Source organism: Salvelinus namaycush, chromosome 35 (assembly GCF_016432855.1).
Source record: "Salvelinus namaycush isolate Seneca chromosome 35, SaNama_1.0, whole genome shotgun sequence".
In the NCBI taxonomy this organism is placed as follows: domain Eukaryota; kingdom Metazoa; phylum Chordata; class Actinopteri; order Salmoniformes; family Salmonidae; genus Salvelinus; species Salvelinus namaycush.
Genome location: NC_052341.1, coordinates 6,559,007 through 6,703,185, shown reverse-complemented (window position 1 = coordinate 6,703,185; position 144,179 = coordinate 6,559,007). Strand labels below are relative to the sequence as shown.

The following is a 144,179-nucleotide window of genomic DNA, read 5'->3' as shown; positions in this document are numbered from 1 at the left end:
GTACTTTTACAGTCTTATTCTGGATCAACTCCTAGGGCTGGGAATTGCCAGGTGCTCACAATTCTCACAATTCTATGTGTTTTGTGATTCGATACTGCCAATTCATTGCGATTTGATATTCAAAACATATTGTTCACTATACATGCATGTCTGCTGCAGAGAGACGATGAGAGCATGAGAAAATGAGTTTTGATCAGTCATGGATAAAATTCTGAAAACATGTTGGCTCACTATTTAAAAGATGGAGAACAAGCTATAGGATGAGAAATACAGGAGTTTTGGTGCAGGTACAGCCGACTAGCGCTAACTAACGCTACCAAGCAACAAACAAAAGTCAAAGTATTGATTTTGTGTATTGATTTTTCCCCCCATCACTATCAACTCCCACATCTTTCTAACATTAGTTACTCTTCCAGCCCACCCTAGCATTGTGGACAGACCTAGCCAGAGGGGTTCTATCTGGTGCAGCAGAGTGAGCTGATCTGATGGAGACAGGTCACACCTGCTGAAAGGTCAAAGGTCAGCTTGACATCCATTACCCTCCCAAAAGGCCCACAGACAAACCTGTCCTCTACTGGCCAAATACAAGGACACTTTTCTGGCACAATTCACACTCCACCATGAAGACTGAAAATCTACGAGTGACATGTCTGATGATGCTATGGTAATAAACAGGACTTCTCATTTCCATTGAATATGCTCTTAAAACCTAGACATCTATGTCAGCAATGTGTTTGATCTTGTTTCTAAACGAAGGATATCAGACCACATTAAAATAGACTCATAAAACGTCTCCTAAACATAAATGGGACTCCCTCTAAGTACATTAGGAAAGTTTACAACAGTGACTAGGGTTAATGACCAACGGCTACATTTTAATAAGACATAATCACAGGCTGACAGTTGAGAGTGTTCCTGACACACACACACAGTCACATTCCACCACAGAGGAATACAAACTGTGTGTGTGCTGTGTGTGTTAAAGAGAGATGAGAGGACCTAAGTGGAGAACACTGTATCTCTGTTCTTATGTTTTGATGTGTGATTGTTTCTATGTGAACAAGTATACAGAATGTTGGAGGGGCTGCTATCACATGTACCACAAGCAAACAGGAGATCATGTGTCATCAGGGTCCTAAGGTACTGTATCATCAGGTGACCTACCATCACCCCTAACAACTGTATGTCCCCCACCACCTTCTCTACATCTGTTCAATACTATGCCATCTGCCTGTCACAAGACCTAAATGCTGCCCTGGCCTGGTATGCTCCAGAAATATTATATTAGCCAATCAGAAGGCAGTGTTAGCAAAAGCCCTGCTCATGTCCTCAGATACACTGATACTGTATATCTGCCAATCATAAAACACAGGCAGGCCCTGCCTTCCATCCTCACAGCAGCCGTACCCTTGTCCTCTTTTACAGAACTCAAAATCGACCCTTAGCTCTACTTCCTAGTCTTCCCACTATGTAATCCTCTCAGATATACAGGAGTGGCTAGGGAGTAGGGGGGCTGGGGCTGATTTGGAATTCAGCATTTCTTCCCCAGGGCTTGCTCCCTCTCAGGGGATCCACTCTCCACAACTTCCTGTGCAGAGAAGATGGGGAGGGGGGGTTTCTCTCCTCACTTCCTGTTTGTGAGGATGCAGAGTTTCTTTTTTTAAGCCAGTGTGGCGTGGACCAGATACAAGGAGCATGGAGACTGTGAGAGATGACTATAGGAGCTGAGAGTGGACTTTGGAGTGGGCTGTTGAAAGAGCTGGAACAAGAATAGGCTTTATATTGTGTAACACATCCCCAGTCCATGAACTCACAGTGGTAGCCTACAGAAGTTGGTTAGTTGGTTGGTTTTAAAGTTAATTAAAGGCTGCAGATATTTGTCTCGCAGGTGTCCCTCTCTACTCTACCACCTCACTTGTCCTTTTTTTGTTCATTCATCTGACTTCCTGTCATCTTCTGTTGTTTGAGGAACTGAACAAAACATGCCAGGTAAACAATAGAGCATCCTGCTCTACTGAGGTCCATGTCAGCACGTTTAGGAGGCAAACCTTTTCCCCAGGATCATCTGGGAAAATTATGTCAAAAACTAGATAGACTATCACGTGTACTGAGTGATATGAAATCAGGCGCAAATGCACAAGTACATTAGGTGTCGGTTGTTGTTTTGAAATCAATCAATATCGTAAAAGGTTCCATTCAATTAATGGAAAATGATTTTCTATCTCCATGCCTCTCTCTGTCTGCTATTCTATCTGATATGTAGTGCGTGCCAGGAGTACGATAGGGCAAAGAGACAGGGAGTATTTTTTTGTGTTTTTCATAATATTGCTGTGAAAACCCTTTTACATCCCATCTATCCTGGGATTCCAGAAAGTCTTTAAGCTAGTTTCACTAGAGGTTTGTAGAGAAGAAAACCTTAGAGGACTATAACACAAGCAACAAGTATCGCTGACTGTCCCTCTCTCTTCTCCATCTCTCTCCCTTTCTACCTTCCTACCTCTTCCAATTTCTTTCTCTCTGCACTCTCTCTCTCTGGGAAGTAAACTTGGAGAGTGAAAACAGGAAGCGGAGCCTACCGTGTGACTCAAACGCACCGCTGGTATTTTTAGTTGCAGCCCCCAGCCAGTTTCCGCCGGGCCACAGAGAGGACACTGCTGTCCGCTCCTCTACAGCGTCCCACTGGGAAACAGGGTCAACGATGAGAAAGGGTCCTGTCACTTCTGACACTAGCTGACTGTAACATACAATATAGCTCACAAACAACTCGCCAGTCACGCCGCTGAGCTCAACTCAACTACTCTGACCTATCTGTCAGTCTACTCTACACCACAAGTGGCAACACCCTAAACCACACCGTAACCACAAAATGATCCATGCAAACCCATTCACACCATTCTCTATGCATGACACTACACTCTTAGAAAAAAAGGTGATCTAGAACCTAAAAGGGTTCTCGACTGTCCCCATAGGAGAACCCTTCGAATAACCTTTTTAGGTTCCAGGTAGAACTCTTTTGGGGTCCATGTATAACCCTTTCCATAGAGGGTTCTACATGGAACTCAAAAGGGTTCTACCTGGAATCAAAAAGGGTTCTATCTGGAACCAAAAGGGGTTCTTCTATTGGGACAGCTGAAGAACCCTTTTGGAACTGTTTTTTCTGAGAGTGTTGCACCCCCCAACGGGTTTAGACCAGTCAGTAAGAGTAACATACTATCCTATGTCAATAATGAACCTATGAATGCTACTGTATATTAACCTACTCTAAAAGGCCCCACAAATACTCTATCTAGCAACTTGCTGCACCAAGCACCTTTTCTCTGTGAGTATTGTTCACATGACTGTTCGTATCCTCGGGAGCAGGGTCAAGGTGGAAGAATGGGCCAAGGTTTGCCTGCGGTATGGGAGCGGGGTGTCTCGTGGTGAGAGAGGGCTGGGAGGAGTGCCCCAGATACAGGCATCAAGACAGGCTGGGGGTGAAGAACCTGGTAAGAACACTACACAAAGTGATCCTGTTAGCCCAATAACCATCGCTTGCTCACCACACAACCACCGAGGCACAATACAACTATACTGAACAAAAATATAAACGCAACATGCAACAATTTCAAAGATTTTGCTGAGTTACAGTTCATATAAGGAAATCAGTCAATTAAAATAAATAAATGAGGCCCTAATATATGGATTTCACATGACTGGGCAGGGCTGCAGACATGGGAAGGCATTGGCCCACCCACTTGGGAGCCAGGCCAGCCAATCAGAATGAGTTTTTCTGCACAAAAGGGCTTTATTACAGACAGAAATACCAATTCAACGCTTTCTAAAAACTTCAGACAACTGTGACATTGTGTTGTGTGACAAAACTGCACATTTTAGAGTGGCCTTTTATTGTCCCCAGCGCAAGGTGCATCTGTGTAATGATCATGCTGTTTAATTTTAATCAGCTTTTTGATATGCCACACCTGTCAGATGGATGGATTATCTTGACAAATGATAAAATGCTTACCTACAGGGATGTTAACAAATTTGTGCACAACATTTGAGAGAAATAAGCTTTTTGTGCACATGGAACATTTCTGGGAACTTTTATTTCAGCTCATGAAACATGGAACAAACACTTTACATGTTGCGTTTATATTTTTGCATATATATACAGCATTACCCATGTCTCAGTGCCTACAATCGTATACTATGTATCTTTATAGAGAATGGAAAGAGCAAAAACCATGTGACGATAATGTTACAGTCAAACAGAAAAAATACATCTCCTTCAGTACAAAGCAACCTCTTTGTTACTGGCATCAATCACATACTGTACGAGCCCACCAAACCAAAAGAAATAGCTACTGTAGGGTTGACCAGTTGGAAACAACAATAATAGATATGTAGGTTGAAACACACGTTCTGTGCCGTCCACCAGGTATCAGTATTACATTTTGTCTTTGCATCTGAGTACAGTATATGGTGACCCACCATACATTCACTTAAACTTGGTCCAGTTAAGAGAGAGAACGTGTGTGCGAGAGGCGAGATAGAGATAGAGAGAGAGAGAGAGAGAGAGAGAGACCAGGAGAGAGTGGGTGAACGAGAGATCGTTGCAGAGGAGAAGATATACAGCATGGCATGGGAGATAGCGGGGGATAGAGAAAGAGAGATAGAGAGATTAAATGGGATTATGAGAGTGAGAGTGTGGGCAGCGGCAAGGAGACAGCACAGTAAGGAGGCAGGGGGGGCTGATGTGTGTGTGTGTGTGTGTGTGTGTGAATTTGTGTGCTGTGTGTGTCTATGCTAGTGTGGTGTGTGTGTGTGTGTGTGTGTGTGTGTGTGTGTGTGTGTGTGTGTGTGTGTGTGTGTGTGTGTGTGTGTGTGTGTGTGTGTGTGCATTTGTGTGTAGTGTTGATGTGACCAGGCAATGACTCCTGACACCTGAGTCCTACACACAGACTCCCTACGGTGAAGCTGATCTCTAAGGCTGTCCACCGCTGGTCTCCCAGCATCTATGAAAGGAAGAACTAGTGTGACCTTACTTAACATGTCCATCTACCGGACAGTCCCAAAAAGATAAGAATAATAATGTCATATACACTGGAAAGGTGAAATATGTTGCTTTACAGGGTCAGCAATAATAGTACTGCACCCTTGGAGCAAATTAGGTTTAAGTGCTTAGCTAAGGGCACCTGGACAGAGTTTACACCTTCTCGGCTCGGATATTTGAACCTGCAACCTTCTGGCTACTGGCCCAACGTTCTAACCGCTAGGCTACCTGCCACCCTGTAACAACATCTGCAAATGGCTGGAGCAGTGACGTTACACCGGGATTTTTTATTTAATTATTGTTTTACTTGGCAAGTCAGTTAAGAACAAATTCTTATTTATAATGACAGCCTACCAGGGAACAGTGGGTTAATTTCCTTGTTCCGGGGTATAAGGACATATTTTTACCTTGTCAGCTCGGGGATTCAATCCAGCAACCTTTCAGTTACAGGCCTAACACTCTAACCACTAGGCCACCTGATCAAGATGAATTTAACAGCAAGTAAGGGAGGAATGTCTGCTAAGCTACCGACCCTTCCCAGGGCTAATGTAATGTATTGTGATGTATCATATCAGTGGAGTGCTTGTTGTCAGAGTCATTGACATACAGTAAATTATGTGTAGTGCTTAGCACACCTATGTGAAAATGTCTGTGTTTGTGAAATATGATTTGTACTTTGGGCTGAAAATGAATGACTGACATTATATTGTTCTCAGTGACTAATTGACCCCAACTCTGGTGGAATAGCCTATGTGTTGACTTTCCTGGTCGTCTGGGCTGTTATCATGCACAAACCTTCTCAACACTCATCTAAACCTCCCCTGTAACCTTTGTTAACCTTCCCCACTCACTCATGTGTTTTTAGTTCACTCCCCATGGGAGTGCAGTTTTGTGCACCTATTTTAACAGTCCCCCAAACACAGTGTGTGGTCATTGAGTTGGTGAGATGAAATTACTTCTAAACGATGATCTCGAGTCAGTTTTTCCCTTTCTTTGAGGTTAGGGCTAGGGGTTAGGACTGGGGGAGGACACAGTCAGAGAGGTTAGAGTGGTTGAATGCTCCTGGTATGCCCACGATGGAGCTGAGCGCTGACATATTTCAGGGATTAACTCCCTGTTCAAAACGAGTGCTGCTTCTACTGTCATCACTGCTGCTGCTGAACAACACACAGCAGGGCCTGCACACACAATCCATCACACACAATTACAGCAGACCTTTCCACTGTAATGGCAATGCAGAGAGAGAGAGAGAGAGAGAGAGAGAGAGAGAGAGAGAGAGAGAGAGAGAGAGAGAGAGAGAGAGAGAGAGAGAGAGAGAGAGAGAGAGAGAGAGAGAGAGAGAGAGAGAGAGAGAGAGAGAGAGAGAGAGAGAGAGAGAGAGAGAGAGAGAGAGAGAGAGAGAGAGAGAGAGAGAGAGAGAGAGAGAGAGAGAGAGAGAGAGAGAGAGAGAGAGAGAGAGAGAGAGAGAGAGAGAGAGAGAGAGAGAGAGAGATCAAGGAAGGCAGGAAGGGAATAGAAAGGAAATTGTATAATAAAAAAATAAGACATTTCCTAAACCCAGGTAAACGGTTAAATTCTGACAAATACTCAACAGTACAAGACCACATTTCCCATTTCATGTGTAATAACAAGTAGTACATGAAGAAGGTTAGGGCACTGCAAGTTAGGGCAATTTGTGCATCTCCTACCTTTAGGCCATGGAGCTTTTCTAGGGAACACATTGCAGTGCATGACTCAAGAGTGTTGCACACACACCTTCTACGCTGAGTGAGTCGGCACCACACAATTGGGACGACAGGTTCAGACGGGTTTGATTGGTTTTGTTTTACGTTGTTGAGCTCCATAATCAGCCTGTCCTGATCTAAACAACTTTAACGTTCACCCTGAAGAGGAAAAGATCAGCTCCCACAGTCAGCCAACCCAGCCATTCTCTTGTGTTGTTGGCGGCAAACCTGCATACTTTGAAATCCAGGTTTTTCAATTTCCACAGTCTCTCAACCAATTTTTTGTGTGGGATGGAAATAAGTGTCAATATAGCTGTAAGAGTAGTACTGAATCATGGTTTGATGGCTTGTGGAGAGGAAGTATCGTGTTACCAGACCAGACCAACCCAAACACAATTTGGAATCCTTATCCTCCTCTACTATAGACCAGCAAGGATGGAATCCCACCAGAAGTTCAGAGAGAGGTCTCTCTCGCTCCGTCACACATGCTCTCACAAAGACACACATACACACACACATTCTCTCTCGCTCCGTTTCTGTCTCTCTCTCTCTTTCACACTCTGTTACACACACTCACTGGAGTTAAGTCTGATTCAATCTATGTCTCGTGGAAGTAGGTGAAGCAAGCTGGCTGCGTTTTGTGCAAGATATTTTTTGCCACAATATTGCCTCTTGAAAAAAAAGGACACTGTTTTGATGAGCTGACTGCTCATGCAAAGTGACTATTTGTGACTTTTCACAATAGAAATATTATATCATAAAGTTTGGGACTGTAGCGTAACTGTGGCAGTCCGACAAATCCAGTATGTGTTGGCTTTGGGAGAGGCAGAGAGAGGCTACGAAGCCTGGGACAAGCTTAGAGACAGGGGAGGCAGAGAGAGGCTACGAAGCCTGGGACTAGCTTAGAGACAGGCAGAGAGAGGCTACGAAGCCTGGGACAAGCTTAGAGACAGGGGAGGCAGAGAGAGGCTACGAAGCCTGGGACTAGCTTAGAGACAGGGGAGGCAGAGAGAGGCTACGAAGCCTGGGACTAGCTTAGAGACAGGGGAGGCAGAGAGAGGCTACGAAGCCTGGGACTAGCTTAGAGACAGGAGAGGCAGAGAGAGGCTACGAAGCCTGGGACAAGCTTAGAGACAGGGGAGGCAGAGAGAGGCTACGAAGCCTGGGACTAGCTAAGAGACAGGGGAGGCAGAGAGAGGCTACGAAGCCTGGGACTAGCTTAGAGACAGGGGAGGCAGAGAGAGGCTACGAAGCCTGGGACTAGCTTAGAGACAGGGGAGGCAGAGAGAGGCTACGAAGCCTGGGACTAGCTTAGAGACAGGGGAGGCAGAGAGAGGCTACGAAGCCTGGGACTAGCTTAGAGACAGGGGAGGCAGAGAGAGGCTACGAAGCCTGGGACTAGCTAAGAGACAGGGGAGGCAGAGAGAGGCTACGAAGCCTGGGACAAGCTTAGAGACAGGGGAGGCAGAGAAGCAGAGAGAGGCTCAAAAGCCTGGGGCTAACATAGAGACAGGAGGGGCAGAGAGGCAACTGCTGTCTGGGGATAAGTCAGACAAAGGAGGGGCCCAGACAAAGAGCCCTGCCCAGGCCCACCCCTTACTGTTTCAAACCACCCCCAGCATACTAAACCACTAAAGTTTACACAGCCGGACAATCTCACGCTTCACTCTTACTAGTACCAACCCTGCTTGAGTGACTGCCTGGACTGAAAGCAAATGAAGACGTTTCAAGTTTTTATTTTCACTTGCACAGGTACATTGAATTGCCTTTCTTGCTCGTTCAGATAATGCAGCAATCAATATTAGTAGTACTAAGTCAAGTAGAACAAAAACACAGGAGAAAGTAAGTAAACTACTGTATATACACGGTCCGTTCCAGGGACACACTACCTATTGTGGACTAAAACTGTATGGAATATATTAGCTCAAATACACTTATCTTGGTCATAGATAGTCTACAATCAGAGTCATATTATACAAAACTCCCGCTCAAGCCTCCTTAATAACCGGTTTTAACAGAAACTCAAACAACCATGGAAAATACTGCTTTTGTGACAGTAATGTTTGAGTCAGTATGTGTGTTCCTCAGAAAGTGTGTGTGTGAGAGAGAGAGTGTACTGTCTGTGCATGCATATACCTGCGCGTCTACACTTTCCCACAAGTGCACAAGTCCAGACAGATTTTTCAAGGAGTCATCGTTGGCAAGGCCTCTAAATGCCTTGCTGTTTCGCCATTAGTCATGGAACCCACATGAGCACATCTGTCCCCCAGAGGCCACACCCATCACAGAGGGACAGCCAGCCAATGGGGAGCTCCGTAACCCTGATGACTCAACACATTCACCCACAGTACAACAACATCTGACATCCATGTGTCAGACCTCCATCCATGGCACTACACTACATTTCCAATATCAATTCATATGGATTTCTTATCAGTGAGTTGATTCAGATTGTTTTCAAAGAGAGAGGCAGAGAGAGAGAGAGAGAGAGAGAGAGAGAGAGAGAGAGAGAGAGAGAGAGAGAGAGAGAGAGAGAGAGAGAGAGAGAATACTCTATATCCTCAGTCACATCAACTGCTGGAGAAAACACCAGCACCTGACCAGGTAGTGAACAAAAATGGAAAGGAGTTTGTGCATCTCTTTCAAACCTTAGGCTTGTATTTTCTTAATGGCAGGATTACAGGGAATTCTTTGGGAAGGTTCACCTACTGCTCAGCTCTTGGGACCAGTGTTGTCGACTATGCAATCTCAGACTTGGACCCCCCCCCCCCCCCCCCCCCCCCCTATTAGTGCATTGATTGTTAGATCACAGCCACCATTGTCCGACCACTGCCAGATGAATGTCTTTTTTTAAAGACTTCTCCACCCAAAGACCACACAAACAGAGCTCTGTACACTGATTCATCGAAATAAAACATACAGATGGGTGCCTGACAGCGCGACACACTTCAACACAGCATTGCACTGCGCAGAAATGACCTTTCAAGTGCATTCAGCCCAAACCTTCCTGACTTAAATTTGTCTGTGAATAAATTAAATGAGATCTATCGTAAAGCAGCCACAAAAGCAAATTTATTCAAATGAGAAAACAGTTTTTATTTCAAAACCTCAAAAAGAGAAATGGTTTGATGCTGAATGTAATCTCACAAGGAGAAAAAGGTAGATCTTAAACAAATAGAAAACATCACCAACCACAGGATAGACACATTCCGCAACACAATTGTGAAACATTGAAAAAAATACAAAAACAAAACCTAAGATGGAAGAACCAGAAAGATGATTTTGAAACTCTATGGAATAATACCATCAGAAGACCTTACTTTAAATCCCACAAAATATGCAAGAAAAACTCAGCTCCCTAGAACACACAATTAAAAACATCCAGAACCCAATTGACTACCAAATTACACACGCTGTACTTTTGAAGAAAATACAAAGCCTTAAACTTGGAAAGGCATGTGGCCCTGACAGCATCAGGAATGAAATGCTGAAACACACTACTCCTGAGCTGCAGGATGCCTCATCAAAACTATTCAACCTGCTTTTGGAGAGTGGCTACTTCCCTGATATTTGGAACCAGTGGCTCATATATAAAAAAGGTGACAAATTAGACCCTAATAACTATAGCGGAATATGTGTCACCAGTAACATGGGGAAACTGTTCTGCTGTATTCTCAATGACCAAATACAGACCTTCCTCATACAACATAAAGCTCTCAGCAAAACACTAATTGGCTTCCTACCCAAATACAGAACAACAGACCACATACACACATTACACACACTAATAAACCAGCATGTTCATCAGAAAAGCAGAGGGAAAGTATTTGCATGTTTTGTTGATTTTAAGAATGCTTTTGAGTCCATATGGCATGATGGATTATATTACAATACACACAAAAGCGGCACTGGAGGTAAAGTATATGACACCATAAAATCTATTTACTTGAACAACACATGTAAACTCAGCAAAAAAAGAAACGTCCCTTTTTCAGGACCCTGTCTTTCAAAGATAATTCGTAAAAATCGAAATAACCTCACAGATCTTCATTGTAAAGGGTTTAAACACTGTTTCCCATGCTTGTTCAATGAACCATAAACAATTAATGAGTAGCACCTGTGGAACGGTCGTTAAGACACTAACAGCTTACAGACGGTAGGCAATTAAGGTCGCAGTTATGAAAACTTAGGACCCTAAAAAGGCCTTTCTACTGACTCTGAAAAACACCAAAAGAAAGATGCCCAGGGTCCCTGCTCATTTGCGTGAACATGCCTTAGGCATGCTGCAAGGAGGCATGAGGACTGCAGATGTGGCCAGGGCAATAAATTTCAATGTCCGTACTGTGAGACGCCTAAGACAGCACTACAGGGAGACAGGACGGACAGCTGATCGTCCTCGCAGTGGCATACCCACGTGTAACAACACCTGCACAGGATCGGTACATCCGAACATCACACCTGCGGGACAGGTACAGGATTGCAACAACAACTGCCCGAGTTACACCAGGAATGCACAATCTCTCAATCAGTGCTCAGACTGTCCGCAATAGGCTGAGAGAGGCTGGACTGAGGGCTTGTAGGCCTGTTGTAAGGCAGGTCCTCACCAGACATCACCGGCAACAAAGTCGCCTATGGGCACAAACCCACCGTCGCTGGACCAGACGGGACTGGCAAAAAGTGCTCTTCATTGACGAGTCGCGGTTTTGTCTCACAAGGGGTGATGGTCAGATTTGCGTTTATCGTCGAAGGAATGAGCGTTACACCGAGGCCTGTACTCTGGAGCGGGATCGATTTGGAGGTGGAGGGTCCGTCATGGTCTGGGGCGGTGTGTCACAGCATCATCGGACTGAGCTTGTTGTCATTGCAGGCAATCTCAACGCTGTGCGTTACAGGGAAGACATCCTCCTCCCTCATGTGGTACCCTTCCTGCAGGCTCATCCTGACATGACCCTCCAGCATGACAATGCCACCAGCCATACTGCTCGTTCTGTGTGTGATTTCCTGCATGACAGGATTGTCAGTGTTCTGCCATGGCCAGCAAAGAGCCCGGATCTCAATTCCATTGAGCACGTCTGGGACCTGTTGGATCGGAGGGTGAGGGCCAGGGCCATTCCCCCCAGAAATGTCCGGGAACTTGCAGGTGCCTTGGTGGAAGAGTGGGGTAACATCTCACAGCAAGAACTGGCAAATCTGTTGCTGTCCATGAGGAGGAGATGCACTGCAGTACTTAATGCAGCTGGTGGCCACACCAGATACTGACTGTTACTTTTGATTTTGACTCCCTCTTTGTTCAGGGACACATTATTCCATTTCTGTTAGTCACATGTCTGGAGAACTTGTTCAGTTTATGTCTCAGTTGTTGAATCTTGTTATGTTCATACAAATATTTGCACATGTTGAGTTTGCTGAAAATAAACGCAGTTGACAGTGAGAGGATGTTTCTTTTTTTGCTGAGTTTAGTATTAAACTGAACAATAAAAGAACAACATTTTTTGCACAAGGGCGTGCGACAAGGGTGCAGTTTAAGTTCAACCCTGTTCAACATCTACATCAAGGAACTAGCAGTGTTGTTGGACCGATCTGCAGCCCCTGGATTCACCCTCAAAGATGAGGAGCCCAGATTTCTGCTCTACGCAGATTACCTCATCCTACTGTCACCAACAGAGCAAGGTCTACAGGAACAACTGCACATTCTTTGGGAATACAGCAGACACTCTTTTAAATTAGGAAATAACAAGGTTGAACTACCTGGGACTAAAAATCAGTGCTTCTGGTGGATTTGGTCTGGCAGTGAATGCACTAAAAGAAAGAAGTCCGCAAAACATTTTACTTCATAAAAAGAACATTCTCAAAAATGTATATTCCTATCCAAATCTAATGCAAAATATTCAATATTGTAATTTTACCAATTGCACTATATGGAATCGAGGTTTGGGGTCCAATCTGTAATTACGATGATAAGAATTGGAAGAAAAACTATAGAAAATCTACATACAGAATTATGCAGAATTATCCTAAATATCCCAAAGAAAGTACCAAATAATGCATGCAAAGTGGAATTCGGAAGATTCCCTTAATATAAAAAAGAACCCATTCATTTTAGCACCATATTGAAATGAAGCCCCAAAACATCCTTACAATTCAAAGCATTGAAAACCCAAGAGCTGAACCTTGAAAAGAGTCCCCTTTGTCAGCTGTTAAAAAAACTAAACAACCTTAATATGTAAACACACAGGGAAATCAATCAAATTGTTACAGGAATTAAAATATCTCTGCTCTGTCAGAGATACAAAACAGAGACAGATCCTGACCAAATACAGGTTCAGTGACAACCAACTAGCTATACAAAAAGAGACACAAAACGACATGGCTACCCAAAGAGGAGTGTCTATGTGGTCACGCACGTCAGGGGAAGTAGACACAGAGATGTACTTCTTCCTCTACTGTGAGAAATACTTCCAAATAACACAATCTTTTAAAAATAAATATCTAAAGCAGGAAGTACCAGTGACTCGCTCAATACGGAAGTGGTCAGATGACGCAGATGCTAAGCTACAGGACTGTTTTGCTAGCACAGACTGGAATATGTTCCGGGATTCATCCAATGGCATTGAGGAGTATACCACATCAGTCACCGGCTTCATCAATAAGTGCATCGATGACGTCGTCCCCACATTGATCGTACGTACATATCCCAACCAGAAGCCATGGATTACAGGCAACATCTGCACTGAGCTAAAGGGTAAAAAAGCTGCCGCTTCAAGGAGCGGGACTCTAACCCGGACATTTATAAGAAATTAGAGGTTGACCGATTAATCGGAATGGCCGATTAATTAGGGCCGATTTCAAGTTTTCATAACAATCGGTAATCGTCATTTTTGGACACCGATTGTGGCCGATTACATTGCACCCCACGAGGAGACTGCATGGCAGGCTGACTACCTGTTACGCGAGCTCAGCAAGAAGCCAAGGTAAGTTGCTAGCTAGCATTAAACTTATCTTATAAAAAACATTCAATCTTAACATAATCACTAGTTAACTACACATGGTTGATGATATTACTAGTTTATCTAGCTTGTCCTGGGTTGCATATAATCGATGCGGTGCCTGTTAATTTATCATCGAATCACAGCCTACTTCGCCAAACGGGTGATGATTTAACAAGCGCATTTGCGAAAAAAGCACTGTCGTTGCACCAATGTGAACCTAACCATAAACATCAATGTCTTTCTTTAAAATCAATACACAAATATATATTTTTAAACCTGCATATTTAGTTAATATTGCCTGCTAACATGAATTTCTTTTAACTAGGGAAATTGTGTCACTTCTCTTGCGTTCCGTGCAAGCAGGGTATATGCAGCAGTTTGGGCCGCATGGCTCGTTGCGAACTGTGTGAAGACCATTTCTTCCTAACAAAGACCCTAATAAATATGCCAGAATTGTACATAATTATGACATAACATTGAAGGTTGTGCAATGTAACAGCAATATTTAGACTTAGGGATGCCACCCGCTAGATAAAATACGGAACGGTTCCGTATTTCACTGAAAGAATAAACGCTTTGTTTTCGAAATGATAGATTCCGGATTTGACCATATTAACGACCTAAGGCTCGTATTTCTGTGTGTTATTATGTTATAATTAAGTCTATGATTTGATATTTGATAGAGCAGTCTGACTGAGCGGTGGTAGGCAGCAGCAGGCTCGTAAGCATTCATTCAAACAGCACTTTCGTGCATTTGCCAACAGATCTTCGCTGTGCTTCAAGCATTGAGCTGTTTATTACTTCAAGCCTATCAACTCCGGAGATTAGGCTGGTGTAACCGATGTGAAAAGGCTAGCTAGTTAGTGGGGTGCGTGCTAATAGCGTTTCAATCGGTGACATCACTCGCTCTGAGACCATGAAGTAGTTGTTTCCCTTGCCCTGCAAGGGCCGCGGCTTTTGTGGAGCGATGGGTAACGATGCTTCGAGGGTGGCTGTTGTCGATGTGTCCCTGGTTCGAGCCCAGGTAGGGGCGAGGAGAGTGACGGAAGCTATACTGTTACACTGGCAATACTATGGTGCCTATAAGAACATCCAATAATCAAAGGTATATAAAATACAAATGGTATAGAGAGAAATAGTCCTAAAATTCCTATAATAACTACAGCCTAAAACTTCTTACCTGGGAAAATTGAAGACTCATGTTAAAAGGAACCACCAGCTATCATATGTTCTTATGTTCTGAGCAAGGAACTTAAACGTTAGCTTTTTTACATGGCACATAATGCACTTTTACTTTCTTCTCCAACATTTAGTTTTTGCACTATTTAAACCAAACTGAACATGTTTCATTATTTATTTGAGGCTAAATGGATTTTATTGATGTATTATATTAAGTTAAAATAAAAGTGTTCATTCCGAATTGTTGTAATTGTCATTATTACAAATAAATAAATAAATAATGGACCGATTAATCGGTATTGGCTTTTTTTGGTCCTCCAATAATCGGTATCGGCGTTGAAAAATCATAATCGGTCGACTTCTATAAGAAATCTCGCTATGCCCTCTGGAGAACCATCAAACAGGCAAAGCATCAATACAGGACTAAGATTGAATCCTACTACACCGGCTCCGACACTCGTCAGATGTGGCAAGGCTTGCAAACTATTACGGACTACAAAGGGAAGCCAAGTCGCGAGCTGCCCAGTGACACGAGCCTACCATATGAGCTAAATTACTTCTATTTGTGCTTCAAGGCAAGCAACACTGAAGCATGCATGAGAGCACCAGCTGTTCCGGACGACTGTGTGATCGTGCTCGCTGTAGCCGATGTGAGTAAGACCTTTAAACAGGTCACAAGGCCGCAGGGCCAGACGGATTACCAGGACGTGTATTCTGTGCCCAAGAACAGCAAGGTAACCTGCCTAAATGACTAAATGACTACTACTCACGTCTGTAGCCATGAAGTGCTTTGAAAGGCTGGTCATGGCTCACATCAACACCATTATCCCAGAAACCCTAGACCCACTCCAATTTGCATATCGCCCCAACAGATCCACAGACGACGCAATCTCTATTGTACTCCACACTGCCCTTTCCCACCTGGACAAAAGGAACACCTACGTGAGAATGCTGTTCATTGACTACAGCTCAGCGTTCAACACCATAGTGCCCTTAAAGCACATCACAAAGCTAAGGACCCTGGGACTAAACCCCTCCCTCTGCACCTAAATCCTGGACTTCCTGACGAGCCGCCCCCAGGTGGTAAGGGTAGGCAACAAAAGGAGGAGGGGCGTGGACTACAGGAAAAGGAGGGCCGAGCACGCCCCCATTCTTATCGACGGGTTGTAGTGGAGCAGGTTGAGAGCTTCCAGTTCCTTGGTGTCCACATCACCAACAAACTATCATGGTCCAAACACACCAAGACAGTTGTGAAGAAGGCCCGACAACACCTATTCCCCATCAGTAGACTGAAAAGATTTGGCATGGGTCCTCAAATAGTTCTACAGCTGCACCATCAAGAGCATCCTGACTGGTTGCATCACCGCCTGGTATGGCAACCGCTCGGCCTCCGACCGCAATGCGCAACAGAGGGTAGTGCTTAAGGCCCAGTACATCACTGGGGCCAAGCTTCCTGCCATCCAGGACCTCTATTATAAAAATAAAAAAATGTTTTATTTAACCTTTATTTAACTAGGCAAGTCAGTTAAGAACAAATTGTTATTTGCTATGACGGCCTACCCCGGCCAAACCCTAACCCGGTCGACGCTGGGCCAATTGTGTGCCACCCTATGGGACTCCCAATCACGGCTGGTTGTGATACAGCCTCGAATCGAACCAGGGTCTGTAGTGATAAAGGCCTCTAGCACTGAGATGCAGTGCCTTAGACCGCTGCGCCACTTGAGAACCCTATACCAGGCAATATCTGAGGAAGGCCATAAAAACTGCCAAAGACTCCAGCCACCCTAGTCATAGACTGTTCTCTCAGCTACCGCACGGCAAGCGGTACCGGAGCGCCAAGTCTAGGTCCAAAAGGCTTCTTAACAGCTTCTACCCCCAAGCCGTAAGACTGCTGAACAGCTAATCAAATGACTATCTGGACTATTTGCAGTGACCCCCCCTTTTTTATGCTGCTACTCGCTGTTACTATCTATGCATAGTCACTTTACTCCTACCTACATGTACACTACCGTTCAAAAGTTTGGGGTCACTTAGAAATGTCCTTGTTTTTGAAAGAAAAGCACATTTTTTGTCCATTAAAATAACATCAAATTGATCAGAAATACAGTGTAGACATTGTTAAGGTTGTAAATGACTATTGTAGCTGGAAACGGCCGATTTTTTATGGAATATCTACATAGGCGTACAGAGGCCCATTATCAGCAACCATCACTCCTGTGTTCCAATGGCACGTTGTGTTAGCTAATCCAAGTTTATCATTTTAAAAGGCTAATTGATCATTAGAAAACCATTTTGCAATTATGTTAGTACAGCTGAAAACTGTTGTGCTGATGTTCTTAACTCTTATTTTTCTTAAAACTACATTGTTGGTTAAGGGCTTGGAAGTAAGCATTTCACGGTAAGGACTACTACACATGTTGTATTCGGCACGTGACAAATACAATTTGATTTGATTTTATTGATCTCAATTCCCAACTTCTATGCATTTACTAATGACATAAAGCTGGTAATTATTCTGGGTGTGGAAGAAAGCGCAAATATTACTGCCAGATATTTATATTATAGCCTGAGGGACATCCAATGACCATTAATTCCCTGAAGTATGTACATTGTAAATAACTTGGTCATTACTCTTCATTACTTGGTCAATCTCTTCATTCAAAGACTCAATCATGGACACTCTGACTGGCAGTTGTGGCTGCTTTGTGTGATGTATTGTTGTCTCTACCTTCTTGCCCTTTGTGCTGTTGTCTGTGCTCAATAATGATTGTAACATGTTGTGCTGCTACCATGCTGTTGTTATGTTGTGTTGCTACCATGCTGTGTTGTCATGTGTTGCTGCCTCACTATGTTGTTTTTAGGTCTCTCTTTATGTAGTGTTGTGTTGTCTCTCTTGTTGTGATGTGTGTTTTGTCCTATATTTATATTGTATTTATTTTTTATTTTTAATCCCAGGCCTCCATCCCCACAGGAGGCCTTTTGCCTTTTGGTAGGCTGTCATTGTAAATAACAATTTGTTCTTAACTGACTTGCCTAGTTAAATAAAGGTTAAATAAAAAATAAAATAAATAATACACAGTGTAACCATCATCCATGTACATTAGCTATTATTATTATTATTTTTTATAATCTTATTTTTAATTAATTCAAAATTTCAACCGAAGATTACACAATAAAACAGCAGTAGTGTTGTACCTGTATACATGATTGTATGTACTATTATTATTACTACTGATATTAACTGTATTTCATTATCCTCACTGCATTGTACTGTATTTACTGAAATGCTGTACCACTATACTGCTTTGGCAATATCTACAAATTGTATTTCATGCCAATAAAGCAATCTGAATTTGAGAGAGCGAGAGAGACAGACAGAGAGAGAGGGAGAGGGGCTTCTTTCTGAGGTCATGGAGACATGACCTCAGAAAGAATTCAATGAAAAGGTAAAAGATTAAAGGAGTAGTAAAGTTGAAAGCAAGTGCACGGGAGCTGCACATACAAAAGGAGCAAAGAGAGATGGAAAGAAAGGACCCAGAGAGCAATGCTGTTTAGGTCAGAATTAAAACAGTCTCCATCTAGAATCCATACCCAATTCTCAGCACCAACACCACTAAACAGACATTTTGCAACCAGGGAGGCGATCTCCAAACTACTTAGTAGGGATCCTTCCATCCAGCCGACCACAAAGTGCCTTTAGCCCTCTGAGCCAAGCACAGCCTCCTCAGCCAGACATGCAAGCAGATGACATAGCCTGGGCCGTCAATGTCAGCAAAGAACATTCCCAGCCTGACAAGCCAAACACAGACAGAACCCTTACTGCCGTGAGCCTCCCAGGCCCGTCCAAAAACAGTGTACTGTACCTCCTCCACTCCATAATGGACCTGATAGAGTCTAATCAATAATCCAAACTCCCGCCTGCCTCAGACAAACTGTCAAGAGTGAACCTGCAAGTAAGCATTTCATTGTACTGTGTACATATGACAAATAAACTTGACAACAAAGACAAGAGATTCCTCTTCAGCTTGTACTGTATGTGGAGGCTGTCTGTCAGTAGAGAACAGAGCACACTGATCCACCTGCCATGCCGAGGCCAGGAGAACTGCTTTAGAGTGCTGCCCTGCGTCTTTTCTTGTTGTTTTGCCGTTTTACTTCTGGGTCAGTGGTTCACCATGAAAGGAAACACTACTCACAAGAGTAAAGCCACCCAGTATTTATGAAAAGGTTCCTCCCTCACAGGGAAAGTGTTATGATATATTTGGGTGGCATCCTGAGGAACATAATTGCCTAAAAGACAATGAATAGTCCCAGTATTACTGTGAATATACCCTTTAAAATAATATGTCCATGTTACCCATCTTACCACTGATTATCAGCAATGAGGAGAATAGATGATTTTATTATTTGAAGCTTTTGTTCCTGTCTATGTTAGTACAATCAGCATTGTTTTTATTGACCTATTATGAACAGCTCTTTAGTTCTTCTGTATGTGGTCAACTGGGCACTGAACACATACAGTTAAATCTAATACTGTAATTACATATTTATTAACTATGTTTTAGTGGATTTATGATGTTTATGTTATGTTGGGCAGTGTATGTGAAGTGTGGTAGTCAGGACAGATGCTGATATTTGCATGTCTTGGCCGGGGCTGGAACCTGTAGGGATATACAGGTTTCCTAAAAACATAACCTATTCTCCTCAGTGAACCTTGAGGAAGATTTGCCTACGTTGATCACATGATCCAATCTGTCACATGATCCAGATTAAAGTCTCCTCATAATCCAAGAAACATGTCAGCATGTATTGTGTGTTGGACATAGCATTGATAATCTAATTTGGTGGAAAATTGAAGATTTTGAGAAACCACATGTGCATAACTCTTCATTAGGTGTAGCCTAATGTGCTGCATGTCTTCTCAAATGAGTCTGCAGCTGCTTATCTGATAAGAGAGCATATGGCCTTAAGGTAACCTCATGATTCCAGTATTTAACTGGAAGGCTGTGAAAGAGAGACTTCTCTGTGTGCACTTTCTTCTCTGTGTCCATCTCAAGGGCATCATGGTTTCCAAGACATGCAAATTACCAATCAATTGCAAGTTATGTTACTGGCTCAGAAGCAGCTCTGTCAGTGAGACTCATAGCTGACTGGCCTTGTCATCCCACATTGGATTTTAACGCACTGTTGCTTTTGACATGGAAACGTTGCTTTTCTCAGAATGCAGGCCTACATCGCAGCTGATAGGAATATTTATGACCTGCTTGTAAGCGCCGTCCTCTGCACCGTTCCTACGAAACAGGGTTATATGCGCATGGATCTGTCTGGGTCCAGATCGTGGGATGATACCGGTGGCCTAGAGAAGTATCAAAGCGCCAGGAAACTAACGGTGAATGCCAGCCAGGTTTTTTTGTGAGGATGGTGTTGTTGATGATGATGATAAAGTAACATTATTTATAGGTCTAGACTGTTTTGCCAAATAATAATGATGACTTTGTATAATTTATTATAATCGTAAAGGCATCAGGATGCTGAGGGTGAGATGAAAACAACTTGGTAAAAAGGCACTATGTGCAAGAAGCACCAAATAATAACGGGACATAGCCTACCCATTCCTCGTAGTGCTTACTGCCATTCTGCAATATATCTTCAAACTGTATGATGCAGTTAGCCACGAAATCGTCATATCCAATTGGCGCGTCGTGAAACACCGACAGTTCGATTTTCCTTCCGTCATGCACCTCCGTAACGAACTCGTCGTTCCACGCAGGGCTGTTGGTTTTCTGTTTGGTGGAGGTTTGGCCCACACGCGAGTCATCCACGTTTAGTGCGATGTAGGTGTCTAGGAGAAAAGTCTGGGTTTTTGGGCCAACCGCATGCCTGAGAGACCAAGCCGTCGGTTTCAAGTCCAACGCCTCACAAATCTTGATCTTCAATAACCCATTGAAAACCACCATTGCGGTGATGTAATCCTCTTCAATGGGCTTTGGAACAAGAATGGTTGTTTACAATATATTCCTTTAACCCAGCCACTTCAACGGGTCATAAATAATTTAGCCTAGTTTTATGTAGCGTTTGAATCCTCAAATTAAGACCACGGATTGAATGGTTTTTCCAAGAGGTTGTGACTTGAATATAACGGGAAAATGCCGTTCCGTGTCACTCTATCACACACGTACCAATCGGATGCTTATCAGTCGTTTTGAAACAGTCCAGAGACAGTAAATGTTCTTGTTTTTGCTCTCTAACAGTTTCGGTTTTCACAATGATAATCCACATTTGGGTTTTAACCAGACAAAGCCTTTCTTTTGAATATAATTAATACACGTATTGAGAAGCGTATACGCAGGAAAAATATGACCATGCAGCAGTTGGGATATCAACAGCCTACCCAAACCGCAACCCGACAGAGCAAAATCTATCAAAGATATCTATCCTCGGCAACTCCACTAGGCTCTGGAAACACTCGTATTCCACTGTTGGAAGATAGGGCGACTCCTGCCTCCTTGCAGTGCATTTGGGATGTTTCCCAAACAGGCTACTCGAGTTGTGAATAGCTCAAGCAATGTATAGTTGCAGGTCGACTCTAGGTTGTGGTTTTCTTGGTTTCTGTTCGCTCCTTATCCTCCCAGGATGTTCTCTCGCCGTTGCTGTTCTTGGTTTCCTGCAGACCTACCTCTTCTCCCCCCCGACCGTCTAAACGCTGCTGCAGGAAATGCGCAAAACACGTCAGTTTCTCGGCGCGCCGCGTCTTGTCTATGCCAGATGGGGGAGTGCGACGCAACAGTCAGTGTAGGCGAGCCGACCAGGCTGTCAGGACATAGGCGCATCCCAAGTGCTCAAGTGATAGACACTGGGATATTATTTTCTGGAGTAGGCCTACTCATTCCATTTCGGGAACATATCGGGGAAATACTGTTATAAACAGGGACTATTGCATCAATACATACATACGGAAAAGGGGTGGATCATCGGGGTGGTTCGGTATGTCTGGTATTTGCAACATATGATTATTTTAGCTTACTTTATATAAAACTGACCGTTGCACCTGGAATACACCCATAGCTATAACAACAATACGTTATCTATTTTTCAAAACCATATCGTCGCGGATGCTTATGATGACCATAAGATTACATGAATGACAATACACACGGTTTTAGCATTGGGTAAACCATAGGAAATTAAATTATTGTGGATTTCTTTGCGACCTGATTAATAATCCATAAAATGTGAAGAGAGACCACATTTTCCTAATATCTACATTTAAATGTATCCATAAATAAAGCGTGTTTGACCCAACAGTGCATCCCTATTGTCTGGCCTATAACATCAAACGTCTAATTTATCGACCTTGACACAAGAAAAGCAATGTAAAAAAGCAATGTGGTGCTATGGTTGATACAGGCCAGGCAAAGTTTGCAACCACATATCACTGAGGTTTGTGTGGAAATTCCCTTCAGTGTTGCACGTCTGTCTGCTACAAATGCACCACATTTAGGCTGCATTTGCAGTGCACGCTGGCGTTTCATTTTTTAGTGTATGGCTCCACCATGTGGAAGCAATGAGGTGTCTGCACAGTTAGGCCAATGTAAGAATAGTGGAACATTTAATTCACTATGACAACTAGGCTTGGCTACATCAATATTGTAACAGCACACAAACTCAGAGAACAACAGCTGCCTATACAGTGTAATCGGAAAGTATTCAGACCCCTTCCCTTTTTCCACATTTTGTTACATTACAGCCTTGTTCTAAAATGGATTACATTCATGTTTTACCTCATCAGTCTACATACAGTACACCATCATGACGAAACGAAAACAGTTTTTTAGCATTTTTTTTTTAGATAAAAAACAGAAATACCTTATTTACACAAGAATTCAGACCCTTTGCTATGAGACTCGAAATTGAGTTCAGGTGCATCCTGTTTCCATTGATCATCCTTGAGATGTTTCTACAACTTTTTTGGAATCCACCTGTGGTAAATTCAATTGATTGGACATGATTTGGGAAGGCACACACCTGTCTATATAAAAAGGTCCCACAGTTGACAGTGCATGTCAGAGCAAAAACCAAGCCACGAGGTCGAAGGAATTGTCCGTAGAACTCCGAGACAGGATTGTGTTGAGGCACAGATCTGGGAAAGGGTACCAAAAAATGTCTGCAGCATTGAAGGTCCCCAAGAACACAGTGGCCTCCATCATTCTTAAATGGAAGAAATTTGGAACCACCAAGACTCTTCCTAGAGCTGGCCGCCCGGCCAAACTGAGCAATAGGGGGAGAATGGCTGTCGTCAGGGAGGTGACCAAGAACCCGATGGTCACTCTGACAGAGCTCCAGAGTTCCTCTGTGGAGATGGGAGAACATTCCAGAAGGACAACCATCTCTGCAGCACTCCACCAATCAGGCCTTTATGGTAGAATGGCCAGATAGAGAGATGAGAGATGAAACCAAGATTGAACTCTTTGGCCTGAATGTCAAGCGTCACGTCTGGAGGAAACCTGGAACCATCCCCACGGTGAAGCATGGTGGTGGCAGCATCTTGCAGAGCGGGTGTTTTTCAGCAGCAGGGACTGGGAGACTAGTCAGGATCGAGGAAAAGATGAACCGAGCAAAGTACAGAGAGACCCTTGATGAAAACCTGCTCCAGAGCTCTCAGGACCCCAGACTTGGGCTAAGGTTCACCTCACCTTTTTTGTATGCTATTTTAATATATGAGAATTAACCAATGATATCAGGCCACACCTGGCCATGATTACAGACACCTGTGTGTCTTTTGACACTATATAAATGAGTCATCCCGCAGTGTTTGTCATTATACCCTGATGAAGACAGCTTGTCTGTCGAAACGTTGGAGAGAGAGAGGATCTGCAGATAAGAATGGAATAACTTCCCTAAATACAGGTGTGCCAAGCTTGTACCATCATACCCAAGAAGACTCAAGGCTGTAATCACTGCCAAAGGTGCTTCAACAAAGTACTGAGTAAAGGGTCTGAATACTTATGTAAATGTGATATTTCAGATTTTTTATTTTTATAAATTTGCTAAAATTTCGAAAAACCTGTTTTTGCTTTGTCATTATGGGGTATTGTGTTCAGATTGATAAACGATTTAATACATTTTAGAATAAGGCTGTAACCTAACAAAATGTGGAAAAAGTCAAGGGGTCTGAATCCTTTCCAAAGACACTGTATCATCAGTTGAAACGTCTTTCCCTACCTACCCTATACCCTACCTGCTACCCTACCGTTCTTCTGTGAGCTGCTCCATGCCCCAACCATGAGAGCTGCATGCTCTTGCTGCCTTCAGATGATATTCCAAAACTAGGCTATGTGTGTTATTATTTTAGGCAAGTCAGTTAAGAACAAATTATTATGTACAATGACGACCTAACCCGTAACTACATAATTGATAAATTGTATACCTCCACTACACTACTTTGATACACATCAGTGGGGCTTAAGAAGCCAGTATACACAATGCCCACTGAAAAAGAAGTGGGTATATGGTCTGGTGCAATGTTCCGTCTAAACTGCATGCGCCGGCGCGCAGTAGCCCTTAGGCTTAAGACTAGGGGGCAGTATTTTCGTTTTTGGCTAAAAAACGTACCCATTTGAAACTGCCTATTTCTCAGCCCCCGAAACTAGAATATGCATATAATTGTCAGATTAGGATAGAAAACACTCTAAAGTTTCCAAAACGGTCTTAATATTGTCTGTGAGTTAAACAGAACTGATATTGCAGGCGAAAACCGGAGGAAAATCCAATCAGGAAGTCCCTCTTTTTTGAAACCTCTCTGTTCTTATGCATGCCTAACGTGCATTTAAAGGGATATCAACCAGATTCCTTTTTCTATGGCTTCCCTAAGGTGTCAACAGTCATTAGACAAAGTTTCAGGCTTTTATGTTGTGCGCAAAAGGGAAAGGCAGCCATTGTTACTCCCGGTCCTAGTGAAAAGCCAACTGTCCCGGTTGATATATTATCGAATAGATATTTGAAAAACACCCTGAGGGTGGATTATAAAAAACGTTTGACATGTTTCTGTGGACATTATGGATATAATTTGGAATTTTTGTCTGTGTTGTCGTGACCGCTCTTTCCGGTGGATTCCTGGGCATAACGCACCAAACTAACGGAGGTATTTGGATATAAAAAATATCTTTATGGAACAAAAGGAACATTTGTTGTCTAACTGGGAGTCTCGTGAGTGAAAACATCCGAAGATCATCAAAGGTAAACGATTAATTTGATTGCTTTTCTGATTTTCGTGACCAAGTTACCTGATGCTAAGTGTATTTATTGTTTTGTCGAGCGATCGATAAACTTACACAAACGCTTGTATTGCTTTCGCTGTAAAGCATAATTTCAAAATCTGAGACGACAGGTGGATTAACAAAAGGCTAAGCTGTGTTTTGCAATATTGCACTTGTGATTTCATGAATATGAATATTTTCTAGTAATATTATTTACCTGTGGCGCTATGCTATTCAGCGTTGCTGATGACAATTATCCCGGATCCGGGATGGGTGGTTCAGAAAGGTTAACCAATCATAGCTGCAGTAGGCCTATAGGCAAATAGACCATTTCCATATATGGATCTGCGCCATTTACTTTGAACTGGTACGCCGTCCAGCTGGTGGCGGTAATGCACCATTAACATTGGATGCCAACCGCCGTTAAACCCCATCGAAGAAGAAGACTTTAAACTGGCTGTGAGTAGATGTGCTCGTTTTGAGATCAGAGCGAGAGCTGCATGTAACCACATGTGCACATTTTGTACAAGTTCTTTGCTAGTAAGTGAGTTATTAGCCCAGTTATAGATCATTTGTATTCAGCCATAGGGGAGTGAATGCTTCCTACAAGAGCACAACACATGTACATTTCCAGACATCTTTGAAAAGCAAGTTAGGTAAAGGGCTTTTTTTTGTCTTAAAGGGGCAGTGTTGTATTTTGAGACAGGCTTGAATAAGCTAAGTAGCCAAAAGGCAGAGGGTTGCATAATTTGTCTGATTCTCTGTAATAATGGTATGGGAATAGTAATGCATTTTATTTTATTTTTGTTTTTTTTGCATCAAACAACACTACATTTTCAGTGACCTCCTTGTCTGAAGGACAAGCCCTGCATGTTTTTTTCAAAAGTCTCATGAAATGTAGGCCTACATTGATCACCACACATTGGCTGCTCCTGTAGGCTGAATGATAGAACAGCTATTTCCATGTTAAAATGTAATGGGATGCATTTTCTCCATTGATTGTGATGGTAGGCCACTCTGGTAGGTCTACATTATAATCAAATAGCCACAGTAGTCTACTTGGCCACTGTTAAAACTGTAACTTAAAACGGGTAGTCTCAGTCTCAGTCTCAGTCTCAGTTCACAGTAAACGCTCACTGGAAGTTGCACAGAATTTCACAATGTTCAAGTTTGCGCTCGGCCGACCTGAAATTTGCTCAGTGATGGAAAACACTTGAGGGAACATTGGTGTGGTGTATACCTGTGTATAGCCTCCACTACACCACTGGCCCTTTGTGTTTTACAAAAAGTGCACTCTTCTACATGAGTGCGCTGGTATTATGGTTGCTGTCCTTTCAGAATCACAAACCTGTTACACACTGAAGGCCTATAGGATCACCACTGTACTAACCTGTCACACACTGAAGGCCTATAGGTTCACCACTGTACTAACCTGTCACACACTGAAGGCCTATAGGTTCACCACTGTACTAACCTGTCACACACTGAAGGCCTATAGGTTCACCACTGTACTAACCTGTCACACACTGAAGGCCTATAGGTTCACCACTTTACTAACCTGTCACACACTGAAGGCCTATAGGTTCACCACTGTACTAACCTGTCACACATTGAAGGTCTATAGGTTCACCACTGTACTAACCTGTCTCACACTGAAGGCCTATAGGTTCACCACTGTACTAACCTGTTACACACTGAAGGTCTATAGGTTTACCACTGTACTAACCTATCTCACACTGAAGGCCTATAGGTTCACCACTGTACTAACCTGTCACACACTGAAGGTCTATAGGTTTACCACTGTACTAACCTGTCACACACTGAAGGTCTATAGGTTTACCACTGTACTAACCTGTCACACACTGAAGGTCTATAGGTTTACCACTGTACTAACCATTCTCACACTGAAGGCCTATAGGTTCACCACTGTACTAACCTGTTACATACTGAAGGTCTATAGGTTCACCACTGAGCAAACATGTCTATAATAGATATAAAAACTGTTACAATTTCCTTCTGTTACAATTCCCCCTGGTCTCCCCTTACTAACAGTGAGCGTGCAACTTTCCAACAATGTTATGAGTAAAGTAGAAAGCCCAGTTTTCAATAGGCGATGAGAAATTAATGTTTCAGGGAAGGAGTGTATATACAGTTGAAGTCGGAAGTTTACATACACCTAAGCCAAATACATTTAAACTCAGTTTTTCACAATTCCTGACATTTAATCCTAGTAAAAATTCCCTGTCTTAGGTCAGTTAGGATCACCACTTTATTTTAAGAATGTGAAATGTCAGAATAATAGTAGAGAGAATGATTTATTTCAGCTTTTATTTCTATCATCACATTCTCAGTGGGTCAGAAGTTTACATACACTCAATTAGTATTTGGTAGCATTGTCTTTAAATTGTTTAATTTGGGTAAAACGTTTCAGGTAGCCTCCCACAAGCTTCCCACAATAAGTTGGGTGAATTTTGGCCCATTCCTCCTGACAGAGCTGGTGTAACTGAGTCAGGTTTGTAGGCCTCCTTGCTCACACACGCTTTTTCAGTTCTGCCCACAAATGTTCTCTAGGATTGAAGTCAGGGCTTTGTGATGGCCACTCCAATACCTTGACTTTGTTGTCCTTAAGCCATTTTGCCACAACTTTGGAAGTATGCTTGGGGTCATTGTTCATTTGGAAGACCCATTTGCGACCAAGCTTTAACTTCCTGACTGATGTCTTGAGATGTTGCTTCAATATATCCACATAGTTGTCCTCCCTCATGATGCCATGTATTTTGTGAAGTGCACCAGTCCCTCCTGCAGCAAAGCACCCCCACAACATGATGCTGCCACCACTGTGCTTCACGGTTGGGATGTTGTTCTTCGGCTTGCAAGCCTCCCCCTTTTTCCTCCAAACATAATGATGGTCCGTTCTATTTTTGTTTCATCAGACCAGAGGACATTTCTCCAAAAAGTACAATCTGTCCCCATGTGCAGTTGCAAACCGTAGTCTGGCTTTTTTATGGCGGTTTTGGAGCAGTGGCTTCTTCCTTGCTGAGTGGCCTTTCAAGTTATGTTGATATAGGACTCGTTTTACTGTCGATATAGATAATTGTGTACCTGTTTCTTCTAGCATCTTCACAAGGTCCTTTGCTGTTGTTCTGGGATTCATTTGCACTTTTCGCACCAAAGTACGTTCATCTCTAGGAGACAGAACACGTCTCCTTCCTGAGCGGTATGATGGTTGCGTGGTCACATGGTGTTTATACTTGTGTACTATTGTTTGTACAGATGAATGTGGTACCTTCAGGCATTTGGAAATTGCTCCCAAGGATGAACCAGACTTGTGGAAGTCTACAATTCTTTTTCTGAGGTCTTGGCTGATTTCTTTTGATTTTCCCATGATGTCAAGCAAAGAGGCACTGAGTTTGAAGGTAGGTCTTGAAATACATCCACAGGTACACCTCCAATTGACACAAATGATGTCAATTAGCCTATCAGAAGCTTCTAAATGACATCGTTTACTGGAATTTTCCAAGCTTTTTAAAGGCCCAGTCAACTTAGTGTATGTAAACTTCTGGCCCACTGGAATTGTGATACAGTGAATTACAAGTGAAATAATCTGTCTGTAAACAATTGTTGGAAAAATTACTTGTGTCATGCACAAAGTAGATGTCCTAACCAACTTGCGAAACTATAGTTTGTTAACAAGATATTTGTGGAGTGGTTGAAAAACGAGTTTAAATGATTCCAACCTAAGTGTATGTAAACTTCTGACTTCAACTGTATTTGGCCTGGCGAAGGCGTTTTATGCGCTGACTGAATGGAAGCTGATAATTCCGTTTTTTACTCCGCTGGTCTCGCATGGTCTGGGGAAGAAATTACGAGTCCTCACTGTCGAGAAATTACGGGTCCTCACTAGAGGTCGACCAATTTAATCGGCATGGCCGATTTTCAAGTTTTCATAACAATCGGTAATCGTCCTTTTTGGACGCCGATTATGGCTGATTACATTGCAATCCACGAGGAGACTGCATGGGAGGCTGACCACCTGTTACGAGTGCAGCATCAAAAGGACCTTGTGGCTGCAAGGAGCCAAGGTAAGTTGCTAGCTAGCATTAAAGTTATCTAATAAAAAAAACTATCTTTACATAATCAATAGTTAACTACACATGGTTGATGATATTACTTGGTTAACTAGCTTGTCCGGCGTTGCATATAATCAAAGCGGTGCCTGTTAATTTACCATCGAATCACAGTCTACCTCAACTTCGCCAAACTTCACTCTTAATTAACCGTAATAAATTTGCCAGAATTTTACATAATTATGACATAACATTGAAGGTTGTGCAATGTAACAGCAATATTTAGACTTAGGGTTGCCACCCGTTCGATAAAATACGGAACGGTTCCGTATTTCGCTGGAAGAATAAACGTTTTGTTTTCGAAATGATAGTTTCCGGTTTTGACCATATTAATGACCTAAGGCTCGTATATCTGTGTGTTTATTATAATTAAGTCTATGATTTGATAGAGCAGTCTGACTGAGCGGTGGTAGGCAGCAGCAGGCTCGTAAGCATTCATTCAAACAGCACTTTACTGCGTTTGCCAGCAGCTCTTAGCAATGCTTGAATCACAGCGCTGTTTATGACTTCAAGCCTATCAACTCCTGAGATTAGGCTGGCAATACTAAAGTGCCTATTAGAACATCCAATAGTCAAAGGTATATGAAATACAAATGGAAGAGAGAGAAATACTCGATGAGTCATAATTCCAATAATGACTACAACCTAAAACTTCTTAACTGGGAATATTGAAGACTCATGTTAAAAGGAACCACCAGCTTTCATATGTTCTCATGTTCTGAGCAAGGAACTTAAACTTTAGCTTTTTTACATGGCACATATTGCACTTTTGCTTTCTTCTCTAACACTGTGTTTTTGCATTATTTAAACCAAATTGAACATGTTTCATTATTTATTTGAGACTAAATTGATTTTATTTATGTATTATATTAAGTTCAAATAAAAGTGTTCATTGTTCATTCAGTATTGTTGTAATTGTCTTTATTACAAATATATAAAAATCGGCCAATTTAATCGGTATCGGCTTTTTTTGGTCCTCCAATAAACAGTATCGGCATTGAAAATGCATAATAGGTCGACCTCTAGTCCTCACTGTCTGAGACCGAGTCAAGACAGAGTGAAAATGTATCCGACACCAAGACAAGACCGAGACAGGACTACAACACTGCTTTCTAACAAAGATATAGAGAGTACATGTATTTCAGGATGTTGTGTATCCCTGGAAAATAATCAGAATTTATGTAAACATAACAGTTTTGATAACAGTCTTGGCACAACTTACCCCGAGTATGAGGTAAGTTGAGCCGCCTTGGGGTAAGTGGATGATGGTGTCCTGTAACAGTGGGTGATAGCACTGGTAGGTCAAAGTTTATTTCATGGAATGGAGGTATCGTACAGTATATTGTATATTTTAAGTGTATGCATACATTTAGATATAGATCTCTCTGTTCAATATTACTTACCGTTCCATTTCTTGACCAGTTGTCTGGCACAGGGATCTTGTTTCGATGTGCCAGTAGGCAAGTTATCTGTATTTGAAGCTACTAAGCCCATGAAACTGGTCCACTAGATTCCTGATATGTTTAGCAAGCTCAGGCACCATGTCATCAGATAAGACCTTGTGTGCCTCTGCTATTCTACCATAGTCTCTCTTTAGCACAGGTACTGTACATGTTTGTTTTATTTTTCTCAGTCTATTTTTGTCATTCAGTCAATTTTTTCATCCCTTGCTGCTGCTAAAATTGAATTATTCCCTTGCTGCTTTCTCAAAAACATCAAGGGAGGCTAGACCCCATGCTTGTTTTACGTTTGTATACATGGGGCATGATGATATCAGCTCTGTAACAATAAAAATACACTAACTTGATTTCATATGAATGACACATTGCAGACAACACCAGAAGAATTATCACTGAATTATCACAGTTAATTATTGTAATGTTTGTTTGTGTCAATTAATCCCATAAGGGATGGGTTGCCAACTGGCGATTTGACACAAAAATAAAATGTAATTCATTCATGTCATAAAAAATATACAGTACCAGTCAAAAGTTTGGACACACCTACTCATGATCTAATAGGTGGACACACCTACACATGATTAATTTTGTGTATGGTTTCCTAGAAACAAGGGGTTGCTCAACTAACCCTTTGGCTCAATTTACCCCACTCTTCCATAAATCAAACACTTAATCCAGATGTAGCCTGTTGCAAATAAAGGCAATAGGGTCAATATAGTAAGGATTTTTCAAAATGCGCTTAAATAGGTGCCTAAAAATGTTGCCTTTTCTCATGAGATATTTTGCATTCTGCATTTTAGTGTAGCTCAAAGTAATATTCTTTGTAATAATTGTCAAAATCTCAGTTGCCCTTCAATGTAAGTGACTCTGGCCCTTTAAATGTGATTCAGAATAGACTACACCATTTTCAACATAGGGTGTTTTTCTCGTTTTGAGTACAAATACACTGAAGTACATTTCGGTACAGTGTTAGTTACTATAATACAGCGTTTAATAAGTAGTATATTGTAAAGAGTTGATATGACTTAGTGTCCCTCCGTACAAATAGATTGACGGAAGTGATCCTAAACTATGATTGGATGAGCCCTAACACGTCACGTGTTGGCGGAAGTAGCAAGAGCATCGTTTGCCAGATGTTTTGCAACATAGCATCTAAGCAATACAGCCCTTTCAATTGAAAAATACTCTCAACGTGAGTAGCTTGTTGTACTGTTGTTTAACAAACTCCTAAACATCTTTCCATCGTCAATGCAACACTAACCAATGTTTTCATAATGTAGCTATAGGCCTAGCTAGCTACACCCAGGGAGACAAATGACTCTGGTGACACTCGCGCCAGATTTGAATGAATGATGCTACCCGGCCGTTAGCTTAAGTTAATACAAATTGTAATTTAAATGGATAGTTGCGGGACGAAGCTACCCGGCCGTAGCAGATATTGGGCCAGGGGTATTTTGCAGCGAAGAGCAACTTATTTAACTACTAGTTATTTAACTGCAGGCCTCTGCAACCAATACTGTTATAATCATAGCTATTACACTAGAGACCTGACGAACCTTTTCCACGAGGGACAAGGAGCGTTCCATTTCCATCTTAACGGTCGTGCTATCAGATATCCGTCGGACGTCCCTAACCCTCATTGAAGTAAACAATGGTTAGGCAAGGTGTATGGTTAGTGCATAGGGGGGTATGGAGTACTAACGTTAGCTTGGAACTACCCTCTTCGAACTGGGGTGTAATCATTACGCCGATTTTGTTGCAAAACGTTTTGCAAAAGATATCATTCACTCCAAAAGTAAAACGAAAACGAGAGTTTATATGGGACAAAATCAGGTAGGTCCCTCCCCGTTTCGTTCCGTTTGCAGTTTGGTACTTAAACGGTAATTGGTTTCCGTAATCAATACACACACCCCTGGTGCTCTCCTGAAAATAAGTAGCCCTAGTATGTGGTGTTATGTTGTATAGTATACATACTGATCATTGCTGCCCATATTGCTACCAAGTTCCCCAGTTATCTGTGTAACTCAAGTTTATTATGTTCCTACAGTTTGTACATGTATTTTGTTTTCGAGTGCTTACTGTGTATTTTGTTCTTGTTTGTTTTCTGTTTCTCGGAGCTCTAACGTACTATGAGTCGCGGACGCGTGCGTTGTTTTGAGTGGTCAGGTATTTCTACCTGCCTCTACCAGTGTCCTGTAAGAGCTGATGGGGAGAGTGTGTGGGTACTACTTATTAAATACTCAGTAGGCCTAGGACTACCAGTAGGCAGTTTCCCAGGCCAAATTCAGATTTTGGATTAAGTTCACTTTAATATTGGTTTCATTGGTCCGTTTACCGAGGTTATTGTAGTCCAAGGGCAGGAGTAGAGGCTATTTAGAAAATCTGGTTAAATGTGTATTAGCCTACATACAGTCCCAGTCAAACGTGTGAACACACCTACTCATCTAAGGGGTTTTCTTTATTTGACTATTTTCTACATTGTAGAATAATAGTGAAGACATCAAAACTATGAAATAACACACATGGAATCATGTAGTAACCAAAAAAGTGTTAAACAAATCAAAATATATTTGAGATTCTTCAATGTAGCCACCCTTTGCCTTGATGACAGCTTTGCACATGCTTGGTATTCTTTCAACCAGCTTCATGAGGTAGCCACCTGGAATGCATTTCAATTAACAGGTGTGCCTTGTAAAAAGTTAATTTGGGGAATGTCTTTCCTTAATGCGTTTGAGCCAATCAGTTGTGTTGTGACAAGGTAGGGGTGGTATACAGAAAATAGCCCTATTTGGTAAAAGACAAAGTCCATATTATGGCAAGAACAGCTCAAATAACCAAAGAGAAACGGCAGTCCATCGTTACTTTAAGACTTGAAGGTCAGTCAATCCGTAAAGAAATTTAAAGAACTTTTAACGTTTCTTCAAGTGCTGTCACAAAAGCCATCACGCGCTATGATGAAACTGGCTCTCATGAGGATCGCCACAGGACTGGAAGACCCAGAGTTACCTCTGCTGCAGAGGATAAGTTCATTAGAGTTACCGGCCTCAGAATTTGCAGCCCAAATAAATGCTTCTCAGAGTTCAAGTAACAGACACATCTCAACATCGACTGTTCAGAGGAGACTGCATGAATCAGACCTTCATGGTCAAATTGCTGCAAAGAAACCACTAATAAAGAACACCAATAATAAGAAGAGACTTGCTTGGACCTAGAAACACGAGCTATGGAGATTAGACTGGTGGAAATCTGAGATTTCTGGTTCCAACCGCCGTGTCTTTGTGAGACGCAAAGTAGATGAACGGATGATCTCCGCATGTGTGGTTCCCACCGTGAAGCATGGAGGTGTGATGGTGTGGGGGTGCTTTGCTGGTGACACTGTCTGTGATTTATTTAGAATTCAAGGCACACTTAACCAGCATGGCTACCACAGCATTCTGCAGCGATACGCCATCCCATCTGGTTTGGGCTTAGTGGGACTATCATTTGTTTTTCAGCAGGACAATTACCCAACACACCTCAAGGCTGTGTAAGGGCTATTTGACCAAGAAGGAGAGTGATGGAGTGCTGCATCAGATGACCTGGGCTCCACAATCACCCGACCTCATCCCAATTGAGATGTTTTGGGATGAGTTGGACCGCAGAGTGAAGTAAAAACCGCCAACAAGTGCTCATTATATGTGGGAACTCATTCAAGACTGTTGGAAAATAATTCCAGGTGAAGCTGGTTGAGAGATTGCCAAGAGTGTGCAAAGCTGTCATCAAGGCAAAGGGTGGCTACTTTGAAAAATCAAAAATATATTTTGATTAACACTTTTTTTTTTTGCTACATGATTCCATATGTGTTATTTCATAGTTTTGATGTCTTCAATGTTATTCTACAATGTAGATAATAGTAATAAATAAAGAACCCTTGAATGAGTAGGTGTGTCAACTTTTGACTGGTACTGTATATGACACAGCATTATTGATAGTGTTGGCTTAGGCTATGACACAGTATTATTGATAGTGTTGGCTTAGGCTATTACACCTTTGTTTGATTTGACAGTAAGAGTGGGTTTGGTAATGGTTAAAAATTAAATGTTGATTATATCTCTCACCAGATGCAACGGCGAACTCGCACAGTTAAAGTCTACACGGAAAAGACAACAGATGGAGATTCCGATGAACTGTGAGTTTTAACTTAAGTCAGGAATCGTGTATGGAATTCATTTGATAAAAATTGTGTTGTTGCGTGTGTATTCTAAAGCTTCTATATTCACAGTTTCCCTTTTGATCAGTTTTCCATAACACAAGCCTCTGTTCCCTTAGTAGTCCTCACACTCAGTCAGCGAGTGAAGATGAGATTGAAGAATGGCAGCCAGAATCCAAGGCCCCCAAGAGGCAGCAGAAAGCTCAGCCAAGCGAGAAGAAACCAGCGGTGAAGAGGCAGGCTAAACCTAAAGAGCCCAAGGAGTCCAAACCCAAAGCCCCACGCAAACCAGTGGAGAGGAAGCCCCGAGCTCCCAGAGCCCCTAAAGAACCCAAACCCCCTAAAGCTCCCAGAGCCCCTAAAGCTCCCAGAGCACCTAAAGAACCCAAACCCCCTAAAGCTCCCAGAGCAACAAAAGGAGGTAAGAGGCAGCAAGCTCTATTAGAGGAAGAGGCTGGAGGAGCCAATCAGACTAACTCCATCTGTGATGCAGCGGAGTCACAGCAGTCAGCCAGGGTCAAGGAGGAGGTAAGAGTCATGTAAACTCTCCACCTGTTTAGTAAGCTTTTATTACCCTAGTAACAATATTGTGTTCATTTGGTTAGACATTACTTGCTTTGTAATTGCGTTGCATTAATGGAGTTGAGTGATTTTTGTTATTACAGTGGTATAGGGACTTAGTGGTACAGTGTAATACGAACTGCTCAACATGATTTCTATGAAATTACTACACATTTGGCTGTACATAATGGTAGACACCTCCCTGACTTACTTCACCACTTGTTATATCAGGTAAGTGTTTATATACTCCTCCACTGGATGTCTTTCAGAGACTGTCTTTCATTGTGCCTGATGGATCCTGCAACGACAACATGTCCAGAGCAGGGGGCGGGTGGTCCGAGGGGCCCTCCTCCAGCCATCAGTCTTATGGGGTGAAGAAGGAAGAGCCTGAGGAGGACTTCACGTTTGATGAGCCTTCTCTGAAGAGACAGAAGACCAGCAGTGCCCCTCAGGGCAGGCCCACCAGACTGCCCACCTCAGGAAGAGCCTTTGGAGAAGACCTGAACATGAACTGGGACCTTATTCAAGTAAGTCCTTTGAGTAATTCAACAATAAACCATCATTTTCAGCTCTAACCTAAATAAACTGAACAGTTGCTATACTGTTGTGCCAAACCACCAAATATGTAAATAGCTGGTCTGACTGAATGGCACCTTAAAATCCTCTGCAAAATAGTTGACCATTGCAATCAATGTATGTTTCCTCATTAATGTAGTATTATTCACATGGTACTTTGATTCCACTGTGATGAAGCATTCTCCTCTGTGTGTTGTCAGTTGCTGTCTGAGAGGACAGGGGTGGAGCAGCGGGTGTGTTTGAACATTTCCCAGCTCTTCAGAGAGGAGAACACCATTCCCTTTATAGTGCGCTACAGGAAAGAGATGATCAACCACATGGACGCAGACGCCGTGAGGGACGTGCAGCTGGTGCTGGAGGAGATCTAGTGAGGAACTTATTAGTGGGGTGCTATACCAGTTTATTAGACTGGAATAGAAAATAGTATTTGACTTGTTTATTTGACTTCACCATAAGTAACTTAAGATAATCAAACAAATATTTCATAGTAGCCAGTGGTGTAAAATATTTAAGTAAAAATACTTGAAAGCACTACCCTAAGTTGTTTTTTGGGGTATCTGTACTTTAATATTTATAATGTTGACTTACTTTTACTTCACTACATTCCAAAATAAAATATTGTACTTTTTACTCCATACATTTTCCTTGACACCCAAAAGTACTCATTACATTTTGAATGCTAAGCAGAACAGGAAAATTGTGTAATTCACACACTTATCAGGAGAACATCCCTGGTCATCCAGGGATATGGTGGACTCACTAAACACATGCTTTGTTTGTAAATGATGGTCAGAGCATGCCCCTGGCTGTCCGTAAATTAAAAACACAAGAAAATGGTGCGGCCTGGTTTGCTTTATATAAGGAATTTGAAAAGATGTATACTTTTACATTTGATACTTAAGTATATTTTAGCAATTACATTTACTTTTGATACGTAAGTATATTTAAAACCAAATACTTTTAGACTTTTACTGAAGTACTATTTTATTCGGTGACTCACTTTTACTTGAATCATTTTGTATTAAGTTTACTTTTACTCAAGTATGACAGTTGGGTACTTTTTCCACCTCTGATGATACCCTGCATATTGTATATGTGTATGTCTGCATAAATAACTGTTACAACCAGTCAGTGCAATAACAGACCATCTCCGTTAGATGGCGCCAATCAGACAAGTTAGGTATTATTATAGTTGCCAATATATTTTTTTGCATATTTTATCTGTTTTTCTGTGTGTGTGTGTGTGTGTGTTTCTGTATTTGTGTGTGTGTGTGTGTGTGTGTGTCCATGCATGTTTTCATCTGTGTGATCCTGTGATCTCTCTAGTGCACTGGCGAAGAAGACGCAGACAATCAGTCAGACTCTTAAGAAGGAGGGAGTCCTGACTGCTGAGCTGGAACAGGCTCTGAGGAACTGCAGGACCGCTGATGAACTGGACCACGTGGTGAGTGAGAGCAGTCTACTTAGGGTTGCAAAGGGATGGAATGTTACCGGTAGTTTTTTATTTTTATTTACCAGTAAACTACTGGAATTCTGGAAACTTTCAAGGATTTTGGGGAGTTTTCATATTTGATTTGGTTTATTTAGCTGTAAAGCATTATCCTAAATATAACCCATGAACTTTAATATTTTTCCATAGTTTACCAAAATTACCTATTAATTACCAACATTTCAGAAAATTTCAACTTTGATAAATTACAGGGAGTTTTTCAACTCTAGGTCTACTTGACCAGAACTGGATGGTGCATGTATGTGATCTGAACCTGAACTGGACCATGTGATGACTGACTCACTGCCTGATGGAATATCCACTCTCTGATGTGTGCTTGTACCCCTGCAGTATGCACCCTACAAGAAAGGCAGCAAGCTGAGCAAGGCCCGTCGTGCCAAGCAGCTGGGACTGGAGTCTGCTGCCCAGGCCCTGCTACAGAGCCCTCACACTCTGGACCTGAGAGCCTGGGTCAAACCTGGGACTGAAGGTACACACATTATCACCCACACACTAAAGCCACTCAAATCTACTGACACTGAAGTTAGACTGCCAATGGTACTGAATTCCCTGTTGGAAGATTCCCGGATTTCCTGCTTATTTACTTCTAATTGTAGGAATCTTCCAATCAGGATTTCAGGAAAACCAGGAAATTTGGGGAAAGAATTTTGCAACCCTAGCTCTGTGTCTCACACCTCATATTAGCCCGCTGGGCTAGTCTGCAGCAACTCCAGTTCTTTGCCATTATCAGTTACCATGATTTTAAAGAATTGGTCACAAGAGGGCAGCGAAGGTCTATGAAAGGGGACCACAATGGGGATGCTTTGGCTAGATGTAATTTCTCCCAACCCCCCTCCGTAAGATACGGTTGATTGCACTTCCAGTGAAATTGAATGTATGGTAATTCAGTATAATGCCATTGCTTTCATATGCAGATGAAAATAAATTTCCATTAGACCTATAATGCTGGACATGCGCTCTCAGAATTCAGCACATAACGATGTCGATCTTTGGACGCCGGGTTTGCTTTGAGTAACACAGTCAAATCTTTTACATACTGTACAGGGGACGTATTGATGTTAGTTTCTGTAGAATAACATTTTACTGCTCAAATCTCCCAGTATGCTGTCCCACTGATACAATAGTGTTAGTGCTACAACTAGTTTATTACTGTGTTCATATCCTAATGTGAATTATATATACATCATTTCTGCATGTGTCTGCCCCACAGGTTTGTCCACTGTGGAGGAGGTGTCGACCGGAGTGGAGCAGATTTTGGCTGATATGATTGCTAAAGACGGAGAGACCCTGACCCATATAAGATCGCTGTAAGAACTTTCTCCTTCTCTCCCTCTTTGCCTTCCACACTATGTACAGAACTGTGTTCCCCACTCCATCTGTTCCCCATCTCCAATCATTGTCTCAGCTAAACCTGTGATCTAGCTGGTGGAAAGCATAAATAAGTACTCTGTGACACTTCTTGCCATCTGTGTGTGTGCATAGATATTTCAAACCTCTTTTGAACGTTACTTACAGTGTTATGGTTATCTCTCTCTCTCTCTCTCTCTCTCTCTCTCTCTCTCTCTCTCTCTCTCTCTCTCTCTCTCTCTCTCTCTGTGTCTCTCTCTCTCTTTTTGTCTCTCTGTGTCTGTCTCTCTTTCTGTGTGTCTGTGTCTCTCTCTCTCTCTGTCTCCTCTCTTTCTCTGTGTGTCTCCTCTCTCTTTCGGTCTCTGTCTTTCGGTCTCTCTGTCTGTCTCTCTCTCAGATGTGATAACAGCATGGTGATGCTCCAGTCGTCTGTGTCTAAGACAGCCCTGAAGGAGCAGCAGAAAGAGGGTCACCAGGGGAAGCCCAAAGACATTGACAAGTTCCACCTGTACTGTGACTTCACCTGCAACGTGCAGCGTATTCAACACCACCAGGTGACTCCCAGACAGACCCCTCAGCCAGTAGCAGGGAAATGGCTTTGTCATTTCATTAACTCTAGCTCTAATCATGCATTCAGGTCAATGTCTTCAATGACAAGATGCATTATTTCCATCCATTACACACTAAACCACATTCAGTATCTAACACTGGTGAACACCTGTCTTGATGCCTATTATACATTAGTAGAACCACATAGTATTCAATGTGCTAATAGTCAACTGTTTGGACTATGGTATGAAATGTGTACATAGCATTTCATGTTTACGTCTCTTTGTCCACTGAGCCCCAAACTGTTTATGTAAAAATGAGGGATCTTTGAGTAATATTGTAAGATCACTGTGAGTTTAACTCTGTGGCAGTGCTTGGTATTTCCCTCGGCCCCCTCCCTGCGTGCCACTTCTGAATGCTAGTCACGTCAGGCGAGGTTAGCCATCCCCCCGTCCCACTCAACCTGCCCCCCACCTTTTCCTGTGGCAGCTTGGTTACTCAGAGTTGGTCCGGGGCCACATGTCACAGTGGGTCTGTCACGGGCGCACCCTGCCCTCCTCCTTTCCTCTCGCCCCGGTCTGTGTCCCCCCAGTCATTCCCTCTCTGCTCCTCTTAACATATGTGACATGTCCCCCGCCGATGTGCCATTGGATTAGGGCCTGAGATTGACAGGCGTTCCTCCGCCGTGACAGCAGCTCACTGCCCTGAGAGGCAAAAGGGAGAGAGCGAGGGAAGGAGGTAGAGAGATGGAGAGTGAATGAGTGAGTGGCAGCTGCGGATGAGTGGTGCATAGCTGCAGTCATGGTGTTGGCCTTTCCATTTAGGCGCTTGTGCGTTCTAGTCGAGAGCAGCCCACTCTGCGAGCGACATTGTTAATTTTGTGACGCAGAATTGTCACTGAGTGTTAATTTCTCCAGCAGTGACCTGCTAGCTGTTGGATTCCGGCAAAAATGAACCTTTTCTTGGCGTCATGTTTAAAGGGGAAAGGTTGTTGTATGTGTTGTGACAGGAGGCATGTGTACGCACATACAGTACTCGCTGTTTAATTTAGCACATTAGGCTAGCCGCAGTCAGGCAGGCGGTCAGTCAGGCAGGCAGTGTATTAAGGGTGTTAAGTTGTGGTCAGTATGTATTTATGCAGCTGGGTACAGAAGCTCCTGGAGATAACACTTTAAACTGAACACTTAGTTATAGAATTAGTTGATTCTAAATGGTGTTGTTTTAAAAATGCATTTCTGTTGAAACATCACTTTTTTTTCCAAATAGTTTATAAGCATGGGCACTAAAAGTATGATTAATCATCAATATATATTTGTGATAACTCTATTCTTCATCTGTACTGTGAAGGTATTTAGACAAGGATTTCTCTAATCTGAGTCAGTGGAGTTGATATTTCTAAAGACCACTGAGTTAATATTTCCTCTGGACTTTTAGACATGGTCTTTTTGCGGGGAATTACTGTTAGCCTACACGTAACCTACTACACAGTACACAACAATCCTTACAGATTGTCAAATGGCAGTTCAAGTTGTATGCCGTTTGTAATGTATTAGCCAATATCTGTATAACTGTATAATGACTTTTAATGAGTGCAGGTGCAGCGGAACGAAATTAAGTAAAAAGGGAAATCTGCATTTAACCGTCAGTATCAATTCCATCAGTTTACACAGGTATTTAAGACCTGACTGAATACTCAAAGAAACACTATCACAATGATGTATTAATGTACACACACACACACACACCACATTGTAGAGTAGGTGTGACTGTCTACCCTGTGCGTGCCTGGTCCTCCCTGTGATTGACAGGCGTGACGGTGGAGAGGTGAAGTGGGTACGGTCAACAGTGCTGCGGCCCTGCGTTGTGACCAGTGTGTTGCCGGGGGTGACCGATGTGTTGTGACAGGGCTGGTGTCAGGTGACCAGCTGGCCTGATTGATTGTTTAGCGTCCGCCTCACGCCGCCTCACACCCAGGACCTCCAGCTGTCCCTTTCCTCCCTGCCAGGGAGGGTCAATCACAGGTTCTTGCCTGCACCACAACACTGACTACACAGCAACATGATCCTCCTCCCTCTGCTCTCTTAGGACAGACATTTGGAAAAGTCAAGGAAATAGGTGATAATCCATTGTTCAGTGCTTCTTGCTTAGTTGCACTGTTGCTATTAAACTAAGATGCACCTGGAGTTGCACTATTTTTCTCAGATGGTCAGGGTTAGCCCGTCGAGTCTAGTTTTAGATTTCACCGTTTCAAGTATTGATCCTAGAAATGGGCTGTACGTTGGCTTTGTGTGCCATGTTCAGAACGGAAATGGTTGGTGTCACTTTGGCTCTTTCGCAAACTATACATATAACTAAATGTGATGTGCAACATAGAAAATGCATATAACATGTTTTAAAAGCATTTAGTAATTATTAGGAAGTATTTCCTCAATTACTAAATGCTTACAAAACATGTTATATACATTTTCTGTGTTGCACAACACATTTAGTTATATGTATAGTTTGTGAGTCCATTAAGCATTATTGATTACTTCCTAATAATTACTTACAACTTACAACCACAGTTTATCTTCCCACCATAGTTTAATGTATACTAACAACAGGGCATCATAATGTCAAACTCAATTTTAGCAATAGTTAAAGTGCATCAACAGTGCCTCTCCATAGCTATTAACGTCTTGCTAATACTTTGGAATATGCCATTAGGGATTTGTTTTTCTATCCACAGCTCTAATTCCATTTGCGTCTCCAACTGGTTTCTAATCTTCTTGTCTGTGGTTGGCCTGGAGTGTAGTGGACCTAGATTTGTCTGCTTCCTCAATTATAGACCGGCTGTGATGGACAGGTGGGGAAATACATGCCTGTTCTCTGCAGTTGGACTGGCAGCTATTTGCATTATGCGCAGCCAGACGTGTGTGTGTGTGTGTGTGTGTGTGTGTGTGTGTGTGTGTGTGTGTGTGTGAGATAGATTTCCTTTATAAACAATAGAGAAATTGGACATTTGCCATTTTTTTAAATTATGGTTTAATGATTATCTACAATTTCAAAAATAAACTTTGCATTAAAACAAATTGTCCAAGACTAGTCAGAGGGATCTTGTAATTTGAATGTTTTCCCCCATTATTTTATTTCAGTTAAAACATTGTTGTTTTATGAGATTACACATTTATTTGAGTGGCAATTATTTTTGTCAAGTCACAGTTAAAATATAGGCTAAGGGAATAATGTGATTTCATTCTCTCGTTTTAGAATAATCACAGTATGTTTCATTCTTTAGCTTTGATTCCTTTTAATTCAGACTTTATTGCCAATCAACAATGGATGATAAGGCATTTGTTTTAGGGCCAACACTATTACAGGCTATTCCATCAGGGTAAGACAATACAGTAACATAGAGATATGCAGTAGGACATTTAAAGTGAAACATGTTGAGTATACTGTATGGAACATTTATAGAAAGACACTGAGTGGACAAAACATTATGAACATTACTCTTTCCATGACATAGACTGGCCAGGTGAAACCAGGTTAAAGCTATGATCCCTTATTGATGTCACCTGTTAAATCCACTTCAATCAGTGTAGATGAAGGGGAGGAGACAGGTTAAAGAAGGATTTTTATACCTTGAGACATGGATTGTGTATGTGTGTCATTCAGATGGTGAATGGGCAAGACAAAATATTTAAGTGCCTTTGAACGGGTTACGGTAGTAGGTGCCAGGCGCACCAGTTTGTGCAACGCTGCTGGATTTATCACGCTCAACAATTTCAAGAATGGTCCACCACCCAAAAGACATCCAGCCAACTTGACACAACTGTGGGAAGCATTGGAGTCAACATGGTCCAGCATCCCTGTGGAACGTTTTTGACACCTTGTAGAGTCCATGCCCTGACGAATTGAGGATGTTTTGAGGGAAAAAGGGGGGAGCATCTCAATATTAGGAATGTGTTCTTAATGTTTAATATACTGTGTGTGTGTGTGTGTGTGTGTGTGTGTGTGTGTGTGTGTGTGTGTGTGTGTGTGTGTGTGTGTGTGTGTGTGTGTGTGTGTGTGTGTGTGTGTGTGTGTGTGTGTGTGTGTGTGTGTGTGTGTGTGTGTGTGTGAGTCTTATATATATGCAATGCCTAAATTATTTTTGGCTGCGATAATCTCAGTATTATATTGAATATTTATGATTCTAACACGATTATACAAATAATGAAAACAAGTCTTTATTCAACCCAAAACTAATATGATATTTATTTAAATCTAAATGTTTCCCTATAAAACATGGGATCAAGTTTATTTTTTCTTGAGAACACTCATTGGTGTCTCGCAACCCTCATGTTGTGTGTGTTTGTTCTGAAAATGAAAAGATAAGGAGTTAAAAGTTCACCACATCATCTTGTTTTCTTTGAGCCCTGCCTATCGCCCAGTTCAACGAGCAACACATTCACCATTCCTTACTCTTATTTAAAAAGTAAATATTGAATCTGAATCGCTCAGTCTTAAAAATAATATTCATTAATGTAGCTAACATTCCTCATATTTTTCCAATTATGATTTCATTGTTTATGAAGAACATGATATGTTGGAAATTTATTTTTTCTTTATATTAATAATGTAAATACTGAACTTGCCTGTCCTGCAGTAGGAAAAATTGGAAGGATTGAATTTGTCAGACTGTCTGGTAACAACCTCTTAATATCTGCCAAACTCCTTAAATCTCAGGCAGATGTGATGTAGTTCACATCATAGCATGGGAAATGTTTTTTTCTGTCTAGTTTTGGCTGCGTTCTACACTCAAATGCTATCAATTTGGCTTAGCATTGTTCCTGGTTGTGGAAAGGGTTTCTTGGAGTGTGTGATGGAGAGGAAACCATAAAGGAGTGATTGGGATTTTTCACATTACTGGGTATTATGCTACGCCCCCTTGCCATCTACATTTGTGGCGCTTGGAGTGTTGATTTCAATGGTGTTTGGTGATAGAGGAAGCTAGCCGTCCCGTCAGGCCCAGAGCGATGGAGGACGCGTGGCAGGGGGGTGTCTTGTGGCCAGCGTTCAGGTAGCTGTCACATCCATCACCTCCAACATTCTCACCCAGGTCATCCTCTTTAATGAACAATGATTCACCAACACAGACAGGACTGGGATAGATGCCTGTTCTCTGACAGAACATCTGTGTGTTTTTCTTTATGGCGTTTTCCGCTGAGTTGTCCCTTAGAGAAACCCCACTCAGTGAGGAGGAATAGAGTATGTGGGGGAGGACATGAAAGTTTGTTGGATGTTTTGTCCGACTATGTTCGATCGCACGCAAAACTTCAGATTTGATGAATATCGCATGAGAAATCACCCAGCGAACCCAAAAGCTCAATGGGGGAACATGCCAAAAAAGGAAATATAATTTTCATCATAATTCTTGCAGCATTAATTTCTGTCTCGATCTGGCCATTAGCTGTTGTGATGTGGAGGGCAGGGGTGGATGTGGTGACTGCTTGGTGGCAGGCTGGTAGGATGTGTGGGGGGGGACATTTGTCAACTTGGCTCTTCCGCATCGAATCCAGATTGACGGGTCATTTCTTCCCTTTCTCTTCAAAAGGTTTTCCTCCGAAAAGGTCAGACATTTAAAACTATTTCCTTAACAGCATGCCACCTTTCCTTATAGCTAGATGGAGGAATTAGTGGGAGAGAGCAGGGAGGTTTTCTACAGTGTAGACTGTGTGAGCAGACTGTGTGTGTCCGTGCTAGTGTGGCGTGGGTTGGCTTTCTGTGCTGTTTTTGGAAAGTGTGTGTGAGGGTTAGGGGGGCGTGGGGGTCTGTGCCGTGTGGTGCTGTGTGCCGCCTGTCTCAACAGGTTATGTTTTTCTTGCAGACCCTGGCCATTAACCGAGGGGAGAATCTGAAGATTCTGACAGTGAAGGTCAACATCCCTGACAGGGTGAAGAGCGACTTCTGTAGGTGGTGTGTCAACGTCAGGTCGGTCCCCCCCCCCCCCCCCCCCACACACACACACACACAGACAGACACAGACAGACACACACAGACAGACACACACACAGACAGACACACCGAGCCCTTGAACTTCTCTCCTGTACTTTCCTGCTCCCTCTCTCTGTCTGTGCCCTGTACCAGCCTGTAACAGTGGTGTCAAAACAGTGGTGGCTGCTTGCAGTCTGTCCCCCAGGTGTGAAGGGCATAGGTGGGAGTCAGGTTCATGTATAGTCACACAGTCGATGTTTCTGCGTTGGTTACAGTGGCCCCTTCTAGAGCATCGTTCCCTATAACAGACACGGAAAGTAACTCAAAGCTCCATGCAGTTATTAAATAACTGTTCTTTGTCTTTTAAAGCTCATATAGCCACAGATAAAGTCAAAGTTAGCTTCTTTCTCTTTGTGTAAAAAAAATATTTGTAAAATACTATGCATAACATGGCTTAGCAATAATAATTGACAATGTTTTTGTGGAAATGAACCCTCGCTCACAAGTTGGATTCAATGCAGTAAAGATCATAGAGTCATCAATGTGAAAATGCCTCCACATTCACAGCTCAGTGGCCTTTTATGGTGTTAGTATAAATAGTTTTCCAGTCTCTTGTTTCAAAATAGTTCAAATAGATTCCCGAATGGAGAATGTTTTTTAAATATTTTTTTTTACATATTTCGACGTACTTTATGCTGTAGAGCTCTCAAAATATTATTTTAAAGATCATATGATCATGCTTTTAAATACATCATATTACACTGTACAACAATATTGACCCTGAAAAGGAGTTTTTCACAGTGAAATAAATGAAAACACCACAGTAAATGAAACAGCACATGAGCTTATTTTCATAACAGCACATACAATTATTTTGTTTTGAAGTAGACCATAATATGATATTCTAATTTGTTGATATACAAGAAAACACAAATTGACACATTTTGTTGTTTTAGAAAATGTATTTGAGTGAGATATAGACCACGGCCCTGTTTTTTTCTCTCTCTCTCATGAATGAATTTGTTTTCAATCTGGTAAAAGGTAAGATATATGTATTTTTTTTTAGCATATTTAATTTCTGTATTTCTTTAATTAATTGTTTGAGAATAACATTGTATTATAAATCATATATTACATTACATATATTACATATATTACATATATTATATCTTACATAAATGCATATCTACCCAGCAATGTGGCAAATTCCTACTAAAGGTGTACTTGCTTATCATGGAAAGTGTATCAATTGAATACATGAGTGTTTTGTGTGATTTTAAAATGGTTTGTGAGGAGATATTAATTTTCCCCCAACATAAAAAAAAAAAAAAAAAAGTATTTTGTTAAATCCTTTTCTTGTAAAATGTTTCTTTCGTTCTATTTTAATATCTGCTTAACTTGTTAGTTTCTTTAAACTCTCCAGGCATCCGATTCATAACAATAATATTGAAAAAGATCCCGTTTTAAGTGATGGTGGTGTAAAAATCTCAAACCAAGACTTTATTTAGTCATGGAGCTGTACTGTAACCTATGAGGGCAAGGAATGTGAGAGGACCTGTATTTTACTGAAGCCACATATGTAACCAATCCTTTCCTGATCAAGAGAAAGGTGAAAACTTACATTTTCGGTTTACAAGATTCACAGAATAACTCTAAAACATCAGATTCACACCAAAAGGCATACTGTGCATCCATATATACATTTTGTCAGAAAATGACTCAATTTAATATAGTTTTTGGTTCCCCTGTAGATGGAGACCCAAGGGTTACGCTAGAGAGGAGCTGATGAAGATCTTACGAGACGCAGTGGAGGACTCTTACAAAAGACTCTTATTACCCCTGCTCAGCAGAAGCTACAGGTCTGTACTGAACTCTGTGTGTGTGTGTTCCACGAATGAATTTGACTTTACTGTACTGTATTTTAAATACCCCCTGTCTCTCTCTGTCTGTCAGGACGAAGCTGACGGTTAGTGCGGAGAAGGAGTCCATAGCCATGTTTGTGCGAAACTTGCGCCAGCGTCTGTTGGTGTGTCCTGTGAGAGGCCGTGTCATCATGGGCGTGGACCCAGGGTTCAGACACGGCTGTAAACTGGCCGTCCTCTCCCCTACCAGTAAGAACCCATACTAACATGCCCCTCTTCCACTCTGCGTTTCTGGGTATAGGGTGAAGATTGGTGTTCCAGTCAAAAGACTGCTTCTAGATCAGAGAAAATGTGTTGTCCTAGTTCTATGTGAAAATAAACATCCTAGCATATCTGCAAAGACCAGTCACACATGCCTGGTCTATACTGTAGTATAGTCTACTAGTCTGTACTACTGGAGGAGCAAGAGCCCTCTCGTCTCCACCCCACAGAGCTGATGGGCATTCCTCCCACCGGGCCTCTGTGGGCGGGGCCCCATGCAGGGCCACGTTTGGGCCCTCCTCCTGGGCAGCTGATGGCCCGGCCGCAGTTCAGGCTGCCAACCCGGCGGGGGTTTGTCAGCTGGCATTCCTGTGTTATGGCATCTGCCCTGCAGCAAACACACGCAAACAGACACGCATCGACACATACACACACACTCAGCTTGACCATGACAGGTCTGGGGGTGCCTGGTCACATGACCTCCCGTCGGAGCCTTCCAATAGGATCAGTGGTGTCCCATCAGCCTGACAGGAGACGGCAGAAGTTGAGTCGTTTCCACCAATTCGGTGCCTTTTGAGAAGTGTAAAAATAAACGTTTGATTTCACCTAATTTTAGCATTCTGTCAAAGAGCACGTTCAACTTCATAATAATTCCCCCCCTCCCTATATATACTATAGTAAGTACATATTATAGGTGCAATATGCAGAAATCGCTCCGCCATTTCCTGGTTGCTAAAATTCTAATAGTTTGCCTAATTTCAGTTTGGGACAAAACAAGCAATGTATAGTGTAGAAAATCATTGTACCATCTAAACCGCTGTGAAATATATTTTCAATAACCAAAAATATTGTATTTTCAGCTGTTTGAAGCTGGTGTACAAAACCGAAAGTAAAAGACTTAAAAACTAAACTTAAGAACGGGAAGCATAGAAATAGCACACATAAAACAGATCGACTGCTTCTTAGACTTGCTTTCGATGAGAATTCTATGTGAATTTGGTCGGTTCACCCAAAAAGTGCCAAATAAAGTAACAGGGTTGACTGCAACAGGGTTGACAATTTCATATTAAATCAGCCATAAATCCTCCTTGTGACGGAGGAATGGAAACTTGTTGTGTGCAACAACATGCATCACAAAAAAAAATGAAATTGCCATAACATTTCTAGACTGTCTATCTATGGGTAACAGTGTTAACATGTTATTCTCGACCTGTTCCGTTTTCCACCACAAAACACCAGAAAATTGCTAAAAAGAGTATAACCAGCTCACTTGCTTTTACACTATCATTTAACTATTAGATGTTCAATGTTTCTTTTGGAAAAAAAATATTATAAAATGAATTGTTTCATCATATTAAAACGAGAGTACAGTTCACATAACAGGGTTGACTTTAAAATGAGGGGCATACGTAAATGAATCACTAATGACATGAAATAAATAATTATCTTCAGAAATGACTGTCAAAGCAACAAAATAACTAGGACTTCACAATGATGGTGAAACCTGGAGACATGTTTAGATTAAGTGGTTTGAAATCTTCCTAGAAGTGACAGAGTTGACAGAGGGACATGTCAAAATGCAGAATGTTGGCACTATAGCAAGCCTTTATTAATATATAAAATCTGAGTTATTAAATTCTCCATGTGGTCTATATTAAAGGACACTTCATTTAATAAAACAGGCTTTTAAAATTCAATATTGGTGCACAATTTCTACTTAAAATATCAAAGGGACACAAAAGGCTCTCTTCGTGGAACGACCCAGCTCTGTCCGTCCGTCCTTACAGAGGCACAGGAATGGACTGATCTGGGGGAGAAGTGCAACAGGAGGAGTATTCTCCAAATGGCCTTTTCACACTGCTGAGCTTAGCTTAGCCGAAGCAAGCCGAGCTGACCTGCACTGCCCTGGTAACGCATCTATCTACCATAGTTGCTTGAACAGTGCTGAAAGGAAATTATCCAAGCCAACTAAGTAAGGTCTGGGTCAGCATACTTGTATGGAAAGGGTATTAGTCCATCCATTCCATTTTCCAGGTCCCCCTCGCAAAAGATGTTTCTAACCTTGAGTCTTTCCCTTGTTAAAGAATCATCTTCACTTGCTCTTTTTGTCTCTCTTCTTGGGTCAGATCCTGTGATAAAGCTAGTAGGAGCGTCTTCTTTATTCCTCAGTCTTGGTGACACAGAAGCATTTGTCCATCTTACATACTCACCCCTCCTTTCTGTCCCAGGTCAGATATTATACACAGATGTGGTGTACCTCCATGGTTCAGGTGGGAACAGAGAGGCAGACAAACTGCGCCATCTGATGATCAGATACAGGTACTGCATCTGGTGTGTTAGTTTAAATCAACTGTGGCACATTGTGTAGTGTATATCACTAAGATAAAGAACACTACCTATCAAAAGGAAATCAAGAGGTTTTTAAGAGTATTAAAATAAAAAATTAAATAAATGTTTGAATATTCACAGAAATAGATCAATGAACCCCTTTTTTGTTGATAGAACACAATGTTTTTTGGTTTCTTTTTCACACTCTCCGTCAACTCTTTCATACACACAGCTGTAACACGGTGGTTATCGGCAACGGCACAGCGTGTCGAGAGACTGAGGCCTTCTTTGCTGACCTCATCAGCCGACGTTTCTTCCAGCCTCTGGACGTGTCATACTGGTAAGACCAGAGTCGTTACTGTAGACTCCTACTGTATGTCCCCAGATAAAGTCCTAAGTGTAGATTCCTACTGTATGTCCCCAGATAAAGTCCTAAGTGTAGATTCCTACTGTATGTCCCCAGATAAAGTCCTAAGTGTAGATTCCTACTGTATGTCCCCAGATAAAGTCCTAAGTGTAGATTCCTACTGTATGTCCCCAGATAAAGTCCTAAGTGTAGATTCCTACTGTATGTCCCCAGATAAATCCTAAGTGTAGACTCCTACTGTATGTCCCCAGATAAAGTCCTAAGTGTAGATTCCTACTGTATGTCCCCAGATAAAGTCCTAAGTGTAGATTCCTACTGTATGTCCCCAGATAAAGTCCTAAGTGTAGATTCCTACTGTATGTCCCCAGATAAAGTCCTAAGTGTAGATTCCTACTGTATGTCCCCAGATAAAGTCCTAAGTGTAGACTCCTACTGTATGTAGGCTACCTAGGGAACTGAGTCAATGTCACTAAGAGGAGGTGCCTACAGGTTCCTCTCAGCATTCAAAAGACAATTAAAATGTTAACTGTAGGGAGCTTCACTCATCAATAAAATTAACAAAGGTAACAAAATAGGGTTAGCATGGGGAAATAGGGGGGGGAGTGGCTAGGCTAAAGGATATGGGCCTGGAATGGGTCATTCTTGTGGGTTTTAAATGTCATCTGGACTTTGTTTGAACGCCTCTAATTAAGAGCAAATATCTCTTGCAGTCCATCCGCCGCTGTAACCAGCGCAGCACAATGCAGCACTATCCCATCCAACCCAAATAACGACTAGAGTTCTGATCGTCTCTCTTGCGCCGACGTTTGTTTGTTGACTTTGGGTCAGAACTGGATTGCAGCCCAGAACCACTCAAAAATGGCGGGGGAGGTGGTGGTGGCGCTTTGGGTATTGTGTTCTTCGTCGCTAGCTGCTGCCAGGCCCAGAAACGGTGTCTGCCTCTGCACTTTTAGGCTCGAATTCTATTGTGTATAAATGGACCTCTACAGCAGCTGTGAGACAAGTGGATCCATTTCACTCACCAGCCCAGAATAAGGTTTAGATACAGACTCTCCTACACGTATTCAGCCCCTAAGGGCTCGTGACTCCCATGAAAGCCAGTGTTTTGTTATTCCCAACTAATGGTCAAAGCTGAAATCTCTGGTTGTTTATTAAGTTTGCTTTAACTTGGTTCTACTGGGACAGTTCTTTTCAAAGCTGGAAAACTGGAACACATCATCGTAGCAAGAGATCCACCTCCAGATAATAGCTGTATTTTGTTCTAAAATGGCTTAGTTTTAACTTGTCACATGTAGGAATGTCTAACTTCCCTTTTATGTGGTGTTGAATGGCTGTCCTGTATTAGCCTCTCCCTCTAGACTAGGCTGTGCTCTGTCTGTGGGTTTCTACTTTTTATCAGACGACCCGGCTTCACAGCTTCACTCTGGTCTCTCTAATACTCTCTCCTCTCCAAAGAATGAGGGTATTTCTATTAGGCACACATCTAGCCCCACTGTCAGCCATGTCTCTCTCCAAGCCCACTTAAAGTCAATCATTGAGTTGTTAGTTTAGGCTCTGTTCCATGTTGGAGCAGACAGGGTTGAGGGTTCCATTGGTACTACAAGGTGACTGTAGTCTGACCCTGACCAGAGTGGGTCCAGCCAGTGTTTTTGGAACCCTCCACAGTCTCAGATGTGTGAAAGCATCACGTCCCTGTTGGAGTGAGGCAGAGACATGTCCCTGTTGGAGTGAGGCAGAGACATGTCCCTGTTGGAGTGAGGCAGAGACACTTTGTTTCTCTCCAGATATTTCCCAGGATTTCGCTCTTAACAGTTCGATCAAATCCCCCCCAAAATGCTTAAAATAGTTCCAGCCTCCTGGATTTCCAGAGAGATTTCCTCCTTGAGGAGGACTGTGGTTTTCCCTAAGTCCTTTTTATGGTATTGTAATTTGAAGTCAAGGAAAGAATCATTAGCGATGAGGAATGACCTTTTTAGCACTGGTGACTCCACCTCCCACAAGGCTTTTGGTCCTGCTGATCGACCCCTGGTTGACCCGGGCAACCGCCAAGTCATCTTAATGATGATGATGAGCCAGATTGGCGGTCGACACATCAGAAGACCAGGATGCTGGGCTGCTCGCTTTGACCGCACCTGACCAACAACAGTCGTGCAAACCACAAAGTTCATTTTGGTGGGTTGACTGACAGGCAGCCTGGCTCAGTGAATCTCCTCACTGACGTGGCGAGACACTCTCTACGCCTCTGCGAATCCTGTGGGTGAAAAATTTGATCGCAGAGCCTTAAATCAAAGGCCTCTCAGCACTCCAACCAAGGCCAAACTTCCACACAGTTTATTTAATCTCCTCATGATAAATGTGGGCCATCCGTAACACTGTGGCGAGGGCTGCTCTGTTCCTCGCTTTCCCCCCAGACTGTTTTAGCAACTGGAAACAGTTCTCTCCTTATAGTGATTTTTATTTTGGGCGAATCTATGCAATTATTCTTTGTATTTCGCTGTGAAGAAAGGCTCGACCGGAGCCTCTCGCTAAGTGAATTTCCTCAGAACTGCTGTGAATGGAGAAAACATATGTGTCTTGTACATAAGCTTGCAACTAGATATTACATATTCTTACTCCAAAAAGACTAGAGTCTGCAAATCCCAGATTTCTTGTAACCAAATGTCTTGGAGATGATTGAGTTGAACAAGCATTATAGTGAATAACGTCATGGATGAGTATCGTATACTTATTTTGATTGTATTATACAATATCATATGATACTATTCTTCCGTTAAGTGGTAACTTATGTTGAATGCCTGTGTGAACTTGAGAAGTTATGTAAAAACAATTGTGTGTGTGTCTGCGCTCTCTCTTGCTCTGGCTCAGCCCAGGAACACACACTTCAACCACTTCTCCTGCGCGCCAATCTAATTAAAGAGGCAGCCTCATCCGTACCATCTGCTATCTGTCTCCCTGTGCCACAGCTTGATCAGAACCCCTTGAGGTGCACCCCCCACCCCTCTGTGCTCACCACCATGCCTATCCCCACGTCCCCCCCAGCCTTCCTCCCCTCTGCCCTTCCGCCTGGCTGCTCCTGTGGAATGACAGCCAGCGCTAGCAGCCGGCACACTGAAATTAGCCTCCGGGACTCCCCTACCCTGGCCACGGCAACCTGGCTCTCTGGGGCCTGCTGCTGCATCACTCCGTGTGTGACTGGGTCTTGGTGGACTGGAGGCGTAGGGGAGAGTGGGTGGAGGGAGGCGTCTGCCTGTTGAGTGAGTTGTTAGATGTACTCATGTTAATAAGGCAGTCATCTTCTGTCTTCACCTGCTAACCTGCTCACTGAAGTTGAGGAGTGTAGCCTTTTCAGACTGCAGTTGAACTTATCTTTGTGTTGTGTAGAGCTAGGACGATCAACTGAAAATGATCGACACTGACCATACCGATCAGTTAACGGAGGCATTTTGCTGATATTGTTCATTACGATAAGTAGCCTATACTAAAGAAATGAAATAAGTTTATTAATATGGGTGATTGTTAATGGGACAATTGATGGCTACAACTATCAAACTAGTGGTAGTTTAAATGATAAAAAAACAACTGTGGTGCACATTAACATCACATCAATTCAGCCAATTTATCGCAATAGATTTTTGTACATATTGCCCAGCTATAGTGTGGTGTTTCACTTAAGCCGGCACTTAAACTGCATTTTGTTAAGGGCTTGTAACTAAGCATTTCACTAAGGTCTACACCTGTTGTATTCGGTGCATGTGACGAATACGATTTGATTTGAAATCGTATTCGATTCAACCTGTAGTGTGTGTGTGTGTGTGTGTGTGTGTGTGTGTGTGTGTGTGTGTGTGTGTGTGTGTGTGTGTGTGTGTGTGTGTGTGTGTGTGTGTGTGTGTGTGTGTGTGTGTGTGTGTGTGTGTGTGTGTAGGGAAGATGAGTGTGTGCGCGCACTGTATGTAGGGCAATTGTGTCCAGGAGGCAGTGGGTCCGGGGTAGGGGTCACGGGTAAAACCTCCAGCCTGGACACAGATGTGTCTCTTGATTTCTGTGTGTCTGTCCACACTATTCCTGATGTTCACCAGATCTCCAGGAAAACCTTTCCTACTAGAGCTGGGAGATGTGGACAAAAATCCATATCATGATCATTTGACTGAATTACATTCATGTGCGCCAGTTAGTTTTTGAAATATTATCCTTACTATTACTACTGCATGGAGTGTTGTAGCTATCAATTGTCCCGTAAGCAATGCACCATATTCACAGTATTACTTCATTTCAAACTTTACATTCCTTTAGTAAATGCTACTTATCGTTATTATCGATATCTTGAAAATCCTGGGGAGTTGCAGCGATGAGACGAGATCGAAATTGAGGAGAAAAGGGGGGTAAAATACAAAAAATCTATCAAAAATAAATCTCATCTCTATTTCCTGCCGTACACCATTCCTGTCGGGTAACCAAAGACTGATGTACAAGAGATTTCTAGGATACCTTACTACCCTTTCACCTCTATTCCCTTTCCTCTACTACAGTTACTAATTCAAGCAATGAGAAGAAAAGGAATAATAATCAAGTGAATTAAATAGTATATTTTGATTTAAATAATTTTATTTGAAATAGTATAGCCAAGTGTAGAAGAAAATGTCATACTTTATATAATTTTATCCATTCAATTAGTCCACTCCTGGGATTTTATATTTGTCTTTAATAACAGTGATCTGACATCATGTAGCTTTTGGCTGTACGGTAAAGACTACTTCATTACTTCCAGTCCCATTCTAGAGCTTCATTACTGGTTGAATTCTAACTTCAGATCCATGTGCGTAACTCGAGCAAGACTGTCATTGACATTAAAAAAACATGTCTGTGGTTGGCTGTGTTTCAAGGTAGTTGTGCCATCTTTAGATGGCTCAGATAAAGTTGAGCCTCCCTCTCTGAATGGAGTCCTTGTCATTGTGCCACGTCTCTCTCTACAGCTCTTGTCTTTGCTCTTGTGCGTCTCTTTGCATGGTATCTCTCTCTGACTCGCTCTCTCTTTGAATTAGCTCCAATATAGACACAGTAGCCTATATGGCAGAGGAAGGCACTTTATATGTACCATAACTATAGAGGAGTTGGCGTGGTGGCTTGGCGTCATTGAGTCTGATCTGATATATGAGCTGTGGGATTCTCCTCCTTCCACACCATGGCCTGTCTGCAGCCTGCTGCTGCCTCCACGGCGCTTCACTCTGATCCCTGCCCCTCACCCCTGTCCTGTCTGCCAGCCCACCTCTGCCTCTGATCCCTGCCCCTCACCCCTGTCCTGTCTGCCAGCCCACCTCTGCCTCTGATCCCTGCCCCTCACCCCTGTCCTGTCTGCCAGCCCGCCTCTGATCCCTGCCCCTCACCCCTGTCCTGTCTGCCAGCCCGCCTCTGATCCCTGCCCCTCCCCCCTGTCCTGTCTGACAGCCCACCTCTACCGCTGATCCCTGCCCCTCACCCCTGTCCTGTCTGACAGCCCACCTCTACCGCTGATCCCTGCCCCTCACCCCTGTCCTGTCTGACAGCCCACCTCTACCGCTGATCCCTGCCCCTCACCCCTGTCCTGTCTGACAGCCCACCTCTGCCTCTGATCCCTGCCCCTCACCCCTGTCCTGTCTGCCAGCCCACCTCTGCCTCTGATCCCTGCCCCTCACCCCTGTCCTGTCTACCAGCCCACCTCTGCCTCTGATCCCTGCCCCTCACCCCTGTCCTGTCTGCCAGCCCACCTCTGCCTCTGATCCCTGCCCCTCACCCCTGTCCTGTCTGCCAGCCCACCTCTGCCTCTGATCCCTGCCCCTCACCCCTGTCCTGTCTGCCAGCCCACCTCTGCCTCTGATCCCTGCCCCTCACCCCTGTCCTGTCTGCCAGCCCACCTCTGCCTCTGATCCCTGCAGATAGATAGTGTTGTTTTCGGAGGGAGCGCTGTGTCTTAATTATGTCTGAGCTTTCACTAGTCCAATTACCCCACAGAGTGGGGTGGAGTAGGGCGGTTACCTTGACCGTATTACCACCACAACGGCAGTCAAATTCCACATGAACATTTAGTCACGGTGATTAGGCTTCTCCAAGCTTTGATGCTGCTGCTGGTCATTAGTAGCCTACCGAACTTGCTAACTGCCTGGTTCTCAGCACTCGAATCAGTCTGACATCAATGCAAATGTTATCAAAAATCGAATCAAACACTTCATGAGAGCCCATGAGCTCATGTTGCGCAACATTTCTATAGGCTAGGCAATTGCGTGAGAAAACAGAGTGATGGTCTCTTTTAAAAAGAGGAGGATCCCATCAGCTTTCTATAGGCTACTATAGGCCTACTATATTTTTTTCTCATAATATTAAGCACATTGCTTCTCTTACAACAGGAGTAAAGCCTACCTGGCTGGCATGAAAATAAACCACGGGGAAAAGCATCCTCCATTCGCTATTTAAGTGCATAGATGACATGTATTTTTTCCCGCTTCCCTCGTTTCGATACAGGTGCATGATAATGGTCCATTCTAAATTAATAAAAAATTCACACACATATATTATTTAGTATATGTAAAGACAAGATTAAATCAAGAATAGTCTGATGGGTGACAATATTAGCCTATCAGTTGTGAATGATATATTATCACTTGTGAATAATGCCTAGCTTGCGAGTTTTTCAAATCAGCCGCACACCTCATGTAGCCTAGCCCATAGGTTTATATGTTTTTTTAAGGTTTGTATCACAGCTAAAGTGGCCAAATAACTTCTTAGACTTAAGCAAATTATTCCACTTTACAACGGGTGTAGAGCCTAACTGGCGTACATAAACAGCATGTGAGTTTCAAGTTTGGGGAAGATAATTTTCACCATAAAAATGCACCTTTTATAATGAAAGCATTACATGCATAATCACGTGTTTTCCCACTAATGAAACATTTGCGCTTATAAGCCTACTGCCGTGTACGCATTGATGTGCTTATAATGTGAAGAAATAGCCTAATAGTGTATCAACATTTTAAGCTAAATGTTCTGAGCTGTTGTGTCAGCCTTATTTGCTGAAAAAAAGTTTTTTGATGCTAGTGGTTGTATTCATTTGGGATCTATCACATCCCACAACTGTCCCAGACTATGTTTTGAATATTTATTTCTAGGTAGAATAAAATAGGTCAACTTTTGTGCTATGGGGGATAGTAGATTGACATAGGCTAGTGCTTTTGCTGTTCTCATCTTGTTGGCTGACAAAAAGTAAATGTGGACAGTTCTTCCAATAGCTTCTATATGCGCCTCGGAATTGCATAAGGACACGCACAGTTGCATGCCCGATGTGTCTGTCTTCAATTGTAGCCTGTGAGAAAGACCCAATCACGGAGCACGCAGCAGCCGGGAGAAGGAAATTATAATTATTATATTCAGCCCAAGGGCATAACGGCCACTGGCCGCAAAAGGCATGTATTGTTTTAGGGGGCATTACAGCCACACAAAGGCTATGCAGCCGGGAAATTTGAGGCATTATCAAGTGCTTGTCAAATTGTGAATGAGAGACTGATGAAGTGTGTACAGCCTGCGCCTTTCATGTGCTTTTTTACAAATCATAATTAGAGTTGCATCATGCAGCCTTAGAATGTGTAACATTTTTAACATAGCCCAACGTTTGTATGACAACTAAAGTTGCATAAATAATCCTAAATTAAGAATATAGGGGTACCTGTTTCTTTGTTAACCGCTCAACACAGAATAGGCGCATGTGCGCACTCCCTCAGATTGTTTGGAGAAAATATCCTTTATTTTTTTCCAGCTATGTTCAATTGTTTTCTTCATACTATAAAAATAATATGAATAAAATACAATTTTATTGGTCACACACATATTTAGCAGATGTTATTGCGGGTGTAGCGAAATGCTTGTGTTCCTAGCTCCAACAGTGCAGTAGTATCTAACAATTCACAACAATACACACAAATCTAAAAGTAAAAGAATGGAATTAAAAAATATATAAATATTAGGACGAGCAATGTCAGAGTGGCATTAACTAAAATACAGTATATACATATGAAATGAGTAAAGCAGTATGTAAACATTATTAAAGTGATCAGTGATTCCATGTCTATGTACACAGGGCAGCAGCCTCTAAGATGCAGGGTTGAGTAACCCGGTGGTAGCCAGCTAGTGATGGCACAGACCTCTAAGCAAATCTTGTCTACTAAATAAACTAGTGTAGCCCACAGCCATATGGCATAGCCAGATCAGAGCCTAACATAAGGACAACTCAGAGTATGCTATTCTGTTCTTCTGAAATAGACTACATTTTCTTCTTATCATGTTCCGTTAGACTTGTCTAAAATAAATCATTGATTTATTGTGATGGTGTAGGCTGGTGTACATGGATTTTTTGAATGTAGATGTTCCATAGGTCTGCATCAGTGGCTTGTAGGCTATGCGTGGAAGCCAGGAGATGCTAAATGTGTTTATGTTGATTAACAGTCAATTACCATGAGACCGGCTGTTATTTGCTTGACCATCACCGGCTGACGAAATTTCATGCCACAGCCCTAGGGTGAAGGAGAGTGGGGAGAGGAGTACTCCCATAGGTCACTTTAGATATGTCCAACATTCTGTGAGCAGTGTGTGTGTATTCTTCCTGTACTCTGCGTGTGTTCTCGTCATGGTGGCCCGCCACACGTACCTTCCCAGTCTCATTATCAAGTGTGAGTGGATGGCCGGTTGACAGGCCCAGTCCCTCCACAGTGTGACCTTCTCTGTCACGCTGTATTAGCAGCAGGCCATTGAACACTCAGCCTTTGTCACAGGGCATAAACGCCCTCTCAGGGCTCAGCAGCTGCTGGACAAGGGACGCTCCTCTCCCTGTGTCCACCTCTCAGATAGGCAGCCCTCAGTGCTGGATACCAGCCGATGACAGTGACCTAAGATGTGTCACTGAGACGAGTGCAACGCGGTGACATCCACCCGCCTACCCCCCACCTCCCTGTCTGCCAGGCCAGGGTTACAGTGTGTCCTAACTTCTGCCAGTTCAGCTGGTCTAGTGGCTATGGAGCTGTGAACCTAGAGTACTAGATCTACCTCTTGTCCCTGGAAATGTTCCAGGAGTTCAGTTGGTTTGTTGATTTCATGCTTGGATTGACTCAATACATTTAGGATAACATTTAGGATAACCTTTGAAAGCAGTCCACACAAAGACAGTCCAGGTTTTCAGTTCTAGTTCGGGTTCTGCTACAGCAGTCCCTCTTGGCACTCAGGATGCGGTAAGACAGGGCTTAATTTGTAGATCAGGAGGTGCCGGAACAAAAAGTGATAGAGGGGTGACCTGGGGTGCTCTGAAGGAACCGGAATGCAAAATAAAAAGGACACCTTTATAATAAAGCATTGCAGGCGTTATTAATGCTTTTGTGTAGTGGCATAGAGCAGTAGAGTAGAGGTGCTTGCAGAAGTTGCACACATGGGGGATTTTATTTGTAGCCTAGGGTCCCAAAACATGTTGGCCTTTTAAAAACGCATTTCATGCAATTCTACATCATTTTAAATGACTGAATCTTTTTTAATACCACACAAATGATTGAAAAGACAGGCTACTTTGACACTGACAAACTGAGACGACCTTGTCTTGAATCCACCTATAGCCTAGGCCTAGGTGTGCGGAGAGACACATATTGCACAATATGAGGAGATTAAAGCCCTACAAAAGCTTTCCAGTTTCACTGACTCATCCTATGATGCGGAGCTCACTCACCGGTGATGGCCGATGCGCTCTCTTGTTTTACTTTGTTAAACAATGCTGTTCGCAATATGCCTATTTGGAAGTTTATAAAATATTTTGGTAGCCTACAGGCTAAGCCTTGTGATTGGGCTACGCACAATCCACAGCTAGGTATTTAAAAAATAAATGTGTCTGTCATTTTACCCCTTTTTTCTCCCCAGTTTCGTGATATCCATTTGCGATCCAATTACGATCCTGTCTCATCGCTGCAACTCTCAAACGGGCTTGGGAGAGGCGAAGGTCGAGTCATGCGTCCTCAGAAACATGACCAGCCAAGCAGCGCTTCTTAACACCCGCTTGCCTAACCCTGAAGCCAGCCGCACCAGAGTGCCGGAGGAAAACACCCTTCAACTGACGAGGTCAGTTTGTAGGCACCCGGCCCGCCACAAGAAGTCGCTAGAGTGCGATGAGACAAGTAAAGCCCCCCCGGCCAAACCCTCCCCTAACGACGCTGGGCCAAATGTGGTCCACCCTATGGGACTGCCGGTTACGGCTGTTCGAACCCCAGGCTGTAGTGACGCCGTAACACTGCGATGCTGTGCCTTAGACCTCTGCGCCACTCAGGAACCTGCGTTGTTTTTAATAAGCTATATTGATCCTCTGTGGCTAAATTATACTCCTGGTGTAGTATTCTGAATTATAGCATTTTAGTGAATCTCACTATAGATATTTATTTACTTTTTATCCCCTTTTTTTCCCCCCCTGCGATGCAGTGCTTAAGAACGCTGCGCCACTCGGGACGCCCGAAACTCACTCTGGTTATGTGAGAGATTCAGGTACGCTTCTCTCCCTCTCAACACAGCAACGGCCATGCGTTGGTCTCTAGGCTACAATGTTGCGTTAACCATAAACTCGTTTTCACAGTACATTTTTTAGGGGGCAGGAGAATTACAGAGGATGCAACTCAAATTAACACTGATCGCTTTTATTGGAATTTTTACATCGCAAACAGGATCCGGCTCAAATTAAGCACTGGGTATGACTGAGATAGAGAATGTGTATAACTGGACATGGAGGAGATGGCATCATGGCGTGGCCGGTGGGTGTCCATGTGAAGGACAAGCTCAGCTGACATTAACCCCATCAGAGCAGAGTTGTAGATCTCTGGGCAGTAGTCATGATACAGAGTTCCTGGTTCCCTTGACCGCTTGGGAACCATGTCCCCCTCCCTGCCCCCCTGTCACTCCTAAAGGCAGACGAGAACAGAGATGACCCCCCCCCCAAACCTCACCCCCCTCCGCCCAGTATCAGAGACCCCAAGGCCGATCCCCAATGCCACCGGCTAGCCAGTCTCTCCAGATCAGTTTCACTCTGCACTGGGCAGAAGGCTCGGATATGGACCAAGACACTCTCTCTCTGTCTATATCTGTCAGTCTGTCCATCCAGTCTGGGGTGGTATTGGGGTTTTGCTGTGTCTTGTTGAGTAGCCACCATAATGGGGTGACAAGGCACCGCTGCTCAGTGGTTTGTGTTCAGAGGTTTTGTGACATTTCCTTAAGAAAGAGAGAGAGATATGTGATATGTAACAGAGATTGATTTCAAGCAGGAGTAGAATGTTTGGTGAGTTCACCTTAAATGCCAAACCGATGACCATGTTAGTTGGATATTTTTTTTGTCCTCACCTTTCTAAGCCTGTGAGCCTCAGCCCAGGTCCGAAGCTCCATGTATTGCCAAGTATCCGCTGTCCAGGAACCAGTGGCGTGGAGAGAGATGAATAGTGATGAGTCCTGTCAGTGAGTGGCTCTGTAACAAGCAGCTTCTCCCTACAGTCCCTGTACTGTCAGAGTGTATAAGGCCTGACGTCCCTGCCTGCCTGCCTCACCGTAGTACTACTAGTGGTGGTGAGGCACTGTCCTTGGCCGCACTCCACTCTGTCTTCAGGTAATCACTGCTCTGATCCCACCCTGCTCCTGGTGGAATGAGATCACTGCTGGCTTAGGGGGGTTTGGCCCATGATGATGTGGCCTGGGCCCTGGAGGGGGCCAGCCAGGCAGGCAGGCAAGGATCCTGGCTAGGGTGATTAGGATCCTGGATAATTACAGAGAAAAGCCAGGAGGCTAGAGGCTCACTGAAGGTTAGCCGTCTGAATCACAAAGGACAGACTGACGGACACGGGGGTCTGGACTGTGGTACGGACTGGGGCGCTCTTCCAACTTCCACTGTCCGCTCCTTTACCCAGCAGCGCCTCAGAAACACGTCCTGGTGTCCTCTCCTGCTGTCGCTGAGTTTCCCTTGTTGGCTCTCTTCCCAAGAGCTCTGTATTAAGGACTGTTACATCATCTCTCCTATACACATCCACATACACATACTGTATAATCAACTTGAACATCTTATCCGACATACATTTATGCCTGACACTTGTATGGTACATTAGCGGTATATTTCTTGTCAACCATAACGCTTACGTAATCATAACCCTATAGTCGTTCTTAACAAGTAAGCTTTTACCACTACTCTGTTTATATTTTCCCTAATATACGCAAAGATTTGCTGATGTCATGGACTATAATGCAGTCTGCGCTGATGGATGGTAGCTTTTTGTGAGAATGAAGCAAGGTTCTTTGTCGCCACGAACTCAAAGCGTCAAATCCCCACAGACGTGTGTGTGTTCATTTCCATACGTATGTCTCTCAGCGACTCAGAGTGGCTGGAGCCAATCTCCAGCAATAACACATTTACTGCACTGCACATTTCACGCTTCATTTGGCTCTGCTGGGCCGTTTGAAGGACTTTATGGCCATTGGACATTAGAGAGAAAGAAACATCAAAACATGGAAACCTCAATGCCACATCTGAATGCTTGCAATAGCAGTCACTCCTTAAATTCGCCCAAGGAATCAGTTGTGTGTGTGTATATCTATGAGAAGGACTTATTTTAAGTGGCCTCAAGCTCCGTTTTAAGATTGAGATGGAATAGAAACTAAGAATGGAAACCAAGATGCACAATAAAGCCAATATGAGTAATTGCACATTTTACCAGATGGATAAGAACATGAGACTAGAGAGACATGTCCCCCCTCTCAAAATGTACACAAGACGTAAAGGAGGCTGGCTATGAACAGTTTGTGCCCAGGCTGACCAGTAGATAGATATGGTTTGAATGGGAGCGTGGGGGCTGTGGGCACTCACAGGTGGCCAACAATGTGCCACCCTGCTGCCCCACTGGTGGCCAAGCACAGCAATCTCTCTCCCCTTAAGGCACCAACGCTTTCTGCTCTGCCATGTGTGTGTGTGTGCGTGTGTGTGTGTGCGTGTGTGTGCGTGTGTGTGTGTGTGTGTGTTAAACATGTGTGACATGTTTGTGTGAGTGACTGTGTGTGAATGTGTGTGTGACGAGCGTCTGCCACCAGATTGATGTGAGTGGCTGTGAGACCTTGCTCTTTTCAGACGTGCTCTGCGGTGGCAGCTGGAGTGTGGCATTGGCGGGGCCCCACGCTGACTGGGTGCTTCCTGCCTCCTAGCACCAAGCGTGAGACTGACGGCCCCTGACACCTGCCATTTGGACCCTTTTCTGGGTGAAAAATGTCATAATTTTCCGACAGGACCAGGGCCGGTATCTGATCATCAATCCTCCGGCCAAAGTCCCCCGGGTCAGGCTTTGCAGCTGACTGAACAATGGGGCAAAGCTGTTTGAGGTGTAGGTGTGTGTGTGTGTGTGTGTGTGTGTGTGTGTGTGTGTGTGTGTGTGAAGAGAGGCAGAATACATCCATTCACACAGATGCATCACTCTCACTGAAAACCCTAAAATACGCTCTAAGGAGAGCAATCAATTTCCCTTTTTTTAATCACTCCTTCTCAACCTCATCAGTTCAATGAAGTTGAGTTTAATTATAATCAGTCTATTCAACCCAGGATAGGAGGCTGTATGGCCTTTCTGTTCCTGGATCAGCTGATTGGAACCATGTGGCAGGGCAGTCAAATAATTGGATGTAGAGGTTGGACAAAGCCTTGAGATTATCATTATTTGAGGGATTGCACTGATGGTATTGTTGAAGATGTTGACATCATGGTATTTTGAATTTAGTGATCGCTGATTGGTTATGTCACAGAGGATTGTTCCAATAATATCAGAGAGAAAAAAGATTGTTACGCATATAAGGTCCTAAAGTGGGACAATAGACCCAGTTGGTATTAGATAGAACGTCGCAACCATGCCCGCCTGTGGGGAAAACAACCTGTGGTTACCTAGGTTACCCCGTTTGGCTCAAAGCAAAAACGTAACCTTTTTCAAATGCAATTTTCTTGTCGTCTGCTTGTTTTAGTCAATTATAAAACTACATTTAAGAAAAGTACAACATGTCTAAAGATAATTGTTCAAAATTGCCTGCTCCCGAGCATTATCACAACTTAGAAAAACATCATATTGTAGGGCAGCGTTTCCCAAACTCAGTCCTGGGGTTGATTATTTGAATCAGCTGTGTAGTGCTAGGGCAAAAACCAAAATGTGCACGCACCCCTTGGGGTCCCCAGGACCGAGTTTGGGAAACCCTGTTGGAAGGCTTCCCTCATGCCCTTTTTCATTCAATGGCTCAGACACAAGAGGTATGTGGCAGGGTCTACAGTCAATCACGGATTACAAAAAGAAAACCAGCCCCGTCACGGACCAGGATGTCTTGCTCACAGACAGACTTAACTTCTTTGCCCGCTTTGAGGACAATACAGTGCCACTGACATGGCCAGCTACCAAAACCTGCCCGACTCTCCTTCACTGCAGCCGACGTGAGTTAAACATTTAAATGTGTTAACCCTCGCAGGGCTGCAGGCCCAGACGGCATCCCCAGCCTCGCCCTCAGAGCATGCGCAGACCAGCTGGCTGGTGTGTTTACGGACATATTCAACCAATCCTTATCCCAGTCTGCTGTTCCCACATGGTTCAAGAGGGCCACCATTGTTCCTGTTCCCAAGACAGCTAAGGTAACTGAGCTAAACGACTACCGCCCCGTAGCACTCACTTCCGTCATCATGAAGTGCTTTGAGAGATTAGTCAAGGACCATATCACCGCCCCAATAGGTCCACAGACGACGCAATCGCAACCACACTGCACACTGCCCTAACCCATCTGGACAAGAGGAATACCTATGTGAGAATGCTGTTCATCAACTACAGCTCAGCATTTAACACCATAGTACCCTCCAAACTCGATATCAAGCTCGAGACCCTGGGTCTCGACCCCGCCCTGTGCAACTGGGTACTGGACTTCCTGACAGGCCACCCCCAGGTGGTGAGGGTAGGTAACAACATCTCCACTCCGCTGATCCTCAACACTGGGGCCCCACAATGGTGCGTTCTGAGCCCTCTCCTGTACTCCCTGTTCACCCACGACTGCGTGGCCATGCACGCCTCCAACTCAATCATCAAGTTTGCAGACGACACTACAGTGGTAGGCTTGATTACCAACAGCGACGAGACGGCCTACAGGGAGGAGGTGAGGGCCCTCGGAGTGTGGTGTCAGGAAAATAACCTCACACTCAACGTCAACAAAACAAAGGAGATGATCGTGGACTTCAGGAAACAGCAGAGGGAGCACCCCCCTATCCACATCGACGGGACAGTAGTGGAGAGGGTAGTAAGTTTTAAGTTCCTCGGCGTACACATCACTGACAAACTGAATTGGTCCACCCACACAGACAGCGTGGTGAAGAAGGCGCAGCAGCGCCTCTTCAACCTCAGGAGGCTGAAGAAATTTCCCTTGTCACCAAAAGCACTCACAAACTTTTACAGATGCACAATCGAGAGCATCCTGTCGGGCTGTATCACCGCCTGGTACGGTAACTGCTCCGCCCACAACCGTAAGGCTCTCCAGAGGGTAGTGAGGTCTGCACAACGCATCACCGGGGGCAAACTACCTGCCCTCCAGGACACCTACACCACCCGATGTCACAGGAAGGCCATAAAGATCATCAAGGACAACAACCACCCGAGCCACTGCCTGTTCACCCTGCTATCATCCAGAAGGTGAGGTCAGTACAGGTGCATCAAAGCAGGGACCGAGAGACTGAAAAACAGCTTCTATCTCAAGGCCATCAGACTGTTAAACAGCCACCACTAACATTGAGTGGCTGCTGCCAACATACTGACTCAACTCCAGCCACTTTAACAATGGAAAAATGTATGGAACAATGTATCACTAGCCACTTTAAACAATGCCACTTCATATAATGTTTACATACCCTACATTACTCATCTCATATGTATATACTGTACTCGATACCATCTACTGCATCTTGCCTATGCCGTTCTGTACCATCACTCATTTATATATTTTTATGTACATATTCTTCATTCCTTTACACTTGTGTGTATAAGGTAGTTGTTGTGAAATTGATAGGTTGGATTACTCGTTGGTTATTACTGCATTGTCGGAACTAGAAGCACAAGCATTTCGCTACACTTGCATTAACATCTGCTAACCATGTGTATGTGACAAATAAAATGTGATTTGATTTGACTATGCTAGCAGCCACTTGAGTGAGAGTGCTAGCTAGCTACCGATCGGAACATTTTTAAGCTAGCCAAGACCAATAACACCATTAAACGGACTATACAGCTGCAAGTAGTGAGTGGAGTTACAAACAGACTGTACTAAACAAGTTGAATGTCTTACCTGTGATTTAGATGTTTTCCACACTGTCACGAACCGGCTCAGAGCCCGTAACAAAAGGGAGACCACGTGGAGATAAGGAGTAACAAAATATATTTATTTAAATAACGAAACTAGGTATAATATACAATGGGGTGTGTAATCAGTAATCAGTAGTGTAAGTGAGTGTTTTGCATGCATGAATGTGATAATGCAGGGTGTTGAAAGATGCTAACACAAACAACCAAAAAGCACCATGAAACATAACCGAAACACAAACAAATCTGTCAAGGTGTCTGCCTGGAGAGAGTCTCCTCCATGAATGGGGAAGTGGTGTATTTATCCTGGGAGAGTGGGCCCAGGTGTTTCCCATGTAGCTGACGACCCTCCCAACTCCGCCCACCGGCATCCTAATAAGGAAACAAGAGCAAAGAGAGAGAAAACGGTAGACAGAGTGGGAGGGTCGTCACATTCCCCCCCATAAAACCGGGGACCAACAAGGACCCCGGAACAACATACCACCCTCTGGTATGTCCTAAACTGACACAGCACTTGCGTCCCAAATTGATGAGGGGTACGTGTTCCCACTTCCAAATTTTCCCCAGCCAACCTCTTCTCCAGACCTCAGCAACCTTGGTGCACGGGAAGCAACATTTAAGAGGGAAGAAGACTCCCCAGACCTCAGCAACCTTAATACATAGGAAGCAACATTTAAGAGGAAAGAAGACTCCCCAGACCTCAGCAACATTAGTGCATAGGAAGCAACTTTTAAGAGGAAAGAAGACTCCCCAGACCAGGACGGAATAGACAGGAAAGACAGAACCTGACCATACAAACATTCAGGAAGAGGGCGCACGAGAGAGCGCATCAGCAATCACGTTATCCGTTCCACGAATGTGCTGCACATCGAGATGGAATGATTGTAAAAATAAACACCATCTCATTATCCTCTGATTAGGACACATGGACCTCAAAAAGGTGAGAGGGTTATGGTCAGTGTAGACCGTAATAGGTACTACCCCCGACATAGACCTCAAAGTGTTGCAGCGCCCAGATGAGTGCTAACGCTTCTTTTTCAATGACCGAGTAGTTTAACTGATAATGGTTAAACTTTTTCGAAAAGAAACTGACAGGTCTCTCAACCCCAGACACATCTGCCTGCAGCAAAACTGCCCCTGCCCCCACATGACTAGCATCCACCTGCAAGGTAAATGACAATTCCAAGCGAGGAGCAGCCAGCACCGGAGTTGAGGTAAGCAACCTCTTTGCCTCTTCAAAAGCGTGTTGACAACGAGAAGACCAAATGTAAACAGCCTTTGCTTTCAGCATATCTGTCAATGGAGCGACCACAGTAGAGAAGTTATTACAAAAACCCCGGTAATAACCAATCATGCCCAAGAAACGCATCAGTTCCTTTTTAGTAGTTGGTGGAGGAAACGCATCAATAGCTACCACTTTAGCTCGAACAGGACGCACTTCCCCCTGCCCAACCACCTTTCCAAGGTATGTAACAGTCGCCTGAGCAAACTCACATTTAGCCAGATTGATCGTGAGGTGACCCTCAGCCAGGCGTTCGAATAAGGCTTGAATACGGAACAGATGTTCCTCCCATGTATCTGCATATATCACTACATCGTCCAGATAAACAGCACACCCTGTCAAACCGGCGATAACCCTGTTCATAAGTCGCTGAAAAGTGGCAGGTGCATTACGCAGTCCGAAACTCATAACCAAATATGAGTACAGACCAGAGGGTGTAATAAAGGCAGAGATTTCACGTGCCCTACTCGTCAGTGGCACCTGCCAATAGCCCTTTAACAGGTCAAATTTACTCACAAATCTAGCTGCCCCGACTTGATCAACGCAGTCCTCCATCCGAGGAAGAGGAAATGAATCTGGCTTAGTGACACTGTTGACCTTACGGTAGTCTGTACAAAATCTGTTTGATCCATCTGGTTTTCTGACCAAGATACAGGGAGAAGCCCAACTGGAGAAAGAAGGCTCTGCTATCTTACTCTCCAGCATGTATCTGACCTCAGCCTCCAGACAATGCAGTTTCTCTAAAGAAACTCTATAGAACCGCTGACGAATGGGGTCAGCATCTCCAACGTCAATATCATGTTCTATCAAGTTTGTACGTGTAGGTGTATCAGAAAACAACCCTGGAAATCTCCGAATCAGACCAACCATCTCTTCCCGCCTATCAACGGGTAGATGAGTGAGAATGCTGCCCAACATATCCAGTGTCTCTGAATTTTTCAATCTACCCTGCAGTATGCAATCGTCGGGACCAGGAACATCTTCCTCCTCATTCGTAGACCTATCCTGAGAAGAATCCAAGGGAATAACGGTTTCAGCCAAAAGAATAGGTTTACCGTCCTCTATAGATTCCCACTGTTCAGTCTCTGAGGAACGTGCATAATAGGGTTTTAACAAATTTACATGGCACAGCTGGTGTGCTTTCCTCCGTTCTGGAGTGGCAACTAGATAATTTTGCTCAGTGTACTTGCGCACCACTGTATATGGACCTTGAAACTTGGCTTCAAAAGGAGAACCAACAATTGGCAGCAGAGCAAGAACCTGGTCACCTGGACTAAAGTGACGTGGCTCAGCTCGGCGATCAAATATGCCTTTCATCCTCTCCTGTGAAGATGATAGCTTTTCTTTAGCCATTTCGCCAGCGACATACAAGCGGCGCCGGAAATCACACACATACGATAACAAAGACTGAGGAGGCTCGGGAGACTTCCAGTCATCCTGAAGAACAGATAGAAGTCCACGCACCCTATGTCCAAACACAAGGTCATTTGGACTAAAACCGGTGCTCTCCTGTGAAACCTCCCTAGCGGCTAACAATAACCAAGGCAACCCCTCCTCCCAATCCTTATCCATCTCAGTACAATAACTTCTCAACAAAGACTTAAGTGTTTGATGGAAACGTTCTAGTGCTCCTTGACTTTGCGCGTGATAGGCGCTAGCCAGATGGTGCTTAATATGGAGCTGTTGGAGAACCTGACCAAACAGATTAGAGGTGAAATTAGACCCTTGATCACTCTGAATGACCTTAGGTATTCCAAACAGTGACAGAAACTGAGTCAAAGCTTTTAACACAGACTTAGTCGTGATAGACCGGAGAGGATAGGCTGCTGGAAACCTTGTGGTCTGACACATCACAGTGAACAGGTAACTACTACCTTTTTTAGAACGAGGCAAAGGACCCACACAGTCAATAATCAGATACTCAAAAGGTTGGCTGAGTACAGGAATAGGAAACAGTGGTACCGGCTTAATAGCTTGATTAGGTTTCCCAGTTAATTGACAGGTGTGGCAAGTTTTGATGAAATCAGAAACATCCCTCTTTAATCTAGGCCAAAAGAAATGTCTTAATATGCGATGGTATGTTTTCCCTACACCCATATGTCCAGCAACATCATTGTGAGAAGTTGTCAACACCAACTCACGAAGTTTTACTGGTACCACAACCTGACTAATCGCCTCCCCTAGAAAACAACTACCATGAGACACCCACTTTCGCATCAGGACCTCATCCAGGAGAAAATAACCATGGGCGACATCTCCCAACTGTTCCACAGGCACAATTTTGTCACGCAACTCTTCTAATGTGGAGTCAGTCCGTTGCGCATTGATTAGATCTGAGCGGTTAACAGATAATGGAATAACAGGGAAAGCAGTGGCATACTTCTCATTAGTCGGCACAGTGACCAGTTCGCCACGGCTCATAGAACGCGTCACTGCACACGCACTGAACACCTCTGGGAAGCTCTGTACACTCTCATCAGGAATCTCAACAACTGACGGCTTTGTGGAAACCACTAGAGATGGAAACGCGACAGGCCACACCCGCTCACCTGCCAAGTTATTCCCAAGAATAACGTCGATACCCTCAATAGGCAACGAAGGACGCACCCCCACAATAACCTCACCTTTCACCAGTCCACAATCTAACATCAGTTTATGCAATGGAACTGAAAGAGTGTTCAAACCTATTCCCCTAATTAGAACACTATTCCCCAAATCAGTCTCAGCTGAAAAGGGTAACACAGACTCCAACACAAACGATTCAGAGGCACCTGTGTCTCTCAAGATCTTCACTGGCACTAATTCCTTACTTCCTATCATAGACACAAAACCTTCCGTAATGAAAGGTAAATAGTCTGGATCAATATGTACTTTCACATGCTCCTGGACCTGAGGCAATGAGTCATGAATGAACGGATGTAGAACCGGCGCAGCTAACGCGGTAGGCTTAGGTTTAACGTAAGCACCCTTTGATCTGAGAAGTGGACATTCGTTTTTCCAATGACCTGAACCTTGACAGTAGTGACACTCTTGCCCAAAGTCAGCTTTACCACGGGAGTCAGGCTCAACCCGAGTTGAATTGAACTCTGCCCGTGAACCAAAATATCTCGGTGAGCGAAGCCCAAATCTATCCGAACGCCCCCACTCATTCCGAATACGGGGCTCTGCAAAGACTCTTTTGTGAGTCAACACATACTCATCCGCCACAACCGCAGCTTCAGCGATATTCTTTACTTTTTGTTCGTTAATATACGTGGCAATACGATCAGGGATTGTGTCCTTAAATTGCTCTAACATAATCAGGTCACACAGCCCTTGGAAAGTCACAACTGCAGAGGCAGAACACCAGCGATTAAACTGTATAGATAATTGTCGCGCAAACTCAACATGGGTCTGTTTATCATCCCTTTTTAAAGTTCTAAATCGTTGGCGGTAAGCCTCAGGGACCAATTCATAAATCTGTAACACAGCCGTTTTAACCTTATCATAACTGACACTGTCGTGTACACTAAGAGCTGAATATGCTTCCTGCGCTTTACCAGTCAGCACACACTGCAACATTAAGGTGCGGTCAGAATCAGGCCAACTCCTAGCGTCAGCAACACGCTCAAACAACGAAAAGAATGTCTCAGGGTCCTTTTCATTAAACTGAGGCAATAACCGTAAGTTCCCAACAATATCAAATGTGTCCGGGGCACGACCAAAAGTGGAACGACCCCTAGGTAAATCTGGGTCACCTTCCCAGAACAAACTCTCCCCTGAAATCTTTCCTTCCCTAATCAACTCTATCCGTTCTTGTTGCAACTTGATTTTAGCCATCTCCATATCTTGTTTAAATGCTAATTCCTTTTCATACTTTACACGATCATGCTCTAGCTTCTCACGATCCTGCTGCATATCTAATTCCTTTTCATACTTTACACGATCATGCTCTAGCTTCTCACGATCATGCTCCATATCTAATTCCTTTTCATACTTTACACGATCATGCTGCAGCTGTAACAAAAGCAGTTCTTTCTGCTGTTCAAAAAGAAGACTACTAGGACTAACCGATGGAATGGCCATTGTAACGTTACGGGGAGATGACCCCTCAGCAGAGACTGGCCCAGTGATAACTTCAAGAATACCACTCTCCATCAGATTGGCCTTCAATATCAACCTAATAGAATTCTTTAGACGTTTATCACTAATTTCAACATTGTAGTATTCGGCAATTTTCAACAGCTGTTCTTTAGTACCTAATTCTAACAATTCCTCTGATGGAAAGCGAATGAACTCATCTACAAAAGACGCCATAGTTACAAAAAAAAATCTCACTCGTCCCCTCTGCTGAGCACACCAGACCACAACTCAAGAAATGACAATCACCCTGAGCACCACAGAAGAGAGATGAGATACGGAGCTTCCCCAAACCTACATTAACTCAACCCTAGTCTTCATGCGGATTTGCGGTGGGTATTTACGCACTGTAGCCCGCTGGCAAGGAAATAAACCCCCCAGCACGCTGGCAGATTCCACCAAGCCACGGATGTGCCCCCGAGACAACTGCTCAGTCCACAGACACCACACAAAAATAACAAACATTAACCATGCCCAACATATTCCAAAAATGAAACACGTCGCTAAACCTATCAGGGGTAAAAGGCTATAGCTCCGGGTAGTAAATAGTACTACCCTATCCAAATCTCCCACTGAGGTACACAGCCGATTACTCACCTCAGACCGATCTCCCAACAGAAAGTAGAACAAGAGTTTCCAGGCTGGGCAGGGCCTGGAAACTAACCAATGTACTCTCTCCAACGCAGCACACCAACCAACCAACTAAGGCAACCAATACTGGGCCTAACAACTCAAACAAAAATATTTAAACCAACCACGTACCTCCACGTTCTCCCAAACAAATACGTTCAATAGATCCCGGACGAGCCCCCACTTGTCACGAACCGGCTCAGAGCCCGTAACAAAAGGGAGACCACGTGGAGATAAGGAGTAACAAAATATATTTATTTAAATAACGAAACTAGGTATAATATACAATGGGGTGTGTAATCAGTAATCAGTAGTGTAAGTGAGTGTTTTGCATGCATGAATGTGATAATGCAGGGTGTTGAAAGATGCTAACACAAACAACCAAAAAGCACCATGAAACATAACCGAAACACAAACAAATCTGTCAAGGTGTCTGCCTGGAGAGAGTCTCCTCCATGAATGGGGAAGTGGTGTATTTATCCTGGGAGAGTGGGCCCAGGTGTTTCCCATGTAGCTGACGACCCTCCCAACTCCGCCCACCGGCATCCTAATAAGGAAACAAGAGCAAAGAGAGAGAAAACGGTAGACAGAGTGGGAGGGTCGTCACAACACACATAGCTACGTGTAGCCTACTTGGACACCGAGTCCCCACATTTCCCACTCTCACACACCGAATAGCCTGAAGCCACAGGGCTCTTCTCGCAGGCTCTATTTCCCTACGTGGGACCATTGTGAACTGTAGGTCAGGATGTTTGACCTGGCTACATGTACATTGAACAACAAAACAGCTTTTCGACATGTTTTGTTATTTCTGTATAACAAAAAAAGCAGATGTACAGTTGTGGGGTTTAATGGAGAGACATATTCCGTTCAATGAGTTGTGGGGTTTAATGGAGAGACATATTCCGTTCAATGAGTTGTGGGGTTTAATGGAGAGACATATTCCGTTCAATGAGTTGTGGGGTTTAATGGGGAGACATATTTCCTTCAATGAGTTGTGGGGTTTAATGGGGAGACATATTTCCTTCAATGAGTTGTGGGGTTTAATGGAGAGACATATTCCGTTCAATGAGTTGTGGGGTTTAATGGAGAGACATATTCCGTTCAATGAGTTGTGGGGTTTAATGGGGAGACATATTTCCTTCAATGAGTTGTGGGGTTTAATGGAGAGACATATTCCGTTCAATGAGTTGTGGGGTTTAATGGGGGAGACATATTTCGTTCAATGAGTTGTGGGGTTTAATGGAGAGCCATATTCCGTTCAATGAGTTGTAGGGCTTAATGGAGAGACATATTCAGTTCAATGAGTTGTAGGGCTTAATGGAGAGACATATTCCGTTCAATGAGTTGTAGGGCTTAATGGAGAGACATATTCCGTTCAATGAGTTGTAGGGCTTAATGGAGAGACATGTTTCCTTCAATGAGTTGTGGGGTTTAATGGAGAGACATATTCCGTTCAATGAGTTGTTGGGTTTAATGGAGAGACATATTCCGTTCAATGAGTTGTGGGGTTTAATGGAGAGACATATTCCGTTCAATGAGTTGTGGGGTTTTAATTGGAGAAAGATTAGTCATTTTGAGTCTAATTTTGTTTTGGGGTTTTCTGCTTCCTGTCTCTGTTTCACAGTGTTCTGTATCATGTCACCAAGGGGATGATATTGTCCTTGCTCCTCGCTAACAGACCTGATGATCTGATGCGGAATTTTAATTAGGGAGTGGTTTGAGCGAGGGGTCCAGGGGGGGTGAAGTATCAAAGCTTGTATCCGTCTCCCCCAATGTCTGTCATGACTGGCCGTCAGGGGCAGTGGCATGGAGGGGGTGTGAGAAAGGGAGAGGGCTACAGTAAGACTGGGGTTCGGGGGGGGCTTGGCTGTGACTTTGCCCCAGGACAGGAACCAGGGACAATGGTCTGAGTAAGTGAGTGACAACCCTGAAGGGCCACCAAGTCATCCTTTTCACTTAGAGGCATCCGTTGACTTTGTGCTTGTGTGTGTGGCAGTGTGTGTGTGTTAGTGTCCACTTAGGCCAGAGCGCAGGGCACAGACAACCTTCTGCTGGCTGCCACGGCGATACCCTCGCCATGACGATGGTCTGGGTACCGTGGAGACAAGGGTTCTAGGCTGTATCTATGACAGGGCTGCTACCAGCTGCCCCAGCGGCACTGCTAATTAATACAGACATGATAGGGGCTTTCCTCTGTCTCCCTTTCCTATATGACTGTAGAGGTTTTTTGGGGGGCACTTTCCCCTGGGACAGACACTAACTGTACAGACTCTCTTTCAACTGACCCAGAGCATCCTACTGTGTCACATATTTACATTTACATTTAAGTCATTTAGCAGACGCTCTTATCCAGAGCGACTTACAAATTGGTGCATTCACCTTATGATATCCAGTGGAACAACCACTTTACAATAGTGCATCTAACTCTTTTAAGGGGGAGGGGGGGGTTAGAAGGATTACTTTATCCTATCCTAGGTATTCCTTAAAGAGGTGGGGTTTCAGGTGTCTCCGGAAGGTGGTGATTGACTCCGCTGACCTGGCGTCGTGAGGGAGTTTGTTCCACCATTGGGGTGCCAGAGCAGCGAACAGTTTTGACTGGGCTGAGCGGGAACTGTACTTCCTCAGAGGTAGGGAGGCGAGCAGGCCAGAGGTGGATGAACGCAGTGCCCTTGTTTGGGTGTAGGGCCTGATCAGAGCCTGAAGGTACGGAGGTGCCGTTCCCCTCACAGCTCCGTAGGCAAGCACCATGGTCTTGTAGCGGATGCGAGCTTCAACTGGAAGCCAGTGGAGGGAGCGGAGGAGCGGGGTGACGTGAGAGAACTTGGGAAGGTTGAACACCAGACGGGCTGCGGCGTTCTGGATGAGTTGTAGGGGTTTAATAGCACAGGCAGGGAGCCCAGCCAACAGCGAGTTGCAGTAATCCAGACGGGAGATGACAAGTGCCTGGATTAGGACCTGCGCCGCTTCCTGTGTGAGGCAGGGTCGTACTCTGCGAATGTTGTAGAGCATGAACCTACAGGAACGGGTCACCGCCTTGATGTGAGTTGAGAACGACAGGGTGTTGTCCAGGATCACGCCAAGGTTCTTAGCACTCTGGGAGGAGGACACAATGGAGTTGTCAACCGTGGTGGCGAGATCATGGAACGGGCAGTCCTTCCCCGGGAGGAAGAGCAGCTCCGTCTTGCCGAGGTTCAGCTTGAGGTGGTGATCCGTCATCCACACTGATATGTCTGCCAGACATGCAGAGATGCGATTCGCCACCTGGTTATCAGAGGGGGGAAAGGAGAAGATTAATTGTGTGTCGTCTGCATAGCAATGATAGGAGAGACCATGTGAGGATATGACAGAGCCAAGTGACTTGGTGTATAGCGAGAATAGGAGAGGGCCTAGAACAGAGCCCTGGGGGACACCAGTGGTGAGAGCACGTGGTGCGGAGACAGATTCTCGCCACGCCACCTGGTAGGAGCGACCTGTCAGGTAGGACGCAATCCAAGCGTGGGCCGCGCCGGAGATGCCCAGCTCGGAGAGGGTGGAGAGGAGGATCTGATGGTTCACAGTATCAAAGGCAGCCGATAGGTCTAGAAGGATGAGAGCAGAGGAGAGAGAGTTAGCTTTAGCAGTGTGGAGTGCCTCCGTGACACAGAGAAGAGCAGTCTCAGTTGAATGACTAGTCTTGAAACCTGACTGATTTGGATCAAGAAGGTCATTCTGAGAGAGATAGCAGGAGAGCTGGCCAAGGACGGCACGTTCAAGAGTTTTGGAGAGAAAAGAAAGAAGGGATACTGGTCTGTAGTTGTTGACATCGGAGGGATCGAGTGTAGGTTTTTTCAGAAGGGGTGCAACTCTCGCTCTCTTGAAGACGGAAGGGACGTAGCCAGCGGTCAAGGATGAGTTGATGAGCGAGGTGAGGTAAGGGAGAAGGTCTCCGGAAATGGTCTGGAGAAGAGAGGAGGGGATAGGGTCAAGCGGGCAGGTTGTTGGGCGGCCGGCCGTCACAAGACGCGAGATTTCATCTGGAGAGAGAGGGGAGAAAGAGGTCAAAGCACAGGGTAGGGCAGTGTGAGCAGAACCAGCGGTGTCGTTTGACTTAGCAAACGAGGATCGGATGTCGTCGACCTTTTTTTCAAAATGGTTGACGAAGTCATCTGCAGAGAGGGAGGAGGGGGGAGGAGGGGGAGGAGGATTCAGGAGGGAGGAGAAGGTGGCGAAGAGCTTCCTAGGGTTAGAGGCAGATGCTTGGAATTTAGAGTGGTAGAAAGTGGCTTTAGCAGCAGAGACAGAAGAGGAGAATGTAGAGAGGAGGGAGTGAAAGGATGCCAGGTCCGCAGGGAGGCGAGTTTTCCTCCATTTCCGCTCGGCTGCCCGGAGCCCTGTTCTGTGAGCTCGCAGTGAGTCGTCGAGCCACGGAGCAGGAGGGGAGGACCGAGCCGGCCTGGAGGATAGGGGACATAGAGAGTCAAAGGATGCAGAAAGGGAGGAGAGGAGGGTTGAGGAGGCAGAATCAGGAGATAGGTTGGAGAAGGTTTGAGCAGAGGGAAGAGATGATAGGATGGAAGAGGAGAGAGTAGCGGGGGAGAGAGAGCGAAGGTTGGGACGGCGCGATACCATCCGAGTAGGGGCAGTGTGGGAAGTGTTGGATGAGAGCGAGAGGGAAAAGGATACAAGGTAGTGGTCGGAGACTTGGAGGGGAGTTGCAGTGAGATTAGTGGAAGAACAGCATCTAGTAAAGATGAGGTCAAGCGTATTGCCTGCCTTGTGAGTAGGGGGGGAAGGTGAGAGGGTGAGGTCAAAAGAGGAGAGGAGTGGAAAGAAGGAGGCAGAGAGGAATGAGTCAGAGGTAGACGTGGGGAGGTTAAAGTCACCCAGAACTGTGAGAGGTGAGCCATCCTCAGGAAAGGAACTTATCAGGGCGTCAAGCTCATCGATGAACTCTCCAAGGGAACCTGGAGGGCGATAAATGATAAGGATGTTAAGCTTGAAAGGGCTGGTAACTGTGACAGCATGGAATTCAAAGGAGGCGATAGACAGATGGGTCAGGGGAGAAAGAGAGAATGTCCACTTGGGAGAGATGAGGATCCCAGTGCCACCACCCCGCTGACCAGAAGCTCTCGGGGTGTGCGAGAACACGTGGGCAGACGAGGAGAGAGCAGTAGGAGTAGCAGTGTTATCAGTGGTAATCCATGTTTCCGTCAGTGCCAAGAAGTCGAGGGACTGGAGGGACGCATAGGCTGAGATGAACTCTGCCTTGTTGGCCGCAGATCGGCAGTTCCAGAGGCTGCCGGAGACCTGGAACTCCACGTGGGTCGTGCGCGCTGGGACCACCAGGTTAGAGTAGCGGCGGCCACGCGGTGTGAAGCGTTTGTATGGTCTGTGCAGAGAGGAGAGAAGAGGGATAGACAGACACATAGTTGACAGGCTACAGAAGAGGCTACGCTAATGCAAAGGAGATTAGAATGACAAGTGGACTACACGTCTCGAATGTTCAGAAAGTTAAGCTTACGTTGCAAAAAAAAAAAAAAAATCTTATTGACTAAAATGATATAGTACTGCTGGCTGGTGAAGTAGGCTGGCTAGCAGTGGCTGCGTTGTTGACTTTGTTTGAAAGTGTAGCTGGCTAGGTAACCTCTAACTGGCTAGGTAACCTCGACAATTTCTCTAAATTTCTCTAAACTACACAATTATCTTGGATACAAGGACAGCAAAGACAACTATGTAGCTAGCTAACACTACGCTAATCAAGTCATTCCGTTGTAATGTAAGTTTCTACAGTGCTGCTATTCGGTAGAATCACTTAATGTGGAAGAGAGTGTGTGTCTGTGTGTGTTTGTGTGTTTATTTGTTGCTTGGCCTATCTTATCTGTGGTTGCTGCCTCACTGACGTACAGGGAGACCCATGGCCTTGTCAGTGGATGGATGTCCTTCCTCAGCTCAGCGCTGCCTGTATTTGTCAGATATCATTAGGCCTTGTTCTAAGAGACTAGTGCTGGCCTGCTATCAAACTATCAGCACTGAAAGACTACTCTTCCCCATCACTGGTCACCAGCCTTCTCTCTGGAACCTGCTCTAGTGTGTCTGTGTCTGTGCGAGAGAGTACATGAACTTGTGTGTGTGTTGGTCAGAGGTGTCGGACCAGATGGGCCTGTTTCTGAGGAGCTGCCTCCAGGCTCTGGAGTGGCGAGAGAGAGACTCAAATCAAATCAAGCTTTATTTATACAGCACATTTCAGACATGGAATGCAACGCAATGTGCTTTACAGGAAAAAATGAATAAAACAATAAAAGCTGAAATATTCACTAAACAACAAACATAAGATAAAAACAAAAGAATGACACATACTGAACAGCTAAAAAACACCCTAAGGGAAAGCAAAGCTAAAAATATATGTTTTAAGATCTCTTAAATATGTCCACAGTTTTGCACTCCCTCAGGTTCTCTGGCAGGCTATTCCAGAGGCTGGGGTCATAGTAACTAAAGGCTGCCTCTCCATGCCTCTTGGTCCTAGACTTTGGGATAGTTAAAAGGCCAGTGACCTGAGAGACCTATTGGGTACATAACTGAAAAGCAAGCAAGAAAGAGAGAGAGAGCGAGACGGGAGAACAGAACGACCATCTTGTTGCTTCACTCTCATCAGCATGTGCGTAAGCCTGTGTGTGTCAGTTTGTCTTGTTGCCAAGTTCTTCCTATATCCATACAGGACATGATCTTATATCTGTCTGTGGCCTGCCATTGGTCCCTGCTTCATGCAAACTCTTTACAATATATGGTCCTCTGCCTGTCTATCTCAATCACAGTGTTTATTGTATCTCTGTTTTTTTTGTTGTCTCTTGTCTGTCCTTGTCACTATGACTGTTTGTTTGTCCCTCTGCCTCTCTGTGTGAGAGTTGTGTGTGTTTGGGTGTGTGCCCTGTGCTGTGACCTCCTAATCCGTCTGACTGTCTTATTAATGACCAGCTTGCCGACTCCATCTTCTCTGACCCTGCTGAAGGTCATGTGCCAGCGCTCGTTAGCGCTGTCACTACGAAGACATGTCAGCTGTCAGCAGAAGCGGGAGGGGGGTGTGTGCTAATGCAGAGACGGCTAGAGTAGTCAAAGGGGGGAGGGAGAAAGATGGGAAGAGAAAGGGGACAAGTTCATTTAAAATGTATTTCTTGTCAAAGACTTCTGTCGGCTGTTGCTAAACAGGATGGTACTAATTGGCAAGGTTGTCGTGGCAGAGGCCCCCATTCTAGGGTCTTTTGATGTGGCTGTAGTGAGAAGGGGATCTTAAAAGAGGTTTGGTTGTACCAACAGTGAGTGTGAGGGGCAGGCGCTGACCTCTCATCACAAAAGTCAGCTAGATATGAACCCTGAGGAGAGATACTCCCCCATCTGATCTGTCTATCCAAGAGGAAAGAGAGAAGGGTATACCCTGAAGATGGAGGATGGATCAGTGGCATGACTTTATGATAACACCTCTAACCGAACATGGAGGATAATATGGCAATTGTGAGATGATACAAAATGCATCATACGGGATGATTTTTGTATTTTGAAAGTTACATATCTTGAAAATTTGATTGCTGACAAGCAAAACATTTTGGGACTTTGTCAACAACTGACTAATGAAACAAATACCCAAAGATCGTTTTTGGGTGGAGTTTTCCTTTGTCTTCAATTCCCCCACCATTTCTCAGTCATTAGCCTACAATAGATGTGTAGTAGTGGTAGCGGCAGCAGCAGCAAAAAAAGAAACGTCCCCTTTTCAGGACCCTGTCTTTCAAAGAATTCGTAAAAATCCAAATAACTTCACTGATCTTCATTGTAAAGGGTTTAAACACTGTTTTCCATGCTTGTTCAATGAACCATAAACAATGAATGAACATGCACCTGTGGAACGGTCATTAAGACACTAACAGCTTACAGACGGTAGGCAATTAAGGTCACAGTTATGAAAACTTAGGACACTAAAGAGGCCTTTCTACGGACTCTGAAAAACACCAAAAGAAAGATGCCCAGGGTCCCTGCTCATCTGTGTGAACGTGCCTTAGACATGCTGCAAGGAGGCATAAGGACTGCAGATGTGGCCAGGGCAATAAATTGCATATCCATACTGTGAGACGCCTGAGACAGGACGGACAGCTGATCGTCCTCGCAGTGGCAGACCATGTGTAACAACACCTGCAAAGGATCGGTACAGCCGAACATCACACCTGCGGGACAGGTCAGAATGGCAACAACAACTGCCTGAGTTACACCAGGAACGCACAATCCCTCAATCAGTGCTCAGACTGTCCGCAATAGGCTGAGAGAGGCTGGACTGAGGGCTTGTAGGCCTGTTGTAAGGAAGGTTCTCACCAGACATCATCGGCAACAACGTCACCTATGGGCACAAACCCACCATCGCTGGACCAGACAGGACTGGCAAAAAGTACTCTTCACTGACGAGTCGCGGTTTTGTCTCACCTATCCGATGGTCGGATTTGCGTTTATCACCGAAGCAATGAGCGTTACACCGAGGCCTGTACTCTGGAGCGGGATCGATTTGGAGGTGGAGGGTCCGTCATGGTCTGGGGCGGTGTGTCACAGCATCATCGGACTGAGCTTGTTGTCATTGCAGGCAGTCTCAATGCTGTGTGTTACAGGGAAGACATCCTCCTCCCTCATGTGGTACCCTTCCTGCAGGCTCATCCTGACATGACCCTCCAGCATGACAATGCCACCAGCCATACTGCTCATTCTGTGCGTGATTTCCTGCAAGACAGGAATGTCAGTGTTCTGCCATGGCCAGCGAAGAGCTCGGATCTCAATTCCATTGAGCACGTCTGGAACCTGTTGGATCGGAGGGTGAGGGCCAGGGCCATTCCCCCCAGAAATGTCCGGGAACTTGCAGGTGCCTTGGTGGAAGAGTGGGGTAACATCTCACAGCAAGAACTGGCAAATCTGGTGCAGTCCATGAGGAGGAGATGCACTGCTATATGTAATGCAGCTGGTGGCCACACCAGATACTGACAGTTACTTTTGATATTGACCCCCCCTTTGTTCAGGGACACATTATTCCATTTCTGTTAGTCACATGTCTGTGGAACTTGTTCAGTTTTTGTCTCAGTTGTTGAATCTTGTTATGTTCATACAAATATTTACACATGTTAAGATCGTCGTCCTCATTTAACGTGTTGTTCTATCGTCCTCATTTAACCTGTTGAAAATAATGAACATTGAAATATTACTGTGGCTACAGTAGGTTTGACTCTGAGCTAGAGGCTTTCCAAAATGGACCTGGGGCTTTCCCCATCCGGGCCCGATATGCATAAATAAAAAAAATCAATATAGAGACCCGTTCAGAACGGACCCGAGGACAATTAGACCCATTCCTGGTCAGACCCGGTCCGATCCGAGTGAGGGAAGCAACAGAGAAGTAAATGTTTAAGCGAAGCTGATTAGCGAAGCTTATTAACCGGAGCTGATAAAGAGCGAGGGAGAGGAGGTCGAGAGAGTTGACGGTCTAGCAGGGGCCGTGCAGTGTGTGTAGGCTACTGTGAGTGTGAGTGAGTGACACGGGAACAGGGAGGAGGGAAGGAGAGACAGCAACCGACCAAGCCAACTCACGCTATAGCAGACTAATACACTATATATGTGTGTGTCCATATACAAAAGTATGTGGACACACCTTTAAATTAGTGGATTTGGCTATTTCAGGTGTATAAAATCGGGCACACATCCATGCAATCTCCATAGACAAACATTGGCAGAACAGCCTTACTGAAGATCTCAGTGACTTTCAAAGTGGCACCGTCATAGGATGCCACCTTTCCAACAAGTTAGTTTGTCAAATTTCGGCCCTACTAGTGCTGCCGCGGTCAACTGTACGTGCTGTTATTGTGAAGTGGAAATGTCTTGGAGCAACAACGGCTCAGCTGCGAAGTGGTAGTCCACACAAACTCGCAGAACTGGACTGCTGCAGTGCGTAGCACGTAAATATTGTCTGTCCTCGGGTTGCAACACTGACTACCGAGTTCCAAACTGCCTCTGAAACTGCCTCGGGAGCTTCATGAAAAGGGTTTCCATGGCCAAGCAGCCGCACACAAGCCTAAGATCACCATGCGCAATGCCAAGTGTCAGCTGGAGTGGTGTAAAGCTCTCTGCCATTGTACTCTGGAGTAGTGGAAACGCTCCCTCTGGAGTGATGAATCACGCTTCACCATCTGGCAGTCCGACGGACAAATCTGGGTTCGTTGGATGCCAGAAGAACTCTACCTGCTCCAATGCATAGTACCAACTGTAAAGTTTGGTGGAGGAGGAATAATGGTCTGGGGCTGTTTTTCATGGTTCGGGTTAGGCCCCTTATTTCTAGTGAAGGGAAATCTTAACGCTACAGCATACAATTACATTCTCATTGATTCCAACTTTGTGGTAACAGTTTGGGGTAGGGGTTTCCTGTTTTGCGAGGTCCATACAGAAATGGTTTGTCGAGATCGGTGTGGAAGAACTTCACTGGCCTGCACAGAACCCTGACCTCAACCCCATCAAACACCTTTGGGATGAATTGGAACTTTAACTGTGGGCCAGGACTAATCGCCCAACATCAGTGCCCGACCTCACTAATGCTCTTGTGGCTGAATGGAAGCAAGTCACCGCAGCAATGTTCCAACATCTAGTGGAAAGCCTTCCCAAAAGAGTAGATGCTGTTATAGCAGCAAAGGGGGGGACCAACTCCATATCAATGCCCATGATTTTGGAATGAGTTGTTCGATGAGCAGGTGTCCACATACTTTTGGTCATAAAGTGTAGCTGCCATAGCTAGGTTATTTATCATCCAATATGATTACGTGGTACCTGTCTTGACTGCATCAAACCAGGAGAAGCTAGTTAAACTAGCTAGCTAACTAGCTAGGCTAATTGAGGCTACATGCGCTTTCTCGTCCAACACAGTTACAAACAACAACTCCATTCAGAATATAAAGTAGCAGCCTACCTGTTGGCTTTTGGTCTTTGTAGCCTATCATTCTCCTTTTTAACTTTTAATTCCACCTTCCATTGTTTCTCCTAACTTTTGTCCCACACGGAGGCTCTATGCCTGTATCCTTTTGCCACTTTGATGACTTATGATTGGCCAACAACAAGCTACACGCGCCACTTTCGTGAAAAGCAAAGAGCAGCAGCATGAAATATACAATTTCTCTCTCTCTCCATCTACTGCAGGAGTCGTGTTCGGATCTGTATGGGTCCTTCCGGACAAGTCAGTTAAAATTACACACCCAAGACCCGTGACAATCATATCAGATCCGACCCAGACCTGTGACATTATATAGAATTCTGGATCCGGAACCTCTCGGATCAGGTCTCGGGTTTTCGGGTACGGGTGATGATGTTAATATTATTGCTCGATGTTTCCACATTTTAATTATTTTTATTATGACTGGTGTTTATGGGCCAGACACTTCTGAAGTGCTAAGCCTATTGTGTCCCAAGTTCCCAATAAGGATTTCATTCTGTATTTTATTATTTATCAGTTGTCACCTTCTGCTGTTGAAGCAAACAATAGCAGTACACATACAAATCCTCTAGATGGCAGTAGTGTCACACTACAACTGGGTTCTCTGTTCTGCAGGGTTGTGCATTCACCACACACACACACACACACACACACACACATATACACACACACACACACACACACACACACACACACACACAAACTACGCTTGGAGGTTGAGTCCATTAGTTAAGGATTCATTCTGTCCTTTAGCTCTGCATCACCCTACATTGTCTTATGTCTGCTGGGGCTCCACCTTTTGGCTTTTACCCTCACATCAGGTATATTTCTGGAACTAATGGCCATATTTAAAAGTAACAAGCAACACAATGGTAAAACTGTTAAGGTATTTGGATGTGCTTGAGTGCTTTACGACCAATTAGTCATAGAATTGAAAATAATAGATAATGCCATTTTGAATATATGTATGCATGTAGACTTCTATAGTTGAGAACATGTCCTCGGCATATTCATGTAGATAAAAGAGCAGAAGCATTCGCCCTGGCCTCTAACCTTATTTGCTTGATGAAAAGGTCTGTGATCACCGGAGTTGGAAGAGAGCGTTAGAGATAATTACCATGGTGAAAGGTTAGATTTATTGAGTCGGTGTCTACGACAGAGGGTCGCGAACAGAGAAAGGAGAGCTTGGTACTGAGTGAATTAATTGATTTGTAGATAATGGTGCATTTGACGCTAGCCATCTAAGTGGTGCTGAGAATGAGAATACATCAGTGGAAGGAGGGGCTCTGTGAGTGATGTGATGGTTATGACAGTACATTGACTCTTTCTTATGAACCTTAATCGTATTATTTTTGTACATCTTTATTAGGACTATTGGTTTTTCCTCCACTATTCTTTTCCCTCCATCTTCCCCATTCGCTTACTTTTTTCATTCTTTGTAGGTAACTTCACCTAAAAGCTCTAACTAAAAGCTATGCAGATCAGTCTCACAAACCTGAGTTTATGACGTCCTTGATAGTCAAAGAAAAAGGAGTGTTTGCGTGAAGAGCAGGAAGGAACAGCAGGGCCTTATGGACTTAAGAATCAAGTATTGATGCTTTGTGAGAAGACAATATTTTAGTAGAAAGACGAGGCTGGAGGAAAAGGGCACTTGGGGGGAAAATATAAGAATATAGACGCACACTCATACTGAACCTTTTGAGAAGAGAGTAACAATACGAGTGGGCTTTGGTATGAGTGTGAGTAGTTCTGCCACTGGTTGACTGCTACTGTGTGATGCTGGCTGCTCCTGTAGACTTCGTCATTGTGCTGACGCTAGTTAGCATTGGGTCCAGTAAATACCTTCAACTTCCTTCAAACTGCACGCAGAGACATACAAATAGTATCCATGACTTCACCCGACTGGGTAAGTAGAACAAAGGACTTAATTGCCAAATTGTTGAACTATCCCTTTAACCACGTGTTCTCTCTGTCTCAGCATCACCAGCGAGGCAGGGGCATCCATCTACAGTGTGAGCACAGAGGCAGTGAAGGAAATGCCTGATCTGGACCCGAACCTGAGGAGTGCAGGTGAGATACACCTCAGTCAATGGGCCTGTCATGCCAAATAGTGTCCACTTGCCAAAATATGTCCTCCCCCCTTGCATCACAATGGGATTTGATAAATAGACAATATATGTTTTATGGTTACATACACCAGATAGGTGCAGTGAAATGTGTTGTTTTACAGGGTCAGCCATAGTAGTACAGCACCCCTGGATCAAATTAGGGTTCAGTGCCTTGCTCAAGGGCAGAAAGACAAATTATTCACCTTGTCGGCTCGGGTATTCAAACCAGCAACCTTTTGGCTACTGATCCAACGCTCTAACTGCTAGGCTATCTGCTGCCCTAACTAGGAGTTAGCATCCATTGCCAGGGCCATTGCTAGAACTTGCACAATTCTGACTGGTCTACATAATGAACCAAAGCCTCTGTTGCTATGTTGGTTGCTTAGCTCTTTGCTGGACTCTAGTCTGCCCTTCTGAGTCCTGCTCTGCTGTCTGGTCTAGCCTGGCAGCTCTCATCTCTGCTGTCTGGTCTGGCCTGGCAGTTCTCATCTCTGCCGTCTGGCCTGGCAGCTCTCATCTCTGCTGTCTGGCCTGGCAGCTCTCATCTCTGCTGTCTGGTCTAGCCTGGCAGCTCTCCGTCTCTGCTGTCTGGTCTGGCCTGGCAGCTCTCCGTCTCTGCTGTCTGGTCTAGCCTGGCAGTTCTCATCTCTGCTGTCTGGTCTGGCAGCTCTCATCTCTGCTGTCTGGTCTGGCCTGGCAGTTCTCATCTCTGCTGTCTGGCCTGGCAGCTCTCATCTCTGCTGTCTGGTCTGGCCTGGCAGCTCTCCGTCTCTGCTGTCTGGTCTAGCCTGGCAGCTCTCCGTCTCTGCTGTCTGGTCTGGCCTGGCAGCTCTCCGTCTCTGCTGTCTGGTCTGGCCTGGCAGCTCTCCGTCTCTGCTGTCTGGTCTGGCCTGGCAGCTCTCCGTCTCTGCTGTCTGGTCTGGCCTGGCAGCTCTCCGTCTCTGCTGTCTGGTCTGGCCTGGCAGCTCTCCGTCTCTGCTGTCTGGTCTGGCCTGGCAGCTCTCCGTCTCTGCTGTCTGGTCTGGCCTGGCAGCTCTCCGTCTCTGCTGTCTGGTCTGGCCTGGCAGCTCTCCGTCTCTTCTGTCTGGTCTGGCCTGGCAGCTCTCCATCTCTGCTGTCTGGTCTGGCCTGGCAGCTCTCCATCTCTGCTGTCTGGTCTGGCCTGGCAGCTCTCCATCTCTGCTGTCTGGTCTGGCCTGGCAGCTCTCCATCTCTGCTGTCTGGTCTGGCCTGGCAGCTCTCCATCTCTGCTGTCTGGTCTGGCCTGGCAGCTCTCCATCTCTGCTGTCTGGTCTGGCCTGGCAGCTCTCCATCTCTGCTGTCTGGTCTGGCCTGGCAGCTCTCCATCTCTGCTGTCTGGTCTGGCCTGGTAGCTCTCCATCTCTGCTGTCTGGTCTGGCCTGGCAGCTCTCCATCTCGTCTGTCTGGTCTGGCCTGGCAGCTCTCCATCTCTTCTGTCTGGTCTGGCCTGGCAGCGCTCCATCTCTGCTGTCTGGTCTGGCCTGGCAGCTCTCCATCTCTGCTGTCTGGTCTGGCCTGGCAGCTCTCCATCTCTGCTGTCTGGTCTGGCCTGGCAGCTCCATCTCTGCTGTCTGGCCTGGCAGCTCTCCATCTCTGCTGTCTGGTCTGGCCTGGCAGCTCTCCATCTCGTCTGGCCTGGCAGCTCTCCATCTCTTCTGTCTGGTCTGGCCTGGCAGCTCTCCATCTCTGCTGTCTGGTCTGGCCTGGCAGCTCCATCTCTGCTGTCTGGTCTGGCCTGGCAGCTCTCATCGCCCCCGCTGTCTGTGTGCCTGTAAGGGTGAGAGAACGGAAGTGCACTGTAGGCTTGCCTGCCTGCCTGTCTGTCTACCCACTAAACTAATCAGTCATGAAGGGGTCAACCTTGACACAAAATATCCTCTCTGGTTATGTTGCCCAGGACTTTCTCACACCACTGCATTTGTTTTAAGGTCAATAACTTCAGTTGTAGGTAGCTCTCAAGCATCGACATTAACCTGAACTATCCCACATCAGTCAACACTGACATGGTGCCATGTTATTGACAAACTATTCTGGTCCCTTATCCTAGCAGTCTGGTCATCTCTGTAGAACTCATCATGTTGCTGTGGAATCGGACCTCCCTCAGGGTCCAGGCTGTGTGACGGACCACACAAACTCTCTCCACTCTGCACAATGCGCCATCTCAAACACAGAAACACATTTAAGAAACTCTGGAAAAGAATCAAACGCTCTCCAAAACAGGATTTGAGAATTATTCCAGACTTCCTCTATAAAAACAGTAAATCAAGCTGTGGATTTATTCATACATTGTCCTCTGGTCAAGAGCCCTAGCAAGCCCAGGGAGACATATTTATCCCCTTAATGAAAGGCGTAAGTAATGTGAGTGTTTTATTTTGGATGTGTGTAATAATGTGTGGGCATGTATCTTGGATGCAATAGAGTAGAATGTTGAGAAGGACATTGTAGAAAGATTGTTCTGTGGGTGTGTGTGTGTGGGGGGGGGGGGGGGGGGGGGGGGGGTGCTTTCAGTATGTGGATGTGCTTGTCAGCGGAGTGATTTTTGAACAAAGAGGGCCTTAAGGGCTTGTTGTTTTACACCACACTTCCAAAATATAGAACTCTTCCCCCTGCCCTGGTCGGTCTGAACTCCTGAGAGGGAGTACTGATGCCCCCTAGTGTGGAAAGGTAAAGACAACACCCTTAGATTATCCACTGCCCCTCTATCGGGACCCTGAACTCAGATGCGATGGTTATATGACATTGAGTGGGAGACGGTAGTGGCTAGATTATGAGCATTTTGTTGAATGTCTGAGTGGATAGTTCTGTGGTTCACTACCTAGGCTAGTGGATGCATTGTGGGTGTATGTATTTAAATCAGTGATGACATAAAGTGTTTTGTTAGGGATTCAATATGTAATTATGTGTGTGAATATGTAAGTAGACAGCTTGATTGTAGCCAATGTTACATCATACAAGACTATATTTGAAATGACGGTGATGCGGGTGTGTGTTTGAGTAACGAGGCTGGTGATGAATGTTGGACTGGTGGATGATATGGTGAAGTGCATTGTGGTGGAGGACTGTCTAGATGTGCGAGGCTGAGTCAGTGTGAAAGAGGAGGAGGATGTGGTGGTGTGTTTTGCTAGATGACTCGCTGGATGTACGTAGTTGAGGTGGGACTGGGACGGAGGAGCATGTGGAATCAATGCCTCGCTCTCTGCATCTCTCCTTGGAAGCCTGTGGGAAACTGCAGCCTGCAACAATATTTAGACAGGGATGGAGTTTCAACCCAGGCCTTGTACAGCACACACAAAAGCACTTCTCTCCTCCGAGTCCTCTCGCCGTAATAGGGGGGTCATTTGTAAGCAGAGACTAGCAGTGCTCTCTCCAGCACTTATTGAAAAGTTTACTAGCCAAGCTAAAGATTCACCAAGGAGAGGAATCTGGCATGGACTGGATGTTTGGTAGCTCTCCAGTGGGGTAGCGCTGATAAGCTCTCTCTCATAGACTGTCATGGTCAGTTCATTGGCGACCCCACTACTTGTGTCAAATTCTTGTTGTTTTTGAATGCTATGTCCCTAGCATGCTCTATTAATCACGTTGTCCATCTCTTATACTGTTTGAAGAGTCACCAAACACACTCAACTGGTCCCATTCACCAAACACAGTTATGTTGTCATTGGCATATGAACAGATGACGTTCGCAAGCTCTCGCTGGGGTTTATTTCTCTTTAATTAGAGTTTTATTGGCTTTAAATTGAGTTTGGTATTAGGTCTATTTGCATCTATTTTGAGATTCTACTGCTGAGAACTCCATTAATGCGATCTCTACGAGGAATAAAAGCGTTGATGGTGTGTGTGTGTGTGTGTGTGTGTGTGTGTGTGTGTGTGTGTGTGTGTGTGTGTGTGTGTGTGTGTGTGTGTGTGTGTGTGTGAGCTATTTAGTGTATTTGGATTGGAAATAGTTTCTGTCCTCATATGTTGTAGTGGCTGTGAAATGATGTCATGTGTTTAGTAATGTTTATCATTTTTCTTCTTGTCAGCCACCCTGGAGAAGGGATTTAGCTACATTCAACTCAACTTCAAGTATTACAAACATCATCATTAAACGTGTGTGTGTGTTTGCGCGCGTTTGTGTGTGTGCGTGTTTGTGCGGCGGCGTGTTGCATCTCTTTTCTCTTGAAGTGTACACTTGTTCACTACTTCCAACAAATCTAAAAACCTTGTATTGGTGGAGGAATGGGCTGCAGGGAGGTTCCACCATATTTCTAATACGTGTACCAGTTATACGTGTACCAGTTATATGTGTACCAGTTATACGTGTACCAGTTATATGTGTACCAGTTATACGTGTACCAGTTATATGTGTACCAGTTATACGTGTACCAGTTATACGTGTACCAGTTATATGTGTACCAGTTATACGTGTACCAGTCATTTCCTTCCACATGAACAAGTGCGTACTTTGGGAGGAAGATGGGATAATAGCCAGGGGGAGAATCTCAATTGCATCTCCTTGATTCTTTGCATCCTCTCACCTCGCCGCCTCCTCAAAACCCATTGGATGAGATCCAATGGGTTTTGAGAAGGATGCGAGGAGAGAGGATGCGAGGAATCAAGGAAATGCAATTGAGATTCTCCCAGTGTGTTTATGTGAGAAAGCAGGGCTGTCTCCAGATGTGTCCTGGAGACAGGTGGGTGGAGTTAAGTGACAGGTGCAGGCACTCTAATTGGCTTGCAGCCGTAGAGTTCATTAAGATGATCCCCCACCCCACCAATCATGAGTGAATGGCCTGCCCTTAGGACAGCCCCTAACATACATATTTGCATATTTAATACGTGTAATCAAGTCTGTTAGTATATGTAATTTCTTGTTTTAATTTTCATCATCCCTCCTGGGATTTTAAAAGACAATTTCTCTGTTTGCGTGTATTGGTTAGGCCTAATAGTAATTCATTAGTTTGTGTGTTGGGCTCTACTTTTCCCAGTGTCCATAGGGAGAAGAGTTCAGGACCCGCTGGCTGAGCTGGTGAAGATTGACCCGAAACACATCGGTATTGGAACCTACCAGGTCAGTGATTCCCTATACACTCAGTCCTCACACTTTCTGCCTCTCATCTCTCCCTCCCTATACACTCAGTCCTCACACTGTCTTCTGCCTCTCATCTCTCCCTCCCTATACACTCAGTCCTCACACTGTCTTCTACCTCTCATCTCTCCCTCCCTATACACTCAGTCCTCACACTGTCTTCTACCTCTCATCTCTCCCTCCCTATACACTCAGTCCTCACACTGTCTTCTACCTCTCATCTCTCCCTCCCTATACACTCAGTCCTCACACTGTCTTCTACCTCTCATCTCTCTCTCCCTATACACTCAGTCCTCACACTGTCTTCTACCTCTCATCTCTCCCTCCCTATACACTCAGTCCTCACACTGTCTTCTACCTCTCATCTCTCCCTCCCTATACACTCAGTCCTCACACTGTCTTCTACCTCTCATCTCTCCCTCCCTATACACTCAGTCCTCACACTGTCTTCTACCTCTCATCTCTCCCTCCCTATACACTCAGTCCTCACACTGTCTTCTACCTCTCATCTCTCTCTCCCTATACACTCAGTCCTCACACTGTCTTCTGCCTCTCATCTCTCCCTCCCTATACACTCAGTCCTCACACTGTCTTCTACCTCTCATCTCTCTCTCCCTATACACTCAGTCCTCACACTGTCTTCTACCTCTCATCTCTCTCTCCCTATACACTCAGTCCTCACACTGTCTTCTACCTCTCATCTCTCTCTCCCTATACACTCAGTCCTCACACTGTCTTCTACCTCTCATCTCTCTCTCCCTATACACTCAGTCCTCACACTGTCTTCTACCTCTCATCTCTCTCTCCCTATACACTCAGTCCTCACACTGTCTTCTGCCTCTTATCTCCTGTTCCCTGTATACTCAGTACAGTACAGTTCTCTACCTCCTCTTTGACCCCAGTCTTTTCCATTGCCTGCCCAGAGCAGAGTGTTGGTATTGAAATGAGATTATTGGCTAGTCCAAACAGAAGTCAGCAGGAGCAGTGAGCTAATCCTATTCCGGCCGGTTTGCTCTCGCCGCCTCGTGTCATGACTAATCCATTTTTCTCCTCAAATTAATTCAATTAGGCCCTCCTGGTAGCATCATATATTGACACAGAGCTGGGACAAATTAGTATTTTCTCTAGCCATTGCTCACTCTTGTCTCTCCTTTGTGCTCTCTCTTTATCTCTCTCGCTATCCCTTTCCCCCTCTCTCTGCTAAAAAACATCAGCTTCAACTCTGGAGGACCTTAAGTAAAAATAAATGCAGATTACTTTACTGAAGAAACAGTTTGTTGTTTCTTGGGAGGCTGGTGAAGGAGAGAAAAAGACAGTGTTTTCCCCGCTGTAGAGCTGTGTTGTTATTAGGAGTTCCTAGGCAATGGAAAACAAACAGAGAATCTGTCTGCACCCTTTATCCAGTGAGGGGGGGTTGAGGTTTGCCCGCCTGCACCCCTAGAGATGGTTACAGGAAGGTGCTCTCGTTGGAGTTGGACACGAGCTGGAGGCAGCGCAATGCATTCTGGTTGGTGGTCGTTCAGTAGAAGAACCTCAGTGCAGAATAACTGATAGACAGAGATGTCTGGGAGTATTCAAACAAACTGAAAATGAATATTAAACCACAGACACACTGATATGTCTGTTCCTGCATACACACACTTACAAACAGCATTTACCAATGTACATGAAGTTCAAGTGTAAACTCTGCCACACACACAGGCATACACACTGGCCCTCTTCCGAGTGCAAGGTCTCCTCCTCAGCCTTTGGTTTCTTTCTCCGCTCTAACTGAAAGCAGATGTTCCCTGGGAGAAGAAGACAGCCCACGAGCTGTGTCCCCAGGCCAATTCACAGTCCACTGCCCTTAGACACACACACTCGCAGCACAGAACAATGCAGCAGTGAAATATGGGTCTATCTGAGAGATCAGTGAAGCCCCCCCAAAGACCTCTCAGCCTTCACTCCACTGTTCTCCAGCCCAGTCTGTCCCTCTTCTCTCCCCCGCTCAACAGACCCAGACTGCTGCGTGGGCTGACCACTCCCGACGGCTAGCCAAGACAGTGCTGGTCAGCCAGCGAGCCAGTGTCCCCCAACCCCCTCCCCCATGGGCCGTGGGTCTGACACTCTGTGCTCCCCCGCCCGGCGCGGGTCACGGTGACGTCCCCCCTCGCGTCTGTCAGCATAGAGGGTTTATTTACCCTGTCACATGATCTGAGAGGGAGAGGGAACCGGAGCCGGGCGGCTGGGGCTGAGACGTGATGAGTGATGTGGGGACCAGAGATTCAGAGTTGAGGGAGACTGAGGCTGGAGGGGGAAGTGTACAGACCTGTAGTGTACAGACCTGTAGTGTACAGACCTGTAGTGTACAGACCTCAGTTCTGGGTTATTTGATCTCTCAAGCTCAGTGTTTTTTGTTCTTGTCTTGAATTTGTTCTCACAAGGCAGTTTCTGTGTTGTTTCACCAGCTGTGTGTTTCTTTTGTTTGGCCTTAGTATTACTGGACGGTCTGAGACACTGTTGTAATGACTATAGTGGCAAGTGCTTTTCGACTATCAGGCTCTGCTGTAAACTGTGACTGTCAATGCTAGCACTGCAGGCTAACTCCCCATATGTGTCGTACACTAACTTAGCTAGCATGGAGTTTATTAGCCCAGAAAGCTAGAGAGCACCCAGCCAAATGAAACAGAAATAAAGTGCACACATAGCGCCTCTTTCACACCCTTGACTGACAGGCCTGATGAGAGCAAGGAAATGGGTGAAAAAGACTGGAGCAATAAAATCTGATTGGAGCTAACCGTAGTCGAGGGACCCTGCTGAAAAGGTCATTTTGACTCCAAATACGTGCGGTAGAAAGAAATGACAGTTTCTACAGTTTGAAGACGTGTATTGTTGAGTGTGTTTATTTATTTATTAGAAGTTATACATTCTCATACATTTACTTGATGTGTTATGGACGATATGTGAATCTACAAGTTCTGCCTAAAATGTGATTCCAACTTATATTTTCATAGATAAGAAATAGATTCAGATTGAAGCAGATTTCAAAGATACCATGATACCAAAATGATGTCTAATGGTTTTTGGATGATCTAGGTCTACGATCTTCCTTCCCAGAAGGATACTGTGTGTATTTTCCCTGACATGAACACTTTCCTGTTGACAGTGGCTTTGTTCTCACATGTCAATCACTGGTGATGTGGGCGGAGCCTCACTTCAGGGGAATCCCCTGGGTCATATTTTCAGCCCCAGCTGTGTTTGAAAACACAGTGAAACACAGCCGGATATTAAAGAAGCTGTCACTCCTCACCTCTCTCCCCTCTCCTTGCCCCCATACCCCTCCTCCCCTAGAGCACCCTGGGAAAGTGTGCTGTTTAGCAGTTAAGGTTAGGGCAGGTTTTGTGTCAAGGCAGGTGAGATGGCTCCATGGCCCCTGGCAGGTGATTGTGATGTCACTTCCATCGGTAGTCCTAGCAGCATTCTCAAGGTCTTGTTTGGTAGACACGTTTTGATTGGCTGACCCTCTGGGCTCTTCTCCGACTCTGAGTCTATAGGTGCCTGCAGGGCGGACAGGAAGAGAGGGGTAAGTGGAAGGAGGGAAGAAAGGAGGGGTGGCAAGTGATGTAGGGGTGACAGTGATTGATGGCTCTTGCCTGAAAGCAGCTTCTGAGCGTGGGAAAAAAATGAAGTTTTGCCACTGAAAGGCTGTGGCTCAAATGCAGGAGGAGCCCTAACTTTCACTGTAACCCATTTGGGTCTCACATTTCCTCTGTTAGTGTCAGAGTTTTTCCTATGCTGTACAGGTCGATATATGTGCCCTAGTTACCTAAATCTTTCAGCTCAGGAGTGAAAACCCACTTCATTGTTTTTCAATGGGATTCACAATTTTGACGGCACTGTACAGTATGTGAGGCAATATGGAGAATGTTTTCATACTATAGCTTTCCTATAACCACTGTTGTTTTTGTTGCCGAGGTGCATCACGCAGCATGATAAACAACCAGTACATATTGTGATCTTCGAACCCTAGGGCAATAATGTCAGAGGGGGGAAAAGTGTTTGTTTGTAGTAACTTGTTGCTGTAATATCGCAAAAGGACATGACTGTTTCACCATTCAGGATTGTGTATGTGAGTGAATTCAGTGAAATGCAGAATTTGTTGTTGGGCTATATAACAACCGATCTTTCTGAGTAGTGAAGTAAGTGTGTGTGTGTGTGTTTTCTCACCGCATGCTCTACTAGTGGTGCCCTGTGGCAGAATGGGAGTGTGTCTCCACTGAGAGGTGTGATAGAAGGAGGAGGAAGAGGAGGACAGACCGCTCTGTTGGCAGGTGTTCATTGGCAGGCTTTCTCACAGCCCTCAGCCGAATAGCACAGGGCTCAGGGCTGTTCATCAAGGCTGTTACAATAACATAAAACCATCTCCTCACTGTCATGATGCTTTACCTTCTGATTTACGACTGTTTATTGACACACACACACAGGCACTTGCATGCATGCATATATCTATATATATATGTATCACACACACACACACACACACACACACACACACACACACACACACACACACACTTTCCACAAACTCAACGCTGCCTAGCTGTAACACATTGGCTGTATATATTTAAGACACATGGGACCTAGAGGCTGTCAGTCAGTCAGGACGAAAACATTTTCAGTGGTAGCCCTCATTATGGGCCATACAATCACTACCCTAAGGGCCTCAGTAGAAACTGCCGTTCTGGCTCCTGTACGGTTGTAAGGCAGTTGTCAGAACTTAAGTGATAGGCTTCATGAATGCGTGTCAGTCAGTGAGACCAGTTAGTCACTGACCACCATTACAGCTCCACGTCAGTCAGCGCCTCCGCAATCGCCTCTTTCAGAACCCTATCTACCATTCTGCCATTCTCTCTCTCTCTCCTGCTTGATTGGGGGCTTTAATGTTTTCCGGAGAATACCTGGCTCTGGTTACCATGAGGCCATAGTGGGTTTGGGGGGGAGGGGCCATGTAAAGGGATCTCATTTAAACATCTTTCGTGTCTCTCCAACTCGGAGAGAAATATGTTTTCAGAGCCTGCAGCTGGTTAAACCAGCGAAGCAGGGTCTCCCTCTGTCTGTCGTGACCCCGCCGACTGATTGACATCTCGGAATGGCATCGTCTCATAATAAGCTGTTAACTGGGCTGAGTGTAGACAGAAACACTTTGTTCTGGACTGGGGCCCGTCCAACCCAAACAGGACCTCGCACCTGAATCTAATCCCACCTCTCCACACCGCCGTGGAATGGGGGCTGGGGTGAGGGGTGGGAGTTGTGGGTTTTGGGTAGGTTGGAGGTAGTAGGGTGAGAAGGGGGTACTGCCTTTTTTTAGCCTCGTCCTGGCAGTGTTTATGCTTTCAGGGGAGGGGGGGGGCATAAGAGTAAAAATAAAAAAATAAAAAAAAATCTTCCCAAACTTACCACAGTCTGTCAATGGCGTAATTGGTTTTCTGGTGTTGTGTCTTCATGGCTAACATCGCAAGCGGCCGTCGCTGGGCTCAGCTGTCAGTCTCTCGACCATTCACTCTGTGTGCGTGTGTGGGTGTGGGAGGGCACGGTGAGGTGCCAGTAAACTCACTGCTTATTCAATTATAGATAAGGCAATGTTTGAACACCTCTGATTGATTCCAAGTGCTGAGCTTGGAGTCTGAGGAGAGGATCAGAGGGGTAGAGAAAGAAGGTGTGTGAGGGGGTACTGCTTGCACAGCCTGGGGGCTGGAGGGGGTTAGGACAGAGGAGGAGGGGGTGAGGTAGAGGGAGGAGGAGATGAGGTAGAGGGAGGAGGGGGTGAGTACAGAGGGAGGAGAGGGTGAGTACAGAGGGAGGAGAGGGTGAGTACAGAGGGAGGAGGGGGTGAGTACAGAGGGAGGAGGGGGTGAGTACAGAGGGAGGAGGGGGTGAGGACGGGGGGAGGGAGGAGGGGGTGAGTACAGAGGGAGGAGGGGGTGAGGACGGGGGGAGGGAGGAGGGGGTGAGAACAGGGGAGGAGGGGGGAGGGAGGAGGGGGTGAGGACAGAGGGAGGAGGGGTGAGGATGGGGAGGGGGGGTGAGGAGAGGTGAGGACAGAGGGAGGAGGGGGTGGCAGAAGGAGATACGCTCCATAGGCTTTCTCAGTGACACATTAAAGTGAGTGGAAAGCTGTGAGGGCCCTATGCTCTGCCTGTGCTGACAGACACACACTTACACACACTTACACACACACACACGTCTGCCCTGCTGCTGCAGCCCACAGCGTGCCTGCCTGCCTGCCTGCCTGCCTTTGACTTTGAATGATGTGAATGTGTGTTTTATGGAGCAGAACCTCCTAGCCTCTTCTTACTCTCTCCACTCCGACACCACTATTCTGTTACACAAACAAACTGGACATGTAAGGTCATACACTCTGGGATGGAACTCAGGCCTTAAAGACACAATACTTTAATACACTTTCTCCGAGGTCGTCTGGGCATCTTGTTGTTGTTTTTGCTCCTTGTTTGGGTGGGGTGTACTGTATCACTCCCATCCATCCCTCTGTTTCACCAGTACTGTGTTCTCCCGTTCCCTCCTTCACCGAGCCGGAGAGGGTGTTTTTACCCGGCGTGCCAGCGATAATACGCTCAGTAGGGGCGTCCCGCATCATAAATTTGCCCGCGCCCCCTGTAAACGACTCCTCCAGTGCCCCTGGGCCAGTGTTAAAAATAGTTCCTAGGCTGTTGTGATTGATGGGTTCCTAATGAGTGTGCATTCCTGTTCTGAGGCTGAACCTGGCTGGAGGGGAACGTTTTAAAGGTGTCCTCTCATCCACGCCCGCGCTGGGACTGTGAGAACCTTCACTCCATACACACCGACACCCCATCCTCAGCCACGGTTAAGCAACACAAGCCAAGGGTTAGACTCATTAATGGGCAACATATACACACTATCTCTTTGTCGTATTTTTGTGAGGAACTCATAATTTATACCACCTTTTTTAATTTGAATACCACAACATTAATGTTTTTTTTAAGTATTTCTTTGTTTTCACATTTTGTTTGGGTGGCACTTCCACTATAATATTATGTGAGGGTTGTTGGTGTGTTTGTCCACACCTGCATAGTGCATTCCACAACCCTGCTCACGTGTCTCACCTCTCTAAGGTTACAGCAGGAATGTGAGAACATGTTTAGCAGAGTCAAACAGGAGATGCTGTTCTTGTGTGAAAAGACTCTTCAAACCGGTGTGACATTACAGGTGCTTCCCAGCTCTCTCAGTTCTCTCTATGTTCCTGAAATACTCACCAGAAATGATGTGGGGTCATGAATCTGTCTTCTCAGGCTTTGCTACAGAATATTCATGTTTGGAAAGTTAATTTTAGTCCCAAAACTGCCTGTGGCTGAAAAGTTGAGCTAAACAGCAGTGTTTCACCTATGGAGCCACTAGGGGAAGAGTAGGAGTTTAGACAAGCTAGAGAAAAAGACCTTGGCTTGAGTGCTCCACACACTCATTGTTTCTCTCTCCCAGGACCTCGTGCTGAAGGTTTAATGTCACCACTGCCGCAGTGTAAAAACCACGACTAATGTTGTGCGAACGGCAGAGGACAGAAAAACATCATATGAACCAAATCCCAGTGATATCCTACCCACAGGTCATAAAGTATGTTAGGGGGGTTGGTGGAGTTATGATGGATGAGCAAGAATGACGTGATGAGTTACGGGCAGTGGCAATGCCAGTACCAATGGTAGTGAGTGACAGTGGCCCCGGTGGTGTTATCCAGTGGACTGTGGAGTTAGACAAACACGGTGACGCTGCTAGTTTACTCTGTAATCCCACACGCTTCCTGCCTCTCTGGACAGTCACTCTGCTCTGCTGTCTGTCTGTCCTCCTTGGTCAGGTCACTCCACACATGCTGGCCCCCCTCCTGGCACCTGTCAATCACCCTGTCACATGGCCCAGTGAAACTCCTCTCCTTCCTAAGTTTTCTTTATCTCCTTTTTCTGTTTTCTCTGTCCCCCCTTCCATACTTTCCCTCTTTATTTTCTCTTTTTCTTTCCCCCTTTTACTTTTACTTTCTTTCTGCTCTCTTATTTCTACACTTTACTCTCTTTTTCTCTCCTCTCTCTTTCATTTTGCTTTCTTTCATTTCTGCTGCCCCAGTGTGTCAGGGCTCTCATCACCACCACACATCCTTCCATTAGGCTGCAATAGCCCTCAGTTCCCGGAACCCTCCAGAACCCCTGGGCAGTCATTAACAGGCCTGCCCTCACCCAACAAACACAGGTCTGGGAGCAGCGCATTAAAAACATCAACGCCTGCTTTGTACAGGGGACAGAAAATACAAGCTATGTGTATTAACACTCGACCAAGCTCCCACAGCCAGACCCAGGCTCATGCAATATATACTGTAGAAGTTCACTAGAAGATGTAGAAGAAGTGACAGAGAAGATATTGACTTCAATATTACTGAGTCAAAGGATATAATTTACATCCCCTCCATATGTAGTACAGTATGTGGAACTCTTTGCATTTGATTTTCCCTTTAGAAAATACAAATATTTTTAGATGGCCTCCAACCCCACTCCATCTTTACCTTCTTCCTCATGTGTCCTGAGGTGGATTCTTCAGGTAAAGAACACTGAGGCCCACAGAGTCCCCCTTCCTGCCTGCTTGAAGCCAGTGTGCAGAGTTACCAGTTGTAGGAGTGTAACATACAGGCTCCATCTCTGTCACACTGCTTCAGGAGGAGAGGTCCCAGCTTTCCCTACTTCTCTTACTGCCCTCTCAGGACCAGTGGAAAGAGCATGCTCCCTGGCTGTTTAGAAAACGTGTTAGTGCTGACACAAAGGGGGCGATTTGCTCACATGTTGTTATCGGTTTACAAGGTGCTGTTTGTTCAGCTAGCGATCGAGTTACATGGCAAACGGGGCCAGGCAGTAAGCGTTTTCAGGGGGAAATGCTAATCGCAGGCCCTTTCACCAAAATATATATTTTTTTAGATCACCTGATCCCCCTCTTTGTCCGCCGTTTGAGGGTGTAGGACACCACACTGCTCCTCTCCTCCCCCTCGCCTGTGTGTTATGGTAGAGGTATGGGTGGGGCCATCTCTGTATGTTGCTAGCTGTTCTGTCTCCCATAAATATACTGTAAGATCCCTTTTACAAATGAAATGCACAAACATTGGAATTAGCCAGTGTTGTGTTCGAGGCCGATTTTAAAGACCAAGACCGGAGCAAATCGAGTCTGAGTCAAGACCAAGACCGGAGAAGGGGGGGGGGGGGGCGAGACCGAGAAAGGGGGTCCAATGCAAGACCATAATTGCATTTTGTCAAATCACCACCGTAGTAAGAGTTAAAAATATCCAGTATTTCTGTGTTCATTCAGTACAAGTTAAAAGTTTGGACACAACTACTCATTCAAGGGTTTTTCTTTATTTTTTACTATTTTCTACATTGTAGAATAATAGTGAAGACATCAAAACTATGAAATAACACATGGAATCATGTGGTAACCAAAAAATATATATATTTTATATTTGAGATTCTTCAAAGTAGCCACCCTTTGCCTTGACAGCTTTGCACACTTCACCTGGGATGCTTTTCCAACAGTCTTGAAGGAGTTCCCACATATGCTGAGCACTTGTTGGCTGCTTTTCCTTCCCTCTGCTGTTCAACTCATCCCAAACCATCTCAATTGGGTTGAGGTCGGGTGATTGTGGAGGCCATGTCATCTGATGCAGCACTCCATCACTCTCCTCCTTGGTCAAACAGCCCTTACACAGCCTGGAGGTGTGTGGGGTCATTGTCCTGTTGAAAAGCAAATTATAGTCCCGCTAAGTGCAAACCAGATGGGATGGCGTATTGCTGCAGAATGCTGTGGTAGCCATGCTGATTAAGTGTGCCTTCAATTCTAAATAAATCACAGACAGTGTCACTTGCAAAGCACCATCACACCTCCTCCTCCATGCTTCACGATGGGAACCAAACATGCAGAGATCATCCGTTCACCTACTCTGCGTCTCACAAAGACACACCGGCTGGAACCAAAAATGTCAATTTTGGACTCATCAGACCAAAGGACAGATTTCCACCGGTCTAATGTCCATAGCTCGTGTTTCTTGGCCCAAGTAAGTCTCTTCTTCTTATTGGTGTCCTTTGCAGCAATTTGACCATGAAGGCCTGATTCACACAGTGTCCTCTGAACAGTTGATGTTGAGATGTGTCTGTTACTTGAACTCGGTGAAGCATTTATTTGGGCTGCAATTTCTGAGGCTGGTGACTTTAATGAACTTATCCTCTGCAGCAGAGGTAACTCTGGGTGTTCCTTTCCTGTGGCGGTCCTCATGAGAGCCAGTTTCATCAAAGCGCTTGATGGTTTTTGCGACTGCACTTGAAACAAAAATCAAAATTCTTGACATTTTCCGGATTGACTGACTTTATCTTAAATTATTGATGGACTGTCGTTTCTCTTTGCTTATTTAAGCTGTTCTTGTCATAATATTGACTTGGTCTTTTACCAAATAGGGCTATCTTCTATAAACCAAACCTACCTTGTCACAACACAACTGATTGGCTCAAATGCATTAACCTCTCTGCGCTACGGATCCCTTTTACGGGATCACTTTCCTAAACCACCGCTAAAATTGCAGGGCGCCAAATGCAAAAATATTACTAAAAATATTTATAATCAAGTGAAATATACCAAAACACAGCTTAGCTTGTTGTTAATCCACCTATCGTGTCAGATTTTGAAAATATATTTTACAGCGAAAGAAATCCAAGCTTTTGTGAGTGTAGCTTTCAATGCTACAACAGTTAGCCCCAAATTAGCATGGTCAGAAAAGCAATAAAATGTATCGCTTACCTTAGATAATCTTCGGATGTTTGCACTCACGAGACTCCCAGTTACACAACAAATGTTCTTTTTGTTCGATAAATATTACTTTTATCACAAAAAAACGCCATTTGGGTTGGGAGTTATGCTGAGAAAACTACAGCCTCGTTCCGGTCCTGAAAGGAAGATGAAAAATCCCAAACGTATCAGATTAAAAAATATTACTAAAAATATTTATAATCATGCAATCACAAGTGAAATATACCAAAACACAGTTTAGCTTGTTGTTAATCCACCTATCGTGTCAGATTTTGAAAATATACTTTACATACTTTAAATAAATCCAAGCTTTTGTGAGTGTAGCAATAAATGCTACAACAGTTAGCCTTATATTAGCTTGGTTAGCTTGGTCACGAAAGTCAGAAGCGCAATCAAATTAATCGCTTACCTTTGATAATCTTCGGATGTTTCCACTCACGAGACTCCCAGTTACACAACAAATGTTATTTTTGTTCGATAAATATTACTTTTATCTTAAAAACTCGCTAATTTTTCAAAATAAAAGCCTGCAACTATGTCTAAAGCCTGGTCACAGCCTGAGGAAGCCATTGGAAAAGGAATCTGGTTGATACCCCTTTAAATGGAGGTTAGACGGGCCAGGAAACACATTTTTTTAAATAAAAAAATATCACTTCCGGGTTACATTTTCTCAGGGTTTCGCTTGCAGAATAAGTATTGTTATACTCACAGACAATATTTTGACAGTTTTGGAAACTTTGGAGTGTTTTCTATCCTAATCTGTAAATTATATGCATATTCTACGATCTGGGCCAGAGAAAATGTCCGTTTACTTTGGGCACGTTATTAAAAAAAAAAAAAAAAAAAAATCATAATAATAATAATCTGACCCCTAGCGCTAAGAAGTTAAGAAGGAAAGAAATTCCACAAATGAGCTTTTAACTTCTCTGAGATATGTTGGACGCTAACGTCCCACTTGGCCAAAAGCCAGTAAAAATGCAGAGCGCCAAATTCAAATAAATTACTATAAAAATCAAACCTTCATGAAATCACACATGAAAAATACCAAATTAAAGCTACACTTGTTGTGAATCCAGCCAACATGTCTGATTTCAAAAAGGATTTACGGCGAAAGCACACCAAATGATTATGTTAGGTCAGTACATAGCCACAGACAAACACAGCCATTTTCCCAGCCAAAGATAGGAGTCACAAAAAGCAGAAATAGAGATAAAATGAATCACTAACCTTTGATGATCTTCATCAGATGACACTCATAGGACATCATGTTACACAATACATGTATGTTTTGTTCGATAATGTGTATATTTATATCCAAAAATCTCAGTTTACATTGGCGCCATGTTCAGAAATGCCTCCAAAATATCCGGAGAAATTGCAGAGAGCCACATCGAATAACAGAAATACTCATCATAAACTTTGATGAAAGATACATGTTTTACATAGAATTAAAGATACACTTGTTCTTAATGCAACCGCTGTGTCAGATTTTTAAAAAAAAATGTTACGGAAAAAGCAAACCATGCAATAATCTGAGACTGCGCTTAGATAGAAACAACATTTCTCCGCCATGTTGGAGTCAACAGAAATACGAAATTACATCATAAATATTCCCTTACCTTTGATGATCTTCATCAGAATGCACTCCCAGGAATCCTAGTTCCACAATAAATTGTTGTTTTGTTCGATAATGTCCATTATTTATGTCCAAGTAGCTACTTTTGTTAGCACGTATAGTACACATATCCAAACGCTCGCGCAGATCCAGGCGAACATTGGGCGAAAACTACAAAAAGTTATATTACAGGTCGAATAAACTTGTCAAACTAAGTAGAGAATCAATCTTTAGGATGTTGTTATCATAAATATTCAATAACGTTCCAACCGGAGAATTCCTTTGTGTCTATAGAAGTAATGGAACGCAAGTCGATATCATGTGGAATGCGCGAGACCAGGAACTGGCTCTCTGCCAGACCACTGACTCAAACAGCTCCCATCCGGCCCCACATCACAGTAGAAGCTTCATTCAACGTTCTACAGACTGTTGACATCTAGTGGAAGGCGTAGGAAGTGCAAACAGATCCATATCCCACTGGGATTTCAATAGGCGATGAGTTGAAAATCGACCAGCCTCAGAATTCTCACTTCCTGTTTGGATTTTTTCTCAGGTTTTTGCCTGCCATATGAGTTCTGTTATACTCACATACATAATTCAAACAGTTTTAGAAACTTCAGAGTGTTTTATATCCAATAGTAATAATACTATGCATATATTAGCATCTGGGACAGAGTAGGAGGCAGTTCACTCTGGGCACGCTATTCATCCAAAGTAAAAATGCTGCCCCCTATCCTAGAGAAGTTAACAAGGCACACCTGTTAATTGAAATGCATTCCAGATGACTACATCATGAAGCTGGTTGAGAGAATGCCAAGAGTGTGCAAAGCTGTCATCAAGGCAAAGGGTGGCTGCTTTGAAGAATCTCAAATACAAATATATTTGGATGTGTTTAACACTTTTTTTTGGTTACTACATGATTCCATGTGTGTTATTTAATAGTTTGTCTTCACCATTATTCTGCAATGTAGATAATTGTAGAAATAAAGAAGAACCCTGGAATGAGTAGGTGAGTCCAAACGTATGACTGGTACTGTATTTCAGAACAACATACTGTATGTATTCTTTAGGCATTCAGAATAGTGAATAAAGGCATGCTGAGGGAAAAGAGAGCCACTCTACAAATTATTACTAACCCAAACCGTTTTTACAAAAACTCATGGAAACTTCTGCCTTCTTGAAGGCCAACAGGTCACTGCGCAATAGCGAGCAGTAGTTTTCCCGCGGTCTAGCTAGCTAGCTTTTGTTATCGGCTAGTTTGCGGCAGCTGCAGTGTGTTATCAAAGGTGTTATCAAAGAGAATGTTGTTGCTAATTTGTTAGCTTCTCCCTTTACAATAATAACTTTAAACAGGAAGTTAAGTTTGAAATGACCATCATCTGATGAGTGGAACTGTGGAACTATTGCAGCGTGCTGGCTGTTGTAAGCCATCTTTTTGAAAATAAGTTACGTGTGTGAAACATTGTTGCATTTAAAGTGGAACTGACGGCATTTTAGCAATATGAAATCTTATTAAAATCTATTTATATATACCCCTAGGAACAATATGACACTTTTTAGACATTTTCTGACAAGCAACCACTTATATATGGTCATTTTCACATTTTCATAAATTCTTAGAAATTATGGGAATTATGTATACTAATGCAGTTGTGAAAATTCTATAGCCACGGGCCTGCCATTTTTCACTTTGAACTGGACTGTGTGTTTACAGGCAGTTGCAACAGCGTGACATTAGATCATTAGAACGCATTTGCCAAAAGCCACAAAATACACTTCCTGAATGGATTTCTGCAAATATGTGAACATCACGGGACTCTTCTTACATTTGGGAACTTTACAGTCCTATTGATCAAACAACCATGAAAAGTTAGGCTCTCTCTCCCTCAGTTATGCACCTCAACAACAACATGATTGTCACGCCCTGACCTTAGAGATCCTTTTTATGTCTCTATTTTGGTTTGGTCAGGGCGTGAGTTGGGGTGGGCATTCTATGTTTTGTGTTCTATGTTTTCTATTTCTGTGTGTTTGGCCGGGTGTGGTTCTCAATCAGAGGCAGCTGTCTATCGTTGTCTCTGATTGAGAACCATACTTAGGTTGCCTTTTCCCACCTGCCTGGGTGGGTAGTTGTCCATGTGTAGTTGCCTGTGAGCACTACGTTGGCTTCACGTTTTGTTTTCTGTTTTTGTGTCTGCTCCAGACAGAACTGTTTCGCTTTCATTCTCCTGTTTGTTGTTTTTGTTCAATTTGGTTTTGGATTAAATTATGAACACTTTAAACGCTGCACCTTGGTCCACTCTTCCTTCAGCCCACGAGAATCGTTTCAATGATCAACATCTCAGCAAGATGAGCTCAAGTCTAACGAAGGAACAATAGAGAAAACCTCTCAAACTTTTTAAGCGTGTTGGCCGTCAAAATTGCACTGATAAACGATGGGGAATTGTAACCTCCTCGTCCTTCTGCAGCCTGCCTGCCAATGCATGTTTGTCCCAACCAAGCACCCAAGCTTAAGTTGGCTGGCTAGCTTGTTGGCCGGCTGGCTAGTTGGCTAGCTTGTTGGCCGGCTGGATAGTTGGCTAGCTTGCTAGCTACTTCCAGACACAAATGAGAAAACACCTCACTCTGACCATTTTACACGCCGCGTCAGAGCTGGTTAGGCCGTTTAAATGTTATCTAGAGCGTTCTTGACTAACTATTACTTTTTTGCCTACGTTTACTGACACCGGTCATATTCAGCAGGTGTTGCGCATTTGTAAATTCATCAGTTGTTCTGCGCTCTGGCATACTCAGACAAGAGTAGAGGTCGACCGATTAATCGGAATGGCCGATTAATTAGGGCCCAATTCAAGTTTTCATAACAATCGGAAATCGGGATTTTTGGAAACAAATTTTTTTTTTTCACCTTTATTTAATCTTTATTTAACTAGGCAAGTCCGTTAAGAACACATTCTTATTTTCAATGACGGCCTAGGAACGGTGGGTTAACTGCCTCGTTCAGGGGCAGAACGACATATTTTTACCTTGTCAGCTCGGGGGATTCAATCTTGCAACCTTACAGTTAACTAGTCCAACGCTCTAACCATCTGATTACATTGCACTCCACGAGGAGCCTACCTGTTACGCGAATGCAGTAGAAGCCAAGGTAAGTTGCTAGCTAGCATTAAACTTATCTTATAAAAAACAATCAATCCATCATAATCACTAGTTAACTACACATGGTTGATGATATTACTAGTTTATCTAGTGTGTCCTGCGTTGCATATAATCGATGCGGTGTGTTTCGTTGCTCCAATGTGTACCTAACCATAAACATCAATGCCTTTCTTAAAATCAATACACAGAAGTATACATTTTTAAACCTGCATATTTAGCTAAAAGAAATCCAGGTTAGCAGGAAATATTAACCAGGTGAAATTGTGTCACTTCTCTTGCGTTCATTGCACGCAGAGTCAGTGTATATGCAACAGTTTGAGCCGCCTAATTTGCCAGATCTTTACGTAATTATGACATAACATTGAAGGTTGTGCAATGTAACAGGGATATTTAGACTTATGGATGCCACCCGTTAGATAAAATACGGAACGGTTCCATATTTCACTGAAAGAATAAACGTCTTGTTTTCGAGATTATACTTTCCGGATTCTACCATATTAATGACCTAAGGCTCGTATTTCTGTGTGTTATTATGTTATAACTAAGTCTATGATTTGATAGAGCAGTCTGACTGAGCGGTGGTAGGCAGCAGCAGGCTCGTAAGCATTCATTCAAACAGCACTTTCCTGCTTTTTGCCAGAAGCTCTTCGCTGTGCTTCAAGCCTATCAACTCCCGAGCTTAGGCTGGTGTAACCGATGTGAAATGGCTAGCTAGTTAGCGGGGTGCGCGCTAATAGCGTTTCAAACGTCACTCGCTCTGAGACTTGGAGTAGTTATTCCCCTTGCTCTGCATGGGTAACGCTGCTTCGAGGGTGGCTGTTGTCGTTGTGTTCCTGGTTTGAGCCCAGGTAGGAGCGAGGAGAGGGATGGAAGCTATACTGTTACACTGGCAATACTAAAGTGCCTATAAGAACATCCAATAGTCAAAGGTTAATGAAATACAAATGGTATAGAGAGAAATAGTCCTATAATTCCTATAATAACTACAACCTAAAACTTCTTACCTGGGAATATTGAAGACTCATGTTAAAAGGAACCACCAGCTTTCATATGTTCTGAGCAAGGAACTTTAACGTTAGCTTTCTTACATGGCACATATTGCACTTTTACTTTCTTCTCCAACACTTTGTTTTTGCATTATTTAAACCAAATTGAACATGTTTCATTATTTATTTGAGGCTAAATTGATTTTATTGATGTATTATATTAAGTTGAAATAAGTGTTCATTCAGTATTGTTGTAATTGTCATTATTACAAAGAAATTTTTTAAATCGGCATCTGATTTTTTTGGTCCTCCAATAATCGGTATCGGTGTTGAAAAATCATAATCGGTCGACCTCTAGACAAGAGTGCTCTGAAATCGGAGAAGATAGCCAGAGTGATTTTGCGAACGCAAGAGATATGCTAACTGGATAACAGTCGTTGAAGTTCTTGCTAGCTAACCAAATGAGCTGTGTATAGCTACCGAAAAACTATGAGGGGAAAAAGTCCATCACTTACCCACTCCTTCAATGACATGACATCCTCCTAGCAGCTATCTAGCTAGCTGTCTAGCTAACATTAGGCTCCATGTTTTTAGCTTGCTACGTAAATAGATATGCTAGCCTATTAGCTATGTTATGACATACTTGTAATCATTGCCCTTGCTAGTTTGATGGTATTGACATTCCCAGCCTTAGTTACATTCGTCTGTTTTTGTCCAGAATATTGAGTAATTTATTAATTAATTGAAACTGAAACAGTGCATCCCGAATGGAGGCAGCAAACATTGTATCAGGCCAGCTGTGATTTACAATCTGAATTGCCAGGGTTAGAGCTTCCAAGTCTGTTCTATTCATTCTTATTTCTATGAGCTCATCTTTCCCACCTCTCTCTCTCTCTTTGTATCTTCATGGTGTAGTAACTCACTCTCTCTCTCTCTCTCTCTCTCTGTTTAATGGGTGACTCAGAGGTCACAGCCAAACCTCTCTGATCAAGGCGTGTTGTAATGTAACCTAAGACAAACACCCTCCATCAAACAGATTCAAGTCATGGATCAAGGGACTAGTCCTTTGATGCTGCCAGTTGTGTAGTCGCCATACTGTGCTTGTGTGATTTGTAATACTTTGCTACCGTACAAAGTCCAATGTCACCTGTTTTTTTGTTGGGTTTTTTGCCACATGATTTTTGCTTTCTATGTTTTGAGTGCAATACTTTAGTTTCGGTAACCATGTCAATATGACTATCTTCCATCCTGTCCCTGGTCTGTAGTGTAGTGTACAAGGTAACCATGTCAATATGACTATCTTCCATCCTGTCCCTGGTCTGTAGTGTAGTGTAGTAGGTAATCCTGAACCAGCTGTTGGAGGTATCAGTGTGCTGCTAAACCCTAGTGTTAGGCTGCCACTACAGGGCCTTAAATCAGAGCCTCCTACTCCTCCCTCCCTCCCTTCCCCCTGGGCCTCTTCTCTCTGGGCTCCTGTGGCTCCACTACTGGGCCTTACTGTGTGAATTCCTGAATGAACTCTGGCACACACACAGACACACACACACACACAGGTGGGCCCAGGGCCGGATTAAGAAATCATAGGCCCCGGGGCTTTGCTTCTTTTATAGCTTTCTACTAGATGTTGGAACATTGCTGCAGGGACTTGCTTCCATTCAGTCACAAGAGCATGTTGGGCAATTAGACCTGGCTCGTGGTCTGCGTTCCAATTCATCCCAAAGGTGTTCGATGGGGTTGAGGTCAGGGCTCTGTGCAGGCCAGTCAAGTTCTTCCACACTGATCTCGACAAAACATTTCTGTATGAATCTCACTTTGTGCACGGGGGCATTGGCATGCTGAAACAGGAAAGGGCCTTCCCCAAACTTTTGCCACAAAGTTGGAAGCACAGAATGGTCTAGAATGTCATTGTATGCTGTAGCGTTAAGATTTCCCGTCACTGAAACTAAGGGGCCTACACCGAACCATCAGTTACCCCAACAGCCCCAGACCATGACCCATATACACTACCATTCAAAAGTTTGGGGTCACTTAAAAATGTCCTTGTTTTTGAAAGAAAAGCAAAAATGTTTGTTCATTAAAATAACAGCAAATTGATCAGAAATACAGTGTAGACATTGTTAATGTTGTAAATGACTATTGTATCTGGCTATGGAATATCTACATAGGCGTACAGAGGCCCCTTATCAGCAACCATCACTCCTATGTTCCAATGGCACGTTGTGTTAGCTAATCCAAGTTTATCATTTTAAAAGACTAATTGATCATTAGAAAACCCTTGAGACTGGTCTCGTCAGTCTTTTGCAATTATGTTAGCACAGCTGAAAACTGTTTTCCTGATTTAAAGAAGCAATGAAACTGACCTTCTTTAGACTAGTTGAGTATCTGGAGCATCAGCATTTTGTTCGATTACAGGCTCAAAATGGCCAGAAACAAAGATCTTTCTTCTGAAACTCGTCAGTCTGTTCTTGTCTTGAGAAATGAAGGCTATTTCAAACTGAAGATCTCATACAAAGCTGTATACTACTACTGTTTGAGGTTGTGGACAGGTGTCTTTTATACTGATAACAAGTTCAAACAGGTGCCATTAATACAGGTAACGAGTGGAGGACAGAGGAGCCTCTTAAAGAAGAAGTTACAGGTCTGTGAGAGCCAGAAATCTTGCTTGTTTGTAGGTGACCAAATACTTATTTTCCACCATAATTTGCAAATAAATTCATTAAAAATCCTACAAAGTGATTTTCTGGATTTTCTTTTCTCATTTTGTCTGTCATAGTTGAAGTGTACCTATGATGAAAATTACAGGCCTTTCTCATCTTTTTAAGTGGGAGAACTTGCACAATTGGTGGCTGACTAAATACTTTTTTGCCCCAATGTATGTAGATATTCCATATAAAATCTGCCATTTCCAGCTACAATAGTCATTTACAACATTAACGATGTCTACACTGTATTTCTGATCAATTTTATGTTATTTTAATGGACAAAAAATTTGCTTTTCTATCAAAAACATTTCTAAGTGACCCCAAACTTTTGAACGGTAGTGTATGTGTGTATGTACAGTGGGGAGAAAAAGTATTTGATACACTGCCGATTTTGCAGGTTTTCCAACTTACAAAGCATGTAGAGGTCTGTAATTTTTTATCATAGGTACACTTCAACTGTGAGAGATGGAATCTAAAACAAAAATCCAGAAAATCACATTGTATGATTTTTAAGTAATTAATTTGCATTTTATTGCATGACATAAGTATTTGATACATCAGAAAAGCAGAACTTCATATTTGGTACAGAAACCTTTGTTTGCAATTACAGAGATCACACGTTTCCTGTAGTTCTTGACCAGGTTTGCACACACTGCAGCAGGGATTTTGGCCCACTCCTCCATACAGACCATCTCCAGATCCTTCAGGTTTCGGGGCTGTCGCTGGGCAATACGGACTTTCAGCTCCCTCCAGAGATTTTCTATTGGGTTCAGGTCTGGAGACTGGCTAGGCCACTCCAGGACCTTGAGATGCTTCTTACGGAGCCACTCCTTAGTTGCCCTGGCTGTGTTTTGGGTCGTTGTCATGCTGGAAGACCCAGCCACGACCCATCTTCAGTGCTCTTACTGAGGGAAGGAGGTTGTTTGCCAAGATCTCATGATACATGGCCCCACCCATCCTCCCCTCAATACGGTGCAGTCGTCCTGTCCCCTTTGCAGAAAAGCATCCCCAAAGAATGATGTTTCCACCTCCATGCTTCACGGTTGGGATGGTGTTCTTGGGGTTGTACTCATCCTTCTTCTTCCTCCAAACATGGCGAGTGGAGTTTAGACCAAAAAGCTCTATTTTTGTCTCATCAGACCACATGACCTTCTCCCATTCCTCCTCTGGATCATCCAGATGGTCATTGGCAAACTTCAGACGGGCCTGCACATGTGCTGGCTTGAGCAGGGGGACCTTGCGTGCGCTGCAGGATTTTAATCCATGACGGCGTAGTGTGTTACTAATGGTTTTCTTTGAGACTGTGGTCCCAACTCTCTTCAGGTCATTGACCAGGTCCTGCCGTGTAGTTCTGGGCTGATCCCTCACCTTCCTCATGATCATTGATGCCCCACGAGGTGAGTTCTTGCATGGAGCCCCAGACCGAGGGTGATTGACCGTCATCTTGAACTTCTTCCATTTTCTAATAATTGCGCCAACAGTTGTTGCCTTCTCACCAAGCTGCTTGCCTATTGTCCTGTAGCCCATCCCAGCCTTGTGCAGGTCTACAATTTTATCCCTGATGTCCTTACACAGCTCCCTGGTCTTGGCCATTGTGGAGAGGTTGGAGTCTGTTTGATTGAGTGTGTGGACAGGTGTCTTTTATACAGGTAACGAGTTCAAACAGGTGCAGTTAATACAGGTAATGAGTGGAGAACAGGAGGACTTCTTAAAGAAAAACTAACAGGTCTGTGAGAGCTGGAATTCTTACTGGTTGGTAGGTGATCAAATACTTATGTCATGCAATAAAATGCAAATTAATTACTTAAAAATCATACAATGTGATTTTCTGGATTTTTGTAGATTCCGTCTCTCACAGTTGAAGTGTACCTATGATAAAAATTACAGACCTCTACATGCTTTGTAAGTAGGAAAACCTGCAAAATCGGCAGTGTATCAAATACTTGTTCTCCCCACTGTATGTACAGTTGAAGTCGGAAGTTTACATAAACTGAGTTTAAATGTATTTGGCTAAGGTGTTTCACAATTCCTGACATTTAATCCTAGTAAAGATTTCCTGTCTTAGGTCAGTTAGGATCACCACTTTATTTTAAGAATGTGAAATGTCAGAATAATAGTAGAGAGAATGATTTATTTCAGCTTTTATTTCTTTCATCACATTCGCAGTGGGTCAGAAGTTTACATACACTCAATTAGTATTTGGTAGCATTGCTTTAAATTGTTTAACTTGGGTCAAACGTTTCGGGTAGCCTTCCACAAGCTTCCCACAATAAGTTGGGTGAACTTTGGCCCATTCCTCCTGACAGAGCTGGTGTAACTGAGTCAGGTTAGTAGGCTTCCTTTCTCGCACACACTTTTTCAGTTCTGCCCACAAATGTTCTATAGGGTTGAGGTCAGGGCTTTGTGATGGCCACTCCAATACCTTGACTTTGTTGTCCTTAAGCCATTTTGTCACACTTTGGAAGTATGCTTGTGGTCATTGTCCATTTGGAAGGCCCATTTGCGACCAAACTTTAACTTCCTGACTGATGTCTTGAGATGTTGCTTCAACATATCCACATAATTGTCCTGCCTCAGTGCCATCTATTTTGTGAAGTGCACCAGTCCCTCCTGCAGCAAAGCACCCCCACAACATGATGCTGCCACCCCCGTGCTTCACGGTTGGGATGGCGTTCTTAGGCTTGCAAGCATCCCCCTTTTTCCTCCATTCATAATGATGGTCATTATGGCCAAACAGTTCTATTTTTGTTTCATCAGACCAGAGGACATTTCTCCAAAAAGTATGATCTTTGTCCTCATATGCAGTTGCAAACCGTAGTCTGGCTTTTTTATGGTGGTTTTGGAGCCGTGGCTTCTTCCTTGCTGAGCAGCCTTTCAGGTTATGTAGATATATGACTTGTTTTACTGTCGATATAGATACTTTTGTACCTGTTTCTTCCAGCATCTTCACAAGGTCCTTTGCTGTTGTTTTGGGATTGATTTGCACTTTTCGCATCAAAGTATGTTCATCTCTTCCTGAGCGGTATGACGTCTGTGTGATCACATGGTGTTTATACTTGCGTACAATTGTTTGTACAGATTAAAAAAATAAAAAAAACGGAGGTCTTGGCATATTCTTTTGATTTTCCCGTGATGTCAAGCAAGGAGGCACTGAGTTTGAAGGTAGGCCTTGAAATACATCCACAGGTGCACTTCCAATTGGCTAAAATTATGTCAATTAGCCTATCAGAAGCTTCTAAAGACATGACATCATTTTCTGGATTTTTCCAAGCTGTTTAAAGGCAACTTAGTCTATGTAAACTTCTGACCCACTGGAATTGTGATACAGTGAATTATAAGTGAAATAACCTGTCTGTAAACTATTGTTGGAAAAATGACTTGTGTCATGCACGAAGTAGATGTCCTAACCGACTTGCCAAAACTATAGTTTGTTAACAAGAAATTTGTGGAGTGGTTGAAAAACGAGTTTTAATGACTCCAACCTAAGTGTATGTATACATATATATTTAAAAAAAAAAATATATATATATATATATATATATATACACTTTAAAAATATATATTTATATATTTTTCTTAATAATGGTTCTAAAGACAGATTAGTCTTCTCTTTTCAGCGGTAGGCATTTGCTTTCCAAACTGTACGTTTTTCCCATGATTGTATTTAGAAATTTGCAAAAGGCAAACAGACAGCCGCAGAATAACATTGAAATATAATCCATCGATGGCAGTTCCTATTCAAGTCAGGCTGGCAGCCATTGCTAGTGTACCCATTAGTTTAACAGTCAAATTGCCAGTGTAAGAGGTTCCAAAACCCTTCTATGGATTGTGTGTCCACAACGCAACAAACTGTGTATTTGGCTCACATGCTGCCCAAATTGCAGCCTTCCCGACTGTAGGCAACCGGTAACTGCCAAAATAAAGGAAACACGTGAGTAAATGAGGGATACAAAGTTTATGTTATGGTGTGTGGGATGCATTTTCCTGGAATGGTTTAGGTCTACTTGTAGAATCTGTGCCAAGGCGCATTGAAGCTGTTCTGGCAGTAATTTTTTGAAAATATGAATCCTCTGTGGCTAAATTACGCTCTCTGGTGTGTTTTGAACATTGAGAGTGGCTCCTGTGGTTGGGCTTTGGCCTTGTCCCTGACCCACACAATTGACCAGTCACATTTATTTATTATGCAGTTTATTTTGTATTTTTCTTATTAATCAGTTACCCACGAGGCCCCCTGCCTCCTCTCCTCCCCCCATCTGACGATTACCAGAGCGGCAGCAGCAGGCTGTGATAGATGTCTGGGTGTATGATACAGAGGGGGATCAGTTGACAGACGGACAATGACTAGCAGATGCAGGGGCAGATTGGCTGCAACCAGTAGATCTAGTGACAACATGTTATGTGTGTGTGGGACGTGTGATTGAAGATGGGTTGCACAACAGCCTAAGAACCTCTGTGAGGACATGGAAAGTTGGAGGACATATTAAGAAACTAGTTTCATTGTATTTTCCAGTAGTGATAGATGTAATTTTCATCCTTTCAAAGTGTGGCCTTACTTTCTACCGCACATCCATTCTGAAGGTGATGGATTTCACATTGTATGACGATGTGTAGCCATAGACTGTTCACTCTGCCACCATCCGGCAAACAGTACCGGATCATCGGCTCTCGGACAAACCGGCTCTGAGACTGATTCTACCCCCAAGCCATAAGACTGCTAAATATCCAGGCTACTAAATAGTCAATTAATTGTACCCAAACTATCTGTCCTGACTCTATCTTGCACTGACCCTATGCACACTCACGAGACTATATATACACACTCACACACACTACAGTCGTGGCCAAAAGTTTTGAGAATGACACAAATATTAATTTTCGCCAAGTCTGCTGCCTCAGTGTCTTTAGATATTTTTGTCAGATGTTACTATGGAATACTGAAGTATAATTACAAGCATTTCATAAGTGTCAAATTACATGAATTTACTGACAATTACATGAAGTTGATGCAAAGAGTCAATATTTGCAGTGTTGGCCCATCTTTTTCAAGACCTCTGCAATCCGCCCTGGCATGCTGTCAATTAACTTCTGGGCCACATCCTGACTGATGGCAGCCCATTCTTGCATAATCAATGCTTGGAGTTTGTCAGAATTTGTGGGTTTTTGTTTGTCCACCCGCCTCTTGAGGATTGACCACAAGTTCTCAATGGGATTAAGGTCTGGGGAGTTTCCTGGCCATGGACCCAAAATATTGATGTTTTGTTCCCCGAGCCACTTAGTTATCATTTTTGCCTTATGGCAAGGTGCTCCATCATGCTGGAAAAGGCATTGTTTGTCACCGAACGGTTCCTGGATGGTTGGGAGAAGTTGCTCTCGGAGGATGTGTTGGTACCATTCTTTATTCATGACTGTGTTCTTGGGCAAAATTGTGAGTGAGCCCACTCCCTTGGCTGAGAAGCAACCCCACACATGAATGGTCTCAGGATGCTTTACTGTTGGCATGACACAGGACTGATGGTAGCGCTCACCTTGTCTTCTCCGGACAAGCTTTTTTCTGGATCCCCCAAACAATCGGAAAGGGGATTAATCAGAGAAAATGATTTACCCCAGTCCTTAGCAGTCCTATCCCTGTACCTTTCGCATAATATCAGTCTGTCCATGATGTTTTTCCTGGAGAGAAGTGGCTTCTTTGCTGCCCTTCTTGACACCAGGCCATCCTCCAAAAGTCTTCGCCTCACTGTGTGTGCAGATGCACTCACACCTGCCTGCTGCCATTTCTGAGCAAGCTCTGTACTGGTGGTGCCCCGATCCCGCAGCTGAATCAACTTTAGGAGATGGTCCTGGTGCTTGGAACAATGATTCCAAGCACCACCCTCCTTTTGAAGCTTCCAGTCTGTTATTCGAACTCAATCAGCATGACATATTGATCTCCAGCCTTGTCCTCGTCAACACTCACACCTGTGTTAACGAGAGAATCACTGACATGATGTCAGCTGGTCCTTTTGTGGCAGGACTGAAATGCAGTGGAATTTTGGGGGGGATTCAGTTCATTTGCATGGCAAAGAGAGACTTTGCAATTAATTGCAATTCATCTGATCACTTCATAACATTCTGGAGTATATGCAAATTCCCATCATACAAACTGAGGCAGCAGACTTTGAAAATTTATATTTGTGTCATTCTCAAAACTTTTGACCACGACTGTACATTGACACTCTCACACAAAACCCATACACATTCACATACTGCACACTACATACGCACACACAGACCTAACACAAATACCTTATTATTATCTATCCTGATGCCTAGTCACTTTACCCTGCCTTTATGTACATACCTACCTCAAATACCTTATTATTATCTATCCTAATGCCTAGTCACTTTACCCTGCCTTTATGTGCATACCTACCTCAAATACCTTATTATTATCTATCCTGATGCCTAGTCACTTTACCCAGCCTTTATGTACATATCTACCTCAAATACCTTATTATCTATCCTAATGCCTAGTCACTTTACCCTGCCTTTATGTACATATCTACCTCAAATACCTTATTATCTATCCTGATGCCTAGTCACTTTACCCTGCCTTTATGTACATATCTACCTCAAATACCTTATTATCTATCCTAATGCCTAGTCACTTTACCCTGCCTTTATGTACATATCTACCTCAAAAACCTTATTATCTATCCTAATGCCTAGTCACTTTACCCAGCCTTTATGTACATATCTACCTCAAATACCTTATTATCTATCCTAATGCCTAGTCACTTTACCCTGCCTTTATGTACATACCTACCTCAAATACCTTATTATTATCTATCCTGATGCCTAGTCACTTTACCCAGCCTTTATGTACATATCTACCTCAAATACCTTATTATCTATCCTAATGCCTAGTCACTTTACCCTGCCTTTATGTACATACCTACCTCAAATACCTTATTATCTATCCTAATGCCTAGTCACTTTACCCTGCCTTTATGTACATATCTACCTCAAATACCTTATTATCTATCCTAATGCCTAGTCACTTTACCCTGCCTTTATGTACATACCTACCTCAAATACCTTATTATCTATCCTAATGCCTAGTCACTTTACCCTTCCTTTATGCACATATCTTCCTCAAAAACCTCATACCCTTGCACATTGATCTGGTACTGGTACTCTCTATATGCGGCTCCATTCTAGTCTATTTTATTGTTACTTCTTTTATTATTATTTTAACTCTGCATCGTTGGAAATGGCTCGTAAGCAAGCATTTCACGGTAAAGTTTACACCATTTGAAATTCGGTGCATGTGACAAATACAATTCGATTTTATTTGAATACGATCTGACATTATCATTGGTGTCTTGTTGTTGAAGTGTAACTCAATCAGTTAGATTAATAGACCTAGCTGACGTTGTGGGACTGAAGAGTAACTGGATGTGATGTCATCTCCAGCTTCCTGTCCCTGTGTCCTGTCACCCCCTCAGCCCACATAAACCACCCTTCCGAACCTAATCAAGACTTGATTAGTGTCCAAAAAAAGAAAATAGAAAACAAATACATATTTGTATTAGGACATTTCATAAAGAATTCCCATTATCATATTCTCATAAATATAATTATATTATTTCACCATAATTATAATTATTGCATCATTATTGCATAGTTAGTCTTTAAATCAGAAGAATAATATACATCATCATATTGAAAAAATTATTTCCATGTCAATATTTAATTTATAATTCAATCCTATTCATTCTCAGTATTCTTAATGCATAAATCTCTCCAAAGCATTTGCAAAATACATTCATCATAAATGTATAAATTATATAATTTCAATTTATATCCAAAAATGTGTATAAACACGTAGCTACAGTGGGGTTTGAAAATGACACCCTTGATAATGATGAGCAATAATGACTGTATAAAATTAATAATTAAATACTGAGCTATATTTTATGCAAAAAAAAAACATTGTGTTATACTAATACAATTGCCCGGAGTTAGAGAGTTTGTTTAACAAATAAGCATTTTTTTCTCTCAAAAAGGTAGGGGTCAAAATTATTGACACCCCTAAAGATTCTTAGAAATAAAGTAGTCAACAGTTTAGTATTTGGTCCCATATTCCTAGCAGGTAATGACTACATCAAGCTTGTGACTCTACACACTTATTGGAGGAATTTGCAGTTTGTTTTGGTTGTGTTTCAGATTATTTTGTGCCCAATAGAAATGAATGGTAAATAATGTATCGTGTCATTTTGGAGTCACTTTTATTATAAATAAGAATAGAATGTTTCTAAACACTTCTACATTAATGTGGATGCTAGCATGATTAACGAATAATCCTGAATGAGTCGTGAATAATCATGAGTGAGAAAGTTATAGTGGGTCAAAGTTCATGCCCCGAAGACATGCTAACCTCCCCTGTTATTAGTAATGCTGAGAGGTTAGCATGTTCTCGGGGTATGATCTTTGACTCTCTAACTTTCTCACTCATCATTATTAATGATTCATTCAGGATTATCTGTAATCCTAATAGCATCCACATTAATGTAGAAGTGTTTAGAAACATATTCTATACATTTAAAGTGACTCCAAAATACACAATACACTATTTACCATAAATTTCTATTGGGCACAAAATAATTTGAAACGCAAGCAAAACAAACTGCAAATGCATCCAACATGTTTGTGGAGTTACAAGCTTGATGTAGGCATTGTGTGCTAGGAATATGGGACCAAATACTAAACATTTGACTTGATTTATAAGAATATTTAAGGGTGTCAATTTTGAACACTACCTTTTTGAGAAAATATATATATTACTTGTACTACCTTTTTGAGAAATTGTATCAGTATAAAATTGTACATAAAATATAGCTCAGTATTTGAATTATTTATTTTATACAGTCATTATTGCTCATCTTTATGAAGGGTGCCAATAATTTCTGTCCCCACTGTATAAAATAATGAGAGCCATTGCTACAATTTGTGCACTGGTAACATAATCCATATGGACACTTACTGTACATACTTTAGGGGTAACAAACAGGCTAGCCACTATTCCCCCCTTTGCTCTCAATCACTTGTCATTTTTGGACTTTGTCCTCATGTTATTTTTTCTGTCCATCTCAGTTTTAAACAGCCCTAGAAGTGTGAAAGGTTTGTCTGGATTAACTCCTCTGCTAATCTAAAACCCATGTGGGAGAGCTTTGAAGACTCCCTGACCCTGTCCAACAAAAACAGGCTCTGTCTCTGCACGTCTCCTCATCTCTCTCTTTCTGCCTCTCTGCACGTCTCGTCATCTCTCTGCCTCTGCCTCTCTGCATGTCTCATCTCTCCCCACTCTCTCTCTCTCTGCACGTCTCCTCATCTCTCCCCACTCTTTCTCGCTCTGCACCTCTCCTCATCTCTCTCTCTCTCTGCCACTCAACCCCTTCATTTCATGGCCCCACGTCGGCAGATATGCAGGAAGATATTTTGCCATAAACGGCTGCTTATATTGTGTGCCTAAATCCTTTCAGGATTGTAGCCTAATTATAGTTGAGCACTGTACAGTACAGAGCAGGTCACTTACCAAACAGCCTTATGTCTCAGGTTTTTGTAATCGTGGCTGTGTTGAGTCTCATTGGTGGATAGGAGGGATAACAATAACATCCAATATGAACTGCCATATTCAGGGGATTATAGTCATGGCTCACTGAGAAAGATTTAATTATGTTGAGTGCACTGATGTCATTGATGTCAGATAGTCGTGGTAACCTCTTAAACCAGTGGTCAGAGAGTGTGAGAAATGTAATGAAGAGTTTAACGAGGTGTTTGTGGCTGGCTGGGAGGGTTTGGGATGTTAGTAGTGGTGAGGAACAGATGACTGTTTTGGAAAGGGGATTTGTGTATGTTTAAGAGTTTTACAGATGGTCGCAGGGCTGGTGTATAAGGCAGAGAATGGCTGGTTTGATTTAGGTGTGGAAGGATAGTTTGTACCGGGTAGAAGGATAGTTTGGGCTGGGGAGAAGGATAGTTTGGGCTGGAAAGAGGGATAGTTTGGGCTGGGTAGAAGGATAGTTTGGGCTGGGGAGAAGGATAGTTTGGGCTGGAAAGAGGGATAGTTTGGGCTGGGTAGAGGGATAGTTTGGGCTGGGTAGAAGGATAGTTTGGGCTGGGGAGAAGGATAGTTTGGGCTGGAAAGAGGGATAGTTTGGGCTGGGGAGAAGAATAGTTTGGTCTGGGTAGAGGGATTGTTTGGGCTGGGTAGAGGAATAGTTTGGGCTGGGTAGAGGGATAGTTTGGGCTGGGTAGAAGGATAGTTTGGGCTGGGTAGAAGGATAGTTTGGGCTGGGTAGAGGGATAGTTTGGGCTGGGTAGAGGGATAGTTTGGGCTGGGTAGAGGGATAGTTTGGGCTGGGTAGAGGGATAGTTTGGCCTGGGTAGAAGGATAGTTTGGGCTGGGTAGAGGGATAGTTTGGCCTGGGTAGAAGGATAGTTTGGGCTGGGTAGAGGGATAGTTTGGGCTGGGTAGAGGGATAGTTTGGGCTGGGTAGAGGGATAGTTTGGGCTGGGTAGAGGGATAGTTTGGGCTGGGTAATGGTGTGGGGGCTAGCATACTGTAGCTTTAGCTGTTTGAGAGACACATGTTGTAATGGCTGCCATCACTCTTTCCAGCACGATGTTTCCCAGAGCTCTCTGAAGGCAGCCCTGGATGGGGTGGTGCAGGAGTGTGTGAGCTTCGTGGGAGTGGACATCAACATCTGCTCAGAGACCCTGATGAGGTAGGGCCGAATAGTTTCCCTCAGCAGTCACAATATGGCCTTCACACACACGTGCTGACCGCCAGCGCACTATTTAGTCTGATGCCCCACTCTGTCTCCCACTCTCTCCCACTCTGGCCCGACTGGGACGGGCAGGCCTGACAGGGAATAATTTACATTTTACATTTTCATTTTGCAGACGCTCTTATCCAGAGCGACTTACAGGAGCAATTATGGTCGGCAGATTCTTCACATAGTCTGCTCGGGATTCGCACCAGCGACCTTTCGGTTACTGGCCCAATGCACCTAACCGCTACGCTACCTGCCGCCCAGTGCTTGGCTGACAGGCAGACTCACACTCCCAAAACACATTCACACACACACAGTCACTCCCTCGCCCCCCTTGTCTACCTCTGTAAAGGCTTGGAGAGAGTTACAGCATGTTTGTTTTACTCGGCGCTTGGCCTTAACCAACAAAACAACAAACTAGTGTTCAAGGTGTCATTACTACATTCCAAAATCTCCTAGTGACCCCCTTCTCTTTCTTTATACACACACAGCACACCATTACACATTTTTCTAAGGGAAAGCCTTTTATGAGATGAAGGTGCAGGGCCAGGCAGTAGGCAGTGATCAGGTCATCTGTTTACCTGGGTGTTAATGAGTTTTTTACAGGGGCCCCAGACAGGCCTGCCCAACGCTCCAGAGCCCCAGACACACTGGACGTGTTCAATATTACTAGCCCTTTATTTAGGAGGGATGACATACTGTATGTTTACACTAGGCCTGTCTGTCTGTCTGTCTGTCTGTCTGTCTGGTCTGTCTGTCTGTCTGTCTGTCTGTCTGTCGGGGAGGACTGCCAGTGCACTGGCAAACTGGAGGTCACCAGAGCAAAGCCCCTCAAAGCCTGTAGTCTGGAGAATGGAAAAGGTCACACACACACAGAACATGTATGTCTTAGGGAAACCCGGAGAGATTTATTCCTAAACATTGCTGTGATTTCCAAGAAAAATAGGGTGTGGTTTTCCAGGTCACATGCTCCAATAGGTGAGCAAATGGCCGAGCGAAGGTAACAACAACAACAGTCTCTTGATGATGTTCCCTGCTAGTAATACTATGCTGCCCTTCCTCCTCGTCCTTAATGGAGAGATGTGTAATTACCAACTATGGTGTTACTGTTGTTCTGTGGTTTTTACTGCAGTAACCCATGTGTGTCTGTGTGTCAGACACGTGGCAGGTCTGAATACAGGGCGTGCAAAGAGCATAGCAGAGTGGAGGGAGACGAACGGGCCCTTCATGAACAGAGATCAGCTGAGACTGGTGAAGGGCCTGGGCCCTAAGAGCTACCAGCAATGTGCCGGCTTCATCAGAATCAACCCTCAAAACCATCTCAACAACCACAGGTACAGCAGCATCAGACCTGCCAACCTGCACGCATTTTGCATACCACGCTCACAATTTGAGGTCAAAGTATGCTGGTATTAAAAACGACCCTAAAATATGCAACAATAGGCTTCTAGTTGGCACTTTGCGTTTTTTGACTCAACCGTCTGAAGTTGGAGCTGAGCCAATCAGAGGACTTTGGCGAGGACCTCAAATCTTTAGCTCTCCGCTCCAGCCCGCCCACGTAGTATTTCCTCCCTCCACTTCCCTCGAGCTGGATGGCAGTTCACCACTTTGTCCGGAGACACCACTAATGTGTGAGGAAAATGGAGAACTGTTTGCCAAATACATTTTCCAAAATAGTATATTATAGTCAAGCACATAACCACTATTATTTCGTAGTTAGCTCCTTAGTTTAGGCATCATTATGACAAAGGTAGTTAGCTACAGTGTTTAGTCAACTAAGCCAACGGTAGTAGGCGAGAGCACGTTGACGAGCAAGGAAACGTGTGGTGTTGTGGTAGTTAAGTGCCTGTCACTGCGTGGATGGAAACAGACATGGCAGAGAGCTGTTCCGCTAATACCCTCCTTCACAGAAATGTATATTGGACTGGTAAAGATTAGTAGGCCTGTGTTAATTAATCAGTTGTTGATCTGTCCTCTTGATTTTGCTGTATGTCAACAGTAGGCAGCTAATGATGTCATAATAGTTAGTCCACCAATGACATGGTATGTTGAAAGAATGGTAGCCTAGTAGTCAGACCTAACTTGTTCTGTCCATATATAAAAAATGACATTTGATTTGTAGAGCGCTTTTGATTTACAGACAGAAATCACAAAGCTCTTATTAACAATATGAGCAACTATTGAACTATACACTATACACTATACATTGACCCACTCAAGGGAAAAAGTGTATTAGTTACATCATAGACTGAGAGCTGACTGAAATGATTTATATTTTTATTATGAGGATATTTCAATTCATGACTTTGAATTTACTAAATTGAAAATAGAATTGCACCCAAACTTGTTTGAGATGCTCTCCCGTCCTCTACTCAGTGAGTGTGGTGTTGTGTTGGTAGTGATGCAACAGGGGGTAACTCAGCCCAAGCAGCCCAGGAGAAGCCTGCAGCCAAGGGGAAGGGAAAGACCAAAGCCTCAGCTGCTGTACCTACCCTGCCCAACCCTCTGGACCAGACCTGCATCCACCCAGAGTCCTACGCTGTGGCCAGGAGGTGAGAACTACTTACAACCACCACCCGCCACCCCAAAGCATGTTCCAACTAACATGAGCTTCAATTTTACCCCAGCTTGTAGGCTACTTCTGGGGGCATTGGGGGATGGTTGCTTACAGTTTTTTTGGTTTTGATTTGGCCAGACATGGGAGCCAAACGTGTGTGTTTCCGTGTGTGTGTGTGTGTGTGTTTCCGTGTGTGTGTGTGTGTGTTTCCGTGTGTGTGTGTGTTTCCGTGTGTGTGTGTGTTTCCGTGTGTGTGTGTGTTTCCGTGTGTGTGTGTGTTTCCGTGTGTGTATGTGTTTCCGTGTGTGTGTGTGTTTCCGTGTGTGTGTGTGTTTCCGTGTGTGTGTGTGTTTCCGTGTGTGTGTGTGTTTCCGTGTGTGTGTGTGTTTCCGTGTGTGTGTGTGTTTCCGTGTGTGTGTGTTTCCGTGTGTGTGTGTGTGTTTCCGTGTGTGTGTGTGTTTCCGTGTGTGTGTGTGTTTCCGTGTGTGTGTGTGTTTCCGTGTGTGTATGTGTTTCCGTGTGTGTGTGTGTTTCCGTGTGTGTGTGTGTGTGTTTCCGTGTGTGTGTGTGTTTCCGTGTGTGTGTGTGTTTCCGTGTGTGTGTGTGTGTGTTTCCGTGTGTGTGTGTGTTTCCGTGTGTGTGTGTGTTTCCGTGTGTGTGTGTGTGTTTCCGTGTGTGTGTGTGTTTCCGTGTGTGTGTGTGTTTCCGTGTGTGTGTGTGTTTCCGTGTGTGTGTGTGTTTCCGTGTGTGTATGTGTTTGTGTGTTTCCGTGTGTGTATGTGTTTCCGTGTGTGTGTGTGTTTGTGTGTTTCCGTGTGTGTATGTGTTTGTGTGTTTCCGTGTGTGTATGTGTTTGTGTGTTTCCGTGTGTGTGTGTGTTTGTGTGTTTCCGTGTGTGTATGTGTTTCCGTGTGTGTGTGTGTTTCCGTGTGTGTGTGTGTGTGTGTTTCCGTGTGTGTGTGTGTGTGTTTCCGTGTGTGTGTGTGTGTGTGTGTGTGTGTGTGTGTTTCCGTGTGTGTGTGTGTTTCCGTGTGTGTATGTGTTTCCGTGTGTGTGTGTGTGTGTGTGTTTCCGTGTGTGTGTGTGTTTCCATGTGTGTATGTGTTTCCGTGTGTGTGTATGTGTTTCCGTGTGTGTGTGTGTTTCCGTGTGTGTGTGTGTTTCCGTGTGTGTGTGTGTTTCCGTGTGTGTGTGTGTTTCCGTGTGTGTGTGTGTTTCCGTGTGTGTGTGTGTTTCCGTGTGTGTGTGTGTTTCCGTGTGTGTGTGTGTTTCCGTGTGTGTGTGTGTTTCCGTGTGTGTGTGTGTTTCCATGTGTGTTTCCATGTGTGTTTCTGTGTGTTTACTGCTTGTAGTCGTGTGTGAGGGGGATCTTGGTAGCATCTGGCCCTGTGGCGCTGTGCTGTGTGAAGTGATTGTTAGCGCTGCTGGTGCTGATATCAAAAGCACATTGAGCATCTGCCCTGGGCTTTGCAGCTCTGTAGCTCTGTGGCTGGGTGGCTGTCTATCTGAATGGGGCTGGACCCTCCAGCTGCAGTCACTCAAATCTGTTTAGACTACATCAACCTGACACTTAGCATTGGCTCTTAGCATGTTGATGTGCCTTTCACTGCTAGCGTGAATGTATTTTTACATGTGGAAAAGAGAAAGAACTTCATCAGACAGGACTCATTTTGCTCCAAAAGTGGTGTACAGATAGGGTTGTCTCTCTGCCTCAGTGATCTATCATTAAAGGGGCCCATAGGGGTTAGAGGTTTAACAAAACCACTTACAACTAGGAGAGGGCAAATAACCACCCTGTCATATTCTCACAACCACCCCTGTTCCCTGCTTTACTCCCTTTCTTTCTCTCTCATTCCCCCTCTCATACACCTTTCCCCCCTCTGTTTGTTTTATTTTCTCTCTGTAGAGCCTCATTTCCTACTAAATTAGACAGAAGAGCCTCACTCTATCTATTATCACAATTCTATATTGTTACCAAACGCTGCTGCTCCTAATGGAGGAGGTTCTCTTAATGCTGCTGGTCCTAATGGAGGAGGATCTCGTAATGCTGCTGGTCCTAATGGAGGAGGTCCTCTTAATTCTGCTGGTCCTAATGGAGGAGGTCCTCTTAATGCTGCTGGTCCTAATGGAGGAGGTCCTCGTAATGCTGCTGGTCCTAATGGAGGAGGTCCTCTTAATGCTGCTGGTCCTAATGGAGGAGGTCCTCTTAATGCTGCTGGTCCTAATGGAGGAGGTTCTCTTAATGCTGCTGGTCCTAATGGAGGAGGTCCTCTTAATGCTGCTGGTCCTAATGGAGGAGGTCCTCTTAATTCTGCTGGTCCTACTGGAGGAGGTTCTCGTAATGCTGCTGGTCCTAATGGAGAAGGTTCTCGTAATGCTGCTGGTCCTAATGGAGGAGGTTCTCGTAATGCTGCTGGTCCTAATGGAGGAGGTTCTCTTAATGCTGCTGGTCCTAATGGAGGAGGTCCTCTTAATGCTGCTGGTCCTAATGGAGGAGGTCCTCTTAATGCTGCTGGTCCTAATGGAGGAGGTCCTCTTAATGCTGCTGGTCCTAATGGAGGAGGTCCTCTTAATGCTACTGGTCCTAATGGAGGAGGTTTTCTTAATGCTGCTGGTCCTAATGGAGGAGGTTTTCTTAATGCTGCTGGTCCTAATGGAGGAGGTCCTCTTAATGCTGCTGGTCCTAATGGAGGAGGTTTTCTTAATGCTGCTGGTCCTAATGGAGGAGGTCCTCTTAATGCTGCTGGTCCTAATGGAGGAGGTCCTCTTAATGCTGCTGGTCCTAATGCTGCTGGTCTCTTATTGCCAATTGTCATTATACAGACAGAATGGGTTGACTAGACCATGCGTGACCACTAGCTCTCTCGCTCTCGCTCTCGCTCTCTCGCCAGCGATGTCTCTCTTCCCAGAAAAATCTGTGAATTTAAGTAATGATTTTGTAAATTAGGGAATTTGGGTTATTCCTAATATTGTGTGGCGCAGTATGTGGGTTAGCCAGCCCTAGAGCCCTGGTTGTGTCCAGAGCTGGAGGAATGGCTTGAGACTAATGAAGCGAACACGGCGTCTGTCTGAACGATGGCTTTATAATGACACTGACAAGCATGAGAGATTCCCAACAATCTGTAACCCATTTGGACACAGCTCACAGACACATCCCTCTTTTCCTCTCTGGCACCCTCCCCTCTCTTCCCCGATCTCTCCCTCTACCCCTCTCTCACACACACGTACTGGCAGTACAATTCAGAGGCCAGATAAGCAAATACTTGGAACCTCCTTTTAACAGTTCCTCATTGTTTGATGTTAGTGAAATCTTATCTGCTCAGCCGTTACTGTAAATGAAAACAGGTTTTAATGTAAATCTCCCAGTGACTTTGAGCGTTATATTAAAAAGCTACGCTGTTCCTCCCTTTAACACATATCACAGATCCTGGTACAGTGTATGGGGGAGGACAGAGGCTTAAATCAATCCCACATTTGATCCTAGCGGGCGTGTGGCAGCCTTTATTGGGTTTTGGGGGCTGATACTGTTGCATTACAGCTGATGTGTGAGGCGTGGGCCAGCAGGCAGTAATGGAGGATCCTGTTGCTCTAATGTGATGAACCTGATACCCTCAGCCACACCGCTGGGAACGACTAACACACACACACACACACACACACACACACACACACACACACACACACACACACACACACACACACACACACAGAGAGATATAACCAAACTCACACACAGTCATCCATCCACAATGGCCTGCTGTCTGCATTGAATAGTGTGGATGCATAGAACTGGATTTTAGAGTAGACTATTTGCAGTACATAGTGTACTTTAGAGTTGCAATGAACATAATGAGACAATTACGGGGAATCATCTACCCCAGTAAAAGTAATGCGTGTAGTGTCAGTCATAGATGTTTAGTGTCAGATCTTCAGTCCACAAATCAAATCAAAGTTTATTTGTTACGTGCACAGGATACAGGGTGTAAACGGCACAATGTAATGCTTACTTGCAGGCTCTCCTTAACAGTGCAGTACACTGTATCAATTGGGGCAGCAGGTAGCCTAGCAGTTAAGAGTGTTGGACCATTAACTGAAAGATTGCTGGTTTGAATCCCCGAGCCAACTAGGTGAAAAATCTTGCGATATGCCCTTGAGAAAGGCATATCGCTCCTGTTAGTCGCTCCGAATAAGAGCGTCTGCTAAATGACTAAAATATAAATATTATCAAAAATATTCACCTACTGTACAGTATGCGGTACAGAAGTGATGATTGAGAGCCCACTTGGCTGGCTGTGTAATAGACTGGGTCAACTCTCTTAACTCCTTCGAGGTGGATCTGGACAGGCTCTATGCTGAGGCCCACCCAGCCTCTCTCTGTGTGTAGCCCTGGGCCTCGTCCAGCGCTCTGGCCTTTCACCCCTGGTTCTCATTACCACCACCCAGAGGGAGAGGAGAGGTGGAGAGGGTACTCACTGGGCCTCGTCCAGCACTCTGGCCTTTCACCCCTGGTTCTCATTACCACCACCCAGAGGGAGAGGAGTGGTGGAGAGGGTACTCACTGGGCCTCGTCCAGCACTCTGGCCCGTCACCCCTGGTTCTCATTACCACCACCCAGAGGGAGAGGAGAGGTGGAGAGGGTACTCACTGGGCCTCGTCCAGCACTCTGGCCCGTCACCCCTGGTTCTCATTACCACCACCCAGAGGGAGAGGAGAGGTGGAGAGGGTACTCACTGGGCCTCGTCCAGCGCTCTGGCCCGTCACCCCTGGTTCTCAGTACCACCACCCAGAGGGAGAGGAGAGGTGGAGAGGGTACTCACTGGGCCTCGTCCAGCACTCTGGCCCGTCACCCCTGGTTCTCATTACCACCACCCAGAGGGAGAGGAGTGGTGGAGAGGGTACTCACTGGGCCTCGTCCAGCACTCTGGCCCGTCACCCCTGGTTCTCATTACCACCACCCAGAGGGAGAGGAGAGGTGGAGAGGGTACTCACTCGGCCTCGTCCAGCACTCTGGCCCGTCACCCCTGGTTCTCATTACCACCACCCAGAGGGAGAGGAGAGGTGGAGAGGGTACTCACTGGGCCTCGTCCAGCACTCTGGCCCGTCACCCCTGGTTCCCATTACCACCACCCAGAGGGAGAGGAGAGGTGGAGAGGGTACTCACTGGGCCTTGTCCAGCGCTCTGGCCCGTCACCCCTGGTTCTCATTACCACCACCCAGAGGGAGAGGAGAGGTGGAGAGGGTACTCACTGGGCCTCGTCCAGCGCTCTGGCCCGTCACCCCTGGTTCTCATTACCACCACCCAGAGGGAGAGGAGAGGAGGAGAGGGTACTCACTGGGCCTCGTCCAGCGCTCTGGCCCGTCACCCCTGGTTCTCATTACCACCACCCAGAGGGAGAGGAGAGGTAGAGAGGGTACTCACTGGGCCTCGTCCAAAGCTCTGGCCCATCACCCCTGGTTCTCATTACCACCACCCAGAGGGAGAGGAGAGGAGGAGAGGGTACTCACTGGGCCTCGTCCAGCGCTCTGGCCCGTCACCCCTGGTTTTCATTACCACCACCCAGAGGGGGAGGGAAGGTGGAGAGGGTACTCACTGGGCCTCGTCCAGCGCTCTGGCCCGTCACCCCTGGTTCTCATTACCACCACCCAGAGGGAGAGGAGAGGTAGAGAGGGTACTCACTGGGCCTCGTCCAGCGCTCTGGCCCATCACCCCTGGTTCTCATTACCACCACCCAGAGGGGGAGGGAAGGTGGAGAGGGTACTCACTGGGCCTCGAGCGAGAAGCAGAGAGGCAGAGGCCCATGGCTGGGCTCCCTCCCTGGTACCCCTTAAACACAAACACACCAGGCTGAAACCTGAGCCCTGCAGAACCCCCCCGACCAAACCAAAGACGCCACCCTACCGCCCACCCGCCACAACCACCACCAGGGCCTGCGCTGTGCCTGTTCATAAATCAACCCGTGTTCCCCCTACCCCCCTTCCAGGAGAGACACACTACCTCTGTGGCTCTGATGACCAGCACAGAAATCAGGGAGGAAGGGAGAGTGGGAGAGGGGTGTTTCTGAAGAAAGGCTTCTTATTTTACTGTTTTGTTTTGTCTGGTTTGTTGCCTGATCTAGATAGATGATAGCCGGGGGGCATTGGTTGAGTTCCATGATAGCTTTGTGTGTGTGTGTGTGTGTGTGTGTGTGTGTGTGTGTGTGTGTGTGTGTGTGTGTGTGTGTGTGTGTGTGTGTTTAGAATTTTTCTATGATTTTGTGTGTGTAGATTTGTGGGGCCGTGTATGCTTTGGTTCAGTATGTTGTGCTTTACTTGACCATAGTGTGTATTGATCGGGCTACACAGAGCCCACATGCACACTCCGTGTTGTGTGGCTAGAGAGGTAAAGTGATCTGGAGTGATGTGAGCTGCCTGCCTGCCGCGTGACTCTAACTGAGCCAGGCTGGAAGTCATCAGCCGGCCAGGAGAGCCAACATGGAGACCCGGCAAGTCTGTTACTATGTGCTCCGTGTGTACTTTTCACTATTTTTCAGAACCTCATAATTCACTCAGGGGACTTTTCTCTTTTTCTTTTTTATGATTTACCTTGGTGAGCTGAGCGGGATGCTTACTGACTGACTGACTGACTGTAAACTCTGTATGTATTAGGGAGTGTTTCTCCTATGTGGTCATTCTATACCTGTGTCTGGCCTTCTCAGTGCCAGAGGATCCTAGCAGGTCTGTGGGTTAGTTCTTAAGGACACTGGAGGGCCTGGATAGATAGAGGCCACAGTTTAAGGGCACCATTCATCTCAGTTCAGAGATTAGCTCGGGGCCAGAGGTCGAACGGCAAGGGGTGAGTGTGGCTGGGCAGAGACCCCCACAGCTGCACTGTACAGTTTGTACACAGCCTGTGTAGAGTTACATCTCCACAGCCAACTGCACTTGTCAACGAGACGTGTGTGTGCATGTCTGTGTATTAATAAGAGTAGGTTCTGTGTGTGTACATTATGAATGTGTCTTTCCAGCAGCAGTCGTCCTCTGGGGAAGCTACAGGAAGTGGGTGTGGCCTGGACCCACCTGCTCTGTCAGTCACAGGGAGGACAGCTGCTGCTGAGTAGCTGGCGTCAGGATTCCACGACAACAGACGGACATCCATCACCGACGATAGCTGCCTAGTGGGTCCTCCTGCCCTCAGCTGTGGCCTGGATTCCTACTGCCCCCCCTCCACAACCCCCTATAGACCTTTCAGACCCCCTGCAATCCTACAGGCACCTCTGGCCAGTCTGACCCCATCCCTTGGGCCTACACTCCTAGGTTCTAGATACCACCTTCTTTCTAAGAGTGTACTGTCTGTTGGCTGTCTGCTCTGTACAAGTGCACACTTTGAGGGATTACAATTCAGATTCAGATCTAGATTCAGAGTTCTGGATTTGCACCTGTTAGTAATTTCTTGACACATATTTTAGTCATTCTGATTGTGTCTAGGATGGTTCCTATCATGTTATGTGATGGTCATTCATGGAGTGATGAGACATTATTCAGAAAGTGGGATGGGCCTCCATCATACTTGCTGGGGATTGGTGGAGGCCTACCCAGTCAGATGACTGGCAGCTGAGTGCTCCAGTCCAGGTTGAGCAGGGGCGGGCTCCCAGGTCACGGTGGCGATGGTGTTTACCAGCCTGCGTAGACAGAGGTGATTTATGGAGAGGTGAGGGGTGACGTCCCTGCAGTGTGCACTTATGAACAGAGAGAGCATGAGCTGGGACTCTGAAACCAGAGATTTAGGGCATAATTATTCTCACACCTCAATCCCACTCCCTCCCTCTCCTCCTCCCATTCACCCAGAGGCCTCTCAATTGGTCTGCCAGGGGGCCAGGCACACGTGCTGCGGCCCACCATGGAGCGCAGTTAAAAAGTCATTCATTAAGACTGCTTACCCCACCTGTGTGTGAACTGGCCTGCAGGGACAGAGAGCGAGCAGGAGAGAGGATGGATAGATGGAGATGGGTTAGGAGCAGGGGGGGCTGCCTGTCTCCCTCCGTAACTACGGCTCCTCAGGCAGGCTGGCAGGCTTCTCACATCAGCAGGCAGGCAGGCTTCTCACATCAGCAGGCAGGCAGGCTTCTTACATCAGCAGGCTGGCAGGCTTCTCACATCAGCAGGCAGGCAGGCTTCTCACATCAGCAGGCAGGCAGGCTTCTCACATCAGCAGGCAGGCAGGCTTCTCACATCAGCAGGCAGGCAGGCAGGCTTCTCACATCAGCAGGCAGGCAGGCAGGCTTCTCACACCAGCAGGCAGGCAGGCAGGCTTCTCACACCAGCAGGCAGGCAGGCAGGCTTCTCACACCAGCAGGCAGGCTTCTCACATCAGCAGGCAGGCAGGCTTCTCACACCAGCAGGCTGGCCACACCAGCAGGCTGGCCACACCAGCAGGCAGGCAAGATTCTCACATCAGCAGGCAGGCAAGCTTCTCACAGCAGCAGGCTGGCAGGACACCAGATCATTACTTAGGGCTCTTTCGTTTCTCTGTGTTGTTCGTAGTTGATGCACCAGTCCATGTATTGTATTGTATTGTTGTGTCTCTGATAAGTGACTTTCGGTCCTTAAAAAGCGCAATAAAAATCCCATGTTATTTTATATATATATTATAATTATTATCCTTATTATGATGCTGTATCTGACTTCCCTGTCTCTCCTCTCCTTAGTTTCCTGTCCCTGGTAGGGGGTAGTGTGGACCAGATGGGCCGGTCAGAGCTCAGACAGTGTGTGGAGGCCAGTGTGAAATGTCAAGGTCTAGAGGCCCTGGCTGAAACCCTCAACACCACCCCAGACACACTGCAGCTCATCATAGACGGACTCACCCAGCCTCCTGGCTTTGACATCCGCCAAGGTAAAACCTCACCTAAGTCCCAGACCTACTGTCATCATAGTCCTATTACAGGAGTCTGGTGTCAGAGCCTTGTCCTGGGCCGTATCTAAAGCCATTCACCCTTTACTGGACGCCTCTCCTGAGGACCATTACTACAACTCACCCATATCAACAGGCCTGTTATAAATGTTATCCTACTCCAGCCCAGCCCAAGCACTGACCCAACCTGTCATTTAATAAGACTGGGCCTCTCCATCTCTCTCTCTCTCTCTCTCTCTCTCTCTCTCTCTCTCTCTCTCTCGCTCTCTCTCTCTCTCGCTCTCTCGCTCTCTCGCTCTCTCTCTCTCTCTCTCTCTCTCTCTCTCTCGCTCTCTCTCGCTCTCTCGCTCTCTCTCTCTCTCTTTCTCTCTTTCTCTCTCTCTCTCTCTCTCTCTCTCTCTCTCTCTCTGTGGCTCTTGGTCAGCTGGTTAATTGGTCAGCTGGTTCCTATTGTAGAACAGTGAAAAAGTGATCCAGTCATCTCAATAAGCACGGCTCCTCCTCGTCATGAAACATTATATGCTGTTATCACCCGTCCCTGCAGGAAAACAGTGTTGTGCTTATCCCGCCTAGTGGTTGTAGCAGAGGCCGTGTTGTTGTTTTATAGATGATCTTAGTTTTTCTCAACTAGACGCCACAGGGGAGTGAGGTCACCGTGGAGGACGCAGCAGTGTAGTTCTGGATTTCTCCTTAAAGACAAGAGCCTCTTTCTCATTAATAATATATCTGTCGGCAGGCAGGACAGTAACGACCTGGGTCTTCCCCCTCCAAATGATGACAGGGGACATCAAAGCCTGGAGCACTGCCCGGCCCAGTCTAGGCCCCTCAAACACACAGGCTCTGGGGAACTGGGGAGGGGGTTGGATCTACAGTATGAAGGGGAGGTAGATGAGTGTGGGATGATATGAGGGGAGAGATGCCAGAATCACAACCCAGACCACTGGCACTCTGTCTGTCTGTCCTAAGTGTATCAGTTCGCCTCACTTCAGAGGGATTGTAGACTGGCTGGTCATTGCTGACAACTATGAAGTGCGGTAGAGAAATAGAGCGATCCACAGCCTCAAGTGTTGACTTGGCTTCAATCCTGAACAGAAATGTTCCATTGTCATGTTCTGTCTCTAAAGGGCATGCTGGTAGCAGCACTGGTGCAGTGAGTTCAGATCAGTCATGGGTGACTGTCAATCATATTGAATGAGAGAGGGGTGTGTAGGGTAGTGTGTTGGGAGCTGGGTGTCAGCGTCTGGAGGTCATGGGTTCAGCAGCAGGTTGAGGTGCTCAGGTTCTGTTGTGATGTGTCTCGGTGCATACTCAGCTGTGTCAACAGATAGCATGCGATTCGGGTGTTAGAAGAGGATAATTGTAGATGAGTGTTTCCTGGACCGTGAGCCCATGTTGAAGTTAATGCTCCAGAAAACGGACAAAATGGAAAACTGAAAAAGCAAAGCCCGTGAGGAATGTGGAAGTATGCAGAAGCAAATATTGGGTATCCTGCTTAGGAATATGATATCTGGTCTTCATTCCACTGTTTAACCTCCCTCCTTTCCTTTCTCTCTTTCACTCCCCCCCAGACTTCGAGAAGGCGGACTTCAAGCGTGGCATTGTGTCTATGAGTGACCTGAGAGAGGGGGTGGTTCTGACGGGCCGGGTGGAAAACGCCACTCTGTTCGGGGCCTTCGTGGACATCGGAGTGGGCCGCAACGGACTGATCCATAAGAAGTACATCACTCCAGACAAGCTGCCAGCTGACCAGAGGAGACGCAGCCTAGCCCTGGGCCCCGGGGAGAAGGTGGAGGTCAGGGTGCTCAATGTGGACCCTCAGCGGGGCCGCATTGGACTGGACCTCATACGGGTCCTCAGATAGACCAGTGTGGACTGGACCATGGCTTTGCACTTGGGTCATGTTCAGTAGGGCGAAAATGTTTTAAAACAGTAAAAGTACTACCCGAACACGACCCTTCTGTGTAGCCACTCCTAGAGCATCTCTGTGACAGAAGATACTGACATGGATGTTGAAGTGTCATTCATTGCTGACATGTTCTGTTAATGTAGTTTTCAGTATGTTGGACCAACTCTTTATGCCTCAGTTTGTATTATTTTAAAAAACAATGTTTAAACATGTTTTGAGAAATGTATTAATAAATGGAACATGATCAGCTAAAGTGATGAAAATCAAGCCTAACTGAATTTTTGTCAAACCCAGTATTGTGACATAGTCTGTTAAATGATGATTGGCTAGGTACTCATTTAAATTATTCCCACCTGCTGGATGTCGTTACTGTGGCAAGTATCAGACGGTGTCGCTCCTGTCTTGTTACCCAGACGGCCCTGCCAGTGAGTTGATTGACAGTCTCTGAGTGGCGGGGCAGGGGGAGATGGAGGTCTCTGCCAGACTGCAATAAGCCAGAGGGCCACAGAGAGAGGAGCCCAGACACAATTATCCCAGGACAGAGCCGTTGTGCCGCACTAATCATACGCTTCAAAATGAATCCCATATTCCCCTCTGTATTATCCAATCTGTTTGTGTTTATGTGGCACAAATTGAGAAATGCATCAATAAGGCACACACAAGCCTGCTGGAGTCCCCTGTGTAAACCTTGGAGAATACACAACCAGTGTTGCTCCCTCCAGGATAGAAGGGGCATTTGCATAGTGCATCTAACACCGTCATTGTGTTACAGAGATGTTTCATCAAGACTGACCAACAGTGGCAGTGCTTTGTGGTGATGAAAGACTATACATGCCTATTGGCTTCATGTACACTCCATTGTGTTGTCTCTTTAGTTTCTAGATCAGTGTTATTGTTTAGTGTTTGAGTGGCTTTGTCATTTTTCATGTTGTCTCCTAATCAGAGTTATAAATCGCTTAGCTTTTCAGTAGTGTTGTCATTTTTCATGTTCTTTCCTATTTTCTCTCTCTCTCTCTGTGTGTGTGTGTGTGTGTGTGTGTGTGTGTGTGTGTGTGTGTGTGGTCGATCTGTGTCGTGTGTGAGAGAAGTAGGGTCTGACAGGAGTGTGTTCAATCTTTTCCCTCTCACTTGGGCTCCTAGACACAGAGCTTTCCATGGTCTCCCCACACGGTCCTGTCCTGCCGTCCAGCCAGAGAGAGCCACTTCACAAGGGGAGACCAGTGTCATTACAACCCTCTCTTCAGGAGCACAAGTCACTCTCCCCTCTGGACGTGACCACGCAGATACGAGAGGCAATTTGCCTGGCAGCTACTGTCGTGTATGTATCAAACACTCTGGTGGAGCCCCCCAAACAAGAAGGCAGGCTGCAGCTAGCCTCGGTAGAGGCTGATTCAAATGACTAACGGTGAGGATGGGAGGGATCCTGCCTTCTCTGTGGTCTCTCTGCTGTGTTTCTGACTGAGTTCTATGACCATTCATCCATCTCTCCCATCTCTGTCCCATAGAGGTCGGCTCACTGCCAAACAAGACCTCACGGTTTAACACTGTTTGACTTCAGTATTCGACGTTTGTCCACGGAGGGGTAATGGAAACATCATCCATGGTGTGCAAAACGGAAAGGGATCTCCAAGTTGGCCATGTTTGTTGCGTGCGTGCGTGCTTGCTTGCGTGCGTGCGTGCGTGCGTGAGAGAGACTAAGTCCTGGTGTGAGGTCACTTTATGAAGGGTGTGTAATAGATTGTATCCTCCACCTCCTTCCAGCCCTATTGGGCTCTGAGTCATCTCCCCACAATGACATAGTGCTTGATGATGGGCAGAGGCCAGCAGTAAACCAACCAGCTTAGGGTTGGGTGGATGTAAGGATTTAGTGCCATGGTATGGAACATGTCTTTTCAATATCAAGTCAAGTTTATTTGTCATATGCACAGCATACACATGTTGTACACAGTACAATAAAACGTTAACTTGCAGGTTCACCTCTCAGCAATGCGACTATAAGAATGAAAGTTAAAATAAATAAAAATTAGCGACAAATTACAAATGTGTAATTTTCACAGAGTTTAGAGATTAACATTGTGGTCTTTTGGCAATAGTGTGGGGAAGGTATTCATAGACTGGTGAACCACAGCATGGATCATCTGCTCTCAAACTGATATTGAGCTAAAGTCATGCCCTAGTTCAGCGTTCTCCAAACACGGTCCTGGGGACCCCAAGAGGTGCATGTTGTGATTTTTGCCCAAACACTACACAGCTGATTCAAATCATCAAATAGTCATCAAGCTTTGATGATTTGAATCAGCTGTGTAGTGTTTGGGTAAAAACCAAAAGGTGCACCTCTTGAGGTCCCCAGGACTGAGTTTGGGAAATGCTTCCCTAGTTCATACCCTAGTTGTCTGAACTCTTCCCAGCAGCACCTGTCACCCATATCCCTCACACCTACGATGAGTCAATAACCTGCCCATCTGCAAAGCACAGAGACTAATAATGTACAGGACTGTATGATCCTGTCCCAACTGCATGTTGCTGTACAGTACCAGAGGTTCAGCTAGCTGCTAGAGATGGCTTATTACAGCGAGTTAGTGTGTCTGGCTTTTTGCGACCGTGTTGACAGTGGGGAGAGAGGAATGGATGAGGGAGGTATGGAATGACACAGCAAATGAAAGACTTTCTCTGGTTTCTTCTCTCTGACCTCATCAGTATGATCGTGGGTTTTATGAGCTCCTTACACCCTGCGCATAATTTACCACACACCACACACACAGCTTAGATCAAAGTAGCTAAGTTCATACAAGGAATGCGCAATTATCCCCAAAGAATCAGCTCTGTACTGGGGCTTCAATATAATGAAAGTCAAAAGTGATAAAACAGATTTAGAGATTCTTCATATCTGCTAACCCCCTGTATACCTACAGCACATACTCATTCAGATACTGTTCTCTCTAATGCACTCAGTGGCGATGCCTGGGGGCAGGTGACTGGCTGGCTGTTTTGCATTTTCTCCGCACCTCATCAGCAGAGCTTATAAAGGCCTGTGTCCCCAAACGAGGAGGAATATTAACTGTGGCGCGCGAGCGTCTGATTAGCGGCCCTTCCTTCTGGGAGCCAGTCCCCTTCTCTGGGCGTTCAGAGCTGTAATTCACTACCCCACTGCACCGGGGGCGATTACCGTAACTACGTTACCCGGCTTGCACATCCCCTCCAGCCTTGCTGCTCATCTCCAATAAGTGGATAATGTCTTTAGACTGATTATGAGGGTGGAGGGGGTGAGCAGCCCCTCCAGCAGTTAGCCCTCTCTGGGTAAATATTTTCACAGCAGCCCAGGTGTTCCAGGCCCCACAAAGACATAAGGGACTGGGGGGAGAGAGACAGAGAAGGAAGGGGGAGAATGCTGTGTGTACGTGGGGGTAATGGATACCTTGTTGTGTTTAGAATTGCAGATGTTGATTCACCTCAGCATGGGAGGATACACACACACACATCCTATAGCTTCATTTCAGACTATTGCTTACAAAAGTACCTTCAGTGGAAAAGGATAGTGGACATGAGATTGTTTATTAATCTTGCACTCATCCACTGCTGAGTATAAGTCATTTTGTCTTCTCCCAACTTAGGCCTATACCCCCCCTACCACACACACAACACACTAACCCTCTCCAGGGCTGCACAGTGAGATGTGTTTTGGGACACGCCAGGCCCCTTCCTGTCCCCGGGTCGTGGCCGCCGTTGGTGGCTGATGGTGATTGACAGCTGAGACAGGAGAGTAGTGTTTTGGTTTGGTAGGGCCCTCGAGGGCCTCAGTATAGGGGAGGCCTTTATGTTGGAGTCCCTTACAGGACGCCAGTCAACTTTCTCACACTGATTCATATTCATATCTGTTATCCATATCTCATGTCCATCCCACAGGGATCACAGCTAGAGCTGGGACCAACACTGGGCCGGCCAGAGGAAGGAAGGGGGTTAAGGGGAAATCAGCAGAATACACTGGGAAACATTCTTCTGAGGCGCAGTATGGCTCGTTTGTGTTGCAGGATCCCAGTACTGATTCACTTGGTGATGGTGTCGTAGTACAGCGGTTCCCAAACTGTGGAGCGCGCAGGGGGAAACTCAGTCTGGCTTTAAACTTACTCTTGAAAGTTGTAATAGTAGAATGCACAAGGTGCAATTTAAAAAATGGAGTAGTGCATCATCAGTTCCTCTGGTCATGTCAGTCATTGCGTACCGTAGTACAGGGGTTCCCAAACTTTTTCACTCAGTCAAGGAGACCGAGTCAAGGCCGAGATCGGGAGGGGGGAGAGGGGTCAGAGACCGAGTCAAGACCGAGATCGGGAGGGGGGCGAGGGGTCAGAGACCGAGTCAAGACCGAGATCGGGAGGGGTCAGAGACTGAGTCAAAACCGAGATCGGGAGGGGGGCGAGGGGTCAGAGACCGAGTCAAGACCGAGATCGGGAGGGGGGCGAGGGGTCAGAGACTGAGTCAAGATCGGGAGGGGGGCGAGGGGTCAGACTGAGTCAAGGCCGAGATCGGGAGGGGGGCGAGGGGTCAGAGACTGAGTCAAGACTGGTACCAGACCAATGCGAGTCCAATTCCAGGCCATGATTGTGGTTGTCAGATCGCCACCACAATAAGAGCTAAAAAAAAAAAATCTGTTCATTCAGAAGAACATGGATTCTTTATCCATTCAGAGTAGTAAAAACATGCTAAGATCACCGGTCTCTAAACAATAGATAAAATACAAAATATTTTCCTCTGCTGTCCCTTTAGCGAGTGTGCGTCTCTCAAACAGTTTCACCCAGTCTCCCCTACTACCATAGCATGACAAGGTTTGTGGATATTTTTCTACAAATTTAAAAGACAGTAATGTTACGAGTGAAGTAGGAAGCCCAGGTTTCATTAGGCATTAAGATATATAAATGTGTCATGAAAGCAGTGTGCATATTTGGCCTGGCGAATAAGTTTTGTGTTGACTGAATGGGGGCTAAGAATTCTGTTATTTTTTACTCCACTGGTCTTGGCTGGTCTCTGGAAAAAAGTCCTCATTGTCTGAGACTGAGTCAAGACTGAGTAAAAAGTATCAGAGACTGAGACAAAACCTAGACACACCACAATGTGGGCTCGAGACCGGTTTTGAGTAACACAACACTGGTCGCAAGTATCTGTTCAGCTATTACATACCACTCCTTGTACTGCGGTGGCAGCGATGGTGATGGAGGTGGTGGTGGTCACCACCCGTGTGGTACTACTCTGTCAGCTGTTAGGAGGAAGGAAGAGGGCAGTCTATTTAGCTGGAGTACCGCTGGGCCCTGTTCCTCCCAGACAGCTAATGATGATCTATTTTTCCTGATGGCCAAACGGCTCAGGAACAGGAAGAGCTTTGGCTGTCATCATTCCCTACAATCACTTGCCCGATTAGCCCAGCGCTCCATTAGGCCTGCCACCAGCACAACTGTTAGCACAGCTGCTAACACCTCCGCAGCCCTCTGGGCACAGCCAGCCAGCGCAACTGTTTGTTTAGTCACAATTTCAGCTAGCCATTAATGCTGAGGCTAATGTAGAAATGCTATTAGCCAAGTTATGCTTTTGCCACAGCAGACTGAATAGCTGTCAGTGGTTAGCATTAACACAGATGCTATCTGGCACGGCCATAGACATATACATCATGAGGCACAGCTGGGATCGTTTCGGGAGGTCATTCCAGGTATAGGGAGTATCCATGAAAAGCTATGGTCACTGATTCAGTAGCCTGCTCATTCATGTATGCTAGTAATCCTCCAGCCGTTGCCTTAGTTCTTTCTGTTGTCATCAGGAGTGGAGGCAGGGTTACTAATGACTTGGGTTAGAGAGCAGGGCCAGAGGGACACTACTGACAGGGAACTGGATATACAGTAACTTCCTATGGGAAAATGATAGTGGAGGGAATAGTCCGGGAAGGGACTATGTTATTTATAGCTGTTTGTCTTGTTTTGGCACAGAGACCATATCATACTAGAGAATTGTAAGTGTGTTTTTGAGGACATTAGGGTTGAGCAACCTTGTGGAGTTGATTCATTCTGATTACTCTCGCTTTATAATTTAGCTACTACTCATGCTATAGCCACATGTTTCAAGCCAACACCACCTCACCTCTGATCACTATAACACTGTTACTCTCTGCCCCCTGGACACAAGAAATCAGAAAAGCATATTTCACTGATCTTCGAAGCCAGAGAGCTTGTTTCAAGCCTCATCAGAAAGAGCCAGAGCTTCCCGCTGAGTGATTACTCTGAATCCTGCTGTAGGCCAAACACAACACTGTTATGTTTAATACCTTAAAGCCCATGACCGGTTCATATGACCACAGAGCACCAGTCTGGCTCAGGGGATCTCTTTCCAGTGGCGAGGAGGCCTATTTTAAGAGATGGCCGCTGGAGGCTCCAGACTACGGCAGGGAAGTCCTCTCCCGAGGGCCAGCTGGGACCTGTGTTCTGGTGTTCTACTAACGTTGGTCTGCTGGATCTTCCAATGGAGCACAGAGGGAAGGAGGCAAGGACCATTTCATGTGTGGAGTGTGATTTTAGCCATGTGTGGAGTGTGTTATAGCACATCCCTGCCATAGTAGACGGTAGCAGATGGGCTCTGCTCACTGTTACGATACATACTTTCATTCTAACAGCAAGTACTGTACATACACTCCAACATTAGAGACAATTTACATTTTTACTGACCATAATAGGAGTGTTGGTTATATGCCCTGGTTATTCTGTAAATATCTCATAGGACTTGTTCATAGGACCTATAGTGTGCTACAAATTCATTCTGAGTTACAAGCCTTTTGTTAGATATGCCAACAGTGCAAATAGCAAGTGTATTCATGAGAAAGCACTTTGTGTGGTTTTTTACGTGAGACGTCTGATGCTCTGTAGATTCCCTCAGCATGCACTGAGATGACCTTGTTCAAGAAGAAAACAAATACTGTATCAGAGGACATAGCTAATATTCAGAGTTTGTTTAGCTGCTTCCCCGGGGCTATTTACAGTTGTTTTTTGTTTGTGTGCTATTGATTCCTGTGAAATTATAGAGAAATATTGAACAATTTATTTTCTCTAGGAAAAAAAGTTGTTGTTCAGCAACCAAGAGCAGAAAGTCAACGGGGCTTTGTTCAAACAAATATTGAAATGTATACTAAACAGTTCCTGGACAAAAAATACATGACGTTTTCAAAAAGTTTCTGTTCATAAACAAATGCATGGGTTGCCATCTCAGAGCAAAGTTCCCATCGTGGCATGAACATAGTGTCCTGTAGTGTACTTTTCAGGGGCTAGACTAGAGAAAGGGTCTAATAGAGATTATTTTTTAGGATACCTAGTCAGTTGCACAACTGAATGCATTCAACCGAAATGCCTTCAGCATTTAACCCAACCCCTCTGAATCAGAGAGGTGCTTTGGGAGCAGTTATTGTTGGGGATTAAATGCCTTGCTCAAGGGCAGAACAACAGATTTTCCCACCTTGCCAGCTCAGGGATTCGAACCAGCGACATTTTTGTTACTGGCCCAATGCTCTTAACCGCTAGGCTACCTGTTGATGGGTCGAGTACTGTAGGGACATGTAGAGCAGGGAGACTTAGAGCAGCACATTGACCTGGGGGCTACAGGGCTCCAGTGACATTCCCAGGCCTCTGCCCTCATCAAGTCGGACTCTCCAATACCATGGGGCTGAGACGCATTCTCCATGCTCGTGATGGAACCTGAATGAATCACTTTACCATAGCATAGTGCATAGCCCAACACTTGACCAGTCAGAGGAGAGAGAGACATGGAGAGCAGCATAGCAGTAGACACGCGGAGCAGAGCGGCCGGCGGTCGGAACGGTGTAAACACGCAGCAGTACGGCAGCACTGTAATCACAAACATCCTCCCACGTCCACCCGATCCTCAACACCCTCTCTCAGGTTACCCAGAGTACACTGCAGCAGCACCATTGCCCCTCTGATGTCATTCCACGTCTGCTCAGCACAACGTCCTAACCACACAGGCACCCCCCGCCCCCCCCGTCTCTTACCCCCAGCTATCCTCCTTGGGCCCTCAACGGGGATATGCCCAAGAACCGGCATGAAACGTAATTTCATCCCGATTTAAAATAAATAGGTGAACGAATGAATTAAAACGAGGGAGATCTAGCAGGGCGCGGCTGTGTTTGGGTAGGGAAATGTGATACAGGGGGGAGGAGAAGAAGGGAGAGAGGGGGGGATGATGTTAACCCCCTCAGTGTCTCACTCTGCTATGGTCTGCTGCTGCAAACAGATCTGGGAGCAGGCCGGAATACAGCACAGCCTTGTGTCGGCTTTGGGTTCAGGAGGCTGGAATTCCCTGTGTTTTCCCCTGGTCGGTGGGTCTGTTGGTCGGTTGGTGTTATGCTGTATAGATCCAGCAGGTCGGTTGGGCTGTGTTTTGCTCGGCTCGGGCATTGTTCCCTAGTCGGGTTCAGATCCCAGCTGAACTCTCATCCTGGCCGGAGAGGAAATCAAACTGCAACACAAAAATGTGCTCCGGTTTGAGGTTTTATTGTGGGGGGAACATGAGAACGTAATGAAGCCTAATGAAGATCTATACTGAATCAAAGTAGGTATGAACGTTTTCTTAAATGAAGACGGCTGTTAAAATTCTTTGGATGCAATGGAGACCCAGCTTTGGATCAGGAATCTGCCTCGTTAGAGAGGCCTCCGTGTGCGTCTGTCTCACCTGTCTGGAAATATGTTGCGGTTTGGGAAGGTTCCACGGGCTGCATGCATAATTCTACATCCAGCCCAATCAATTGCTCAGTTCTTGCTGTTACACACTCGGCCAATCGTATGGGCTTCTAGAGGTCATGTGACCAGTTGAGTTAAAAGCAGACAGCGGGCACCTAATTTTTTACCCAGGGCTAAATACATAATGACCTGTCTATTCTCTCAGCAAGCTTACTCTATGGAAACAACTTTACAGCCCTGTTTAACATCCATTGTATGAGTGTGCCTGTGTGAGTGTTGCAATGTACAGGAGTAGATTTTGTTACATGCCCTTTTATCCAAGTGTGTGTAATTGTACCTTTACCAACCAATATTTCTGGGCTTTCAAAGAAGGCCTAAGACACCAGAGGAACCCAATGACGCTGCTGGTTGCCAGATTTTGGCTAAGCCAAGTAACTGCAACATTTTACCCATGACTTCCAATCAGATTTTGGCCAAAGCAAGTAACCGAAGCTCACATGTTTTGCCCCGATATCCAATGCAAACAGGGGTTTGATTAAGGTGAAGCTGTTAATTGTTCTGTAATGGTCTTAGTGAAAGCCTAGGGCTGGGTAGCTCTGTGGGGTCCTTCTCTCTGTGATGGAGCAGACCCCTGGTCCTGTGTAATGGTAGAGGCTACAGACAGCCCAGGGTGGAGAGGGAAGGGAAGGCTATCATGTTGTCTTTGGCTCACAGAGTGAACTCAAAGCCTGTGTTTATGGGGAATTGGGCAGTCCGGGGACACATCAGACCCAGACGTAGAGCTTGGCACTTGTTGTGCATAGGAGCTGTAGGATTTTGCCAACTAGGTTGGTCTGTTTATTAAGACTGTGGCCCTACAGGCTCTGTCTGTTTTTCCAGATTGTTTTGAATCTAAGTTGATCAGAACTGTACTGTAATGCTTACCTGGAGTCATCTAAAATATTCTATGCTGCTGAACGAGATATACTTTCACAGTAAAGAATGGAACTGAGCTCATCCCACTTTGCACACTTCAGCGTGACATCAAATTATTGGATTTTAGAAAGACATATGTGAGGAAACAGAGGAAATATAGTTTCTTGCACTGCTGGAGAAAACTATCATATCTCCAAAGCCCCTGTGCTGTGGTAGGTTCATGGAAAACTA

The 144,179-nt window shown here is 44.7% G+C and overlaps 2 protein-coding genes across 2 annotated transcripts in view; one reads left to right on the top strand and one right to left on the bottom strand.

Annotated features, from left to right (window-relative positions):
* LOC120029376 (protein kinase C epsilon type-like) overlaps window positions 1-21,293 on the bottom strand; it is a 128,281-nt gene extending 106,988 nt beyond the window's left edge. Inside the window, exon 1 of the mRNA XM_038974602.1 lies at window positions 20,531-21,293. Within this exon, the coding sequence (XP_038830530.1) occupies window positions 20,531-20,878 (348 nt within the window). The 5' untranslated portion in view covers window positions 20,879-21,293. The remainder of the gene's footprint in view (window positions 1-20,530) is intronic.
* A 10,574-nt stretch (window positions 21,294-31,867) lies between these two features.
* On the top strand, window positions 31,868-134,558 carry srbd1 (S1 RNA binding domain 1). The gene is made up of 21 exons (XM_038975045.1): window positions 31,868-31,956; window positions 34,865-34,932; window positions 35,073-35,481; window positions 35,784-36,041; window positions 36,291-36,457; window positions 37,417-37,534; window positions 37,931-38,069; window positions 38,811-38,907; window positions 39,345-39,501; window positions 45,348-45,451; window positions 47,206-47,313; window positions 47,408-47,565; window positions 49,806-49,896; window positions 50,138-50,245; window positions 85,633-85,724; window positions 90,751-90,833; window positions 120,806-120,912; window positions 122,118-122,294; window positions 123,360-123,512; window positions 132,202-132,386; window positions 133,973-134,558. Exons 2-21 carry the CDS (start codon window positions 34,865-34,867, stop codon window positions 134,263-134,265), a joined length of 3,072 nt encoding a protein of 1,023 aa, XP_038830973.1. The 5' UTR covers window positions 31,868-31,956; the 3' UTR covers window positions 134,266-134,558.
* Window positions 134,559-144,179: the final 9,621 nt, after the last annotated feature.

Excerpts from the sequence above, each read along its gene's own strand:
- srbd1 (XM_038975045.1), top strand. The coding sequence starts at position 34,865 with ATGCAACGGCGAACTCGCACAGTTAAAGTCTACACGGAAAAGACAACA. Across the intron at positions 35,482-35,783 it reads CAGCCAGGGTCAAGGAGGAG|AGACTGTCTTTCATTGTGCC; the intron begins GTAAGAGTCATG and ends GATGTCTTTCAG. Across the intron at positions 38,908-39,344 it reads CTGACCCATATAAGATCGCT|ATGTGATAACAGCATGGTGA; the intron begins GTAAGAACTTTC and ends TCTCTCTCTCAG.